At 42.3% G+C, this 144,179-nt stretch overlaps 1 protein-coding gene and 1 long non-coding RNA gene across 4 annotated transcripts; both read right to left on the bottom strand.

Annotated features, from left to right (window-relative positions):
• Positions 1-27,579: 27,579 nt before the first annotated feature.
• On the bottom strand, positions 27,580-92,835 carry LMCD1 (LIM and cysteine rich domains 1). Its single transcript, XM_048858339.2, has 6 exons — positions 92,419-92,835; positions 59,260-59,348; positions 50,684-50,939; positions 40,676-41,011; positions 33,504-33,719; positions 27,580-31,555 (listed from the first exon to the last, which is right to left on the bottom strand). Exons 1-6 carry the CDS (start codon positions 92,443-92,445, stop codon positions 31,397-31,399), a joined length of 1,083 nt encoding a protein of 360 aa, XP_048714296.1. The 5' UTR covers positions 92,446-92,835; the 3' UTR covers positions 27,580-31,396.
• Positions 92,836-103,233: 10,398 nt separating this feature from the next.
• Positions 103,234-143,300, bottom strand: LOC142072859 (uncharacterized). 3 transcript variants are annotated; one of them, XR_012669464.1, is made up of 3 exons: positions 143,131-143,300; positions 141,435-141,538; positions 103,234-103,852 (listed from the first exon to the last, which is right to left on the bottom strand). It is a non-coding gene; the product is annotated as an uncharacterized LOC142072859 (long non-coding RNA). The 3 variants fall into 3 exon arrangements; XR_012669463.1 differs by lacking the exon at positions 103,234-103,852 and adding an exon at positions 130,956-131,046; XR_012669462.1 differs by lacking the exon at positions 103,234-103,852 and adding an exon at positions 140,125-140,491.
• Positions 143,301-144,179: the final 879 nt, after the last annotated feature.

Raw genomic sequence — 144,179 nt, 5'->3', positions numbered from 1 at the left:
TTGTGTTATTTTATTTCATTTAAGAACAAGAAACTTTTTCTCTGACTACAATGCCAGTTTCCCACGGTGAATAGATTTTGGACACACACACACACACACCATGAATACAGAGCATGAATGTGAAATGAAATGGTCACTGAGAATGAAGATTAACTCTTTTAAGCTCTTAAGTAACTTCAAACTTGCAAGAAACTCTCTACCAAGGGTGGGTCTGGCTCTAGGGTTTTTTGAGTTGCAACTTTAATTAAATTAGATTTAATTTAATAAGTTAAAATTTGCCTTCTTGGGCTAGCCTCATGATTCATGCACATCTTGTTTTTGGCACAGGCCCACAAAGCATACAAAGTTCCTCTAGCATACTCCAGTACAATACAAACAACAAAATGCAAGCAAGGTGCTCCATCTAAAACAGGGATCGGCAACCTTTGGCACGCGGCCAGTCAGGGAAATTCGCTGGCGGGCCGGGAAGGTTTGTTTACCTGCAGTGTCCACAGGTTTGGCCGATCGCAGCTCCCACTAGCCGCAGTTTGCCGTTCCAGGCCAATGGGGGCTGCGGGAAGCGGCGCGAGCTGAGGGATGTGCTGGCCGCCGCTTGCTGCAGCCCCCATTGGCCTGGAACGGCGAACCGCGGCCAGTGGGAGCTGCGATTGGCCGAATCTGTGGACACTGCAGGTAAACAAACCGTCCCGGCCCTCCAGCGAATTTCCCTGACGGACCGCGTGCCAAAGGATGCCAATCCCTGATCTAAAATATCAGGCAACAAGCAGCCTCAGCCCTGGTCTGCACTACAAACTTATGTTAGTATAACTATGTGGATTTTCCACACGCCTGAGAGACATAATTATACCGACAGAACTCCCCATGTAGACAGCGCTATGTCAGTGGGAGGGCTTCTCCCATTGACATGGCTACCATCTCTCGGGGAGGGGGAGTAACTACATTGACGGGAGAAGCTCTCTCGTTAGCGTAGATCGTGTCTTCACTAACAGCCACAGCGGTGCAGCTGTGCTGCCACAGTGCTGTAAGTGTAGACAAGGCCTCACTGTCAGTTTACTGAACAAAGACAAAACCTATTAAACCAAGGGATTGAAAGTAACTAAAAACTAAGACCCAATCCTGCTTAACTGCACATAGGGGAATAATCCCACTGGGTTCCACTGCAGCAGTATGGTACAGGGAGGTAGGTGGGCTCTCTGGTAACCAGGTTCGAGCCATTTAGAGATGTAGAGGTTAACTGCAAAACCTTCCAGCACTGATACAAGGGCACGGGTGTCATATATTCTCAGTGTGAGACTCCATTTCCCTCACAGCTCTCTTGCTGTCTCGCGGTGCAGCCACCTGGAGAGCACATTTGTAGGTGTGCTTATGCCTTCATATAGTGCTCTAGGGCCCCATATTCATGATAACGAACACCTCCTGTGAGGTGATGAGCGCCTCCTCAACCCTCTGAACTCTCAGTGCTTTGCAGGAGGTTCCTGGCACCTTGTAGGATCAGGCTTATAACGGGGGCTAAATTGTAGAACCTGGACACAGCTCTACAGTGGGCTGTCCCACAACTGCCGGGGAATACACATCCTCCAGCACACGTAAAGATGGCGCCTCACATACATGATTCTGTGGCTAGCCAGTTCTATCTCTGCACTGGCACAAGAACGGGTTTTGCCTCCCCTAGTCAGAGGATGCCAGGGGCCACTGACACAAGCTTGGTTAGCACTGACAACTCCTCAAATTTGTGTCCCTGTTGCAATAACCCCTATGGGCCACTATGGGGGCACAGAAGAATTGGTGTGAAATTCCATCCTAACCATGCCTCCTCTTACTCCATCTGCTTTGACCCAGTCTGCCTCCAGCCTGTGGTATTGGGGGGTCTGTGCCTTTAAGGGCTGAGCTTCCCAGATCAAGAGTCTGTGAAGCTCTTGTTGTTATGCATGCCCAGTTGGGATCAGACACAGAATAAAACAGATCTCTTGTAAGCTCCTTAGCATTTAAGTGACACTGAACACTGCACACCCTACTCCTTCCTTTGCACACTTGAGGCAGGCATAATCTGGCCCTTTTGGAGATTCAGCACGTAAGAACGGAAGCAATTTTACTTGCTTGGGAGGAGTTTTCACAGAAAACCAGGACATAAACAAGCTGCCCATTCAGAAATCAAGGAAACCCTTGCAGACCCTTGCTGGACTAATGAATTGCCTCCCATATTCTGCACCAGCATCCTTCATATATTGGTGCAAGCAGCATGTTCACATGAACTAGCACAAGATACTGTAATGAGAGAACATTGGAGACTGACTAACAAGTTCTGTACTTGCTATTCAACAGAAAACAACAGCCAGCTGGTCCAATCTGAAATTCTCCCTCAGAAACCCCCCCCCCCATGAAAATGCATGGAACACATTCCATCCTGGATTACACCTTATTGACATCAGTAGTATTGCAGAGGGACGGAAGAACTGGAGTAAAGATGTAGGGATTGGGTTCCAGTGTCCAATGTCTAGCAAAACTGGAATAAGGTGGATTTGTCACAGCCTTGCTATCAATTATTGTACACATTTCTTGTGGCTGGGGCTGGAAGACTATTATGTAACCTACGTGGTTTTGAAGGACTTTAACAACAGAGCTGATGGGAAAATGTTGAAGACCATGAAACTGACAGAAAAAGAGAAACAAAACTTGTGTATTTTTTCCCTTCTGTTTTCTCCCCAGCTGTGCTTCCTAAGGAAGGTTTGTGTCAAAAGTGAATGGTCTGAACTGTCTGCAATTCAGTCTCATCTGTGGTGAGTTTGCTTCACGTATACTACGACTGGCACCAGACTAAGAACAGTAAGGAAATGCGGCAGCACTCCAGGTTGTTCCCTCCTGGGGTCGCTGCTATTAATTGGACAGACAAGTGTGTGTTCTGATGTTGGCCCCGGTGGAGTAATAAGCATGCAGCGCATGGGAGAAGCCAGCATATTATGCAGCTCATTCTTGAAAGTACACTGAAGGCTTGTTTTGCTGGTACGCCGTCTTAATATTGCTCTTGTTCTTTAAGATCCACGGAGATGCATATAATAAGACGGGCTTGCACTGTTGTAGCCGTGTCAGTCCTAGGGTATGAGAGAGAGAAGGTGGATGAGGTAATATCTTTTTGTCACCCACCTTGTCTCTCTCATATCCTGGGACCAACACAACTACAACAACACGGCAAACAACAAGGTGAGATATTGAATTTTGCCTCCTGAAATGGAAACTCCACAATATGAAGGTGAAGGAAGCCCAAAGTAACAGCGACATCTACTTTCTGAGCAAATGCAAGAAACGATTAGAAGATGGCCCAATATAAGATATTACTTCACCTACCTTGTCTCTCTCTCCTGTCACAAGACAGTCATACATTGAAGGCGTAATATGCCCCGTTAGTATATACAGTGGTGGATTAGCCACTGGGTCTACGGGGCCCCGGAGCCCTGGGCAGGTGAGGAAAGCCCCCATGCCGCAACCCCGTGTCCAGGCAGCAGCACCCACCCCCCATCCCTGGCAGCAGCCAGAGGCGGCGTGGGAAGCCCCAGTGCCCTGGACTCTGTCCCCTACAGCAGCCAAGGGGCAGCAGGGGAAGCCCCAGCATTGGGACCCCCATTGTGGTCCTAGGATTGGAGGAGCTCTTTCTCCCCACTGCAGCCTGGGGCTGCAGTGGTGGGACAAAGCTCTGGTCTTGGGGCTACAGTAGGGAAGCAGAAAGTGGGGAGACTCTGGGTAGAACGAGGCAGGGTCCCGGGGAAGGGGAGAAAGGTGTGGGGCCATGGGTGGGATCACATGTGGAGGGGATGTAATAGGGGCAGGACCACAGGTGGAAGGGGTGAGAAGGGGCCTCTCACTTGCTCTGGCCCAGGGCCCCAGGAAACCTTAATCCACCTCAGAGTATATGTTATTTGGTCTCAACGGAAAAGGGGTAGAAAGTCAAAAGTGGGTCACTTTATTTGTCATAATTAATATTTGTTGTTTTTATTAAGGTTTGGAGGCATTTGACTTCAGGCACCCAAATAATAAATAATGATGATAGAAAATAAGTAATTCCATAGAATTCACACATCCTCTGCTGGTGTAAATTAGTGCAGACCCATTGACTTCAATGGAGCTACATCAATTTACACTAGCAGATACTATGGCCTAGTGACTTTAAAAAGTCTCATGGACTTTGTCTCTTTCTACTACCCTGTTCAGCTAGCACTGGCTTTCTCTCTCTTTCTCCCCCAATATCACCATTGGAGATAATCCCTGATTGTCCTAAAGTACGAAGGGACCATCAGAAAATTGTTTCTGAATGTATGTGGGGGTGGTGGATGGGACAGGAAAAATGATCACACAATTGGAAGCTGAAGTTGTGTTATGCGCCTCAGTTCCACAAGGCTGAAGCAAAGATCTGCAGGAATGGAAAAGAATTTAGTTTTCACCCAGAGTTTAAAACCCCACATGTCTGATGTGTGAAGCTTCCCTTCTCTTAAGAACTGTACAGGAGGTGAGTGCAGCACTAAGGAATATAACCAACTTTCTGTTAACCTGGAATTTCAGTTCTGCAGCTTGGAAAATCATGGGTTAACTGCATTTATTTCATCTGGAACAGCTCTCTCAAATCCTCCTGCCTCATCAGCTCTCCACCTTTTCCAAACCTTCCTTGCCCCACGTCTTATTTTTTCTCTCATTGATCTAAAAGACACAACATGACTTCTATGTAAGCCAATGGGGGTGGAGGGAATTCAAGTTTGGTTGAATTAAGTCGTTAGTTACAATTTAATGCCCTGAGCCTGCAAATACTTATCCATGTGTGAGACTTTATCATGCTATTTATTTCAATAGGACTTCTCAAGGTAGTAAAGTTAAGCATGTACACAAGCGTTTGAAGAATCAGGGCCTAATGGTGTACAGCACTTACAATATAGTTTGTATGAAAGATGCTAAAGAAAGAGAGGTTGTGTTGTAAGTGCATTGTGTTATATAAGAAGCCTCACTATTTGCTCAAAATCTTCTCCCATTACTATGTTATTACTCGACAGATTTTGCTTTTCCAGGGGACAGCTCTATATAACATCTGGATACAGAAGTGGCATTCTGTATGACAGGGGTAGGCAACCTATGGCACACGTGCCGAAGGTGGCATCCGAGCTGATTTTCAGTGGCACTCACGCTGCCCGGGTCCTGGCCACCGGTCTGGGAGACTCTGTATTTTAATTTAATTTTAAATGAAGCTTCTTAACATTTTAAAAACCTTATTTACTTTACATACAACCATAGTTTAGTTATATATTATAGACGTATAGAAAGAGACCTTCCAAAAACATTAAAATGTATTACTGGCACGCAAAACCTTAAATTACAGTGAATAAATGAAGACTTGGCACACCACTTCCAAAAGGTTGCCGACCCCTGCTGTATGATAACGTGTCATGGAATCACCTGGGCACCATTTATAATATTTAGACTTCATTTATATATGATCAGTATTTTGCAGTTTAAATAAACATCACGGTAGTTCACTGATACTTGTAAAACCACAAGGCACTGTTTAGACTTCATCAGGCTCTTTGTTAAGCAACGCAGCTGTGCATAAGCTTAGGACCTAACCCTGGCACTCTTTATGTAGGCAAAATACCCATTAAAGTCAATGAAAGTTTTGTCTGATTGCCTGCAGAAGGACTGTAGGGCTGAGTCCTTGATTATGAACTGTTGGGAAAAAAATCAATAATACAACTGACCAACCAAGATATTTACACAAGCAATATTGTAACTCTTTTTCCTCTAAAAGGTAAAGAATGATTTTGCAGTTCAGGACAGAGAGATTGTGGCACATTCATGAGGATATTATTGGTCCTGAGACATTGTTAACATTCATTAAGAAGAAATATGAGGCCACCAACTGTTGACCTTTGCAATTTAGTGCCTTTTCCCTTGTATCTTGGGGACAAAAACTAACTAAGACATAGGTCTATTTGTCACACTTACTGCTACATGAAATCAAGATTAACTCATATTTTTGTTTGCCCTGAGGTCAGAAGCCTGGATTTAAGCTAGTAAAAAGGCAGTTTTCCTCAGTGTATTAGAGCTGCCGTGGAGTGAAGATAGAGTGAAGACGTTTGGATTCAGATCCAAGTGAAGACATTTCCAGAGTTCAGGAATTTTCAGATTCAGGGTCCTGGTTTGGGTATGGAGAGATGGGCATGAGCCAGGATCTGGATTCAAATCAGACCCTGGTAGAGTTAAAGCAACTAAAGATTTTTTCCAATAACTACAGGCCAAACCCCGATACGCTTACTCCATAAGAAGTCCTGTTGACTTCAGTAGGACCACTTGGGAGTAAGTTGCTAGTCAACATGACTAATAACAACACAATTTGTCCCTCAGTAAAATATTTACTTTCAGTAGTACTGATTCCAGTTTTCATTGAATTTTTCTGCACAATCACAATTAAATTACCCTATGTTTAAACTAAATCTAAAACCTGCTTTTTTGGCTGAATGTTCAAACATGCACACTTTTATACATGCACATGCTTGTCTTCTGCCATCACTTTAATCCTGTGACAGACGAAATATTATAAACAAACAAAATGTTAGCATACATTTTGCAGCCACTTTGGTTTGATGGATCTATTTTATTTGGTTTTGCCCCTCCCTCACTTCCAAAAACCAGCTTGTCTCTGATATCTACATATCATTTGACTGTTCTCTTTATTTATGTCTCCTTTACTATCTGTTGTAGATTCTTTCTTGTGACTAATGATAGGTCTAATCCCCAAAACTCAGATCTGCATCTAGATTTTGGATGCTCAAGCATTCAATAGATTTCAGAGCTGGGGAGTTGATTGGGCTCATTTTAAGAAGATGTTCTATTTGCATTTGTTTATAAAGCAATATCTCTAACCTAAACCTAGGCACAGGGTAGTCAGTAGGCCATAGGTGACAGAAGACCATACTTTTAGAAAGAAAAAGAATATTTAAAAAATACTAAAGTTAAGTTCTTGTAAAGATTTTTTTCAAAGTGGTATTGTTATTTATTAAGCCAGGATGAAGACAGCAGTTGAATGGGTGGTATTCATAGTTCTCAAATTATCTATGGTACATCAGCAAGATAGACAAACTATATAGCTGATATGCCAAAAAAAGAAGACTCCTAATAATAATTTTTTGTGTAAATGAAAGAAAATGCACAACTTTGCTTGCAGGCATGCTTAAATTAAAATCAAAAGTCTAGCGTTTATGTTAGTCAAGCTAACCTGCCCTAGTTTGGACACTTAAACTCTATCATTTTTTGCTGTTGGCGCCCACCAGAGAGATGTGGTTTTGAGTTGCAGGGTGTGGAAGTAACCATGGAAAAAGCATTTCTGTGGAACAGTGCTGCTTTATGTCCCCTGTGGACCAACTTGTATAGCAGCCATCTGTCTTCTGGTTTCTGTGTTTGGAGTAAACATTGGTAGATAAAACAGCTGAGGAACAAAAAGTTTAATTTTGATTTGTGTGCATATTTTAGGGCAGCAGGAAATTTATTTTAGGGTACCTCTGTCTGCACTACAACTCACCGCCCTGCCCGCCCTGTGCCAGCAAGTCTCAGAGCCAGGGTCAGCTGACTCGGACTTGCACTACAGGGTAAAATTAGCAGTGTAGACAAACCCACTGGGGCTGGAGCCTGGGCTCTGACTCCCTCCCCCATTGCTGGGTTTCAGAGCCCGGGCTTTAGCCAAAGTGGGAATGTCTACACTGCTTTAGCCTTGTAGTGCTAGCCCTGCAAGCCCAAGACAGTTGACTCAGGCTCCGAGACTTGCTGCTGTGGTTGTTTTGTTGTTTTATTTTTTTGCAGTGTAGATGTACCCTTAGTTATTTTAATGGAAGATACAATTCCAGCATTTTGTCAGACACATTAAGTGATCCATGAGGTGTATCAAGTTCTTGAACACTGTCTAGTTTAACTGAAATAAATCACTAACCACTGTATGGTAGTCTAGTTGTTTTACCTGTAGTACTAGGCTAGAAAAAGTAGCATGGAACTACCCCTCCAGTTTATAAAATAGAAGATACAAGGTCTCCTTTACTTATCCACCAAAGTCATTGATTGCACTGCCAATTAGCACTAAAGCTAGATTACCAGCTGCACAAATTTATCCAAAAATGACCAGCACAGATTTGGGAACCTAACACTCAGTCCGAAAGTTTTTGCAGTACGTCAGAAAAGTAACACGTTGGGCACATGGCCATTTTCAAAAGGATGTTCCTGAACTCAGCTGTTTTCTGGGACGTGGCCACACCCGAAGTGCATATATACTTCAGTGCTTGGTGCAGTGGGTCTGAGTGACTTCAGCAGGAGTTGGATCAGGGACTAGATAATGAAACAATTAGTTTAGGCCTATAACTTATGGAGTATCCCATTCAGCCTCCAACACACCATGTACCCATATATGCAGGATACAAGGCCTGTGTGTGTTCAGGGGCATAGCTATTTCCTCAATGGGTGTTTGCTCAGTGGTAGTGCATATGCCCTGTTCCAGGGGAAAATACAAGATGTATTTTGTGCATTACATATAGTCATTGACTGTCCTGTTCTGCAGACCTTACCCATCCAAGACTCCTATCAATGTCAATAGATGCATCTTGTGCCAAAGGAATGCACCATCAGAGTCCTGCTGACAACACGGGATTCAGTCCTGTACTGGGATACATAGGGTTGTGCATTGTTTATTCCTGGAATAGTCTCTTATCTGAAAAACAGTACTTCATTCCAAATGCAGCTCAGGTCCTCATCTCAATGTATATTCCCCACAAGAAAAGCATGAAGTTCCCAGGACTTCCATATTTCAAACTGTTGGCCATGATCCCATTTCATAGCTCAACATTTAGCGAGAACTCCTTGTTTTCTGTGGATGGATAGATCTCTCGATATGCACCCTAAGATGGCATTTCTTTCTTTACAAAATATTGTTGTATTATGAGCTCATATCTAATTTATCATAAACTCTAATCCGTTCATGTTGGTCTTTTCCTGCATCAGTGAATAAAAAGACCTGTAAATAAATTGCTGCTTTTCAAACCATACTTTCCCATTGTATATCTTTCCTTCCTTTTTTCATCTTTCTAGCATTCCTCCCATTTATAGTCCAGGCTGACAAGTTAAGAAGTTGGGTTACATTGTCATGTGAAATCTGAACAAATATATTTATAGGGTTTTTGTGTGACTGAAATTCTGTGAAGTATCCTTTCAATACATCAGGTCTCTGAGGTACGTCATTAATCAAAGTTCAACGTAATAAATCACTCCTTGTAAAACCATCTGTAAAAATCTTTCCCACTATGCTGCTGCTGATTAAAAAAATAAACACAGTTTGTCTCTTTAACGCCCCTTCTGTTTTAATTACCAAACCTGTATGTCTGACTGAGATCAGATTTTCTAAAACAGTTGATTCTTCTCCCTGTGCAATGAATTTCTCCCTTTCAGATAAAGCTTCAGCATAAAGAACTGATTGTCATTCTGGTCCAAAATGGCAACAGAAAAGGACTTTCCATTTCCTCCCTTGATTACTGCAGTTTTTCAAGTTCTTTAATTTTTTTACCTCAGAGCTGAGGCCTGGAGGCCACCACATTGCTGAAAAAATCCTTTGGAAGAAGCATTTATTCAGTGCTTTCCTTTGAAAGAAGTTACACAGAACTTATTGTCTTCTTAGTCTTTTTGTTATATTTTATCTGTGCCCTGAGTTTAACTATAAACAAAGTAGTTATTTATTAATAGTTTAGTGTAAATAGTCTGATGTGAAAAGAGTCCGTACTACGAGAGTGATCTGAAATAACCCTCTACCAGATTTAATGGTGAACATAAGCTGATTGGAACCAGAGAATTCCCCCAGGATCAATGGATGAAAGAGACCTCCTGTGCTGGCTCAGCACTACCTCCTGTAGACAGAGGTGGGGGAAAGTGAATATTCGCCGACGTACCATCCCTGGGATCTTGTGGAGGGTTCTCTCTGGCTTCAGAATTTGCTGCGTCTGTTTTGTTCCATGGAGAATGAGAATAAAATTTGAAGAAAACTCTATAATGAAAACCTTGTGGCAGTTTTCTCCCTTAAGCTTCCTCTTGCTGGCATAGGAGTCAAAGCCAAGAAAAAGAGGAATGTCTAAAGTGCTGCTCTAAACTATTCCAGGGCCTGGGATGACATAGAACTGGCCACAGGAGTGACACAGTTGCAAATGGCTTCTTTGCACCACTCCTCTATCTCTAAAAATTAATCAGGTGTTGTAGTCTTCATCAGTAGATAATCCATAGGACTGTAAACATTCTATAGCATTTGCTACCTTCAAAGACAGACAGACTTGCATATGCATTCATACCAAGTGCAGTTAAAAAAGTTAATACACTATCATACAGAGCTACATAGGTAAGACAGGCAATCAGGGATAGACAGTATCAGAAACCGCAGAGAGAATTTTCTGAATGGCAAAAAACAAAACAGCCCACCAACACCATCCATATGAGAAGAAAGCACAGAATTCACGATCCAAGGGAAACGGACGTTAAGGCAGCTTTAAGCCACCCTTGTGGCTTCCCAATCCTGAGCTATTCTGCAGACTGAAGAGGCCCCAGCACTACTTAAAGGCAGCGATGAAGGCCTAAGAAACACAGCCTCCCTGAGCTGTCCAATAGGCCACCACACAGCATGCTATTGCCTCATCCCAAGACGCCCTCCTGCCATCCAGCTCCTCCCACCTACTCCAGATGTTTGAGGGAGTCCTCAGAAGGCAGCCTTACAGCTAGCATCCACAGTGCCTGTGTCAAGGGAATCTTCCCCACAGCCAGACTGGGACTTTTAGGGACCCTTATGCAGCTCCAACCCTTTTACATGGGGGGAAAAGGGGTCTGAGCAGGGGCGAGGATCCATCCCTCCATGCTTCTCGTGCATTGAAAGCTTACAGAGGGAAATGGTGATGATAGAATCCATGTGACAGTTCAAGTCCTTTGAAAAAGCAACTTGGGATGAAAGACAAAAACAAAGGGCTACCACAAGAAGTTAAGATATGGACGCTGCAAGGGAAGGCCCAACCAGTTTTGATGAAGCAAGAACCAAACCAAACCTTCATCTTGAAAGATGAACTAAAACCAACTCTAAATCCCTTCTGGAGGCTCAAGCAGCTCAAATACCCTTTTTTATTTTATGTTTGTAAACAAATTATTTTCCATTTTCAAGGGCGACTTGAGTTTTGGAAAAAGCAGGTCAATTAGTGACAAAAGGTATTCACAAGTAATTTGTCATTCGATGGGAAACGAATTGTGAAAAACTTATTTGATAAATATCAGTCAACGATCTGTAGAGCTGGGCGACTAATGAAACAAAGATGTCTAATATTTTATTTGTTATTATTTCAGCAGCTCTGCTGGTTACAGGTGCCATTGTGTATGGAAATACTGATGTTCTGCAACAATTTCAAAACATCTTCTCACAAAGTTTCTTGCCCAGTTATGTAGATTTTGCTGTTAGATGTTAGATTAATGACTAGACAGTGGGAATCCTGTGTTTACTATACCAAAAACGCTCCCTCCCTAGTTACCTGAACCTTCCTGTTTTTACTCCAGCTGTTGTCTAATCATATGTTTAGCCTGCAAGCTCTTTGGGAAAGGACTATATTTTTATGATGTCAGTACAGTGTCTAACACAATGGAATCCTGACCGCTGATTGGGGTCTCCATGCCCTACTGTAATACAAAATACTAATATCAGATAAGCACCCTAAAGTTCTTTTGCTTCTCCATGCATTAATTCAGGCAAAACCTTACTAATGATATAGGCCCAATTCAGACCTTCTCTGAAGTCAGTGAAGTTCCACCTACTTCCATCAGGTAGGAATTTAGCCCACTGACTCTTTAGGGAAAAAAGATTCTCCCCATTCACTTGCTTTCCCCGCCAACCCAGGAAAAGATACTAGCCCCTTAATCTTGATGTTATTGTGGCATTAAGTATTTTGGTTTATTTACCCTTAGATTTTCTCTGGCTATATTTTATATGTCCACTTCTAAGCCACTGGAAGGATTCCATTGCAAATGAAAATGAATTATGTATTAACCCCCCCCCCACACACACACACACAGAATCAGTAATTTCATTCAGAGTAGTCAATTAAAGGTCACTTGTTATTGATTTTAGGATTCTTTAACTACCTAATTGCCCAGATCTTGTAATGTCACCAGAAAAGAAAAATTACCGTGACAGGTTTTCCTTGTGTTTGAAAAATGGCCTTTCATTTCTGAGTAAATTCTCTTCTGCAAAAAGACAAGCTGGTGCCTCCCAGTTAAATAGCTTTTGAATCCTGTTCTGCTAAAAGGGTGCCTTTTCCAGGCTTGTCAGTTGAAGGAAATTTATTCAGGTGGTCTCGGGGGAAGACCTTGGCAGTATATCAATAGGTCTCTTTTATAAGGAGACCTTTACTCACGGAGCTGTAACTTGGTCTAAGCCTGCTATGGCTTTTAAGTTAAAATACACACAAAATGTCTGTATTTAAAGGCCTCCATGCTTCAGCTCTGATTGTGAGTCTCCCAAGGAATTTATTAGCCCAATAAATAAAACAGCTGGTCCAACAATAATACATTGTACATCGGTTGTTTTTTATTTTGATGTGACGTGGCAGAGATAAATATTCTAATAGCAATCTCTACAAACCCTAGTGGTGCATATTTAAAGCTACCTGGGTGTAATGAACAAGTTGTACCTTGCAAACAGAAACACCACGTGCATTTGGAATAAATGGCATACTGTAGGCAATATGGATCCTGTCCTGATGGAAAGGCAAATGTAACACATACAAGTTTACTAAGTCAGGAAACGTTGAGCAGCTGATCCATAGTATATATTGCTTTAAGCAGATTAACAACTTCTATACTAGGTTTCAGAGTAGTAGCCGTGTTAGTCTGTATCCGCAAAAAGAAAAGGAGTACTTGTGGCACCTTCGAGACTAACCAATTTATTTGAGCATGAGCTTTCGTGAGCTACAGCTCACTTCATCGGATGCATGCAGTGGAAAATACAGTGGGGAGATTTTATATACACAGAGAACTTGAAACAATGGGTGTTACCATACACACTGTAACCAGAGTGATCGGGTAAGATGAGCTACCAGCAGTAGAAAAAACCTTTTGTAGTGATAATCAAGGTAGGCCATTTCCAGCAATTGACAAGAACACGTGAGGAACAGTGGTGATGGTGGTGGGGGAATAAACATGGGGTGTCATAAATATAAAGGGAAGGGTAAACCCCTTTGAAATCCCTCCTGGCCAGGGGAAAGCTCCTCTCACCTGTAAAGGGTTAAGAAGCTAAAGGTAACCTCGCTGGCACCTAACCAAAATGAGCAATGAGGAGACAAGATACTTTCAAAAGCTGGGAGGAGGGAGAGAAACAAAGGGTCTGTGTGTCTGTCTTATGCGGGGTTTTCTGCCGGGGATAGACCAGGAATGGAGTCTTAGAACTTTTAGTAAGTAATCTAGCTAGGTATGTGTTAGCCATTTAAAGAAATCATAATCTGAGAAAAGAATTGTGCTGAATAGAATAACTATTTCTGTCTGTGTATCTTTTTTGTAACTTAAGGTTTTGCCTAGAGGGGTTCTCTATGTTTTTGAATCTAATTACCCTGTAAGCTATCTACCATCCTGATTTTACAGGGGGGATTTCTTTATTTCTATTTACTTCTATTTTTATTAAAAGTGTTCTTGTAAGAAAACTGAATGCTTTTTCATTGTTCTCAGATCCAAGGGTTTGGGTCTGTGGTCACCCATGCAAATTGGTGAGGCTTTTTATCCAACATTTCCCAGGAAAGGGGGGGGGTGCAAGTGTTGGGAGGATTGTTCATAAGATCCAAGGGTCTGGGTCTGTAGTCACCTAGGCAAATTGGTGAGGCTTTTTACCAAACCTTGTCCAGGAAGTGGGGTGCAAGGTTTTGGGAAGTATTTTGGGGGGAAAGACGCGTCCAAACAGCTCTTCCCCAGTAACCAGTATTAGTTTGGTGGTGGTAGCGGCCAATCCAAGGACGATGGGTGGAATATTTTGTACCTTGGGGAAGTTTTGACCTAAGATGGTAAAGATAAGCTTAGGAGGTTTTTCATGCAGGTCCCCACATCTGTACCCTAGAGTTCAGAGTGGGGGAGGAACCTTGACATGGGGAAATAGTTTTACTTTGTGTAATGACACATCCACTCCCAGTCTTTATTCAAGCCTAATGTAATGGTGTCCGGTTTGCAAATTGATTCCAATTCAGCAGTCTCTCGTTGGAGTCTGTTTTTGAGGTTTTTTTGTTGAAGAATTGCAACTTTTAAGGTCTGTAATCGAGTGACCAGAGAGATTTACGTGTTCTCTGACTGCCTGATGTCTGATTTGTGTCTATTTATTCATTTATATAGAGACTCTCCAGTTTGGCCAACGTACATGGCAGAGGGGCATTGCTGGCACATGATGGCATATATCACATTGGTGGATGTGCAGGTGAACGAGCCTCTGATAGTGAGGCTGATGTCATTAGGCCCTATGATGATGTCCCCTGAATAGATATGTGGACACAGTTGGCAATGGGCTTTGTTGCAAGGATAGGTTTCTGGGTTAGTGTTTTTGTTGTGTGGTGTGTGGTTGCTGGTGCGTATTTGCTTCAGGTTGGGGGGGTGTCTGTAAGCAAGGATTGGCCTGTCTCCCAAGATCTGTGAGTGTGATGGGTCGTCCTTCAGGATAGGTTGTAGATCCTTGATGATGCGCTGGAGAGGTTTTAGTTGAGGGCTGAAGGTGATGGCTAGTGGCATTCTGTTATTTTCTTTGTTGGGCCTGTCCTGTAGTAGGTAACTTCTGGGTACTCTTCTGGCTCTGTCTATCTGTTTCTTCACTTCAGGAGGTGGGTATTGTAGTTGTAAGAATGCTTGATTGAGATCTTGTAGGTAGGTGTTTGTCTCTGTCTGAGGGGTTGGAGTAAATGCGGTTGTATCGTAGAGCTTGGCTGTAGACAAGGGATCGTGTGGTATGGTCTGGAATTTAGCTCAATCTTATTGCAACTCTGTGCCTAAGAGTTCAGACATACATTTAAATGTGCATTTGTGCTTGCAGTCACTGACGGAGCTTGTGCAGTAGTAGCAAGTACATACAAGTTAAGTGTGCAATTGTGCACACACTTCCTTGAAAACAAGTCTCCATACTCAGAGGTGTACAAATGTTGTGTTTCTATAGAGTTGTACTATGTTCTGCTCACTTACTACTATTATATTTTTTATCGTACTTACAGTTTGAGAGCAAAATATCAGAGAACAGTGATCCACTTTGGAAACAAAGAGACCTCCTTGCCTTCTCCCAAACATTTGCTCATCTCCAGAACTCACAGCTGCTGAATAAGCCTTTTTGATATTTCTGAAAAAGCAGGGTTCATTTTTTTAAAGAAGTTTTTATTCTGAGCATTGCTGGGGTTCCAGACGGGGCTAGAACTTGAACTGACAACACACTGCAGAAAGAGAGATATTTGCAGTATATGTTGTATGACCTGAAGCTGGAAATGCCAGAAGTCATACAAGAAAGCATTTTCTTTCCAGATATTGAACCCAGTTATGCAGACCCAAGAAGCTGGCTTTGTCATGGCTGGAAGGCTGGAGATCAGGACAGAAGGAAAAATCCCTAAGGGGAGGAGGCCCCTAAAACCCAGACATCTTTAATTCCCATTTCATCCACAGATGGAGAATGTACGAACTTCTGAATCCATTTGTTCCCTTCTGCTCACCTTGGCAAAGAAAGGCCAAAAAGAACCAAGCTGACTTAGCATGGCAAGCTTCTAACAAGTAAAAAGCATATGGAGAATTACACTTTTCAACAGAATGGCAGGGAAAATATTTCAACTTATGCTTAAGAAAACCTAAATCAAAATAGCTTTGTTGCCTGTAAATAATCAACTGGGTTTTGAGGGAACACCACCACTTTTCTGTGCATTAGAAGCCAAATGTATCCATGGCATAAGTTCTAAAATCAGTGGAATTACAACAGGATGAATTTGGCCCTAGAAACCTCCAGTACTTAGACAACAATTTTAGAATCTCTAAATAGTTTATAAAACTGTTTTGTTTCAGTTGACATCTGGTAGTTACTGGGACAAGCAGTTATTTTTCTCTGCAACAAAGAACTGTGGCCAATATTTTAACAGTCTTACCATGATATTTTAAGCAGGAACACTTGGGTTTGTTTTTTCTTTTTACCTGGAAAACAGAAACTGGTTTTCGTTTTTTTTCCACATTTTTGTGTTTTGTTTCTGTTACAGGATATGTGGTTTATTTAAAGTCATAAATAAAGTATTTTTGTAAGCAGTGGAAGTCAGAGTAAAAGCAGGCCAAATTAGACAAGTACAGTACCATAAAGCTCCTGCAGGATACATGATGTCCATGTGAATGAACTTCAGAAATAGTAAAAGAGAACAGAAAAACCAAAATGTAGAAATTTACTTTATTTTTGGTAGTTTTTACTGGAAAAGTAAGATTTTTTTAAAATTTACCAAGGTAATTTTAAATAGGAATAATTAACTTCGCTTTTTATAAGACAACACATATCCACATCAACCGTATTGTAGGACAGCCCAAAAGCAATAGCTGTTTCAGGCCACTAAAAGTGAAATGTGAGTTTTCTGAAGCACAAAAGCACTTCATAATTCAAAATGAATGCCTGTTGTTTTTACAACTCTGATTTTCTCTCTCTGGGGTTTTTCAGAAAGCATTATAATAGCATTTATACAGCGACCTAAGCCTGCCTTTGGTTCATATTTTTCTCACCTAATGTTGCTGAGAAATGATTCTTTATTATTTAATGAAAAGTATCTTTCTATAATTACATTTACTTGCGTGCATATTTATACCTGCTTCTGGAAATTTCCACTACATGCATCCAACGAAGTGGGTATTCACCCACGAAAGCTTATGCTCCAATACGTCTGTTAGTCTATAAGGTGCCACTGGACTCTTTGCTGCATTTACTTTCAAAGTTGCCTAAAAAAATTAAGACTCCCGACAATTTCTATTTCTTTTGATTTTAGCACATTTCTCCTGGGTCCAAAGCAAGATGATCATTACCAAGTTACAGGGCAGATCAGTGGTTTCTTTAGGCCTGATTTTGTTACCGCAGACATAAATGGTAGACATCACATTAACTTTAATAGAGCAGGACTAGGCCTGTTATCTCATATTAGTAGTTCTATTGGTTTCAGCAAATAGGGTCAACAGGATTTAGCCTATGATGTAATAAGGGGATGCATAATAGGCATTCTTACCTAGAACCCAGATCAGGGAGCAGCCATGCCCCAGTTTCCACCCATGGTCCACATTCCGCTTCCAGTTGGTTGGATGCTTGAGTGATTTAGTCCTCTGGCCAAACCAAAAGAATCCCCTTCTGTGGTAAAACCAAGATTCTAAATAGTCATTTACCATGCTAGACTGAATCCTTCCTCTGGGTTTCAAGTGTGTATATGGGGGTGAGGGGAGTAATTCCTCCCACACTTTTTAAAAATGTCCCAGCCTGGGACTCCTGCAAGAAAAGCAATTTGCATGGAGAATGCCTCAGCCCTCCAGCACTGCAGCTGTGCCAGATCAAACAGCTCTTCCCCTGCACTATCCCACTTCACCAGAACACCAGCCCTTCATCCAAAAATAGCTCTTTATCCTTTGGTTACTTCCACAGCCCTCCAGTAGAAACCCATAAGTATCTCCATATTTCCCCTTCCCAGGCCTTTACCCTAAACCACTGTGGAGAGACCTCCAGAAACATACTGCTGTCTCTGAGTTTCTTCCTACATAGCAGGAGGGTGCAATGTCATCTGACCCTCTCAGTCACCTGACCCCTCTAGGCCATGCAGATCCCAGCTTCTCCCCTGAAAGGACTAGAATTTAGAATAGAGATAGGCTGAACTCAGACTTGCCCTTTAATGGATAGCTCACCTTCTGACGGAGTGTTGTCCCCATGACACTCTTATTTCTCTGTGAATATCCCCTAGTTTTCACCTATCTCTGATCTGAGAGTTGGTATTAAAGGATGTCAGGAAATGGTGAGGTTTTCAAAGTTCTCCCAGACAGCTTGCCCATGTTATAAGATTTGAAAATGTGTTTCTGATGCTCCTCAAATCCCTCTGATGCGACTGCACCATGTTAATTAAACTGTTGTAGGATTCAGACAATATCTGAATTCATTCAGTGCAATATGTGATCATACTTTTGAAGCAATTTTCATTTTATCTAAATTAGTCTGCTGTAGAATAGTCATGATAAACCTTCCATGATACTGGGCATGTTTGAAAATGTTGTTGGACTTTGATCATTGCTATGATTGTCTTTCTCAGTTCTTAATGCATGCTAAATGATTAATAGTAACAGAGTAAATTTCAATAACCTAAATTAATGTCTAATAAGCACCCACAAAGCTAGAGGTCATTGTGATCATGAATTCTGCTCTTTGGACAGTTAGCAAGAGATAAATATTTTTTAATTAAAATAATCATGACACTGTATTTAACGTGTTCATTTAAGCAACTGCTTGTCTTCTCTTTGACATATTTTTCCCTGCAGGGCTGCACAAAACCATTATTTCACTCATCACTAAATTCTGGATTATCTTTTCACTCCAGCAGTAGAACAAGTTTTTTTCTCTGGAGTAGAAAAAGTAGAAAAGCGGTTGGATGCTACATTGATGGGCACTACTCAAAAACTAACTGCCTCGCTAGGTACCTAAATCCAGTAGTTAGGCCCCACTGGCATTCACAAAACTCCCATTCAGCGGCCGCCTAACCCTGGAGGTGTCCAAGTTCCCACTGGTAAAGTCCCCAAGGCACCTACATTTCTGCCAGTGAGCATGTGCATAGCTGCCTAACTTCTGATGCTGCAGAGCTCCACCTACCCCCTGGTGGGAGTCACAAAACAGGCATTCTGTACATTTTATGTGCTGAGCCCACTCTGGTAGGTGGGCTCACAGCACATCTAACCTGCACAAAAGACCTTTTCCTGTTATATCCAATAGCCCAGTGGTTTGAACCAAATCCTTGCTTTACTGATTTGAACCTTGTGTGGGCCCCGCTCCTTGGAAAGTGAACCAGCAGGATACAGAGTCAGTCTTTTCTCTGAACCAGTGAATATTTAATTAGTTCTACACAATGGAACACTTCAGCAGGAGACACTGAAAGAATCCTGGGTCAGAATACCCTATAACCTAGAAGTTAGGCCACTCACTGGGGAGGACTGACCTGGGTTTAAGTCCCTGCTCCAAATCAGGCAGCGTGAGGATCTGATGCTGAGTATCCAACATCCCAGGTGAGTGCTCCTCCTCTGTCTCAGGTGCTTAGGGTGTAAAAGGGGGCAACAGCTCCTTCTAAAACCCCACAAGAAAGGGCTCACCCGATTTAGGCACCTAACTCCAGGAGAACATTCATGGCTGTGACATCTGACTCTCTTTATCAGCTATTTCACTGGTGATATTGGGCTCACAGATTGTCTTTACATGGCCATAAGATTCATGCAGTGCAATATTACATGGTCATCAAAGAAACACATTACAGTTAATTTCATCTTTAAATGGCAACTACCTCAGTGCAGAGAAATGTAATAGGCTGTCATTTCTTCTCCCCTATAAAGACTGTAATTGTATGACTTATCCATGGCAAATCCTGCCAAAACATACTATTGACATTACTAATAAAGCTGATCAAAAGGCTCCGATTTCCCAAGGGTGGTAAATATCTGAGAACAAGGCTCATGCTTTGTCCAGGATTTAAAAAAATAAATAAAAATAATCAGACTCATTTAAAAAAAATCTTATGGAGTCATTCTGACCACAGAGTTCATAGAAATCTGAACTTGACTTGACATTATAGAAAAGATTCTTAGCTGGTGTTAAACAGCGTAGTTACATTGCCATCAATGGAGCATCTGGTGGATTACGGCAGCTGAGTATCTGGCCCATAATATTTAGAATGACTAGAAATCTAGTTGTTCACAGGTTTGTTTCTTCTTGCAGGCACTCTGTCCCATTCCCCAGCTCACCGAGTCCCATTGACTAATGCGAAGGGGGAGTGACAATGGCTCTCCTTCCTTTCCACACCTCCCATGGGGCACTAACAAGAAACAGACCCTGTTTTCAAGAGAGAGCAGACAATGTACTGTAAATGAGCGACATCTGCAAGGGCATTGAGATGCATGCAAAGGTTAGTCCCAGGTTGACCCACAGTTAATAACACTACAGTTCTGTGGGAAAGTCTTTGATGTTACATCATGAATACACGAATACATTCCACTCATTCATACTATGTGTGTAATTTAAAAAAACAAATAAATAATTGATGTGATGAGAATTCATTGATGTGGCGTGTCTTTGAAAAGGGTCATGATCATGGGGCAGGTTGATTTGTTATTCTGAATTACTTGACAAATTCCTGCTCTTTAAAACCTCTAAGGCCCTATCATGAACTGTTCTCTGCATCTGTTTACATTTGCGGTTTGACACCTGTTTGTTGTGACTGGTGAGATAAGGTAGGGGCTATGATTTCTGCTCCTTAATTGGTCAAGTGTGTCAGCATTTCTAGCTCAAAAAACACATTTGTATGAAAAAATAAACATTAGGGATTAAATTCTGGCCTCATTGACTTCAACGGGTCCAGGATTCCATGCTAAGGCTCTGCAAATATCTGCACAGGGGACCTTGAATCAGACCTGTCAACCGCCAGATTCTGAAGTGGGGGACAGTGGCCCTCAAAATGGGGGACGACTTTAAAATCAAGTCCAGATGTGGGATGTCCTGCACAATGTGGGACACTTGAGAGATATGCCTCAAAATTCACATGCCACAAACATCTGGGCCAGAACTCAATCACACTGATGGTCACAGTAAGAGCACACAAAAGGGGAGTCAGCATGGGCCAGGCAAATACATTTAAAAATTGGAGTTAATAGTTACAGAAAAGAAGAGAAAAGCAATCATTTTTGAAGTATTTGCCTAGCTATAGTCATGATTACCTCCCTTAAGAACTGGGCAGAACATGGAGGAAGGCATGTGATTTACTTGAGAGCAGCGTGATTTATGGAGAAGGAAGAGGATGCTTGGTTTACAAGGGGTAGGAGTTGCAGGTCTATGAGACAACATGGAATAAGGCCTGAAGAAAAGTACCCCAGAAGCTGAATGAAGACATGCAGGAGGAGAGTGAAGACAACGAGAGCAGATTTGTGAGCCGGACCAGTGCTTGAGCCTAGACGGGGAGAGTCAGAAGCTTGAAATGCATAGAGAAAGTGAGAAGTAGCCAGGTAAGGGATTTGAAGTGGGGAAATGACATGATTGGAGTAGCAAGCCAGAAACAAGAGGTCTTCACAGCAGGATTTTGGATGGTCTGATGGGAATCAGGTGGCAAATAAAGCAATCTACAGAGGAAAACGTTACAGTCACTAAGGGGAGAAATGATTAGGACCTGGACATGGTAGGGTGGTTTTTGGTTTTGGTGTCATTTTTACCTAAAACTCTCCTCCTCCAGTGCAGCAGCAGAATGGAGAAAGCATTTGGCATGGATTTATTTCTGTAGGGGTCATGGCAGAAGTGGATCTCTAGGAAGGATTTGAATGCCACAGATGTTAGCCTCAGGAAGTTGGTTTGGGAGGTTACTCCATACATAGGGAGAAGGCATGGAGACCGAAACAAGAATGAGGACAGGAAAGATGCTGGCATCAAAGAGGCATGGCGGGGACACAACAAGATGAGCTTGAGCTATGGCAGAGTAGATGTCAGAACATGTGTCTGCAAGTCCCTGGCCTTTGCATTTTTCCTGGAACAAGTCTGATTTATTATAAATAGGTGGACAGTTAACTTCTCTTTTTCTTACTGCGGATAAAAACTCACCTTAAATCTAAAGAAGGTGGCTGCCTTTTACTATACACAAAATATTGCTTTAAGCCTTTAAAATAAATAAATAAAACCACTTTCGTTGACAAGTGTCTTTTTACCTCAATGGATGAGCTATTTTGTACCTCCAGCCATACGGTGACGTTAAAGACCGTCCAAGTGCAGTCTCCACCTTTCCGAACTGAGCTTACACATCATGGTTAAAATAACTGAAACAGGAGCTTCGCTCTCTTGGCGCAGGATTATTTTCTTCCATCCATCACACAGTTCAAAGACAATGTTTTTGGAGGCTTTGCAACATGATCCAAAGCCCCCCACCCTGATTACAAATTGACTGACCAAAGCCTCTTCTTTATTTTGTCCACTCATTTAATACATACTTTGAACAGTTGAACATGAATTTCATCAGTTATTCTGCGTTTCAAAATATTCTCCTTGCTTGAATAGCAAATCCCACTTTTCTCCAGGGGTTGGAGGATAGTATAATTCTTGTTTTCCCTTAAGCATCATTGCAAGACACTCAACCCAAAATAATAGACTATAGCACTGAGCTATTATTTTACACTGGCACAAATCTTTAAACATCATGATTTTAAAGGATGTCATTGGTATTGGATGGAATTGTTTATGAGTCATCCAGTCACCTTTTATATTAAATTCACAGTAGTTACATGCAGACTTGTCAGTTTTTTGCTGTGTATTACCTCTCTATAATAGTTTGATTTCACATTTATTTGTCTCAATACAACTAGTGACCTGCAGTCCCCTGGCTTAATCTCTCCAGCTCAATTTGCAGTTTGTCTCTGTCATACAATGTCATACTTCACATTTTGCTGCTGTAATCAAAAGTTCGACCGTTGAATTTATACCCTTTTCTGGATTGTCCATGAAAATAGGAGATTCAGTATTAAACACTGTCTCCCTAATTTATTATTTTCTTCTCTTATATGGCCTCATCGCTGTCATAACGGAGCACCTTACAGTCGGTGGATTTTATCCTTATGACACCCCTGGCGCCATTAAGCTGCTTGACTTGTTACCAGATTTATCCATTTCCTTTAAAATAAATAGGAGCTGTCTTTAAAAACCTCACAGTTGTATGCTTCATACTTAACACTTTCCAAATCGACAGGGTGGAACATATTGAGATGCTTTAAAAAGAGATACATGTTTTATTTACGCATTTAGAAACATTTCTATGTCTTATCAGTCATATATGTAAAGAAAAAATGATGCAGAATATTTTAGTTTAAACTTCATCAGAGAAAAGTATTAATCTATATTTATATACCAACTATATATCACCATTTTGAGAATATATGTGGGAAGCAAACAGAAGACTTAGTCACTTATAAGCTTAAGCTATAAGTCTGGCACTGCTTATTAAAAGAAGTGTTATTAAATTGCATATAAGTCATAAATTATTCCTATCCTTTCACGGAAGGGCTACATTATTATAAACACAACTATCAAGTTAAAAGATCATTTAACCGTATTCTCTACTGAGCAATTTGCTAATCAACTGAAAGCAATAGGTAAAACAAACTCAGAATTTATTTGCAACAACTCATTCTTGTGTGAAACCAACTGTCTTACACAGCTGTCCTGTGGGCTGACTGTGTTATAGCAGCACACATATGTGTTTAAAAATAAATTACATCTAGATCCTTGAAGAAATACAGTGACAATATTGGAAAGGTATATGGTAGGTGTCTGGGATATCCAGAGTCTGAATTATCCCCACTAGCATGGATCTTTACACTGAAGAGAAAGCTGAGCACAAATTGAATTCTCAGTTCAATGTGGTGTTTCACTGACTTGCATAGTAATGGAGCTCATTCCAGTTTGTAGCTGTTATTAAATTCCACTTGCCCTGTCTAATCCATTTATAGTAGAGAGAAAAACAAATTTTACACAGTCTGGATGAACAATTTTAAGCATCCAAACTCTGGACTTTTCCAGTTAAAAGAAACTGAGTTAAGGGGGAAAAAATAAAGTTGTCAACTCGCCTTGCAACTAAGCAAACACGCAGAATGATTGGTGTTATTCTTTTGATGAAGGCAGCTCTGAATGCTTAATTTTTGCTCAGCATCTTTTAGTACCTTAGCACAGAAACAGAGACTGATATTCTAAAGTCTTATTATATACAACCAAATCCGACAGGATGCTTTTTCATCATAACAATTCACACAGCACTTAATATTAAAGCTGCTTTCTTCAAATCACATCGCACATCCGTTAGTAGCTGCAAATGCAGCTGGAAGATTGAGGTCTTGTATGTTCCTCACTGACAGCCAGTTTTTTTCATGTCTGTCATCCCCAAACTGAGTCCTATGTGCTTATTCCTCATGCCGGTTTATTTCATTCTTTTTTATACCTCTGAAGATGAGGCAGTTATAAAACTGAAGCATGAATGCTGTCATTAGCAAATTAAAGGGAGAGGGATATTTTCCAGAAGGTGATAACATTGCCATTGAGTTACAGTGCATCAAAGGCTTTAACCATGGGAATGTACTAAGATTTGGTAGAGGATCTAGAGCAGTGGTTCTCAATTCTGGTCTGCCGCTTGTTCAGGGAAAGCCGCTGGTGTGCCGGGCTGCTTTGTTTACCTGCCACGTCTGCAGGTTCGGCCGATCGCGGCTCCCACCAGCTGCAGTTCGCCACTCCAGGCCAATGGGCGCTGCAGGAAGTGGCAGCCAGCACATCCCTCGGCCCACGCCGCTTCCCGCAGCCCCCATTGGCCTGGAGTGGCGAACTGCAGCTGGTGGGAGCCGCGATCGGCCGAACCTGCGGACGTGGCAGGTAAACAAACCGGCCTGGCCTGCCAGCGGCTTTCCCTAAACAAATGGTGGAACCAGAGTTCAGAACCACTGATCTAGAGGAAGCAGTACACAGCCACTGTCGATGAATCAAAACTCAGTTGAGCAACAGGGATTACTAAAGTAATTCTCGTGTCAGACCATTTGGCTGGCCAGGGAGGAGAACAAAATCAGCTGCATACTCAATGGATGCCATTCTTTGGGTGTCCGCTAAAATGCTACAAGGTAGGGAAAGCACCTTTTCTCTGTAGTCTCAAAGCACCTTGTAGCAGCTAAGAATTAATTTAATAAAGCAATCACTACATTTAGTGTTTGTGTTTTGTAGCACCCTTTTTGGGGCTATTATTCATATTGCTGTAGCACCTAGGAGACATACTCATGGTACAAATCCCCATGGGGCTAGTTGTTGTACAAACACGTAACAAAGACAGTCCCTGCCTCAAAAAGCTTAAGCTATAGTAGCTTCACACATCATCATACTAGATTCCTCTTTTGTCTTCTGTGGAAAAAATCCTACAGATGGTGTACGTTGTTTCATTTATGCTTTTCCACTGGATAGGGTTATCACGCAATGATAGGCATAGCTTTCTTGCAGAGGACATACCACGGCACATTGTGGAAGTCGTCTGATAATCTTCTTCGTTCTAGATGATGAGCCATACAAGAATAGAGGCCAATGTATTTCTTTACTTGCTATTGATTGGTGTCTGACTTCATGTTTGCATTTGTTTCGACACGAAAAGTGAGATTCAAGAGACTTGCATGTTTTGCGCTGTTCATATCAGTCTTGTCATCCAGTTACTGACATCTGAGAGGTGGAAAAAAACTGAGCTTTTTAATCATAGAATATCAGGGTTGGAAGGGACCTCAGGAGGCCATCAAGTCCAACCCCCTGCTCAAAGCCCCAATTTTTGCCCCAGATCCCTACATGGCCCCCTCAAGGATTGAGCTCACAACCCTTGGTTTAAGCAGGCCAGCGCTCAGACCACTGAGCTATCCCTCCCATCCCGTGCAAACATGAGTGCCATTTTGTTCCTAGGAATGGTGGAGGAAAGCATGGATACTTGTGCAGATATGGATCTGTGCCAGGGTTCCCACTAGGGTTGCCAACTGTCTAATCGCACAAACCCAAACACCCTTGCCCTCCCCATTCCCTGAGGCCACACCCCTGTCCTGCCCCTTCTTCGAGGCCCCTCCCCCCACTGACTCCGTCCCCCTCCCCCTGTTGCTCGCTCTCCCCCACCCTCACTCCCTTTCACTGAGTTGGGGCAGGAGTTTGGGATGTGGGAGGGCGTGCAGGCTCTAGGCTGGGGCCAAGGGGTTTGGAGTGTGGGACGGGGCTCCAGGCTGAGCCTGGGGCAGGGGATTGGGGTGCAGGAGAGGGAGTATGGGCTCTGGGAGTTTGGAAGCAGGAGGGGGCTCAGGGCTGGGGCAGGGGATTGGGGTGCAGGAGGGGGTGAGGAGTGCAGGCTCTGGGTGGCGCTTACCTCAGGCAGCTCCCAGAAATGACCAGATATCCGGCTCCTAGGCCCAGCCAGGTGGCTCCGTGCGCGCCCCCACCTGCGGGCACTGCCCCTGCATCTCCCACTAGCCGCAGTTCCCAGCCAATGGGAGCTACAGAGTTGGTGCTCAGGATGTGGCACAGGGGCAGCACGAGGAGATCCCTCCTGGCCACCCCTGCACCCAGGAGCTGGACATGCCGGCTGCCTCCGGGAGCTGCATGAAACCAGGGCAGGCAGGGAGCCTGCCTTAGCCCTGCTGTGCCGCTGACCGGATTTTTGACCTATAAAAATCGCCCGAATTGCTTTTAATAGTCATCAGGAGATTGAGGCCAATTCTGGAAGACTCACGGCCAATCCGGTAGGGTTAGCAACCCTAATTCCCACTGGAAGCTATGCGTTAAAAGCCCTCTGTTTGCAATCACTCCAATGAAAGTGAGAAGACCATATGACCAAGGCAACTATCACAGGGCACAGCTCACAGGTAGCACACACTGAAGTGAGTAGTTGCTGGGACCTTTTGCAAGCAATCCACATCACAGAAGCTTTGAGAAGAGTGGCTTTATACACTGAGGCATTCATACCAGAGGCTAAGAAAGAGGGCGGTAGCCAATTCTTTAGGGTTCAGGGAGGTGTGTACAAATCTGAAGTTGGAACTTCAGAGGCAAAGGCTTGTTACGATTTTACCTGCTGCTATCATTAGAGAAAAATCCAAACTAGAACATGCTATGTTAGCATTTAGCAATCCTGAGTGATCAAATCAGTTGGTTATTGTTTAATGCAATAATAGTTTATCCACCACTAATGGCAAATGGATCTGAAAAAGAGCTCTGTGGAAGCTTGAAAGCTTCTCTCTTTCACCAACAGAAGATGGTCCAATAAAAAAGATAGGACCTCACCCATCTTGTCTCACTCCCTGATGGAGGCACAGGCTACATACAAGTTTATACAGTTGGTATTGTATGTTAAAATAATTGTATTATAATCCATGGCCTATGATCTTTATTCATAAGGATACACATATGTGGAAGACATTATCATTATGACACCTTCTACATAATCAGAACCTTATGCCCACAGTACATTGAGGAGCAAACAAACAGTTTAATTACTATTTCAGCTGGAGAGATTAAATAAAGCAAAACAGGATTTAGAATCATGGAATCATAGAATATCAGGGTTGGAAGGGACCTCAGGAGGTCATCTAGTCCAACCCCCTGCTCAAAGCAGGACCAATCCCCAATTTTTGCCCCAGATCCCTAAATGGCCCCCTCAAGGATCGAACTCACAACCCTGGGCTTTAATTGGCTTGACTCACAACAGCACTACTTTGAGAGAAAGAACAAGGTCTTTTTTTGGGGGTAACAAAAGAACAGACAAAATGGTGTTGAGAATGGTCAAAACAGGAGTTTATTCAATTATTATTTTTTAAAACAAATAAGTTTGTTTTAAGTTCTGGAAGAGTTAAACCTATCATTTTATTCCAGTAATTCAAACACTATGCCAAATTCTGCTTTTAATCGTACAGATGAAAATCCATAGTTAACTGAATTATACCAGACTTACACCCATATATACAAAATATTTTTGGCCCATAACAACAAAGTTTCAGAATGGAAATTAAGAACCTGATTCTGCCAACCCTTCCTTATGGGAATGGTCTCATTCATTAGGACTACTTATGCTGGACTACTCACATATCAAGGATCTGTAGGACCAGATTCTTACAGAAAAGCTGGGTAGATTATTAATACAGAAAATAGAAAACTTCTTTCACTAGCTAATTTCATGCCCAAATCTGGTCTGCTATACCAGTTTAAATTAGGAATAGCTATTTCAGAGCCAAATTCTCCATCATGCTTTATGCCCCCTAGGTATGTCCCCCTAGTTTGGGGGCTGATTCAGCCCTTCACACCCACCAGGGACACTTATGGCCTGGCTGCATATAGCTCCAAATGTCATTCTGGCATCCAGGGACAGACAGACAGAGTGAAGTTGTGCTGTAGCTATGCTCCCCCTACTCCCAACCCTGCCCGCTGCAAGGTCACACCCGGAGATGCCAGAAGCTGTGGAGGGGTGAGGGTGGGCAGAGGTGTTACCTAGAATCATTGGGCTGGTTTTATGCCACATAGGACTGTCAAGTGGCTGGATCCCCCAACTTCACTGCCTCTTAGTGCTGGTTCAAAGGGACTGTGGCACAATGGAAAAAATCATGCCAGAAATCTGTGAAGCTGCACAGGTACAAAACCAGTGTAAGCAAGGTCAGTCAGGCCCCAAGCAGGACAAACTGTGCACGAAAGAAAATGGAATTACTGCCAGCAACATATCTGAAAAGATGGTTTCTGCCCATAGTTTCATTAAGATTCTAAAGTCCTCTGATTTGAAGGCAACAGTGTTCTGCATTCATTGGCTCTGACATTTATACATATTGCCACCATGCAAATTCTTTTGAACTAACAAAAGAAGAACAATTTGTTCCACCTCATGTTCACTCTGACCTGAGCCTGTTTTTAAAAAAAGAAAAATGATTACCTTACATATCTCTTTACAAACTGCAGTAGCTGAGACTTTTTAGATGAAATCTGAGCTTATCCTGAATATCTTTGGCTTTAGACTCCTATTGCAGTATATATGCTTTGAGACAGACACAAAAGCAAGGACTAAGCAGCCAGTTTACTTTAAGCAAAATAAGAAATCAATAACTCTGTAGGGGGTAGACCAAAGATGTACTATATTCACTGCAAGAGAGTGATTTTTGTTATATTTAAAAATAACTCAATGTTTTATTGACTCATTATATGTGATTTGTAGGTTTCTTCAACTCACGTTCTTTTTTCATATTTACCTCTTATGAAGTGATTGGGCTATAACATAGCATGCTTTGTGCACAAATGGAAAGTGAATACCTGTCAATAAATGCTGCTAATTTCTTTATTGAAAGAGTATTCTCTATATGATTCAGGCTCTTTTCACCACCAATTGCATGCTGTGTGCACTTTTTACCCTTCTTAATCTTTTAAAGGTACAGAAGTACATTGTTTTATTTACGTTGGACAGCAATAATTCAGGATACTATAAAGGACATCTAGAAGTGTGCTGTAAAACAAAGCCATTGGTTTTTATTTCCATCCACACATTGCTAACTTTTGACAATCATTGACTACTTGTATCCAAAGCTATTAAAAGAGAGCTTAACAATTCCTACTGTAACTTGGAGTCAACACATTTTAAGGTGATTTATAAGATCCTACTGAGTTCACTGAAGTAACTGAATCAGAGATGAGTCAGATTGACAAAATGGCCACAGGCAACCCCGAAATATGCATACTGTAGCTACTCCACAAAGGATTCATTTTCACTGTTCCCATGCCTATTACCATCAGCATCACTTCAGAACTTTTGATGCTACTACATCAGTCCCGGAGGTAGGGTTTTACTTTTAAATGTCCAAGCATGCCCAGGAACACCACTTATAAACATGTCATCTAAGTCAGTGGCATTCAAAACAGAGCCCTCATTATGTGCAACGTAAGAGTCCCCACTATGTTTTTACAGACCTCCATATGTGGATTTATCCGTTCTCACCCCTATTCCCAGAAATAGACATATAGATTGGCAGATGTTCTCCTTTGCATGCGTGAAGGTGGGTTTGAGTAAACTTAGGTTTCACTCGGAACAATGTATAATGCACACCCATGCTGTGTGACTGTATGTGCAGTTGTGCCTGTAATAAGGTGTGAAGAACTGGGAACCTGATTTGTGCATCCAGCTTTCAATACGTTTGTTGCATGTTCAAATTTACCACACTTTAATTTTCTAGTAATATTACAGAAATTGTTCATACACTCAGCATGCAATTATACCTAGTCCGTCTGAAAGAAAGACATTTTCTATAGTTCAAAGAACGATTAGCCAGCAATTCCAAGCATAGTACATATCTAGCATGGAAATATTGTTGCAAAGTTACCGGTATATTCCAGTTCTCTTTAGTGAGTAATTTGGGTATAAAAATATAGAAAACCAGGCTTATTCCCATTTGGATGCTTTTTTGTCTATTACCAGAATCAGATGGGTGTAGGGAGTTGATAATAGGATTGGGAAGGTCTGGATGTTAAGAATCCTTTTTCAGTTTCTTGGGTGGGAGCATTAAATGTTATCCTAAAACATCAGGCACAGCAAGAATCAAGACTGTTCTGATGAGAAAGCTGGTTTCTGTGAGACTTCCAGGCTAAAAACCAATGGTATAAAAATCCAAATAAATTCCACTTTTGAAGCCATCCCATTACTACTCACATTAATACAATGCCTCTCCCCAGAAATTCACTAACTATAAAGGGGATGAGAGGAGAGTATGAGGTTAAAGCCTGTAGCCTTGGGGCTACAAGTCTAAGAATTTCCAGGAAATTTTAATCATACCAAAATTCCAATTAAATAGTGGGATTAGTCAATTGCCCTCATTATTCCAATCTGCCATCAGCCTAGACATGCCTGGCTCAGAGGAGGACTGCAATAACCTACCTGCAACCAAATTCTTGCAGGCAATTAATATACCAAATTACAGTGAAAAAGTGGGGCATTATACACCAACGAGGAAAAGCCTGCTTGTTTCTACAATGTATACAATTTCCTGCTCACAACATAATTATTGGATTAATCTATTTCTTTGAAGCCATTGATTTAGTACAAATTGCTAGTTTTCTATGAATACATTGAACAATAACACCATAAAACTAGTTATTGACCATAGGTTTAGCATGTCCCAAAAGGGCTTTTGAAATGTGTCATTATAAAAAGGATGCAGCAAGATCTTACAATTGAACCAAAAGTCTGCATGTTTCTGGATTTGTTGGGTTCAGATTAGTCACATGCTAATCACAAGGTTTAACCTAGTGGATTTGATCTCCCAGAAACTACTTATACCAGTGCTTTAGTGCAATTCTTTCCCAGGAAAGAGACCAGAGATCTCCTTCCTGTCCCCTAGCATGTGAATTTTCTTTTTGTTTCCCCAAAGGGTTATTTTCCTTTAATTTAAGGAGGGTGGGGTTCTAGTTGCCTGGCAGTGAACCGGCAGACTCTAGTTTGAGTGAAACATGAAGTGATTCTCCCCCTCCCTGTCTATCCCTTTTCCACATATTTGTCAAATTTACACCAATTCTAACTTGGATCTATGAGAGCAGACTTTGGATTCTCAAGCTATGGGGTGTTTAGGGATGTTTGGTTTTACTGCAGGTTGTACACAGAAGCTTGGCTTTATCCAGGCTGAAGGATTTGCCAGTCAGCAGCATCTCACACTCCAGGCAGGTAAAGTGTTTCTTGTGCCAGGTCAGCCCTTCAGCTTGCTGGTAGTCCTCCGAGAATATTATCTGTGGAAGTAGACAAATACATTTGTTTATTGGCATAGTTTTTCCTCGTGCAGACAAACCATCACCCTTCATTAGGTGAGCAAAGAAAAAGGGTGTTTGCCAAGTTGGAGCACAAAAACAAACACACACATTTACTTGTCTCCTTTAGATATGGAAGCTGTTCTTAGGAGAACTCATAAGCAAAGAGCATGGGATCATTCTTGATGGTGAAACCAAAGCCGCAGACCACATTTACATGTTGCTTTGAAAAAATAAAAATCCCACATATTTTAAATGCAAATAAATGGGAAAAAATTGAGCTCTATTACACTGGATTTCCATTAGTGTATCTACACTGATTACAATGACGTTATTCTAGATTTGCGCCAGTGGAGTTAGTAAATAAGCCTGCCCCCTTCCTCAAAATAGTCTGGATGATCACAAAGTGAGCTGATTACTCATATTTATTATTGCTAATAGGGAATGAGGTCAGCTCTCTACCATGCCTCAACGCAGGACTTTCCCCCTGCAATACTGCAATTCTTTAATACCAATATTGGTGGCTTCAACATATTTTAAGCTGTTTTTAGATAACTCTCACAACTGTATCAGAACCTCTCTAAAAAGCTTCTCACCGCTTGTATCTCTTCATGAGATTAGCCTTGTCTACACTGTGCATGAAAGTCGATCTAAGCTATGCAATTTGAGTTACGTTAATAGAGTAACTCAAGTCAACGTAACTTAGATCTGCTTACCGTGGGGTCCACACTACGCATTGTCGATGGGTCGACTCTCCTTACTCTTCTCGATCCGGTGAAGTACAGTAGTTGACAGGAGAGCGATCGGTGGTCGATTTAGCGGGTCTTCACTAAACCTGCTAAATCAACCGCCTATGCATTGATCCTCCGGTAAGTGTAGACAAGTCCATAAATAGATATAGGCTCCCATGAGAAAACAATTACATAGTCTACCTTCAACATACTGGACTACATTTCAATGAGACCATTTTCCAGGACCTTTCAAAGACAGACCACATTCAACAGTGACAACAGTAGTTTGCTATTCTTTGACAAAGCTTCTTAATAGTTAAATAGCCCTAAACTAGGATCTCAGACCTGAACCTCTTCAAATTTGAGACTAAATCTCTGGATCAGAGTCTGAGTCTATCCAGTGATTTTGGTTCTAGGTCAGATCTAAAAACCAGAGGAGAAATATTACCTCTTTCTGGTTTTAATATGAGCAAAATCTCACAAGAATGGTTGCCCTTGTGAGGAGATTTTGGCATGAGAGGATAGAAACTTTCAAGATGATGCCTTTGTTGGCAAGAAATATAACACAACCAGCTCAACAACATTTTCTGCACTGCCGATTCCATACCTGAAACCCAGCCCTATACCTTGAACCTCCTCTTAAATCTAATCCTGATTCAAATACTGGCTCCTTAGACTCTCTGAAAAAAATTAAAAAGGCATTTAAACCACAAGTGCCTGTTTCAATGAAAGCAACAGCATATAAAGCCCATTCCAATTCATAACCCTTACTGCTATCTAACTGCACGGAGACCTCACTCTTTAAGTAGCCCTACACTGCATATCCCCAACTCATGAGCCAGATTTCCTGTCCTTGACATTTCTAGAGCCAGTGGGAAGCATCAGAGAACAAGTTCTTTAACTACCTTCCACATATGGCATTTGAGTCTATGGACTCATGAAGGAAGATCACCAGGTCCACAGATCCTCAAACAGGGGTGCATGTGTATGCACACTCCTCCCCCCCCACCCCCAACTCACACACAAAGCATGGGAGGAAGGAAACCCCACAAAAGCAGGATGCAGCTATAAGAGAGGTTCCTGGGCATACAGAGATGGAGGAACAGAAGAGGAATAGGCCCTACAGGTCTCTTTGCACAAGGTCCCAGAAAGCCTGTCTGCCTAGGCATAGCAGAATTGCAGCAGGGAATCAGCCCTACCTCATCACAAGCTGCACAGCGTGGCCTTATGCTCTCACAGTAATGGCGGCCACACCAAACAGCACCGTTCTTCCAGAAGTAGATCAGGTCAACTAGAGGTTCAGAACACTTGTAGCACACGAAACAGGCTGGGTGCCACTGGTGATTGTAGCCTGCTCTGTCCACATACACCACAGGGCAGTCCGTAGGCACCACCTGTTTGCAGATCTCGCAGCACTAGAATAAAGAATAGATTATTGACTGTGTGGGGAGCAGAGAGGCGGACTCCTTCTGCAAGTCATGGCAATCAAACCTGCTGTAAATACAAGGCATAGTCATGATTAAGAATTTTGCATATTTTAGTGACTTTTTTAAAAGGAATTCCTGATTTATGGCTTGTTTTGGATCTTGTATTCTTATTTATGCAGTTGATAAGTACTGACAGAACTGCCATGGTGGACTAGTACAATAATCCATCTAGCCTAAAATAGTCCATCTTGTCTCCAACACAGAGGAATTTAGATATTCCAGGGGAAGCAGTAATTAGACAGGAATGCTGCTAATTGTTCAATAATATACCAAGAGGGGAACACGTTTTGGTCTCAGGATCAGCCAGATAATCAGCTTATGTCCTGCAGTAGGAGGATTAAGAGCTCTTGTTTTTAAACCATCAGTGGCCTAGCAGCAGAACAAGTGTGAATTCTTGTACAAATATGTCCAATTTAGGTATTCCTTTAGCTGCATAATTTAGGCTTAAGTTGTTTTCCCCCCCTCTTACTCTCAGCAAGAGTAGTTGGAAGAGCTGAGGAAAGGAGCAAGTCGCTGTGATATTTTTCTTTTGAAGGAAGAAATGATTAAGTAGTAAAAAGTAAAACCAGACTTAAGGAGCCAATGCAGGCAGTGCTGCAAAGTTGTCCAATGAAAAGCATTAAATATTTGCTACCCCAGGATGAGAACTGAGGGCCAGTGATTCAGCTGGGATAAATTGACACAGCTCCTCTGAAGTCAATGGAGCTACATGAATTTCCCATCAACTAAAGATCTGGCCCCATAACCTTCTGACGTTAAAAATTAATCAGATTTTTCTCATTATTTCACAGGCTGCAAGGTATCATTGTAATCATCTAGTCTGACATCCACATAGTTGGGCCATAGGACTTGCCTGAATTAATTCGTGCTTTAACTACAGCAGGTCTTCTAGAAGCTTTCCAGTGATGGAGAATCCCCACACAGTTCTTGATAAGTTGTTCCAATAATAAAGTTACTCACTGTTAAAGATTGCACCTTGTTTCCAGTCTGAATTAGTCTAGCTTCAGCTTCTAGCCATGGGGTAGTGTTATATCTTTGTCTGCTAGATTGAGGAGCCCTCTATTATCAAATTTCTGTTCCTCATGTAGGTACTTATAGACTGATCAAGTCCCTCCTTAATCTTCTCTTTGATAAATTAGAGTTAAATGCAACCTACAGTCTTTGTTCTTAAGGGCCTGACCTAAAACTTGGCCCTAGTGAAACAGACTGGTAAACTGGGCACAAGAACAATCTGGATTGCTGTGTATCAGTGACTTGTCCTCTTCATTATTTACCACTCCCCCGATCTGCATATCATCTACAGAGTTGATCAGTTTTGATTTTACATTTACATGACATCTTGTAACTCAGAACACCAAACAACAACAACAAAAATCAGCATGTCTTAGCAGGTGTAATTTTGTGCAGATGTTGAGAGATTAAGATCCTGGTTCTCCTTTCATATACACTTGTTTAAAACAAGTGTAGAGCTTCATGGACATCAGTGGTATTACCCTTCATTTACACGAAGGTAAGAGAATCAAACTCCACATGCCCACAAAGGATGGGAAGTGAAAGCTACCTGAAGGTACTTGGGGAGATATGTGAGCTCGTACTACAATTAGGACCAGTTAGGCTTATTTAATTTTATAGTCCACAATGGGAAATCCTGCAATCATTTTAAAAATACAGTTAAAAAAAGGTCTATTCTCTATAGCCAAAAAAAGACTTTATTGTGGCTGACAGGTTGCTCTTTATGTTCCCATTTTACAATTTTGGATGGACAGAGTCTGCCTCATAGCTGCTGAGTCCGCACTCGATCAGCATTTTAGTTTCTTAGTCATCAAATGAAGTGCTTTTTAAGTGGCAGCTGAAATTTCATCCAGCACAGCCTTTGGCTGTAAGGCAATTTTCTACGAGCAGTCTTTGAAGTACTGTTAAAGTTTCATCAAAACAAGATGTAATGCTTAAGCAACTTCGTCTCACATGTGTTGTGCTTTAAATTGCTCTGCCTGATTAATTGTTTCATTGAGTAACTCTCTATTTCACAGAGTTTAGTGTGGCAAGAGTCATGGACGATCAGAGGTTAAGAATTAAAATTCAAGACTCCAACTCATGTTTAGAGCAAACAGCCATTATGTTGGTGTTTGCACCAGAAGAGAGAGGAAAGACAGAAAGCTTTTCCCCAACAGTGTGTATAGAGTGACAGTTTCTGGGATCTCTGACAATCTGAGAGAGTCCTGTGGTTGGAGAAGGGGTGTGGGCAGAGGGGCAGGACGCATGTGGTTTGACTGTGTTCCAGGTTTGTAGCTTGTGCAATTATATAATTTAAACAAAAAATATTAAGCTGCATAACATTTGACTTTACTTCCAAAGATCTAGATAATCTAAACATTGTCATATAATCTGAAAATACGTTGGAGGTTCCTTTAAATGAATGGGCTTTACATACCATCCGAACACTGGCAACTTCACTGTAACCCTCTAGATCAGTCTGGGGACACTGGTTCTGTCCTGGCTCAGGGAGGAGAGGGCCACCGAGTGAATTCACCATCGTATTCAGCAGCAACCTGGAGCTTGCTTGCTGCCTCATAAAGGAGATCTTTAAGAACCGACCCATCCCAACTCTGCTGATTTTGGGAGAACTGACTATTAAACCACAACATTAACAAGCAAAAAACAAACACACACACACACACACTCCCCCCCTCCCTGGGTTCAAGCTCATGTTTCTTGCCAATAAAAACATTTAGAACTTGTTTCTCTGTTCCCTCTTCTGTCAATTATTCAGTCTTCACTAGGCAGCAAACAGTAATATTTCCACTTTTTCTTCCTTGTGGTAAATGAAATTCTTTTGCACATTTTTGTAGGGATCATAATAAGGCACTCTTATCTTACAGCTCAATTTCTCTGGGGATGAGTGAATACTTCATTTGCAGACTACCACCTGGGGTAACTGAATGCTACCCCCTTCCTCCAAATTGAATGGTTTCAAAATTTGATCTCTCAAAAGAGCCAGTCATTCTCAAAGCTCTTTTACAACTGAAGTTTCCACAGTTGAAGCTACTTCTTCCTTTTTGAATATGTCTGTGCTGCCACTGAATATTTATTAGACTGCTGCTGGCCTCAAACTATTTGGAACCGTGGCTAATTTTGATGGATTCCAACATGCTGGTTGGAACACTTCTTGAGACTGGGTGGGTCAGAAATAGTCTGTTTTCTACCTGACAGAAAACTAGTTTGGCTAACAGGAGATATCGAGTCAGAGCACGGTCCTGTTATAGCTACGGAACTCCTCCCCCATGGCAGAAAAAAGTGCAGCCACAGTGGTTTGAGATCAGCTCCCTTCCTTAGGGAGAGGATTCCATGGATCCAATAAGTTTTGCTTTATACACTTTGATTCCAATAGGAAACAGCTGCCTGAGCGTGCAACAGCCATTTCAAGACTGGTATTAGAGAGGTATTCGCCAATTGATGCGTGCAATTAATAGGAAGGGATTTGTCAAGGGGAGACCAAATACTGCACAGAGAAATGAACTGGAATGGTCCCATGTAGTTACTGTTGTCACAATGCAAAGCTGCGAGCATCCTGCACAAGGTTTTAGTTCTGTACTTCAATCTGATCTCCTTGACAGCAAAGTCTGTTTGAATTAGGCCAGGGTGAAAAATCAGCTGCTGGGATTCATGCAAACCTTTCCTTTGGATACACCTGAGTCTGTACCCTCGGTACAGAAAACAAGCAAAATGTTGCAGAAATGAATTCTGAGAAAAAAACGTCAACAGTACACCCTACCAGGTCACGTTCTGTAACCCTGGTAGATCCCAAGACTGGCTGTCTCCCTCCACCTTGGCTTTCATATCTTCTACCTCTTATCTTGGGTGTCAGAAAACTGACAAGTATAGCTTACTGTCCTGGTAAATCCCAAGACCACAGATGAAACACTCCTTCTCTGAGGCCAGCTTCAGATGGCATGGAGATTGCTTAACGATTTGATTGAAGCCTCCTAGGAGAAGCAGTGGTAGGGAGGGTAGAAGCGAGATCCCACAGACAAAAATAAATCATTCCATGTAGTGAAGATGTTGCAATATTCAGGCTTACACTTTAGGATTTTGGGAGGTGCACAGAAGATGGTGGCATTAGATAATAGCAATACTCGGATCTAAAGCGATAACGGTCTACATGACAAATAAAAGATTGCTCTAAGTATCTTTACATCCCTTTGCATTAAAGCAACTTTAAATTAATTCTCACATTCATCTTTTTCTGTATACTCTATTTTGTTCAGATCTCCCCTATTGTTTTGGCCTCTCACTAACTGAAAGGTAAATGCTGTATTAGAATACCATTTGCTGTACTCTTGGCCTGGCTCTTCGAGGAATAAAATACCAATACACATCTTAGCTTGGACAAATTGGACAGGATTTGAATTGCAGCCCACTTCATAGGGGGGAGAGATAGCTCAGTGGTTTGAACATTGGCTGCTAAACCCAGGGTTGTGAGTTCAATCCTTTAGGGGGCCATTTAGGGATCTGGGGCAAAAACTGGGGCTTGGTCCTGCTTTGAGCAGGGGGTTGGACTAGATGACATCCTGAGGTCCCTTCCAACCCTGATATTCTATAGCTGCCATCCCATCTTAGCATTTAAGATAGACCCCCACAAAGCCACAGGCTTGCCTTGCCCCCTAATTGAAATTCTCAAGTTTCAGGACCCAATTCTTAGCTCTTTTACAGGTGTAACATCACTGGAGTATGAGAATCTTGTGGTATAAAGCCATTGAATCAAAGTTCAGAATTACACCCTTAGCCCACAGCCTCCTTCCTTCATCCATGCTACTTTTAGAGGCAAGAAAAATAAAGTGTGCACCCAGTACTTGGTGTGCATGTTTCAGTGTTGAGAGTAAGGGGAAATGTGAGTTGGTGTGGACAGGAGGAGGGAGGAATCTATGATATGCTCTAACAAAGGCAGTGACAGAGAACCAGGAAACAAGTTAATGTCACCACATAGCTCTTATCATGGAGCAGCTTGTTTAGCACATCATGTGGCACTGGAGAATGAAGAGTAAGAGTCACATTAGCATTGCAGGAATCTCAGCATTGGCTGAGCCAGCCCTGATCTCTGTCTGGCCTAATACTACTTTTCTTGCCTGTTTACACTTGCATGAAGTGGATGTAAAAATGCTACCAGTTTTCACAGCAGTGATTACAGAAAGGCTAGAGAATCTGACCCCGTTGTTTGTTTTTCTGTAATAGAATTAGTTTTTCAGGATTCATTCCTGTGCAGTTCTAGGAAAGCCAGTATTAATTTAGGACTTCAACACATTCAGCTTTTGAGATCCTAGCCACTCAGGCCAGTTCAGCTGTGTTAAGTGCTGCATCAAGTCATACTAAAATGGATGCCCTTGTTAGACTGGGAAATGTGCAATTACTCTTTGGTATGGCAAAGCCTGCTGTGGAATTTTACAGCACTGCCTCAAAGTTCAGCTATGTGATACCTTAATTACAAGGGAGACATTGGTGCTATTTTTGAAACAATTTCAGTTTTCAGCTGGTGCCTGAACAAAAATAAAGCTTTAAGTTCTTAGAAGAATAACACCACAGTTATGTATTTGCTTGGAAGGACAAACTTCCAGTCTAAATAAGCCCTTTGTGCCAAGATGGCTTTTATAAATTAGTTAATGGAAGCCTTCCTTTTCCGGATACTAAATTTTTTAGTTTGTGATTCTTCACACAGCTTTAGGTATATTCCCAGACTAGTTACATACTAGTCGACATGGACAATGAGAAAGTTAATAAGAGGTCTTTACTTGATATAGAATGAAAAGTGACCGCACTTTTGACATGCTACAATCCCAGTATAATAATTACAAGAAAATATTGCCTTAAAAATTCACACGTTAGTTTTTCAGCTTTAAAAATCAATCCATCATTGAAGTTACTTTTGCAAGCGTCAGCATGAAATAAGTTTCCAGCTCAATGAATATATTTTATGACAAGCGTTTCTTGGAATGATCATGCTGACCACCTCAGACCCCTTTTAAACTTTACGTTACATTAGATTTATATTCTCCAAGCAGCACAGACTGGTGAAGAATCTGGATACTTTCGGAAATGCATTTTTCAATCCCAGCTGTGCACATCTATGGATGATGGGTTCCAGATGTATTAATATTTCATAGGTTTATGATTTATCTAAAAATAACTGCTCTTGTAACTTCATTGCAGAGCGCCTCCACCATTACGTGTTCAAAGCATTATGTTCAAATATAATGCTGCTGCTATTATTTAAGTTATTTTTACTTTTATTTGGGTTGAAGACCCAATTGAATTATTCAATAATTTATGGGTGTAGTAAAATAAAGCCACCAACTGTGTGTGCGCTTCATTTTCTCATGCCCAACTTGAGACAGTGTCTAATTTTTAAAGGGCTGAGAACCCATAACTCCCACTGAAGTTAATAGGAGCTGCAGGTAATGAAAACAAGGCTGCTTTTTTCCACGTGCGTAAATTTAGGTAGTCAGCTTTTGACTTAGGGAGAGATTTTTAAGACGTGATCAATGTTGGGTGAAGACTCAGAATCATAGAAATTAGGGTTAGACGAGCCCTCAGGAGATCACCTAGTCCAACCCCCTGCTCAAAGCAGGACCCACACCAACTAAATCATCCCAGCCAGGGCTTTATCAAGCTGGGCCTTAAAAACCTCTAACGATGGAGGTTCCACCACCTCCCTAGGTAACCCATCCAGTGCTTCACCACCCTCCTAGTGGGATAATGTTTCCGAACACTACTTTCAATGAGAGCAGGGTTGGGCCAACATTGAATGCTTTTGAAAGTTGTGTGGGCAATGGGAACTCAGCCTGCAGTAATGTCTGCATCCACAAGAACTTCACAGAAGTAAGGATACTTACATACTCCACTCCCATTGGTGCATCACTCAGGGCTCCATTGGCTGAAACAGGTGGTTTACTTGCAGCTGCATTTTTGTGGTGTTGCTCCCCTTCCTCCTTGGCACTGCCACCTTGGCCAGGAAGTGCAACTTCACCAACTCCTAGAGCATCACTTTTATATTTCTTTACAAAATCTTCCATAAGCTTTATCTCACTTTCAGCAAGGTCATGGCAGTGGGAAGAGTCCTGGTCATAAACAGGGAGCTGCCTCATTAACTGCCTACGACGATAGGATGCCCCTTCCGTGCCAGCGACTGGTTGCATATCCTTTGGAATCAGTTCCATGTACTGTATAGCCTGATGTAGGGAGAAGGAAGAAAATCAATATTCTCAAAGTGGTTCCTACAGAGAAGTACTAGCTCTGTGTGTATGCTTAATAATTTTACAGTTAAGATGAACACGTTCAGACAAAAATAAAAAGGTAGGCTGAACTTCTGGAAGCTAAGTTTGAGTTTTGAAGGAAGAGCTAGTCAAAATTTTTCAAATTTTCAAATAAAATTTGGATGAGAGACGGGAAAGTGTCAAATGTTTGTTTTTCCTTCTTGTTTTTCCCAACCAGCTCTATAAATACCTAGAGAGATCAGCCAACTTGATATTTTAGCTCAACTCACACATTCTCCGTGTGACCAGGAATGGAAATACTATCATATATAGTATTATATCTAGTGCTTATAGAATGCATTTCATCTGTAGGAATCAAAGCACTTTACAAAATTATGATCCCCATTTGTAAAAAGCCAAGTTACCCAAGGTCACCAGGCTGGTCAATGGCAGTGCTAGACCTTCAATACAGGTCTTCTGTGTAGCAGTCTGGTGGCCTAGCCACATTCTTGTGTCCATCCCAATATACATGGCTCTCACAGTCATCTAAATAGCCTGTCCAACTCTAATAGGTCTGGGTAAGCCTGTGTAATTATCTGAGCCAACACATCTTCTATTTTAATAGACTTCCTTCAGAAGTCCCTTCCTAGCATTAAAAAAAACCAAAAAGAAAAAAAGAAATAAGAGTTCTAGTCTACATAAACAAGCCATTCTAATCAACGTTTTTGATTGCCAGGAGAGACTTTTTTCAAAAAGCTGTTTGCCTAACAAGCGTATCTAGAAACTAAAAAATAAAAATTCACTCAAGTTCAGAGTCATCCCTTATTCTTTAGCTTCAGATGAGCTATTAGAAGAAGTTTGAAGTGTGTGATCAGCTCAATTATGTCTAGACAACTAGAAGACTAGTTCATACATCTTTGTGCATAACTGCATCAGTATTTAATACTAAGCCAGCTAGAGTAGTAATGTGTATTGTATTAGAGTCAGTCAATTTTCCCCTTCTAAAATGAAGGGAAGCATCTAGCAGGTATAGCAGGGTTGATATGTGGCATGTCTTTATAGTTTTATTCATATCATTTGCATTGACAGTGGCTTTTGGGATCTCAGCTGTTCCAAGATATTGAAAAAAGAATTGTTGGCCAGAAGAGCTTTATCCCATCCACATCTGGTTAGGATGACAAATCATTCCTCTGATTCAGGCCCCGCCACCCTTTCACCAAGGCCCCATCATATCACTACAGTATGCTCCTTGAAGGGCTTCTATTGAAAGCCTCAGCTAGTACAGAAAGCAGCTACCCACTTATGGTCCCCATCCAGCTCCAGATTACTTAACTGGGAGTTGCATCAGGACCTTATTTAGCAGTGCTAGTGAAAGGCAGCATAAATTAGAATGACACCAAAATTCCAGGTTCCATGTCCATGCCCTTTTCACTCAGCATCCAATGGCTTGTTAAGCATTGACAGAGAAAAAAAAAACACCCAGAAAAGCCAGTTTTCTACCCCCACCACGCTAAGAATTTGTCAAGAGGCTTACATCTATTTGCAGCCAGTGTCTTCCTGAAGAGACAAGCCTTTTAGATGTAAAAAGACAGTGTTTACTAACAAGAAAATGAATTCCTTGAAGACATCATTGAACCCAGGTATTCTCCCATCTTGTGGAAAGCTGGCACGTCTAGATTTTTTTTGAATAATGGTTGCTTCTTACCCGAGTACAGTAGCCCCTAAATGTTCTAGGTTAAAATATGCCCGCAGGAGCACTTTCAGGTAAAAGGCTACAACAAGAACAGAGTACATCAGGAGACTTCCGTCCTATTGCTGAGTGATTGTACAAAGTGGCTGCCAACAGCCAGGTGGCTTCCAACAGCCAGGTGGCTTCCAGTCATTACAACTGAGAGAGAGAGAGAGAGAGACAGAGGCAAGTCTATAGCATTGTATAACCAAAAACTACAGCTTATAAACCTCAAGAATTGCACACATACATTTTATCCATTGTTTAAAGGGAAAACCCAGAGGACTACCCATGCCTCCCAATGTGTGTGTGGGGGGGCAGGGCAGAGTGAGGGCAGCTGGCTTCAACAGTGTTACTGAGCACGTTCAGTCTGTGCGAGCACACTCAGTATAAGCCAAGCAACAAATCGGGGGCGGGGGGGGGGGAGGGAAGCGGGGCACACCCCCCCCCACTGCTAGATAAACCTATATGCCAATAAGAAGTTCAGTGACTACTGAACTGACAGCTTTGAAATAGATGGCCACCAACATTACTGCACTACTGATTTTGTCATATATGGATGGTGGTCAGCAGCTTCATACCTCATTACTGTGAAGAGAGAATTTGCAAGAGGGCAATTAGGAAACAGCTCTCTGAATAAAGTTAATCTGATGGAAGATTCCCTTGGTAGCCAGTTGGCCATTGAATTCATAGCTTTTTTGGTCCTATGACAAGTCTTGTCCCATGCTGAATTAACATTTGCAGGAGGATGTTTTCTGTACACTTAAGTGATTTCTGGCATAGATCTTAAAGGAAAGGGAGTTTCCCATTGGAGACCTTTTTCCTACTTTAGTGTGAAGAGCTAGTAGGCAGCCAGTTGGCTGCCTGACATTCACTTTTAAGACCAGCATCCAGCTGCATTAGATTTGCATCTTACTTTGTCAGCATTTACAAATAGAACAGTAATGGAATGAAAGACTATTAACTGTTTAGTGTATGTCTTAAGTGGGTAGAGAAGTTGTTTACATAGAGTAGCAAACATTAAACAGCCAATAAGAGAGTTGTTAAAAAAACACAAACAAACAAAAAACACACACCTTAATGTAAATTCACTCCTCAACTATCTTTAGCAAAAAGACATTTCAGAAATACCATGAAATTTCCATCTGATTTCAGAGCTCAACTAGAAAAGGAGACTAATGGGAGAAATCCTGGCCCCACAGAAATCAGTCAATGGTTAAATGCCCATTCAGTTCCCCAAAGACCAGGTTTTCACCCCACATTTTTGGCAGTGTAAATAAATGTGGTTGCAAACAGTGGTGTTTAGACAAACTGTCTATTTACCTTGTGAATGGAAAGAGGTCTTAAAAGTGTTGATTTTTGCTCCTGATAATTTACAACCCCACCAAAGAAGTGTCCTAAAGACAGCTGTTGGTACTAAACTCAAGATCACGTTGAGGCTCCCTTAAAAATGTTGATCCTTAAGAAAGAAGGGTTTCCACAGAAGACCACACAAGGAAAACAACACTGGCCCAACCTTTATGCATATGTATCTGTCATAAATCTAAAGCAAGCTACAGAAACGCTGCAGCTACTTTAAGCACAATCAAATGTATCACATAGACATAGCTTCCACAAGAAATGAAATAAATATGTGAGATTATACTACCATAAGCATTTATTGAGTGGGAAAAGAGTCAAGGCAGTTTATCCAAGAATATTAAAGATAACAGACTAGACAGCTCAAAATCTGCTGACCTAGTTCAGCTGCAGCACAAAAGACAAAACCCGGCACACCTCAATGAAAGGCTTTAATAAGAATTTGGCAGGACTAATGTACTCCTATAGCAGAGCCATGAGACCAATATAAATGTCAACATACCTATCAAAGGCATCTTATTCCAGTGCCAGATTTTTTTTTAAAATAATGTAATGTGTTAGCAAAGAAAATGAAAAACAGCAAAATTCATAAGCCTTTCTAAGCCTCAGAAAGGTATTGGTCAGCTTGGCCATCTTTAAGACAGGGCCAGATACAGTGTACTCTCCCCCTTCCAGATGAAGGAAATGCTTAAGTGACTGCAGAACAGGACAGAGAAGTCCAACCGGTCAGTGAAGACTGGATTCAGTGGTAACAAGAGTTCACCAGCACATCTACCAATGTGATATATGCCACCATGTGCCAGCAATGCCCTTCTGCCATGTACATTGGCCAAACCAGACAGTCTCTACGCAAAAGAATAAATGGACACAAATCTGACATCAGGAATCCTAACATTCAAAAACCGGTAGGAGAACACTTCAACCTCTCTGGCCACTCAGTAAAAGATTTAAGGGTGGCAATTTAGTAACAAAAAGCTTCAAAAACAGACTCCAAGGAGAAACTGTTGAGCTTGAATTAATATGCAAACTAGATACCATTAACCTGGGTTTGGATAGAGACTGGGAATGGCTGGGTTGTTACACATATTGAATCTATTTCCCTACATTAAGTATCCTCACACCTTCTTGTGAACTGTCTAAATGGGCCATCCTGATCATCACAACAAAAGTTTTTTTCTCCTGCTGATAATAGCTCATTTTAATTAGCCTCTTACAGTTTGTATGGCAACTTCTCCCTTCTCTGTGTGTATATATAATCTATCTTCTTACTATATGTTCCATTCTATACATCCAGCGAAGTGGGCTGTAGCCCACAAAAGCTTAGGCTCTAATAAATTTGTTAGTCTCTAAGGTGCCACCAGTACTCCCGTTCTTTTTTGGTAATAAGAATGAGCTTCTTCTTTTGCTACTATAATGTATAGTCAAATGTTTTATTAGGTTACCTTCACTTGGATAATTTAGGACAAAAACATTTTCACTTTTCACCCCGACTATTTTATTCAGATAGTTTGCAAACTGTTCTCTTAATTTTCCACTGGGATTTTGGATACCCACTTAATTACTTACACAGACCCAGCTCATTGAAAACAAGCACTGAACTACTGCCTTCTGGTCTTGAGCCAGCCACTTCAGGACAACATTAAGAAAAATCCCTAATTTCCACTTTCTATTCAGAAGGGAAAAAGTCACTACTGCTGGTTGATTAGAGGTTTTTCTGACCCCAAAGGCCCTTTTCAAGCTTTTCACAAAAACTGTTGATGTTCAGAATTTTTCATGAAAATGTCATGTTTATCAATTTAACCAAAACTTTTATCAATGTTCAAAGTTAATGAACATTTGTGTTTACTGGAAATGTAATTTTACAACAAAAATAGTCTAACAAATCAAAATCATGTTGGAAATTATCAAAGGGTTCAGAATCTTTTTTGGGGTGTGGGGAGGAGGGAAGAAAAGAGATCCCCATTGAACACCCTAGTCTGCTATGTCTGTAAGAATCTAATTTACAGCTCTTTAGTCAGTCTGAACTTTAAGGCCAGGCAACTTGCCCAACCACCAGGAGGCTCTCCAAATGTTCTCTCTGAACAGTATATACACTGCATTTGGTATAGACACATGATTACCAGTAGGCATGTGGTAGATTCAGAACCATAAAAGGGCAATATGACTATGAATTAAGAGTTAAGTAAAGATCTAAATTGAATGAATAATTTTAATTCCATGAATAGAAAATAAACCCTCCCACAGTGCTGTCTAGTCCAAGCAGCACTATTCAATAGCCAGCCTTCATCATGGTGAAAATTGGATTTCTGGTAAATCTAAACTGGGCAGTGTGCTTTAAAAAAAAAAAAATCATGTTACTTTGGAGAACTGCCATTATTGTTCTCTGGATCCCCCAGCAAGCTTCCTATCTCCCCTGGGACTCTGAAAGACAAACACTGGTTAAACATACATTCCAGCAGTATTTGTTCTTTAAGAAAAAAAATAAAAATAACCTCCCCCGCCCCACACCACCAGTAGTAGCTGCTTGATTAAATAGCCAGACAGTCAAATAAGATGGATTCTTGGCCTCCTATTACAACACAGTGCTCTAGTTTTCATTGAAAAAATGTGATTACATAGTTGCACAATTCTAGTGAACAATAACCTGTCTGTTTTTCCCCGAACAGGGAAGACAGTTTAGTTAAGAAATAAATACCATGTATGCCTCCCTGATTTGATGAATCCTGCAACTTTACCTTTACTTCTAAATCCTTCTTTGGAGCATAGAAGAGAATTTTTAGAGCAGCCTAAAAATCATCCTAGCTTAAATTTGAAGAGGAAAAGACACCCTCAGAAGTGTGTGTGTGTGGGTGTGTGTGTAAATAGGATGTTTAAATACCAGAGCACATAGCTCAAAGCTATCTGAGCACTCAAATTCCCCTAAAAGTCCTTCTATTGGTTAGTTTACTTCCAAAATATTTTTAAAATGTTTTCATTTGTTCCCATAATTGCATTATATACCAAGTCCAAATAGTGGGCATAGAAAAGAATGTGTGATCTGATTTGTTTTCTTTAAAATCCAGCTACCCATTCGGATGGTGAAGAACCCCCTTTTGGCTCAAATACTCAAAACTTAATTTTGTTTTTGAGTTAAGCAGCTGATTTGGTCTAGACTGTATTTAGCTGTAAGAAATGTCTCAGCTTCAGTGCCGATGTGATAAGGCTCATTTCAGTGGTTTCCCTATGCAATAAATACAACCAGACACCAGATAACAGTGGGGCTCCTAGCTACTGACTTAGGACGCTTAAGGAAAAATAAGTTACAGTCCAACCATCCAGTCTCTCGCAGTTTGTTTCAGTGACACCTGTGTCCAGATATTTCTCTTTATACTCCCTTTGCCTTTTAGACAAGAAGGGGGTAAGAGGAAGATGGCACTTGCTAACATGGCAAACATTTGTCATGTAAGCCTGAAGAGCTCAGCAATAGTTGGTTCTCAGAGAAAGCAGGTATTAAATAAATAGCTTCATAATTGTTGAAACAGTTATGTTTGCTAAAAAGCAGACCATGATATTTATGGATGGATGGCCTTTGTGCCTCAGAATACACAAAGATATGTTTATGTATAGTGGATATCAAACATTTCAGTTCCATATAAATAAAGCCCATGCGCAAAGATTTCAAGCTAATAAAGGACCAGCTAGAGTAAACATTTTTTAGAAGAACTGAAGCACACAAGACACTTTAATAAGCAGCAATGATCTGGATACTACTGGATGCTGACTGACCAGTCACTAACTAGGTTATGCTCCTTCTTACTTGCCGTGAATTTGTGCCAAGTCCCATATTTCAAATCGCCCTCATGTATGTATGGATCTCAATTCACAGTACATATCCTGAGTGTGCTACTTAGCATCCTAAAGAGCTTAGGGCAAATGTTACAATATAGCGCACACTCTGTGCGTGGACACAGCAGCAACCTAGTTTAGTTGCTAGCTATATATGTAAGTGAAGCTGAAAGTTTCTGGTTTCCCACAAGCAAGTTTTAAACAAACAATCTGCTGTACAAAATGGGTGAAATCCTGCTCAACTCAACAGTGAAACTCCCAGTGGCTATAATGGGAATGTCCACACAGCAATTAAATATCTGCAGCTGGGCTGGTAAGCGGACTCACGCTCAGGCTATAGAACTGTAATATTGCTGTGTAGACGTTTGGCTCGTTCTGGACCCCAGATTCTGAGACCCTCCCACCTCATGGGATCTCAGAGCTCAGGCTCCAGCCCAGGCCCAAAAACTTCTACATAGCAATAGTACAGGCCGCAGCCCAAGCCCGAGTCAGCTGACTTGGGCCAGCCAGAGTCATGATGTGGGTCTTATTCAGTGTAGACTTACCTGATGAGGCCAGGATTTCACCCTATTTTTAATCTGAACCCTGAAACATTTAGTACGTTATAAACATTTTTGTATTCCAGACAATTGTTAGTCTATTGTAAATCCTAGTCTCTGTACCTGCTTTTGAGCTGACAGAATCTATGGATGATTAAGATTTTATTTGCTCTTGTATTTCTAAAACAGGTGCTCAGACAATCCCATCCTCATTCCTTTTGAGTGACAATGAACTTTTAAACATAAGTATTATGTCAGTCGCTCTACCCTGTAACATTAGAAGGTCATGCAGAGCCCTTGCAGGATATTTGCTAGTATAAGCGATGCCTCTCTTAGCCAAACTCCTTAACTTGTCCCTCATGTAACTCCTGCAGCTCACTACCCCTATTTTCATGCATCAGCACTTGCTTCCAGAGACTGGAAGCACCGATGTAATTGAGACACCTAGTTTCCTCACTATTCCAAGCCAGCTGGAAGTAGGAGATACTGGAATTCTATGAAAAAAAATCCTGTTCTGACAAGACTTCTGAGTCCAACAGATTCAGGACAAGACAGAAAGGAGGAGAAAGCTTTTCTGTGAGAGTAGTATCTGGCGCTTGACCATTCTGGGAGAGAGAGCTGATTTCCGTTGAACGGGGGATGATTGTACTTGCCCCTCTGCAAACAACTGGAAGAGCAACAATAGTTAGAGAGGCAAACTGTTAACAGATGCAAGTCATTTATTGTCATGGGCCTGGGTTGGCAGTATTGAGCGCTAGTCTTTACACAAGCAAAAGCATTGCGTTCAGTAGGATTATTCACATGAGTAAGCAAACGAATTTAGTCTGAGCAAGTGTTTCTTATGGTCGTGGGGCCTGAATCTGTAGATTTTAGGGCAGGGACCTGGTCTTTCTTATCTGTCTGCTGTCTAGTGTTCTGTTGGTACTATAAATAAGCATCTTCCCCAACTTTGAAGTCTGCCTTTAAGGGACGGTATTAACTGGTCGTTCTGCATATCTGTAAGTGGCAAAAATGTGAAACTTGCATGCATAGTTCTTATTATTAGCCAGTTATCACTTACATCAGTGTCTTACTTTAAGTCCTAAAGCAAGCTACAAAAGCTATTACAGCTTAAATCACAAAGCAAACACCATTTTTACAATGGCTGTTATAGTTTGGCTCTGTGCAGAAATAGCTTAGGAAAGCAAATCCAGAGGCCTATACAACAGAGCATTAAAGAGGAAGTAATACTTCATCCTAGAAAGATTTAAGACCAGTTTGTGATTTACATGTCAGGAAATGACCACGGACTGCTTCTGGTTAATGAAGAGAGATACTGTACCTCAAATTAAGCCCACACTATTGTTGGCCTCAAAGGGTCAAGAAAAAATAAACTGCTGTTTAAATGGAGATTTCACATCTACTGTTGAGACCATGGCTCATTTTTTAACGAGACTCATACAGGAAATTTGCAAATACAGCATCCCATGTAGATGCTGCATTGGTCCTTACAGCTTTAATATAGTGGTCTTGTTTTTGAAAAATGGAGTCAAGTACAGTTTAAAGGTTGGTTGAAAAAACCCAGACTCCTGTCACATTAAACCACCTTCATATAAGTATACCAGAATTTCAGTAGGCCTTACAGTTAGATTTGCAGGCGAGTCAGACCAACACAGCAAGCACCCAAGGCATCTATTCATGAAAGATTAGCATCCCGATTGTTTAGCTTTGAAAAAAAACTGAAACATGCCATCTTCCTTATGACCATTCTGAAGAAAGCTGAGAAACATTAGTCTGGTTTTTTAAGCTTAAAAAACACTTATGTGGAATACACAGATTTAGTATAACCAGATGTACAACAGAGATAGGTTGTCCGCTCCAATGTTTTTACTGGGCATTAACTGGATGAATGAGGTAGACTTTCCATTCTTAAAATACATTTCTAGGGGAAACATTACTGTAAGTGAACCTAACCCCCGTATGCATCCCCCAAAATCCAAAAACAAATACATCAACCTACAGAAGCCACCACTATGGTTGCAGCCTGAACCCACTGAAGTTATTTCTGCACTTGTGTGGTTTTTGCACTACACTAACCATGGCATGAACTTTAACTCCAAGAGAAACCATAGGTTCTAATACTTTTTAATGGTAATGTTTCCAATAGGGCCTTTGTTACGCAATGCAGAACATATTACTCAACTGGCAAATCCTTACCAGCTTCTGGGTCAGTCCTGGTGGAGCCCACTCATAAGTTATCGTGTCAAACGTTGGATCTTTCCGAGACACAATAGGATTAGTGATGATCATGCGGTTCCTTTTGTAGATGCGAACACCATCGCCACCTTTCACCCGGGCAGTGAGCGTAGAATACTTTGAGTCAGACAACAAGCGGCCAATTTTCCGATCATCTTCTGCATCAGAGCTCAAGCTGTGATCCTCCTGGCTACATTTGCATGACTTGCATATTTTCCTGTGTGGGACAAGTGAGATCAATCATCCTTTTGATATAAGCTGGACCTTGGTAGGCATGTGCTCTTTTGAAGGCTCAGTGCTGAACTTTAAAGTTACTAAAGGTTAAATACTAAACTGGATCGCGACAGAAGACAAAAAGGGCTTTGTGATGCAAACTATATTTGGGAAGGCAGCAGGATATGCCTTAAAGGAATCTGCAGTGGTATGGAATACAAAAAACTGTAAATGCCTTACTGTTGTCCCTGGTGAGAGCAGCAGCAGCCGCCACTGATCAACTGTGCCTTCTCACCCGCTGTTACTGAACAGCTAGTTTCCATGAATTTATAAGGGACACTCAAAGAGATTATTAATTTCATGGCAGTACCACACAGTTTCCGTTACTGAAATTTATACTTCATTGCAAGTGTTTTTGTAGTCATAATTATAACCAAAATATAGGAAGATTATAAATCCATACTGCTATTTCTTGGTAGTCAAAAATATATAGTTTTAAAAGCAAAGGGCCAAACTCATTTTTAGTATAATAGCAATGATTAATTTTGATTCCCAATTCTTCTCTGTAGTTGGCAAGTCGATTTAAAACAAGAAGTAGCTGAACTTTGAAGGCTGAGATTTTCATGCAGCTTAGGTGTGGAAATCAGGAACCCACAGTTGTATAATGTGATGTTACATACCACATTCTGTAAATCTGTAATAGTACTTAAGTAATACAGAGATTCCATATGTACAACAAATATGGAACTGTGCAGTACTTAAATACATAATTATAAAAGCAAATTAGAAAACAATACAGAATTCACTGACCAAACACAACGGAGTGTTAAGTTCTAAAATCTTGAAAAGGGTTGTGTATTTTACAAGCATGATACAGACTCTTAAATCATAATTCTTGTTCATCTGCTAGACAGAAGTTGCCTTCTAATTTGCAGGCATTGTTTCTTTTTGATTTGCAACCAAACACTTTGGCATTCTTCAGGATAAGAGGAGGGATACAGATGTTCAGTAGTTAACATCTGTGCTGCTCAAGCTGTCCTCAAAACAGAAGTGTGTTACTGGTAGATCTCTTGGTTAGATGATGTTTTTTAGAAAAATACTGAAAATGGGATATCTAGAAACACAAGATATTTCTGATACTAGACATCCTGTTGAGATAAACCTCAGTTCAGCCAAAAATAGGCTTAGGAGAACCATTGCTAAGGTAGATATTTTAACCTGTTGATGAGCATGGTGAGGGACATTAACATTCTGTGAAACCAAAGGTTTTTATTTTCACTTTCCCCAGCCATGTCTGTCACTTTTGTCCTTGATAGCAGTGAGTCAGTGTGTAGAATATTTACTATGGACATTTGGCATTATCCTGTTGGCTCATGCCTCGCATTTTGAAAGTGAGCAAGGACAGACAGCATGGGTTTTGTTTAAAAAGCATTTTTCAAATCGTTGTACACTGGGTTCCAAGCCTGTGTAACACACACACACACACGGGATTTGCATTACAGTATATAAGCCCATATGCAGTACATCAGGTGGCTCAAGTCTAAACAGAGTATAATTACTTTGGCACTAAGCCCCATTCCTGCTGTGCCATTGAATAGCATCAAGTACATGGCTGCTATTTTGCAGCTGGCTGATGACAAAGAAAAAACAGTAGCACAAAGAGAGCCACCATCATTTAGTATTATTACTTTCCCCCCCAAAGTTATGTCAAAGCATAAGTGAATATTCAGTTTCATTTACTAAATTCTCAGAATTACACAAACTGCAGTAGGCTGTAATGTAGGGTTTACAGCCTGTTCTAATTCCTGCCAAGAAATTCTATTACACAGCACAATTTAAAAAAAAATATTTTAAGACAAAAAAAAAAAAAAAAAGAACTGGTGGAAGAGAGCTGCAAACTCGTTTTGCCTTCATTTGAACCTGCACTTACACTGTGGGTTCTAGAGTTTGACTAGTTCAGACACTGCTACTTCACAACCCTTAGCACCTTGACCCAGCTTTTCCCTATGGGAGGGATATTTGAGTTTGTAAATTGCCTGGCTTACTGGTGGTGGATCATACAGCTGCAGTTTCATCAAGGGCACACAGAGCAGATGGACAGAACTGCTAAAATGGCACCGATCCAACATATACCCCCACTGGCATTACTGCTGTATTTAAGTGCCTCCCAGTATTTGAGATAGAAACTCCTCTCCTGCTTCCCAGCCTGTAAAAGTAATAGCTTGATTAGTTATCAGGATTTTATTTTTGCATGAGAGTTTCATATTCAGTTCGGACTGCTGCAAGATCTGAGCTGGTTATCTTTGCAGGAGCAAGGCGCATAGTCTGTGCTCCTGTGAAAACGGTCTCCCACACTCATGGGTGAAGTTGGTTGAAAAATAGGAATTTGTTTCCTTTGTTGGAAGATTTCAGGTTTAAGTTTTCTGCATGTTTTCCCCTCTCCTTTTTCTAGTCGCATTAGATGTACAGTTTGGATCTAAGGTGCTTAAGTCAAGTGAACTGAAAGATGTTTACTCTATCCAAAGAGGAGTATATTTTAATTCATTTTACAACATATGACAAATGCTCTCAGATTTAGGTGAGTGTGTATAGATTACTGTATGTACCAAGTGCATTATTGTTTCTCCTTGTTGTGATACACTGGGACCCTCTAGCATGAGGGTTGCTAGAGAAACGGAAAGAAATGGTTAACATATGCAGAGGTGCAATCTAGATTAATACATTCTGAGGTCCAAAATAATCCTCACAGCACAGTAGGTCACCTGCAATGTGTTGGCAGAGCATTTGGTGCAGTTTGGGAGATCTAGATACAAAAAGTTAGCCTGCTAAACATCTATTTTCCTTTGTTGTGCAGGTCTCTACCCAACCAGTATATTCTTACAGATTTTATATTCCAACCCATTCTATTAACAGCAAGTAATCACATCACAGCTGTTTCTTGGCTCCAAAGAAGCCATAACGTAACTAAGTGAAGCTGAACATGTGTTTTTATTTGTATGAGATGATGTATCACTAGTATGCTTTCAGTTTCTCTGTCACCTTCATCCAAGTATCACCTTAAAAAAGGTCCTAGGTTAGAGCCACATCTGCACCTTAGAGATGTGGAATGGAGCAGTTTGTTTACTTTTTAAAGTCACACTATAGAAAAGTGCCTAGTAAAGGGAAAAGTCAGTTCCCCACAATGAAGATAGATCATTTAATTGAAAAAATGCACTCTTTAGCTTTGGATCGGGTTAATTCATTTTTGTTCTACACAGACAATCACCTCCCAGTGCTGCTCCGGAGGGCTACCTTGGCAAGAGTGGCTTAGACCCTTTTTTAATCCTCCCTTGATCATGGTCCCCCACAACTAACTGCAATCTCAAGGGCGATTTAAGTTGTGCCAGCTGCCCATGACCTCAAGAGGGCATTCTATCATATGGAGATAGCCAAGTCACAGGGCTGTCGAGATCATGCCCCTCCACCCCCAATATCAGCAGGTGTGAGTACAGCAACACCAGAGTCTAGACCTGATGAACAAATGTGAATCTTTTCCTCAGAAAATGCTTGCTACGACAAGATTTTCTTTTAACATTTTCCATGTAGATTTCAGGGTTTCAAGGAAAAGAGCCTGAAAGGCTTGACAGTTTAAAAATTTGGATTGCTCCCTGTGATAGAGGGGAATAGTTCATAATATTTTGTATTAAGAATGTGTGTTCCTCAATTTCCCCTACATGCTGCATGGTTAACTAGGCATGGGGGAAAGGTTTATTCCCTAGACCTAGATGTGACCGACTCCTTGCTGTCGGTGGCCTGGGCCCAGACAATTGCCTGGCCATTTGGTACCTAACAACTAATGACCAGAGGGACCCACCCTCTGCGGGATGCCAGACAGGTTTGACCAGCTGGAGAACAAAGGGCCAGGTGACGATGTTTTCCCAGGAACAAGAACAAATGTTTAAGGAAGAGCCCTTCGGGATTGTTAAGTGTGGGGCTGCTGGAAGGAGGAGATGCTTCTGGACTGGGACTACAGAGGGATTGGAGGAGGGCTCTGGGCTGATCCAGATGGACTTTTCTGTTCTCTACATTAAACAGAAAGACTTTCTATGCCATTTTCCAGACATCTAACAAACCCTTCTGTTTTTACCAAGCTGGCTGCGCCACTCCAGAGTCAGGGGTGCATTGCTCCCTTTGGTTGTACAAGTCTCCCCTAAGTGTTCAGTTCAGGTGCACTCACTGAGGGGGAGCTCACGGAGCGAAGCAGGTGTGCTGATGGCTCCAAAGTTCAGTCCCAGGAGGTGGTAAAATCAAGGGACTTACCCCAGTGAGAATGCGACCCGAACAGGCTCAACACACTAAAGGGGTCCTCCCCAGGGACTGTTCCAAAGCACCAGACTTGTGGATCTGAGACACTCCCGTTCCCAACCCTCTTCTTGCTTTCTTGGTGGCGGGGGAAGGGGAAGAAGAGACATTTTGACTAGTACTGTGAATATAGTTAAAGAAATACAGAGTAAAGAAGTGACTATGCAATTCTGACAGATAGCACAAGATGAAGAAGTGTTTTCTGGATAGAATGAAATGGTAGTGTAAGCAGGGGAATAGTCCCGCTATTGTGGGGAACTTTCCTGGCTTCTGCACTACCCCAGTGAAGTGGGCTAGCAAAAGGATCCGAGTCCTTGCTCCCACTTCCTTTACCCAGTGGCCTCCCTGTCCTTGAAGACTCCCCTTTCACTCTCCTGTCTGGCAGAATCCTCATACCCCAACAAGGCTGGGCCCAGGGATTCCTGGGGGGCTCAACCCCCAACCCTGCTGTGGTCACCTAGGACAGGGGCTAGGGTGTCCCCACTCCGGGGTACTCTCTCTGCCCTGGGCACTTCTCTGACCCACTGACCATTACATACAAGTTAAAGTTATTTAATCAACAATTAATTTTAAAAAAAGAATAAGGAAAAATGGGAAAGGTTACAGGAAACACATCACCCCACTCTGTGGCAGGGAACATCACAAACAGTGTCTCTGGAATGCCAGGGCAGTTCACAGTCTGTTCCTTGTAAGTCCCAGGCCGCCTTCTCCAGCCCTGGCAGTGCTGCAGGAATGCTGTGGGCTGGACACTTGCTCTGGTGGTGGCCACATGCTCTCAGGCTCTAAGTGGTAGGACCCTTCTTCCAAGTGTTGCCCCCGCCCAGTCGGGGTTACGATCCAAGCCTGGCCCACAGAGCCTCTTGGCTGAGGCGTCTGCCTGTGCTGGGCCCGCTGCCCAGGGTCCCCCTCGCTCTTCCCAGCTGCTCACCACACCCAGCTCCGGACTGCCCCAGCTCCAGCCCCACCACTCTGTCTCTGCTGCTCTGCCTCCAGCTCCCTGGGCTGCTTCTTTGGCCCCTCTGCCTCTGGTTGCTACAGCTCTGCTCCCAGGAAAAGGTCTGCTCTGCAGGCTGCTTCTGTGACTCTGCTCCTAGCACGGACCTGCTTCCTGGGCTGCATTTCTGGGCCCTCTGGCTCTGGTTGCTGCAGCAGCTCTCCTCCCAGGGCAAGTCTGCTCTCTCTGGGCTGTGCCTTTGGGGCTGTAGCTCTGCTCCCAGGACAGGGACTGCTCTCTCCAGATCTAGCACAGCTCTGCACCCCAGCTCAGCTCGGACCCCTGCTTTCTCCTTAGCTCGGCCCCACTCTGTGTGACCCAGGCAATTCCGGCTCACATGGAGGACGGGACCTCCCTGGCCTCCTGACTCCCTGATTAGCCTGCCCGCCCTGTCATTCAGGCTGACCTGGAGCATTGGCCTCTCCCCATTGTTCCTGGGGGCTGTCAGTCTCAGGGTCCTGATTCCCCATCAACCCTTCCCCCTTTTTAGTACTGGGAGCTAGCAACTAGAACACCCCCACTGAATGTTAGTAAGGGGGCAACAGTCCCCTTACAGTAGCTAAACACACGGGGCCACTGATAGTTTACACAGGCTGGCTGAAGAGAGGAGTCCAGTCCTGAATAATTTTTATTCTGAATTTGTATCATTTAAATTGTGCAAAAAGGTTACTTTTGTTGTACACAGCTACTGTGGAACTGAGCTGAGGAGTTTTTAAAGCATGACATCGTTGCCCTGGGATCACTCGTGCATCCTGCTGAAATTGCCTCCTGCCTCCCAATTGAAGTAGGAGCAAGTGTCATGAACACAAAAAATGAAACTGGTTTTTCTGATGGAAACATACTCTAACCATTATTATTGTAGGCATACTGGGATAAACACCAGACACTATTAGCCTGGCTGCTGTACATGAGAATTTTGAAAAGCTGAAGAACATTGAGAAGCAAATGAAGTGTGTGGTGGGGGGAAAGGGGAGGCAGGAGGATGGGGTCAGGAAGAATCTAGGAGTACTTCTGCAATGAAGTGTTGATACCATTTGGATTCCTTCAGTAAAACCTAATGGTACTGATTCTGGTCTAAGAAAGAAGGACACAAGGCTGTTCTTTGGCTTAGGATCAAGGTGGGGAAAATTACAGATTTCTGTGGGATGGCAGTGTAGAAGGGATATTTTTGTCTGCTAGCTTGTATGATTTTGGCCATTCCTCATTCACTGAAGATCCAAGCGCCACTTCTGGTACAGGGTTCTGGCAGGAGGTAATCTTAGCAAAGACTCCCTTCCCTATCCACTCTGCCCCCCAGCTCATCTTGGAGCCTCTCCCCAAGCCTGGAGGTTCCCCAAGATCCCAGAGACTTTGTGCAAGTGCCCTGTGCCCAGGGGTGAAAGTATGTTAGAGGACTTACCGGTACGCTGGAGTCCTGAGCAGGGGGCGTGGCCCCAACCGGAAGAGGCGTGGCCTTAACCCCCCGAGCCCTTTAAATCACTGAGGAGCCCTAGGGGCTCCCGGCTGCCACCGCTACCCTGGGGCTCTGGGGTAGCAGCTGCCAGAGCCCCAAGCCCTTTAAATCCCTGCCTAAGCCCTGCTGCCCGAGCCCTGGGGTAGCGGCAGTGGCGGGGCTTTGGCGGGGATTTAAAGGGCCCCGGAGCTCCAGCCCCCGCTACCCTCCCAGGACCCTTTAAATCCCGGCCTGAGCCCTGCTGCCTGAGCCCTGGGGTAGTGGTGACCGGGCTCCATTGGGGATTTAAAGGGCCCCGGTACTCCAGCCGCCGCTACTGCCCCGGCCCTTTAAATGCCCGCCGGAGCCCCACCACCGCTACCCCAGGGCTTTGGCAGCAGGGCTCCGGAGGGGATTTAAAGGGCCGGGGAGGTAGCGGCGGCTGGAGCTCCAGGGCCCTTTAAATCCCCGCCAGAGCCCCGCCACTGCTACCCCAGGGCTTTAAATTGCCGTCTCTGAAAGCCAGTCCTGATATGGCGCACCGGCTCTTACCGGTACGCCGTACCAGGGCATACCGGCTTACTTTCACCTCTGCCTGTGCCTCATTATTACCAGGATTACAGTAAAACTCTGATCTCACCTAGGGCATCTGATTCCTACTGTGCTAGGCATTAGACAAGTTGGGTGAGAGACAGTTCCTACCCTGAAGAACGTACAGGGTAAAGAGAAGACAAAGAGGTGGTGGAGTGGAGATATACCATCCTGGTAGAGTGAACAGGACAATAGTCTCCAAACATCATGATAAATCCACAACTTTGCTTGTTTCTTTAATTTTTGGATGGGATTGCATAGGGAGGAGATTAGCTAAACAGATAGAGGGAGGAGGACTGGTTAAGGTGTAGAGACTGAGGGTTATGTCTACACTGCGCATGTAGCCTGGATGATTGGCACTCAGGTTAGCCTAACCCAGTATAAGCGTTCATCAGAAAAGCCCTATATGCATTATGTCCTCACCGTTTCTGCACTTAATGTATATGTGGGGCCATTTCCCATGATTCTTTGTGCTCAGATACTCAATGGATTCTTCAATCAATTCTGTCAATTGTGGAAGAATATACCTGTCTCAGAGAGAATTGTGGAGGACTATCAATATTCAAGTGACCTTTCCTATGTCCTCACTGCAAAATGGGCAGGTTCCAGTCTGAGATAACAGCTTCAATCCAGACCTCCAGACATGCAAGCAAACACAGGTTCAAAGCACAAAGAGACACATGCTTGAGGGTTATGTGCAGCATAGAAGGTTTAGACCAAAAAATAAATAAATCAAATCATGTAGGTGCATGAGCTAAGACTGCACTGTAGACATATCCTAAGGGCAGAACCTTCTAGCCCTCTAGTGGCCTCCCCAGCACTGAGCTTGCACAAACTCTGCACTTCCCTTCCTCCAACACAATCATTTATCAGTTTGCATCTACAGAGAGTCAGTGAAGCCTGAATATAGACAAAGCCCCAAGAGAGATTTTTTTTAAATAGCCCATCCAGCAGTAGATAAATTACCTCCAAGAATGTGGCTCAAAGCCTGTACACATCCCTCTGCATCGCAGACAAGGCATCCCTCTTCCTGATTGCTGCTGGCTTACAGACATCTGGAAAAGAGAAGAGTTTCAGGATTTTTCTTTATTTTATATATTATCTCTATCTCTTGGCCTTGAGTTCTTCCATTGTGCATGGCTTCTCAAGCATGTTGATTCCTTTACAACTGTGCCTTGTGCGGTTTGAGGTCTCCAGATCAATAAATCATTGGGCAACTGGGTACTCATGGTTAAGCAAGACTGCTGAAAAAGTTCTGGTCTTGAACATAGATGAAAAGGGATAAAGACCTCTTATTGACTATCTGGGTGCTAGCTTGTAGTACCTCCACCATACATTATAAACCATTGAGACAACATTGGAATAAAACTTCTGGTGGCCAATAAGTTGGGCTCACCAATCAGTACAACTGAAAATTTCTTATCAAAGCAAAACTTCAGACACCTTCCCTTCTAGGCCACTTGTTTAATGGACATGTGATTAAAATGCAGCACGATCTAAACAGATGTTTAGAGACCGTGAATAAAGGAGCATGTTTTACATTTAGTTTTAGCACAGGATATTGAATTACCACTTACATTTTCCATTTAGGGGGCTGTTTGAGATACTTCTGTGAATGTGAGAAGAACAGATCTCAGACTGAGTCTTGCTGAGAGGTTATCAATGAGTTAAGTTTCACCAAACTTATCACACAACTTGTATACCATGTACAAATCAACTCAAGATTGTTGAGTGATAATGACTGAGCTCATTATCTTTTTACTTTAAAGATTAAGGGGGTAATCTGAAGTACCTAGGAGGGGAACACATGTAATAATGGGCTCTTCAATCTAGCAGAGAAAGATTGAATGTGATCTAATGGTGGAGTTGAGCTTAACAAATTCAGACTAGAAATAAGGCACAATTTTTTAAAACACAGTAATTAACCATTGGAACAATTTACCAAGAGTTGTGGTGGATTCTCCATCACTGACAACTTTAAAATGGAGATTGGATGGTTTTTGTAAGATCAGTTCTAGTAATAATTTGGGGAAAAGTTCCATGGCCTGTGCTACTCAGTAGGTCAGACTACAGGATCACAGTGCTCCTGTCTGGCTTTTGAGTCTATGAATTTGAGTTTCATGGGATGCAAACAGCTGAATTAGAGAATCTTTAGCCTTAACCACGGGAAAAACTTCCAGGAAAAAATGTCTGGGTGAGAAGAATTATTTAGATATAGGGACAATTATTCAAATAGGTGGGAAATGTGAGGCCAGAGACACTACAGCAATTTATATATATATGAATTGTAATGATCAGTGGTTGAAAACTAATACCCCTTTTAACACAAAGACTGGATTTTAAGAAAAATCCAATCCCTCATTTGGGCCCCCTCCTTGCATTTGCTTCTCCCATGTTGAGGGTTCACCATTCTAGTTGTTCAAAAGAAATTGCAAAGAAGTAACCACCCACTCTTCCCATTGCTTCCTCTAAAGACACAGATTTTAATTTATTAATGTTACCAAATGAAAGGCAAATTTTTATATTTATTATACATTCATATTCAGACAGAGCACCTTCTCTTAAAGCAACAGAAATGAATGGGAGCTGAGGGTCATCTTGTGGGGCTACTCTCATTTCATGTAGTTCTAAGGGCTTGTCTCTGGGAAGCTATTCCTGATTATCTCTAAGTGTAGACACTCTTATTCTAGAATCAGAGTGCTTTATTCTGGATTAGTTTAATCCAAAAATGGACTAAAATAGTTGATCCAAATTAATTCAGAATACAGCATTCTTATTCTGGAATAATGGAGTGTCCACACATGGAGATAATCAGAAATAGCTCCCCAGGGAAACAAGTTCTCAGCTTTCATTCACTTCTGTTGCTGAATAATAGAGAAAACACCCCTAAGCAGTGAAAGATTGAGATACACGGTGCAGCCTTACTACTAATGTTCATTTTATTGATATACAGTATACTCCTGTTTATCCAAAACCCTATTATTCCAACCTCTGCATTATCAGAATCCCTTCTTCATCTCCCATGGGTATGTATACATTGCAATTAAAAACCCTCGGCTGGCCTATGACAGATGACCGACTCACAGGGCTTGGGCTAAAGGGGTTGTTTAATTGCAGTGTAGATATTGAGGCTCGGGCTGGAGCCTGAGCTCTAGGACCCGGTGAGATGAGAGGATCCCAGAATTTGGGCTGCAGCCTGAGCCTGAATATCTACCCTGCAATTAAACAGCCCAGCTGCCCGAGTCCAGCTGGCAAAGACCAGCTGCAGGTGTCTAACGGCAATGTAGACATATCTTATGTGTCTTGTGCTGGGGAGCCAGAAGAGATGTGGATGAGGATGTTTGGATAACAGACTAGGGACCCCCAGACACAAGGGTAACAGGGGTGGCTACCTTGCTGCTGACTGGCTCCTGCCTTCAATTAGCTGAACAAAATCCATGCCCCCCCATGCTATTCAGATAGTCCGGAGTATACTGTAGAGACTTCCTTGGTCCCTATTCAGAAACTCAAGTTTCCATATCTCATGTTTTGCTTTGCAGATGGTTTCCATGGTGAAGGGGAAACATGGTGGGGAATAGATAAATGCCCAAGGGAGGAAAAGAAGAGGAAAAAGAAATAGTGTGATCATGCTCCACTTTAGGCTGTTCATTCACGACAGTTGACAGACTAAGTTTATACAGAGGAGTCCATGGCTGTGCAGGGAAGGCAGTGACAAAAAATGCTAGTCTCAAAATGGGAAGAAGGGGCAAATATGAGCTCATTTGTTGAGCAGAAGCAGCCAATAAGGTTTAAAAATACAACTTCTGTGTCTATCTTTGCACTGCAGGATTTATCAAACATGACTTTCTGAATTTAAAGAATGTGAAATGCATGACAGGAGCCAAGAATGAAGTAATTCTAAAAGGAAAAATTATGGAGAAGTGATACTGTGGATTTCTGAATAGGGCTATAAACTTTCCCAGAATCCCATCTCTGATGGACAGTTCATCTGCACTGGCAACAAGTCTCTACAAAAAAAACAAAAACAATCAGTTTTGCCAACTGTTAATTTTTTTTAAATCCTGTGAGTTGATCCCTCCCCCCCCAAAAAGCAACCCCACATGGGAATTACAATTAAGACTGATCCCAAAATTACGATTTAATCTTAGGCTTTTAGAACCCCTCTCTTACCCATTCCCAGTGGGAGTGTGAAAATTAAGATGTTGCTAACTCATAAAATTTATAGTGAGCAAAGCAATTTTGGTCCCGATACAGGATTTTTCACTGGAGGACACAATGAATATTAGGGACCTACTGCCATAGGCTCTGTACAAACATATAGTAAGAGACAGTCCCCATCCCGAAGAGTTTAATCTCACTACCATGCTTTGCATTAGAGTATGTGACATGGGAACTGGCTTAAACTAATCTCATATATGGTCCAAACTTCCTTGAGATAGGAGCAGTATTTAAACCCTGCTGAGCTGGACAGGATAGTGACCTACAAGTGAAAGCATTTATGCCTCATTAGCAATACCCCAATACATCCAGTCTCTTGTAAATGCTAGTGTTGCCTGGCTTTCTGGAAAGAGATATACTAAATCAAGTTCTGACCTTTCTGGAGTTTACACAGACTGGGTCTTTCATCCTGTAGACACAAAAACAAAGCAGCTCATACTGCTCTCAGTCTTAAATATATTGTCTGTTCTTAAAGGGACAGATCCATTAGTAGCACAACATCCATATTCCCTTCTAAATAATCAATCATTCCAACTACTCGAGGATCCATTTTTATACAAATACAAAATATTAAAAGAACATTAAGGCTGCGAAAATAAAAGTACGCTGTCCCCCATACAGCCTCAGGGACATCACAGGTGAGACAGGCTCCCTGCTCTCAGTTCCATTGCCCACGCCAGAACTGCAGCCCAGAGCTGCAGTTGCAGGGGAAGTCCTGCTCAGCCCCAGGCTGGAGCATGCCCATTGTGCACAGCATCTTCCGGGAACATTGACACAAGCTAAGTCACTTGGCAAGGGCACATGGCTCAGAGGAGACTTGCTAGCTAGAGCTTTTAACAGTTTTCTCTTTTGTTCAATGAAGTCAGCATTTGTAGAGTGCTTGGAGAGCAAATGCAAGGAACTAAAGGTATGTCTACACTATGAAATTAGGTCGATCTTATAGAAGTTGATTTTTAGAAGTCTATTTTACACAGTCGACAGCGTACATCCCCAGTAAGCGCATTAAGTCGGCGGAGTGCGTCCTCACTACCATGGCTAGCATGGACTTACAGAGCAGTGCACTGTGGGTAGCTATCCCAGAGTTCCTGCAGTCTCTGCTGCCCATTGGAATTCTAGGTTAAGCTCCCAGTGCCTGATGGGGCATAAACATTGTCGCGGGTGGTTTTGGGTACGTGTCGTCAGTCGCCCCTCCTCCATGAAAGCAATGTCAGACAATTGTTTTGTGCCTTTTTTCCATGCGGACGCCAAACCACGGTAAGCAAGGAACCCGCTCAGCTTAGTGTCACCGCCGCTGTTGTGTCCTGGGTGCTGCTGTCAGCAGACGGTGCAGTAGGACTGCTAGCAGTCGTCATACACTGCTTCCGCTACAACTCTGCTCTCCTGCAGACGCCATACCACGGCAAGTATGGAGCCCGCTCAGCTTACTATCACTGCTGCTGTTGTGAGCTTTGTAAACACCTCGCTCATTATCTATTGTTTTGAAACCATGCAGTCTTTATTAAAAAAGAGATAGCGAACACACCGGGTGGGGTGGGGGAGGAGGGAAGGACAAGGCCACACAGTTTGGATTGTTAGTATGACTACAATAAACCGTTTGAATGACAGCCTTCTGTTGCTTGTGCCATCCTCTGGAGTGGAGTGGCTGGGGGCCCGGAGCCTCCCCTCCCCCACCCCGTATTCTTAGGCATCTGGGCGAGGAGGCTATGGAACATGGGAAGAAGGGTAGGCGGTTATACAGTGGATGCAGCGGGAGAGGGGGTGGGGGGGGTGTGTGTCTTGGCTCTTGTTGGCTTTCCTGCAGCTCCAACAGACACTTCATAATGTCTGTTTGTTCCCCCAACAGAAGGTTCATAACGTCCATGTGCTCCCCCATTAGCCTCAGCATCGCGTCCTGCCTCTGCTCTTCACGTTCACTTAAATTCTTTCTGCCACTGAATGCCTCCATGCATTAAGCTGTGCCCCATCAGTGCAGGAGGACTGCACGAGCTTGGAAAACATATTGTGAGTGCGGTTTTTTTTGGCCTTCTAATCTGCAATAACCTCAGGGACGGAGATGATGGGGGAGCATAGAAACATTTGCACCTGGGGGGGAGGAGATAAAAAGGAGAGTAAAATTGGGTTGGCTTCTTACACCTACATAATGTGTGGGAATGTTTTCAAACTGCAGCACCCCCCTTCCCCAGAGCAAGCAATGGTTTGGGTTTCAAATTTAAAAGGAGGGGCTGTAGTATTCTGGTAGATTTGCAGCACACACCTACCCCCACCCCACCACGTGGCTATTCTCGGGGATGATCACTTCACCCCTCCCAGCCGCCGCATGATTATTCTTTGGGATGATCCCTTTTAGCCAAGCACGAACAGTCCAGCATGAACGGGGTCCTTTTACTGTTCCCTTACAAAAATCCCCCTATTTCCACCATGACCACGAACACTATTGCTTTTAAACCCTGTACTGTAGTTCCAAATAGTGCATGCACGAGATGTGCCTTCTCTGGTTTCAGGGTCGGGGATCCTGCCTTGGGAGGGTATTGGCTCCAGGGTGATGAAAAGGTCCTGGGTAGCGGGAAGAACGGATTCACTGCTTGCCTGCTGTGCATTCTCCTCATCCACAAAATCCTCCTCTGTGCAGCATGAGACTCCCCTCTTGCAGGTGTCCACAGACAGTGGTAGGGTCCCCCGCCCCCCAGAATGGCATGCAGTTGTTCATAGAAGCAGCACGTATGGGGCTCTGACCCAGAGTGACCGTTTGCCTCCTTTGTCTTGTGGTAGGCTTGCCTGAACTCCTTAACTTCCACGTGGCACTGCTGTGTGTCCCTGGTGTAGCCTCTGTCCAACATGCCCTGTGAGATTTTGGCAAATATATTTGCATTTCTTCTTTTGGATCAGAATTCTGCCTGCACAGATTCTTCTCCCCATACAGCAATGGGATCCAGTGTCTCCCTTTTGGTCCATGCTGGGGCTCATTTGCTATTCTGGGACTGCATGGTCACCTGTGCTGCTGAGCTCACCATGCTGACCAAACAGGAAATGTAATTCAAAAGTTCCCAGGGCTTTTCCTGTGTACCTGGCTAGTGCATAGGAGTTGAAAGTGCTGTCCAGAGTGGACACAATGGAGCACTCTGGGATAGCTCCTAGAGGCCAGTACCATCGATTTGTGTCCGTACTACCCCAAATTCGACCCAGCAAGGTCAATTTTAGCACCACTCCCCTTGTCGGGGAGGAGTACAGAAGTCAATTGTAAGACCCCTTTAGGTCGACAGAACGGGGTTGGTTGTGTGGACGCAGTCATTTTTAAAATCAACCTAACCCTGTAGTGTAGACCAGGCCTAAGAGAATTCATCAGAGCCACATAAACATAGCTAGATGACACTTGGTCCCAGTAAACCCTTTCATAAAACCTTTATAATCATTTTTGGCCCTTGTATGGGTCTGAGCTGCAAAGTTCAGATTCGATCCAGTTCTAGATTTTTAAGATGCTGAAATTCAGAGAGGTTTAAAGCAATGGTTTTGATCTGGCCTCTACTTTAAGACTCAACATTTCTATAAATAGATTTTACCTGACTTGCCCCTAAATATTAGTTTACTGTCTTGTTAATGTGCCTTCAGGATGTGAACTAGACAAAAAACCTGCGTTGCTGAAATAGCTGGCAATGCAGTATAATTGCGCAAACTGGCTACTCTGCTGCAAGCAAAGGACACAGCTGACATGAGTCTGTAAATCTACCCATCATTACTCGAGATGCACCACAGCAGAAAAAAATTGCTACGAGTTCTTGAAGAGCTAGACTCCCTCAGTCCTAAGGATTCACAAGATATGCCCTGAAATGGTCATTGGCCCCCCTTCTCCACATTCTTCAAAAGTCACCACTGGCTATGGTGACCAGGTGTCTGGTATTTGACCACAGCACCTGATCAAAAAGGGACCCTGGTAGCTCCGGTCAGCTGAGTGGACCGGCCAATGGGAGCTGCAAGGGCAGTGCCTGGGGGCAAGACCAACATGAAGAGCTGCCTGCTGCTCCTCTGCCTAGGAACTGGACTTGCTGTTGGCTGCTTCTGGCATACAATGCGGAGTCAAGACAGGCAGGAATCCTGCCTTAGCCCCCACACTGTGCTGTTGACTGGGACCAGACCCCAATCTCCTGCCCCAGCCCTGAGCCCCCCCCCAAAAACCAGAGCCCCCTCCTGCACCCATAACCCCTCATCCCCAGCCCCATCCTAGAGACTGCACCCCCAGCCCAGCCCTTGTACCCATCCTGCACCCCAGCCACCTGCCTCAACACATAGTCCCCTCCCACATTCTGAATCCCTTGGCCCCACCCCCTAGCCTGGAGCTCCCTCCTGCACCCCAAACCCCTCATCCCCCGCCGGATCCCTCCCCCACCTCAACTCCCTATCCCAGCCCAGAGCCCACTCCCACACCTTGAACCCTTCTGCCCCATCCCTCAGCCTGGAGCCCCCTCCTTCACCCCAAACTCCTCATCCCTAGCCCCATCCCAGAATCCACAATCCCAGCCAGACACCTCATCCACTCCTGCTTCTCAACCCCCTGCCCCAGCCCAGTGAAAGTGAGGAAGGGTGGGGGAGAGTGAGCTACTGAGGGAGAGGGGGAAGGGGGGTGTGTCCTCAGGGAAGGGAGGGGGCTAGGGTGTTTAGTTGTGTGTGATTAGGAAGTTGGCAACCCTACCCCGGCCAATAATCTTTTTGGGACCCCAAAATATTGTGGGTGAGGCAGGAAGCCAATGAGGACATCATCAGTTTTGGAACAGTGCATTAAATATAAAATAGGGACTAGGGATTTTAACGGGGACATGTACGGTTTGCAACTAGAGAGATTCAGATGTCTGACAGAATTTGAGTCTATACTTCTGTTTATTTAAAAGGCAAATAGGATTAAATAAAACCCATTTAGAAGAGAGTTATGATACACAGACCAAAGGGGGGGGGGAAATGTAGGAGAGCCACGGGTTTTTTGGGTTCAATATCAGCCAGTTAAAGGTCTAAAAGTAAATACCCGGTCAAGACATTGAGAGTCAGGGACATCCAGCGACCACTGAAAAAGTTCCAAGATACATTTGATATTTCACTTAGCCTTGTTCTGTTTAAGAGTGTTTATGGGAGAGTAGACTTGTCCAAATATAAACACTGCTTTATGGGCCTGATCCAAAGCTCACTTGAAGTCAGCCTCTGTTGACTTTAGTGGGATTTGGATCTGGTATCTACATGCTTTAAAAATTACTTTCTAAATCCACATTCCATAAAAGCGTGGACACAGCTATCAGACAGTTGACTATGAACTCTGCCAGCTCCATGTTATCCCTTTGTTAAAACTTCTTACAGTTAGTGATCCTTGTTCCGCTCCATTATGTACTGGAACAGATTTGACTGACCAACTCATATGTAAAAGATGGAGACCCTTATACCTGCTCTAGCCCCTTTTACTCTAGAAGGGCATAAAGGCATAGGGGTGTTTACCCAGGTTAGGGCCACCATGCTCTGGAGATTCCAGACAGTGCTGTGGCCCAAAGGGCAGCCAGTTAGCTAGAACAGACACAGCCCTGGGGGCCTACTTGTTACACCAGGGTTTACACTCAAGGGTTAAATATTCAGCAGCACCTGTTAGTGTGCACTTTTCTGCTGCAACAGGTGAGGCTGCGGAGTGGACCCTACTATGTCAATCAATCCCTCATATACACAAGATAAATAAGCACTTTGAAACTTTGCTTGTTTTTGTCAGCATATCAGGATAGCGGAGATGAAATAGGTTTCACCTTCTCACTTGCTTTCTAGGCAACACATCTGCTTTGCCAACACCAGCCTCATTTGAGATGAAACCTTTTTGAACTCCCCTATTGTGTATCAGGGTTACACATCTGCTCAGCTCAAGCAAATATATATATATATTGGTGATTCAATTAACTCTTATCTTGAGCTGTCAATATAAATGAGTGGTGTACTTCTTGGATTATGCAGTTCAGCCTTTCCACATGAGCATTTGCTTTGATTTAAAGATGTAAAACAGATGGACTATTTCCTTAAGGAAAACAATGTATTTATTCTTAGGCAAATGTAGACTCAGGTTATCAGTCAAACAGTAGAAAATACCTCCCATGGCTCCTCTCCCCCACTTGTTTAATTGCCATAGCTCATAGCTAATTGCTAATTCCATGCCTCAGAGATAAGAGCAACATATATCTAACTTTCCTAGGGTACTTTTGTTTCATAACTTTCAACAGTTAGATAGCACTGCTCCTCCTGGTACTAGGCATATGAACCAGCTGAAAGCCAGCCTTGTGTAAACCTAGACCTAAACCAGAAAGGAAACAAAAGAGAAACAGTGTCAGGATAATGTGCAGGGCTGGGCTGAACACTTAAGAGGCTCTTCTAGCTAAGACAGGGGTCCTTAAAATATATACTTTACACCTTACAGTATCTTTGACAGTTTGTCTCTCCTCCGGTACCATGACCATAGATGGAGATAGATCTCTAGGTCAACCCACGGGGTACACTCCGCACTGCAGGGTCCCCAGAAGTGCAGAGGCCTTAAGTAGCTATTTATGTTTGGTTTCTGTGTTGCCTTCCAGGCACAATCCTGTGCAGTTGCACTATCCCCTTCAGAGTATCAGGAGGCATCGTGCCTTGGGGGAAGCATAATACACTCCAAAGTTTCCAGAAACTTCAGGGCAGAGTGCTTGCCTGATACACTACTTCAGTGTTGTGCTGCATTTTCCTCTGCACAGCCAGTTGTCTCGGCTGGCCAGTGGCTCCAGCTCCTCATCCCCTACCCAATTTGGATGGCTAGTGATGCAGTGGGCCTTCTATATTCAGAAGAAGATTGCCTGCGTGCTCTTCTCTTCCATGAGAGTGGAGGGAGGTTTTGGTCATTCATCATTTGCATCCCTGTGAAGGGGCTGGTCATAATAGGAGCCTTTGTCTGTATTAGAATTTGCAGTCAACAGTTCTTCCTGCCCAGAAATGCAGCTTCTTAGTTTCCCCACTTTATGTATCTTTAAGGGTCTGGATTACAAAGACCTCCCCCCATAAACGAGACCTGGCAAAGAAACAGCAAGATAAGGTAAAACAAATGATCATGAACCCTGTCTCTGATTTTCTGACTACCTATGTACAAGCATGCTTACAAACAGCAGCAGTGAAAGATGAGGTACCATTTAATAGATCAGAAGTGAAGAGTTTAGCACACAGGGGAAGGAGACTGATCATGGGAAACACTTACCTAAACGTGGGACAAGCATACTTCTAGTAAGGGGAGGTGAATAAGACTGGGTATAGCTCACGAGAACAGGCTGAACTCCGAGACCTCCCAGTGCCAGACAGATGTACTGACGATAGCCAGCAAAGAGCCCTCAGAGAGCAATTCCTCCACCCTTAACCTTACTGGGGTGGGTGTTCAGGTAAACACCCAAGTACTTGCCAGTATTATACAGTTGGCTTCAAATGGATTCAAAGCCTGTTAGTAGTCATGATCTTGTGGTCTGAACAAATCCAATCTAAAGCTCCAGTGATAAAGGGCTTGAAAGTACTGCCAGAAATAGCGCTAGTTGTTTTGTCTGCTAAGATCTGCACGGCAAGTTTATCATGCAGACAGCGACTCTTCAGGTTGAGGTATTGCACAATAAGAAGGGCTTACCTTGATGCGTTGTTGTGGCTATAACAGGAGCTGTTGAACAAGAAATATTGGCATGGCCCTGGCACTCAGGTAGCCTAGTACACCACATAGCCAACTACATAAACCAGTCTACTGAGTACTTGTTGTAACCATTATTTTAAAAACATTTAACGTTAAGGGCTAGACAGTGCATAAATGCACTACCTCTGAGCAACGGGGCATACCACAGTTCTACGGCACTAGAGGCCTTGTGCCTCAGACATACCCCTTGGAGAATGGATTTCTTCAGTCTTCACTCTTGCATGGAGACCCTCCCCCTACCCTTTGCATCCAGTCACCTCCACTGGCCAGCACAGAGCCATGGTTCCATATGCTTCATTTACTCTTACGGGAAGGGGGTAGCCACTTTTTTGACCCTGCACCAGATGTGTGATCCAGTCAGGTGTGATGCTGCCTCACAAAGGGGGCAGGGTACTGCCTTGTTGGGAAAATAAGGTTATCATGGGCTTGGCCATAATAATCAAGTCATAAGCAGCATATTGTTTAGGGGGCTTGGTCTTGTACCTGTTGAAGTTACCAGACTCCCATTTACTTCACTGGGAGCCCCTGGTGAGGTACTGATCTGACCCCCAGTGAGGTACTGAGGTAAAGCATAATCTTGCAGGATGCTGGGTACCTGCAACTCCTATTGAGTTCAATGGGAGTTAAGGGCACGCTGCCTTTCTCAGGGCCATGCCCATGATCATCATTCGGATTCCTTTCGGCATGCCAGGCTGGTGTCCAACATTTGCTGTACAAAGACTTAATACTGCTCAGACCTTTATCTGCAACTTTCCCACAAAGGGAGAGACAAACGCCAATAAGAGGTTTATGTTTCCCTACAGACGCCAATGACATATGCAGTAGTTGTTCAGCAAGGACAAAGTTTTCAAACTTATGCCTAATTAGGCACCTAAATTCATAGTCCGGCACAAAAAAAAAAACACAAACACCAAGGAGCTGATCACTCTCAGCCTCCCACTGGGATCATCTTTTCAGCAATGGAGTTAGTCCAGTGGCCTCTTTTGTCAGTAGCCTAATTTTTTGAAGTGCCTTTGCTTGGTTTATCAATAGTGGCAAAAATAAACCCCCAACAGCTTATAATGAGAAAGAATTCATTGAATGTGTTAGGCAATGCCTGTATATTAGGTAAGGATTAATAAATGTATAGTATTGTCATGGAAAACATGATTGACTGCAATCACACTAAACAGTCCAGCACTAGACTAGACTAATGGTTCAACTGTCTAGACAGAATTGGAAAGGCAAACCTTATTCCTGGTCAGCTACCCTGATAAGCTAATAAAAACAAGGAAAGCACTTGAGCTTATGGCTAAACTAGGTAAATAAGCAGGTCTGGAGTATTTATATAAGCAAATATTCATAGAAATTATAAAGTTTCATTTTACAACATCTCCTGTCACAGCTGGACAACATGAATTCAAGTGTTGACCAAACATTTGACTTGTAAGCAAGACAAGTTCATGTTCAATCTAAAGTTTGTTTTCCCAACATGTACTACAGTGTCCTAGTGGCAAATACAATCTGTGGCAATTGTTTTAGATGTGGAGTTCAAAGTATCTGTCTATTACAAGAGGCAAAAGTAGCATCAATAGGAGAGAGAAAAATACTACATTCTAAGTTGTGATCGTATGAGAAACAAGCCCAAAGAGAAGGCCAATAAATCCAATTAAGTCAATAGGTTGTACTCCTGTGTGTTTTAGTGTATAATTAACACTAGCCCACAGAGAATACAATATTACAGTTCATTCTTGAAGCCCATTATACTACTTTGGTATCTAATGTATCTGTCCATTGTAGTTGAAGCCACAGCGTAGCAATATTTTGCTTCCTTTAATCACCTTACAGAGCTTTACAAATATTAAGGGCCAAGCAGAGTAAGTTTTAGCATGGCCAGTATTAGCTGGGACAGCTCTGTATTTCCCCTAATGGGAGGTCAGAAGTCTTATGCTTCAGGAAGTATAGAGTGGGACTGTGCAGACTGCATCAGAGTTTAGGATGAAGCAGACTATTCCCCTCTTTCTACGATCAGCCAGCTCCATGGGCTGATGCAGGAAGTGCGAGGAAGGGTCCACATCTACCTCCCTCCATCCCTGTTGGAGGATTTACAAACCAGACTCCATGAAGAAACAAGGGCAGAGCATGGGACTCTCCCAGTGATGTGTATCTCAACAGTGCTGAGTGGGCCCAATAAGAATTGGAGCCCCATTGTTTGACTCCCAGCACAACCTTCCTGACCCCATTTATGTTCGGGTGCCTGGGGTGGGGGTAGAAAGAAGGGTAATAGCAGCAGGGAATAGAGGTTGCATGTATTATTTGTATTACTGTAGCACCTTGGAGCCGTACTCATGGGCCAGGATCCCACTGTGGTAGGTACTGGCCAAGCATATAATTTGGAGGCCTTGTGGTTTAAAATAATTAGGGAGTCATGTGGTGCAGGTGGTGAGGAGAAGGAAGGGAAGGCCCCTTACACATCCCATACCTCTTCTGCCCCGCACAAGGGTCAATCTGGACTCAAATTAGTTTTGACATCCTTTGGAGATATGGAAATATTTTCCTCAGGTAGGGGAATTGAGACATGGAGGTTAAGTTGTTTGGCCAAGGCAGTGGCAGAAGAAGCGAAGCCAGGTCTGACTACTAATGATTTTACTTCAGCAGTGATCAGTACCGGAAGAGCTAAGGTAGTGCAGATCAGGACTGAGCTGCCTTGGCCAAGATGAGTGGCAAAGCTTAAAACAGCACTTGCTTAGAGTATAGTTAGCTCTTTCTGGCCATTTCTCCCTCACGTTCCTGGGTGCTAAATTGATCCACAGAATTATTAGAGGGGTAAGGACTAGCCATTCCACTTTAGTGCCAAGCTATACAAATATCTTCAGAAACAGGTGGCATTCCCATGACAGGAATTACAGCATCAGGCTCATTCTGAAATAATGTATGGCACGGTTTTTGCCTCAGGAGGTATGTTTTTGTGAAGGTAGTGGCCAAACATGGAAGCATATGTTAGTTGCATTTGTCTACCATAGATCAATTTAATTTGAATAATATGAGGACATCACTTTTTAAAATGGTAAATACACCACATGCATGTAGACTTGCATTCCTTCCAAAAAAATCAATGAGTCAGTTTGAAAGTGTCATAGAATCTAGAGATAGACTGATAGAATCTATTTTCAAAAAGGCAATGTCTCTTGGTGATAGGTACTACTTTTCTCCTTCCAAATAGCTTTCAATGGCTCCAATCACCTGGAAACTCAATTGTTCAAATGCAACAGCGTGTGATCCAACACTCTCTCCCCCACATCCAAGATTTTTTTTTTTTTAAATAAAGAAGACACCTGGAATTATTGTTTTCAAGAGGCACAGAAGGCTGAAGGGAAAATGGGTAAAACATTCTCCCTCGAAAGAGAAGCAGAAAGTAGACATTTACAGATTTAGTAATAAAAACCCATAGCATTTACATTTAGGTATTGTTTGGTATCCAAGTGACTTCTGAAACAAAACCTGAAAGACAACTTTGCCAGCCTTAGCCTTCCTCTCACACATGTACATGTTTTCTTATTTAAAGGAATGCCTGAAACTTTGATCACAGGCATATATCAAGTTATTATGACTTGCATCGAACTAGTGTAGCTCATGGGTATATTTTACCAGTGGTCCTGCACTGTTTGCTGTTTTAACTGAAGAAACTGCAACTCTGGTATTTTATCCGAGACCTAGCCTTAGTCATATTAGAGCTATCTATGGGAGACAATGTAAACCTAGTTCTCTTCCCGTCTTTTTATTATTAAGAGTGTAAGAATACAGCTCAGACCGAGACTAGAGACAGATTTTAGTGTTGGTGTAAGCAAGCATAACCCAATTCTACTTGGGCCTGCTTATAAGAGGGCTGAATTTGACCCCAGGTTTCTGAGGAAAGATGATTAACAGCAGGCCAACACTATAGAAAACAGAACTTGGAGACCTGCTTTAAAAGCAAACACCCTTATTTATGCTCTAGCCTTCTAAATGGTTAGAGCACTTTCCACAGATAAAAACCAAGCACAAACCTTTACTTGAAAGTCTGTGCAGAAAGATGTATTTGATTATTTGCATTACAGTAGTTGCATAGAGACTTCAACCAAAATTGGGGCCAAGATTGCTAGGCTCCGTAAAGACAATTCCTATTCTGGAGATCTTAAATGCTAGACAAAGGGTGGGAGAGGGAAAGGCAGAGGTGAAGCTAAGAGATGCTCAGAAAGCCATAGTTGAGAGAGAAGGCTACACTGGTTAAAAAAAACAAAAAAAACAAACAAACAAAGCCTGGCTTAGAAAGGAAGTGAAAATTTTAACATACATACACACACACACAAAAACAAAAAGGAAAATAGGGAAGTTGATAGCTTTTAATTACATTAATTGCTAAGCATTGGAGAAAGTTGATAAGTGAAGCAAGAGAACAAGGGGAAATGGTCCTTAATTCTGCTGGCCATAGACAAGGAGGAGTATTCTTTTAAGAATAAAAGGACCCATAACCATAAGTACCTAAATGGGAAACAGGAGTTTTATCCTGGAGGACTTTTCAGTCTAAAGAAGGTATAAGAAGTTGGAAGCTGACGCTAAACAAATTCAGACTAGACAAAGCACATAATTTTTAACATAATTAGCCAATGGATCAACTTACCCAAGGTTGCAGGGGATTTTCCATCACTGGAAGTTTACAAATCAAGATTGGAGTTAAAAACATGCTCTAGTTCAAGCACAGCTATTCAACTTGAAGCAGGAATTATTTCAGGGAAATCCTGTGGCTTGTGTTATGCAGGAGGTCAGATGATCACAATGGTACCTCCGGCCTAAAAACCTAGGACTTTGTGCAAGCTCACACAGCAGATCAGTGACAGTGCTGAAAATAGAACTCTGCTCTTCCTGGTTGCCCATCCTGCATCTTATCTGCCAGGCCACACATATATAGCCCATTGAAAGTTATTTAGGCACTTTTGAAAATGCCATCTCGTATGTATAAAATGCACTATGCAGAATAATGCCACAAGAATCAATGGAACGTCTGCTCTTAAGTCACTAGAGTGCTTTTGAAAGGGTTACCTATATTTAGCCAAATAAATTAGCTCTGGAGATGCTTATCCTAACTGTTCATCCCCATTTACCTATCTGAGGCCTCTGCATTCTCAAGGAGTGTATTGAATTTTTAATCTCCAAACAGAAATGTTATGCAAACACACTATGCACAAACAGTGAAGCATCCAAATAATACCTTGAGGTGATTATGTTTCAGTACAGGCTTTAATTGGGAGAACAAAAACAAAAAAACCACTCCACACATCACGACGGACAGCCACAGAGACCTGTATCACTGAAGCAACTTCAGAGAGTGGATTTGAATTCACTGAGTAACTGAGGTTTGAGCCCATCCCTTTAGCATTAAAGTTTTCCAAAGTCAAATTCTAGCTTGTCTTATGGGAAGATTGTTGAGGAAGAGGAATCTGTTCCAAAACAATGACCTAAAGATTGCTTAGTTCTAGTTCTTTGGTATAGTTTAAGAAGTCCTGCATTCAAGAACGTTTTGGGCACTTACCAGCCCAGCCTGAAAGCTAGGGTTAAATGCCCGTAAGGCAGAGCAAGAATGTTATGGGTGGGGCTCCTCCAGCCTGCATAGAATTTCAAACATTAACAATTCCAGCTTTGAAAGGACTCCCACGGGCAAGAAAACACTAAGAATTCATGCATATAATGTTTAGATGGTTTGGGACATTCCATGCAGCATGTTTATGAGTTTAATTACTTATTGCAATTGCTTAACTGGGTTGTGCTCCTTAGATTAAGGTTTATTTGCACGCGTTAGAGAACTAGGACTGGTAGGAAAAGGATGCCTAACTCAGCAAGTCTCCTTAAGAGGTTTCATATCATGGCAGGGTGGGAAGTGTTTTAAGTGAGAGAGCGCGCAGGTATCTGCAGTATAATCTGTATAAGCAGCTGCATGATCTGAACATAAGCTCCAGGAAAGAAATCACAGGGGCTGAAGGAGGGAAACAAAGCCAAGACAAGCTGAACAGTGAGATTGTATGTATGTGTGTGTGTGTGTGTGTGTATGTGTATATATATATATACACACACACACCCCTCCCTCCCCCCCCACCCCCAAGATGCACTATGTTGGAGGACAGGAGAATTAAATACTCAATATATGGACAAAGGCTTTCTTCGCTGCATTCAGCAGGCCCAGCGGTATGAATTTTTGTGTTTCCTTTGGTTTGTTATATTTATTCCGTATTGACCTTTGCGATCCATCTAGATTTGGAAACAACTGTACACTGCACCCACATCTCCAGGGAAGCTTAAAAAGTGAACATCCCTCTTAGTTTATTTGAAGTGGTTGTAAACAGTGGCTCACTCTAGAATTTGACTTTCGCTGAGTCCTTTGACCAAGGCCAGAGGCTGCAGCACTCTTCTCTGCCAACGTCCCTGTATGTAGGATCAGTGATTAGAGAGGCTTCCAGGAAGAGGAGAGGAAAAAGAAAAAAGCTGTTAGGAGAAGGACGTTATCAAGGTATGACAAGTCTGCAGCTCCATTCCTGCTGGAGTCTCAGTGAAAAAACAAAAAAAAACAAAAACACTTAGATCTACCCGAAATAATGAAGGTTCCACAGCTCCTAAAAAAAAGAATGGTGGGGAGGGGGGTGATTATTGGCATGGAACTCAGTTCCACATCTTTGGGATTCTTATCGTTCCTCTCCTGTGTTTTATATCCAGTTTTGGAGAAGTGATCAACGTTTCTGGAATTCCCACAAGGGTCATCATGCCCACCCATCTTCTGATCTCAAAATCTTCGAGACATTCTAGGACAAAGCTCATAAATGTGTTCATACTTGTTTATAGTTCAGCTGGCATAGTGATGATTATGACTGTAGAGAAAAGGAAACATGTCTGCCTTTCTGCTGATAGTGTTTACATACAGATGAATCAAAAGCAGCTGCAGTAGCCCTGTGTATACAGGCTGCACTAGACTGAAAGTGCCTGGACTTTACAATTGTGTAAAATGTCATCCTTTGAAACTGGTTCACTTTTGAACAAAGCAAAGTACATCACACTCATTCAGTTCTATTCATAAATGCAATAGGAACTGGCAGGATTCACTGAGAAAGATGTAAGGTATACAAGACCTGCCCTAAATTTAATGAAAGTCAGGACATTGCTCCTACCAAGGCAGATCTAGTTAGTACAGCAATAGGGGAATTGTGTTTCAGTTAGAAGTTCTTACTCCCACTTCAGTTAGGACTTTTGATAGCAGCTGGATCCTCAGAATAGATTATATGCCTTCTCTTGGGTTTAAGAACAAGGAAGTAGATATATCCTTGGTGTTTCAGATGGGAATGGGTGATCCACTGTGGATAAGAATGGGCTCAAAAATTTCACCCCAAAAGTAGAAACAAACCTAACCCAAATATATGTGAGGTTCAATATGTTCTTGTCACTTCGTTTCCCCATTCTGGGCAGAAATTCTAATATACTATGAGAAAAGTCAGTCTAATTTTGGCAAAAAACATGGAGACTAAGTACCAGAACTCAGACTCTCCCTCATGGAGGCTTCCAAGTAATTCTTCTGGTAAGCATCCAAATTTGTGGGTGCATGTCCAAAGGTGATCTTTTGTAGTTTCTATGTATTGTTTGGCTTTTCTGGGTCTCATTTATTTTACCCCCAAAATCATTTTGAGGAAGAGAAGTATCATGAACCACACTTTAGAGATGTGGAATTCAGTCAGCACCCATAGTTGAGGCCAGATTTTCAGAAAATCTGGTCTCCTAGTTAGGTACCTAACTAAGTGGCCAGAATTTCAGAAGTATGGAAAAATATGGGCAGTCACAATGGAAGATGCTGGGTGTGCAGCATTTGAGAATCTAGTCCTTCATTCAGTGCCTAAATGTGAAGAGAGGGTTTGTTTTTTTTGGGGGGGGGGGGGGGGGGAAGAGACGGGCGCCTCATTTAAGCACAAACCTACAGTTAATGCACTACAATTTACACACACTTCCCCTTATTTAAAATGTAGGGAAGTTCTCTAAAATTTGCTTTAACAAAAAACACACACACACACACACACACACAAAAAAACCAAAACAAAAAACCACTAAGCTTCCATGCCTATCACAAGGTCTTCCAAGAGGAAGCATCTTTAGTGAAGATGACAGATTTACTGAAATAATTTTAGAGTATATAGGCTAATTAATGCCTTAGAACATGCATATGCTGGACATTTATAGAGCAATCATAACCTGCTATGTAAATTAAGATTAAGGGTGACTCCCAAGAGAGGAAGACTTTTGAGTTATTACCCATTAAATCTGTGCTGTACTGAAAGTAGATGCGGGGACCTTGCATGGTGGATTAAAATAAATAAATAAAAATCCAATTTCTTACTGGTGCTTAAATTAATAAGGTGCTGCAAAGGCACTGAGGGTCTGATTTTCAGAAACGTATATGTTGGATTGCATGTGCTTATTAGCAATTCAGTATATTCCAGTTGCGTTTCACATTTGGCAATTGCACACACAAAAAGCTGAATTTTGTGGCTAAACTTGCTATTTACATGCATAGGTCCATTGGTACATGGAACTGTGGTAAGGGTGTACACAACTTGGAGCCATAACCCTGTAGAGACTTACATGCATGCTTAGCTTTATGAATTTTGAGTGGCCAAAATTAAGTCAATGGGACTGTTCAGGGATACAGAATGAACGATGTGAGTAAAGTGTTTGAAGAATCAGGACCTATATTTATAACAACTTGACATCACCAAATACAGGACAAGGTACATGTTTTGGTGAATGCCAGGAATTATATTAAATTACATGAAAACCTATGTTAGAGGAACATTAAGTTTTTAATGTCAAGCAGTCAAATTTAGGTAGTGATCGCATTAAAGGTTGGCTGAGCTCCTTGGGCATTATGATCACTCTAAAATGATCACCTTAATACAGGAGCCCTGCCTCATTCATACAAAAAAAAAAAAAAGCCAAAACACCCAACACCCCCCCACCCCAGGTTAGCCTGAGGCAGACATCCAGCATGGAAAATTGCTAAAGTAAAGTTTAGCAAAATTATGAACAGCTGGAGAGGGTCTTATTGTGGAAAGTATTGTGCAACCTTGTAGGTGGTATGTATGTATTATCTGCCTAAAAGTCACATGCAGAACAAAGATCCCCATCAGCCCACACCATAGGCAGCAGGAACCTGGCCTGGACTATCATGAATTCATAGTTTGGTTTAGGGATTCACTTCACTTAGGCAACATAAGACGATGCTTTCTTTTAAAAGCTTTTGACAAACTCCTTGAAGAAAAGGTATCCTCTCAAAGACAGAGCACTGAAAAGTTCTAACAACTCTTATAGATCAGTTCTTCAGAAACCACAATGCTTAATATGCACCAGTCCGATGTGTTTCCCTAGTAAAACAGGATTACCTGATTATCTGACACCATGAATGTTGATAGAAGTGACCGGGGAGGAAGAGGGAAGAGATAAGAGTTCTTTGAAGAAACTTTGGCACAGTACTTAGGATCTATATGCTAGATCCTCAGTGGATATAGGTTGATGTAACTGAATATTAAAAACAAAAATTATGTGGTCAAAAAGAATTGTGTGCTCAAAAATATAAAAACCTTATTTTAACTAAAATTATAAATATACAAACATTTTTCCTCCTTGGGTCTCATTTAGCCCTGTAATAAACAATCTTGGTTGGTATAAGTGACTGTTATACAGAGAGTAGGGAAGTTAAAGTCAGAGCCAATTTGAGTTGTTTTGATTCACTTTGTGCTCTGGAATTGATGTTCACCATGCCTTTTATGCAAAAAGCTCTCTGGTTTTACTGTTCCACAATTAAGCAAAACATTTGCTTCTTGCATTCAACAAGCAGAATGGAGAAGCAATGATGTAGGGCTTGGATGATTACTGTACATATGTAGGCTATATTCAAGTCAATGGCAAAATTCCCTATTGACTTTAATGGGTCTAAACATTTGGTCTTGTGTCTTGATGCTGCTGCAGTTGCATTGAGAAAAATATACAAAAATTTCAATATAGAGGTTATTGGATGGTTGAAGTTCAAAGATGAAGCCAGTTGGACCAGTTCACAAGATGAAACCTGTTTATTTGCTCCAGAGTTGCTTACAGTTATGCTGCTGTTTTGTGTTCATGACAAGCGTGTGTTAATGAAGTACATCAGGAATGATGTAACACAGCAAGGGTCCTACAGTTGAGGCATAGGAATATTAACCTTGCCAAGCAGTTTCTCTCTTTAGTAGTAGTATATGCTCGTTTTCTCCTTACAATTGAGGAGTCCAGAACTATGCAATGCCCGTGTCCTGTCAAGTACCCTCTAGGTGAGGCCAACTTGGTACTTTGACAAGCAACCTAATGTCTTGTCACACAAGGCAACTATGAGAGGCCTAGTCTCTTAGAGAGGACAACATTCAGGATGGACAATTCACATTGCTACAATGCTGTGGAGAAGCTTGTCCTTAGTGACTTTTGGAAGGAGCTCCTTGACCATGTCCATTACTCACCTATGGATTCACTATCCAGTTTCCAGTGGAAAGCATGGCATCTCACAACAATCTGCCAACAGGGCAATTGGATGTCTCAGCAGAGGTTAAAATGGCAACTGAACAATCCTCCACCCCTTGGAGATTGTAGCTTCAGCTTTGTGTCAAAACATTAATGTGGCGAAGTTCTGCAAATAGAGAGAACCTCATCATGTAGGGCCGTCAATCCAGCACCTCTCCCCAGCATTGAATTCACTAAAAAGTGACAAAAATTTGTCAGGTGAGAGATTTATCAACACCTGCATTTCTTTGTCTTGGGAAAAAGAAGGACTGTTGAGACTTCTTTTCTTATCATTTGCATGGGAGCAGGGTCCATCATATGCACGATCTTGACCAAGTCTTGCTGTGGTAACAAATTAGGTTAAGTGCAGATACTCATGTTATTACACTTTGAAGAAAAAAGTCACTTTTAAGGTCTGAATTAAACTAATCCAATAGAGAGTATTTGGATACAAGATGTGGAATGAATTGGTGCCATTTGGAATGCTGGGAGTACTAACTGACATTGTACTTCAGAGTGTGGGAAGTTTATCCTAAAAACAATGCCTTTTGTTTTGGCAATATATAAAGCACAGGGAAAGGCATTGATATTGAAGGAAACTATTTCAGCAGAGGTGCCAAATTTCAACCTCCAGTACGACAAAGATATAATCGAGCTAGAGACTCTGCAAATATCTTTTTCGTCCAAGAGCACATACTTGGCAGCCAGCATTCCTTTCTCTAACAGAGTGTGAATTCATGATAAAGAAAGGACAGGCTTTTTTTAAAAAAAATAAGGTGAACAGATTTTTCCACCAATATGAAACTGGAGCTTTGAAAACTTGGTCTGAATTCTAAAAAAACTGAAGTTTGGGGGTGTGAAGCTGCCCAAATTTGAACTAAATACCAGCCCTTATAAGTTCCAAAACATTCAGATAAGTACTATATTTCAGTTAAGTGTGCCTCCTCTGAGCTTTCTGCTTCCCACTGGAAGCAGAAGTGTTGAAATACCACAAGCATGGTAATAATCTACTAATATTTTGCACTTCTGTTGTACTTTCCATCCAAAGAGCCTCACAACCCCCCCCCCGAGCACCCTTGTCCTCAGTTGATAGATGGGGAAATTGCAAGCCATTTAACTTCCCCATGGCTCACCAAAGGCCACAAAGGAAAGCTGTGACAGAACACGTGACTCCTATTGGTTCGAGCATGGTAACAGATCACATTCCCTGTTCCCACAGTATTTACAGCTCAAATGGAAGTAGGCACCATCAGAAATCTCACATGGAGAAAGCCTGTCCTTGGATATTATAAACTCACCGGTAGAGACCTAAGAGTTTCAAAATAGGTGTTGAAACTTTGGTTTCTTTACAAAACCTTAAATGCAAATCTGGGGAGCTTTTAGAAGAAGTGATTGGAAAATGTATTTAAAGACTTAAGTGTGAATATTTTTGCCTCAGGAACTTAACGTTACCTAACTAAGTGGCTTGATTGACACGTGATGAGTATTCATAGCTCCCATGGATTTCAAAGGGCAGAGTTTCTGCACAGGACTGCAGGCTTGGGTCCTTGCTTTGCAAATATAGGATTATAAAGGATGCTTTAACCTCAAGAATGATTACATAATCAAATGTATGCAGCATTGTTCAAGGGCTATTAGCCAGGGAAGGTGTCCCTAGACTCTGTTTGCCAGAGGCTGGGAATGGGCCACAGGGGATGGTTCACTTGGTGATTACCTGTTCTGCTCATTCCCTCTGAAGCACCTGGCATTGGCCTTTGTTAGAAGACAGGCTACTGGGCTAGATGGACCATTGGTCTGACCCCGTATGGCTCTTCTTATGTTGTTCTAGCCATAAGTTTAGCGTAAGTAGTTAGCACATAGCCGAAGGTACCATTCAAGGCAAAGTGGGGCTCCTCCACCCGCACAAGGTCACAGCCTGAGCCCAAACATCTACACAGCAATTTTTAGCCCTGCAGTCCAAGCCAGCTGACCCAGGCCAGTTGCAGGTTTTTTTATACCTGTGTAGGCATACCCTGTGTGTCTTACGTTGAAATCACTACCATGGACTCTGTCCATACCAGAACAGAGTTACATAACATGGTCTGATCCTCAGTCCATTACAGTCAATAAGAGTTGAGACTACTCATCACCTTGAAGGAACCGACCCATCACGAGCTAACTGCGATCACAGCTTCTCTTCATAGCTCTGCCAATGGACCTCACTCCAAATTCACACCACCGTAGGACTGTTTATATATTGCAGGCCCAAGACTAAAACAATCATGACAATTTTAGATGTGGATATTTGTCTAAAAAGGAGGAAGATCCAAATCCTCAAAGGTTTTTAGGCACCTAAATGGCATTTATTCCAATGGAAGCTTGTCACCTAAACACATTTATGATTAGACCCAAGGCATGTGAACATCAGACCTATGTCCATTTGTAACCTAAGCAAAGGGACTCCAGAGGAGAAAAGCTAATGCTTTTACAAAGCTGCAAACAATAGTTCAGGCTCATTAATATTTTATTGTTATATTCAACTATTCCAGACTACAGTATGTAATTTTTGGCTTTTAGTGAGACAACATTAAGTCAAATGACTTGTTCCACAAATGAATACATTTTATATAGTTCAAAGCCAAAAGTCAAATGAAGCTGGCACAAGGTCATTTAAGTTACACTCCCCTGTACCAGCCACGCCCCTTTTGCTGCAGGGGACACATGCATGACACCTCTATGGAGCCCCAGCCAATAAAAAAAAAAACTCTCTATGAGGAAGGTACCTCTACCACCTATCCTTCCTCAGGGTTCCTCCTGAAGAGAGGACAGCAGCTTTAAATCAGCTTATGGCTGGCAATCCATAGAAATCTCATGGGCTGAGGCTGCAGAATGGATGTGCTGCATCAAACATTGCCCTGGTTGTAGAACCAGCTTGGCCACTGGTGCCAACTATTTGGCTAGCTCTGCTCCCCTACTCACTCCCAGTGATAGGAAGATATTCTCTGCTGTCATGAACTCTCTTCCCCCAACAGATTTTCCATGTCAGGAGCACTTTGCCAGGGCTTGAGCAAATCTTGGGGAACTTGCCCATAGTTTTAGTGGATTGCATCAAGTATTAGTGAAGTTTTGAAAGAGTAATATAGAACTGGATCCTGCTTCCACTGAAATCAATGGGAGTTTTGCCATGCCTTTTAGAAGGGAAAGATCAAGTCCATGAAGATCCCATGGGGAATCAAAATCTGATTTGGAACTGGGCTGCTATGGCTTGTCTTGGGTTATTATTCTGCTTCTGTTCTGGCTGGAGTCTGTACACATATAAACACACTTGTGCTAGGTCTAGCTGCTAAATAAAAGCACACAGGGAGCTGCTGGTTATGTTCACTCTTCCTCTTCCCTTTTTGTGAGGCTTTCAATCTTGTGCCCCCAGCAGAGACTGGGCAGCATCCCTGCAAGGCTGCTAAAAAGCTTAGCTGGTATGTTCACGGGTGCATGAAAGAGGGGAAGGAAATGGGGAGTGTTATTAATATGCCCCCTGGGCATCTCTGAGGGCCTAACAACTGCTACAGCCTGGATTTTCTCAGTTACACATGGATTTTACACAAATGTTAAATTCTGGATCCTACTAATTAAGTCCGCTTTTTCAGAAAGGCTCATTTCTTTCAAACAGCTCATTTGCTATCCTTATTAAAGAGCCTGTGGCCCTAATTATTTGTACTCATCTCACCTTGGAACTGATGGTGAGCTATTAGACACACCCTCCAAACATTGGATGGAGTCTTTACTTTCTAGAAAGTAGAGAATGTACAGTAATGTGAGCAATGTTACATGGGTACTGCACACCAGTAGTGGGGACAGGGGTTTTCCCCCTCTCCTTTCTTCTGACCGATTCAGAGGATTCAGTTCTTAGCTGGTTTTAAAATACTCTTCCTGAAGGAGCTGCTAAACATTAAGGCCTAGATTTTAAGACATCTTTAGGCATTGCTGCACTCAGCATTGCAGCGTCTGATTTAGGAATCCCCCCCTAAAGCTCATTTTCAAGAGAGATTTAGGGTACTTCAGAGTCTAAATATAATCAAATGTGGATGGAATTTAAACTCCCAAAAAATAAGTCAGATGCTGCAACACTGAGTGATGATTAACACCTTTAAAAATCTTGGCCTAAAAAAACCTATCATGGCTTTTCAGGGAGCAGTTCCCAATCTCCAAAACTGCTACTAATTTCATTTATCTCAGTACTCGTTTTTTTTTAAAAAAAAAAGTACAGACCCTTGCACTTTATTGTGTGGTGGGCCAAGGACTGAAGAGGGGGAGGGTTTGGAGATTCTACACTTGTGCCTGTGACTGAACAGAAGAGAATGGGACACTGAAGAGGTGTGGTGGTGGTGATGGTGATGAAGGGGAGGGTCTATAATAAGAATAAGGACAAGAGAAACTATTCAGAGTATCTGTAACTGGACTGACAGAGTTAAAGAATTTGTAGCCAGGGTCAGGTGTGGTGAGAATGTCCTGGGAGTGTGGACGGAAACAGCCCTTAAAATATTGACTGTAGTGGCTAAATAGTCTCAGAACAGCTCCACTGAACTCCTAATTTTGAATGAAACAATACCTACATTCTTGGCACTTCAGACCCTCTCCCTATTTACTTCCTATAAAAAAGGGACTCTCAAATTCCTTCTGCAGGAAGAATATTTCTGAAGTGCCTGAACCATAAGGTAAGCCAGATCTGGCCCCAAAGTCTAGATAGAGCCCAAACACACAAGCTCTTCACCCACACATTCTTCACAGTGAGCTACTGGCTGAAGTTTCATAGCAATTTGTGTTTGGTCTCATTCAAGGCTGTTTTAGTCAGGATGAGGGAAAGGCAAAAATATTGTCCCCCGCCCCCTCTTCACATGACAGTTGACAAAATATGACAACATCAGTGCCTTAACAGTCTAGGTCTAAGAGAAAGAAAGGCATGGGTGTGGGCAGAACTCCCAATCCTCCTGCACTGAGGTCAGACTGTGACAACTTTATGATTCAGTACACAGAAATACTTGTTAGTAGAGACAAACAAGCGTCTACAGTAAGATGAATGTTTTCCTTTGCAACTAATGTAGTGCTATTAGTCATCCCACTCCAACAGGAGGAGGATTGCTCTCATTGGGGTACATACTGATTCAAGTCATGCAGATATGACAACTATGGACCAACTTTTAAATATGACCACAGATGGCAATGTGTCTCCAGTTTTCTTGGGTAGTACATTATGTAACACCATTGAGATCCAGTTAAGAGTAGGGTCTGCATTAGCTGAACCGTGTAAAATAACTAACAAGGTTCCAACCCGGAACTCTGAACTTTTGCTAATGTGATCCACAACCAGCAATTGTGAATACTGAGAAAGACAAGGAGTACTTTTTCCTTCCAGGTTAAGCGTAGAAAATATTTTGATCAGATTTTCTGACAGTGTAGACATGCAATTGGTTGTACAGTTATTGTTCACACAAATAAGCACTTGCATATGCAAATAACTAATGAAATCCTTTTGCATGCAGTGTCACTATAGTTTACATGTGCAGTCCTAGTAAATATGCATGTCACTCAGACCTTGTCAGTGCCAACTGGCAAAGTGTTTGCTGTTCTGTAACAGTACCCTGACAAACTCACTGCACACAACAAATTGCTGTCATAGTATTTATCTGTAAAGAATGTCGTATGAGATCTTAAATGAAAGCCAGGATCTTGCTGGTCGTTAATATTATTTTTAATCATCCATATATTTCACAAGTTATGACTAAATAAGTTATAGTTAGTATCAAGCATTACCACCCAACACAGGTGAAAAACTGGTGTTGCCAGACAAAGGGATATATATGTATATATTCTCCAGTCTGTCTAGGTTCACATGTAGAGTAAGCATGGTGAGCCAAAACACTGCAAAGCCCCATTTACAAGCAATCAGTGGAGGGATAGGAAGTCAACAGGAAAAAAAGAGCCATGTCTAGAGATGCACTTCAAAAGTTTTTTGGATTTGTCCTGCAGTTATAAGGCAACACCCTGTTCTCCATCAGAGAGTAAAAAGGAACAGAGCTTTTTGCATCTGTGGATCCCAGCCACGGGAGTTGGGGATGCTGGGAGATTGTTTTAGGTGAGAAACGACTTCATATAAGGATTTTAGCCTGTTAAAGTTAAGTTTAGACTCCAAGGAGTTATACTTGTTATGTAACCATTTCTTTTCCTGTTATCCTTACTCAATCTCTCTTAAGTCTTAGTCTTTGATAAGAAGCATGACTGCTTCACTATAAATACATCTCTGTGTTGTGATGTTATAAAGGGACCTCAAATGGCTGGTTGGACAGTTGTAGGAGACCCACCATGCACAGTGAAAAAAAGAAGATCACTTTGTGGATTTAGCTTAAAGCTCCTGACTGACTTAAATAAGCGATATAGCAATTTAAAGGTCTCACAATACTGCATTAAGACAGAGACCAAAAAAGTTGCAGGATTTTAAAAGGTTCCGGGTAATTTTATGGCTTATAACAGTGAGCCAAATTCTGCAGTATCAAATGAAACAAAGCTCTCATTCACTTCTATATCATTAGACATAGTCAGATATAAATAAAATCTCTGGCCCCAAGGCATATGCTGACTACTGCAGGGTTGCTGGTGATTTATTATGGAGTTTTTTTGTCACTTTCCGAAGCATTAGGTTGTCCATCCAGAATGACAGACCAATGATCAGATCCACTATGGCAAATGCTTATGCTCCTATGTTCTCTCTGTGCTGCCCAAAGTGGGCGAGCTAGCTTTCATTTAGCTATGGACATCCCCTGCTTTAAAAGAAAAAAAAAAAAACCACACATTTGAATCACCTCAAACAAAACTCTTCCGCTTCACTTTGAGCGCAGTTTTTATTTCCTTTTCCTGATCAAATTAGAGTTTTAATTCAGGGGCAGCAGCCCAGGTTTCTCTGTGCTCATTCAAATATTTCCAGTAAACTGCAAAACATCTTTGTTTTGAGTTAAAAAATCTTTTCAAAATTTAAGCTAAACCACCGATCCTCCAAGCAGAAGGCTTTCCCCCTCACCTTGTTTTAATTTCCTTAGAGGAGGGATCCCATAATACACTGGGCGAGACATCAGCAATAACTAAACCCAACAATGATTGAAGAAAAAAAGAAAAAAATCAAATTTTCAAGGCCCTGTAACAAGCCCTAAAGAATTCCAGACTCCCATTCGTAGACTTGCTCAGACTGGCAGTGTGAGACTGCCGAGCCAAATTAATAGTTGACAGTAGCTCACCCTGTGCCCAGAAAAAGTGCCCTTCTCACAATTCAGGAAATTAAACGGCTGTCTAATCCAAAGACATTCGTGTGCCTTTGAACATATTCTATTATTCGGACAGATTGATGCAAGATAATTTTTTTGGTATTATGTAACTGCATTTCCCTTTAAGTGTGAACTAGCTGGGGCTTTTTTCCTTTTACTGTTGTGTTTGGTTCCAATTCAGGTGATAGGAGACAGACAACTTATCAGAACAATTACAGAAGATAAGGAGATAGATCATTGGGTCCGTGGATTCAGGAAGTTTTAGCCCTATTTTGACCCTTCAGATGCAACTGTGCAAAGACATGTGAACATGACACCACATCCCTGTAATGCAGAGCAGATACTCATGCAATGCTTGTCACACATTTAAATGAAGTCCAAAGTTGCTGATGATATCTTCTTTCAGCAATGACAGCTCTGTATAAAGCTTTATCTTTTGGAAAGACTCTGACAAGTTTCTGCATCCAGAGTGCAAAATATCCCCTCTGTGATCCACAGCTGTGCAGCATCATTGTCCGTTCTCAAATCACATATGAAGAACTTCTGGGCAAAAACAGCCTAGTGCAGAGATTGTCACTCATAGTATATACACTCACACTGGTCAGATAGGGGAGATAAGTAGTCCCCTTGTTCTCCTGCATACGGTATCCACATCATGAGTTGTGGCATGAGGGAAGAGTAGCTAGAGCTGGCTGGAAAACAGATTTTCTGCCCCAGGAAAGGTTTCAAAACATCATCTCAAACTTTTTTTGGACTAGCCACCCTGAGTACAAATGCACCATACCTCAGGGGTAGATACTCAGGACTTGTACCATGCGACACTGCTGCGTGGGCAACCACAGCTGCACTATGATTTTCAGCATGCTATCTCAGATGAGAGCTAATGCAAGTATGGCTACATGAGCTGGGAATCGCATCCTCAGCTTGTAGCGTAGATGCAGCCAAAGAGTGAGCTTCGTCTTCTGGCCTTCCCTAAGAAAGGCTCATTTCTGGGCATCAGAGGAAGTATTCTTCATGATCAAAAGCTACCGCTAAATTTTTTGCCCCATATACTTCAGGTTTTGCTGTCATTGTGTGGTTTCTGCTAGGGATCGTTTCAGGCTGTGGGACTGCACCCCATGTGGAAGCAATGGCCCAATGACATTCTGGCAATAAGGGGCTTTTAAAAAAATATATATATATATAAGTGTGCTGTACAGTGAGTGGAACCAGTGTCACTAGACTAGCAATGCCAATGACAGTCATCTCAGCCAGGCAGCATTCCAACATGCATCAGGAGGGAATGAAAGATGGGGAGTTGATGACCACATGGAGGACAGACAGCAGCAGAGTTGGAGGGGGAGAGGAAGAGGATGAGGATGGGAGGGAGAAGACAGCACAGATCAGTTAGATGTTCCGGGCTAGACTGTGACTGGTCTTTGGGAGGGTTTACAGAGTGCAAACCAAAAGAGCTGCCTCTCCCCAGGAGCTTGGTGCAATGGCCTGTCACAGCCATAGTCCCGGAGCTCAGGAGAGCACAGTAGTGTGCACCCATGGGGTCACATGCACCAGCGGGAGCAGGTAGGGCAGTGAGAAAGCAGGGCTGGGTCCCAAGCTCAGAGGGAAAGGAGGTGCAGGGGTGGGGGGAAACAGGTTGCACAGTGCTTTTTGTGGAGAGATCCCTGCCATTGGTCTCAATGGTGCCACTGCTGCTCATCACTACTCCAAATAGAGGGAGCCATGTCAGTCTCACAGAGACAGATCCTCGTTTCCTGTATTAGAAGCCAGGAGAGGGATTTTTGGGGAGTTGTTCTCCGCAAGGAATCGCTCATGGAAGGTTTTAGCTGGGGATGGTAGGGATGCCACCCATTTCTCCCACCTCAAGACCTGCCACCAAACCTGACAGATTCCATGGTGGCTACAGCCATCTGCACAGAGGCCCCGAGACTCAGCACCCATGCTAGTCAGTGGGTGCTGCCCCCATCCAGCTCCTGGGGGGGGGGGGGGGGAGGGGAGACCATGCTACCAGGGTTGTTGCCATTAAGTAGTGAGGTAAGAAGCTGTTATTGTAAAGAAATCCAAACTGTGCTATTTTGACAATGCAGAAACCTGGAGATGCATGTGATCTCACTTCAAGGAGGTGGTTTCCTTTCTTTCCCTAGTTATGCTGCCATGCAGGTGTAGAAAATAAAGCCAAAAAGTACCCAGTTCTTTGACAACATACACCATATATCTTTTCTCTGGAGACTAACAGTTCTTAAATTCAGTTTTAAGTCAGGAATCACAGTGGGATAATGTTCAGTTGTTCTAACTCAAAGAAAAGATTGAAAGTGGCCTGGGACTTCACTTCCTGAGTAAGGGTGATAAAGTACTGAAAATTGCCCAGTCTCAAAAAAAACAAACAAACTCCACCCACCCAAAGGGTCTCTCTAAGGTAATCTAAGTCTCTAGTAGAGGCTGATGGTCAAAGCTGTGATATATATCAGTTTAGAATATATAAGGACTAGTAATTGGTTTTGGCCAATTGAAGGTTTACTGAAGTAAACTTTCTCGATACACATTTTCCTGTCAAAAAGCTTTATATAGTTCAATTCTTGTATTAAAGTTCCCTATGGATTTTTTTCCATGTACTTAGTGCATAATGTTTTATATTACACATAACAATACACTTATTTTGTAACAGTCCTTCCTTCTGTGTCTGCTGTTTATGCACTGGATCCAGAGCCCATGTAAGTCAATTGATTGCCCCCACAACCCATCAACTTCAGTGTTCTTTGGATTAGGCCCAAAAAGGGATGGAAGTAGTCCAATACCATCACACTAAGAATTCACTTCTATAAGTCATAGAAGGGTAGTGGAAACCATTCTGAATCCTGATCACTACAGTGTGATCCTGCAAAATACTGAGCATGCTTTCCCTGAGCCAATACAGCACCCAAGAACACCTACTTACAATTAAGCAGGAGTAGTTCTATTGAAATTAACGAGACTACTCACATGCTTAAAGTTAAGCATGTGCTCAGAGCTTGAAGGATCAAGCCCTGTTTGTATGCATACCACTCTAAGCCACCACTCCATCACAGGCTTCTTTTGGGGTAGCTCCATACAACCCCTTACGCTGGACACGGAGCAAATATTACACACAAAATTGGGCAAAAATGTAGAATTGAAATGTTCCACTATCTGCAGCTCCCTGGTGTATAAAAACCTCTCTCCTCCCACTTCTAGCACATAAGATTTTTTTTGAATATGTAACTGTAGCCTTGGAGAAAAATAAGAAGATCTTTGCACGCATGTACAATGTGTGGACAATTAAGGAAGTGGCAATAAGGGGGAAAGCGTTCCTCCTATAATCCAACTCTACCAAGGAAAGGAACAAGACCAAACCCATTTTTAAATGGATTTCCACTCTAGTGAGGAGAGTCAAATCTAAAATTAAACTCCCTCCTCATTGTAAAACAGCCCAAGGTGAAAGTTTCTAAAGAATCTCAACTTTCAGAAGATATCATTCCCAGCTTTCCCCATCATGCATTTAGGCATCAAGTTTTGTCAGGCAAGCCTTTCACTGCTAGATAACTAGCTCAAAAAGAGATTTGGAAAGAGTCATTAATTGCACCCACCAGGGCTATTCCTCCATCTGCTTAGGAGATAAATGACTACATTGAATAGAAAACTGAATTCCTTCCAGAATCTGGCTTCTTTCCATTGTGTGCAGGTAAGTTATCTGCCTTCAAGCTAGGGGAGTAACAAACTACACTCAGTTTTATTTATTGACCTGCACATTTATTTAAAAAAAAAAAAACATACACACAGAGCTGGGCACCAGGCCAGCACTGTGGGAGTGAAGGGTCAGACCCTGGAGAGAGAGAAGTTAGCTACCTTGTGCCTGAGTTGGGCTCCCAGTACTTTGAGCGAGCATTTTGGCAGTGGCCAAAGACGTTACAAGAGGTGAAGGGAAATGGGGGTTTTGTTACTAAAGATCTACCAAAATAGGCTACCTTTCTGATTGTCCTCTCTGAAGTACACCAATGGTGGAACGAGTCACAAGGTGGCTGAAAGCAAATCCTACAAAGTGACAGCAGATTAACTGTGTCCTTTAGAAAAACATTACCGTCTCCCCAGCCAAGAGAGTAAGTTAACACCTCCACTGGCATTAGCACAGGAAAGATCAAGGTGACACCACAGAGAGTCTGTGTTCAGGAAGAAATTGCACTGATCTATTTAGAAGCTTTACCTAGCTAGAGCCACGGGGGGAGGGGGAAAGGCACATCAAACTTTAGAACATACTAGCCACTCCTAACCTTGCTAGGCGAGTGGGAGAGAATATACAAAGCAGAAGGTGCAAATAAAGTTACAACTCACCTTTTGAACTCCTGGGCTCAGATCCATTACAAGCCTCGTCCTTTCTTTCCCCCTTCCCTTTCGTCAAGGTGTCAGCTCTCTCGGTGCCCTACAGCAGGGTGCGACAGGCTGTACTCCTGGCAGCAGCCGGTGAACGACCTCTGTTTGTAAAGGGCTGTGGGCTAGAGTAGAGCTGGTTAACAAGGCTGCCGCTCAAGCCCTCTCCGCAGCCAGCCTGCCTGCGCGGGGCCTCTTTAATTGGAGGCTACAGCTCCCTCTAAAACGCTGTCAGCCAATCCGAGGCGGGGCTCCAACTTTTCCGTCCAATGCCGGAGTGAGACTCGATCCTCAGGTTCTTGCTCTCACTTTCACCCCTGCGGGGGCAGGGGGCGGAGGAGGCGGCACCCAGACCCAGCTGTTGAGAGTTTGCTGCACATCTGCCCCGCGCAATCGCAAGCAGGGAGGCTGGAGCCTGAATCACATCCCCCCCTGTAGCCTTTTTCCTTTAAAGGAAGAAGGAGGGGAAGGGGAGGAGGAAAGCAACGATCTTGGGAAACCAACTCATTCACAGAATCACAGCAAAAGGGAGTGTGGGTGTTTAAACAAGAGAATCCAGGGCACTTTTAGTCCTTTAAATCTGGAAATTAAACCTGCTCTGCCCTCTCCTCCCTTCCTTCAATCTCACACTGCGCCCCCCCCCCCCACTTTGCAATAACCAAGGTGTTGATTTAAACCAGACTATTATCTTCCAAGCCAAGCTAATATTTTCTTGCACTGGGGTGTGTTTGAGGGAAGGGGGGCAGAACTGTGAGCTCTGAAAGGGCTGTAGGGTGATATATGATTTGTTAGAACCACAGTGCAAAGGCAAGTCATTAAAATATTTGACAGTGAATAGGCATCCTTCAAACAAAGACTTTTTTTTTTTTTAAAGCTGCCAGTGCCATAGGCTTTAGCACTGGGAAATGCTAGAGAGGTGGGGTCTCATAGGTCTTGAATCAGGCAGAAATGTGTTGGGTCAGTTTATCACAGTGGACAGAGATCAAATATATTAGAAGGGCAAGGGTCTAAAAACATGATTCCCTTGTAATTGTTTTGTTGGAGGGTGGGGGAAGCCCCAGTGCAAGATAGTAGAATAAACATGACATTTTGACATGAAACTGCAGGATCTTCCTTAACGCCCTCAACAAGGAGTTCATTCCTGCTCTTTCTTTTGCAGCGATTTAAACACAAAAGCCCCTTTGTCCAGGTGAAAGTCAAAGTGGATTTCATACACCTGTGTTTTCAGTTTCCTCACTTCACCCTTTTGCCCTGCTGTTTCCCATTTCCTAATTGGGGTCTAGCTCTAAGCTGCTGAAAAACACAGACAAAATGGGAAGTCCAGTCAAAGAGCAGGATCTAGTTACCTTGTTGTGTTCGGAAATAAAACAGGCATTTCAGCAGTGAAGAAAAATAACTAATCAGGGCTGAATGGTCTCCCTATTACATGTTCAAATGTATCTCGTGAAAAGTTTAAAAACAGCTAACTGATGGGTTGTGGGCAGCTGTTTCTAAACTTTTCACGAGATACATCTGAACATTTTTAGATTCATCTGGAATAGAAAAGGTATGGGAGAAAATCTGGACACACCTAAAAATCCCGTTACTTATAAAGCCCCCTCAAAGAGGCATTTTCAGACTAGAATGGCATAAGGATATTGTGTTTCAAGCTCATATGATGAAGGGTGGGCACACACACAGAGTCTGGGAAATGAGTTTACAAAGGCACTTTTCAAATCCATATGCAGGGAGCTTCCACCACAGGATCAGGAAATGGTGGGGCACTTTTAATGTTTCAGGGCTAAATTGACTTTGCAACATGGCTTGCGCATGGGGCGGCATGTAGCTGTGTCACTGCATTAGCGGCACAGAGAGATACAGCTCCCTCCCTGCTTCCCCCTTGCTGTAGAGGACTTGAGAGGTGGCTTGATGTGACAGTTCCCAGCAGCAGCCATGGTTGTGAGGCACCTCGCTATGACCTGCACTTAGTGTGAGGAAGCCTTGTCTGTGCCTGCCATGGGCCAGCTCCCTGACTCTACCTGCACCAGGTAACACAAGCACTCCCTCTAGGCATTACAGGCCCCGCTGTTACTCTGCAGGTTCGCAATAGGCACGCTCCAGCTCTCAAGCCCTCCGAGTGTCTCCCTGGAGGGTCCAGTCCCTCTTCCACTGGACACAGTATTCACAGATTCGGTGTTGCCACAGACACAGGACCGAATCCCAGCTTACCAGTTATACCTCAGACTATTGCTCCGTTTAACATACAGCCCTCAGATAGTGAAAATAAGTAAAAGTTTATTTAACAACGTACAGAGTCAAGTGATAGCAAGTAGACGTGTTGCAAACAAATGATTCCTTATCAAACAAAATAACACATAACATACATTCTAGAACCTAGACTTACTTTCACATCTTACAGAGCAATGCTTACCCAAGTGTTTTCAGCATTTTACAGCCAGGCTTGGCTGTGGTCTTCCATTCATGAGCCAAATCACCCTGCCAGCTTGCCTCCTCGGTGAAGATCCAGGGTGTCTGCTTGCACCCACAGAGAGATCAGAACAATTGTTGTCCTTATTCATGAACAGGAAGTCCCTTGCTGGTTGTTTTTTCCTGTATACTCCTTTCTTGTAGATTTCACAATCTCCTAATCAGCATCTGGCTCAGTGTGCAAATAGACATACATTGTGAGACACACAATATACAATGACCAGACAGAGATAGGTATCTGTTATTCCCAGTCTGAAAGAAACTTGTCTGAGACCTCTCCTCCTGGTTACCTGCTGTAAGAACATTATTTTCAGTATAGATATGTAACCCTTCTGCCCATCAGAGTTGGCAGCAACAAGGGCTGGGTTCAGTATCTAGGGGTTCCATTCCAATAACACAATGCAAAACCGGCAAGAGCTCATAGTAGAATCAAAACTATCTCTGATATTCCACCACGGAGAGAGGATGAGAAGGTACAATTGGCATGTAAGGCCCTCATCAGGGCCCATACCACCAAATATTAATACCCATCCCCAGCATCTCTCAATTCACTGGCTTTTGGAACCCATGACCCTTTCCTAGCGAGTGCTGCTTAGTTGATGGTGAGTCCCTCCATCATAACGAAAGGCCAAGTACAGTTCCACTGTCCTTGATTCACATAATCAGGATAATAACAGTTTATTCTTCCTGCCCCAGTAACAGAGAAACTGGGGCTCCTATAGCAGCCAAAGTGACGATCTAGGCGGGGTGGATGTGCCTATGCAAATGAGATCAGCCCCTGAAGTTCTTTTCCATAACCCACCACGACTCGCCACTAGATGTCAGGGTAGAGCTCATTCTGATTCTGCTTACAGACATATAACTGCTTAAATGTCAGCTGGATGTACATTTCACAATTATGATGACCAGTGGGGTACTACATGGATGGCAGGTGAACCCCCCTTTTTGGGGATGTTAGCCCCCTGGCCCGGCCCCTTACATCCAAGCCCCCCCTCCACCCGCCCACCAGAGCCCCAAGGTCCACCCTGCCCGCTGGAGCTGAGCCCCCGCTGGTTTCAGGGAAGAAGGTGAGCAAGGGTAGGGCCTCAGGATGGATCGTGGGTGAGGCCACAGCCTGGGTTAGGGGAGGCTCAACCTCCCCTGGCCTATGATACCCACTGCCAATGGACCACTGGCTCAGAGACTTCACATGCCAACCTTTAGTGAATTACTATACATATATCTGACCAAGAGTAAAATTTTATGCACCACTGTGTCCTCTGCCAGTTGACACTGAGAGGTTTATGGGTCACACTTGATCACTGTGGATAGATGCATACACATGACAAAGATATCTGAGAGGGAGGGGCTTTTCAGTCTTGTTGACAAAAACCATTTCAAAATCCACCAGCTGGAAGGTGAAGTTAGGCAAATTCAACCTTAAAATAAGATGCAATTTCCTAGCAGTGAGGTTAATCAAACACGGGGACAGTTTACCAGGGGAGTTGGTGGACTCACCACCACTTGGAGTCTTTAAAGTGAAATTAGATATTTTTCTAAAACAGTGGTTCTCAAACTTTTCCAGTCACACCCTCTGCCCCCTTCCCAGTAACAATCTGTCCATGCCCTTCCCCCTTCGACCCATTACTGCACAGCCAAGGCTTCCTTGGCAGTGGAGCTTGAGCTGAAGGTAGAGCTGGGGGTGGAATTGGGGGTGGCGGGATGAGTTGCAAGCTGGGGGTGGAGCTGGTCTGGGCGCAGAGAGGGAATGAAGGAAGAGCTGGTCTGGGAGTGGAGAGGGAGTGAGAGCGGAGCTGGCCCTGGAGGCAGAGCAGGACTGGGGGGCTGCATGGGATCGGAGGTGGAGCTGGTTTGAGGGAGGAGCAGAGCTGGAAGCTTGTCGCTACCTCCCTGCCTACAGGGGAGGCTGGCTGTGCCCTCACCGACTGCCCCCCAAATGTTCCATGTTATTGGGCTCAGTATAGGGGTACTGGGTAAAATTTAATTGCGTATGGTATACAGGATGTCACATTAGATCTAATGATCCCTTCTGCCCTTAGCCTCTCTCAAACTATGAAAAGGACAGAGGTAATAATTTGCTGCTAACCTACACCAGCAGCATGTTACAGCATCCCTCATGCTAGTTCAACTGCATTGGCCAGTGCAATGGTAGAGACAGACCCAAAGTGCCACTCAATTCCCTGCACGTCCCCAGTCACCTGTTCTGAGGGGGGAAAAGGCAAATGGGCATGCAGTACTCACTAACTCTTGTGCACTTGGGGCCAAAGGCTAGGAAGTTTGCACAGGAATGTAAGGAGGTGTTCTTACTTTCCTTTGCACACCTGCACAGACACACAGCTTAAATTAAAATATAACCTCTAATGAATATATTAGATGAGGTCAGAGGCCATATAGCTAAAGGCCACCACTTTTATGGTATCATTCAACTATCTGCAACATGAATTCCGACCAGGAAGTTAGTGTTTACTATAGCTAAGCACCATTCAGCATAAACTCCCACACATTTTATGTTATTCAGAGATTCCAAGGCCTGAAGTGACCACTGTGATCCTCTAATCTGCCGGCTATAGGACTTCCCCAGAATAATTCCTAGAGCAGTCATACTGCCAGTTTAGGTACCTGTGTTATCTTGTACACTCATCAAATAGGTACGACAGCTGAAAGGAAAAAAAATTAGAAAGATGGTGGTGTTAATGTTTTTAATTTGCATATCAATAAAAAGAGCATGTTGCAAATATGTTTAAAATTACTTTTTTCTTACAGCTATGTTGTTTTTATCATTTATTTACTATTTTTTTCTTTCTGTAGATTTAAACCATAATCAGGACACCCATATAGAAACCTAAGGTTTATTCCAATCTCTAACACTTTTGGTTAGCAACATCGGAAAGGAAAATAAAATCAGTTCTGAGGAATGTGTGGACACTCAAACTATGTCAGGGAAGGATTCCAAAGTAAGTTATCACTGGCTGCTTCTGAATAATAAGTCTGTGTGCTGTACTTGGTTATATGCTATGAAGAGACAAAATCTTTCTATGACTAAAGAGTGTTAAATCTTTGTGGCAATCATTTTCTGGAAATTGATGACAAATTGATGAAAGAGAATGGTGCTCAATTATCAGAAACAGAACAGCAAGAGATCCTGAGTTTCCTGTTGATTCACCTGCAGTTTTTATTGGAACAAAAGTATCCCTGCAGAGATGTCATCAAACTGCTGCTTCCTGAAGTGCATTCAGAGGTCAACTGAACTACAAAGACAGGAGCATGCAGTACACAGGGAAAACAGTTGCCAGCTGATAAATCAACAGTAAAAGGTTGAAATCGTCATAACTTTGTAATCAAACAGGATTCCTTTTTTCTTCTGACAAGATGCTGACGATTTAAGCTCTATTTCCTGTCTCCTTTAAGTACTTTTTCGGAAGGGTTTGAAGTTTATTTTAAGCTCTGAAGTTAAAGGGATAGAAAAGACGTATTAAGTTATCTAATCCATCCTTCTGGAGTGGGGGTCATGGTAGGATTTTTTTTTTTCTTTTCATCACTCCGATGGTTTAAAATGTCTCAGGCAATATGCCTGTCTTGGGCCTGATTTTGCACTCTCTTGTAGGAGTATTGCAGGGTGTCATTCAATGGACTTTAACAGGTTTATTCCTGACTTCTACTCCTGTTGCTTGCAGTAGTGGAACCAGCAGACCCTGGTGAAAAAGAAAACAGGAATGCTGCCAGAGGGAATGTGGCATTTCTGATAGCCTTAATGCTTCAGGTGAGAATGCTATGTTATCACCGCACTTCCTTCAACTCTGTACACCTCCTCCTGGGGTTTACCTCAACTAGCTATATTGAGGTAAAAACTACAGTGCCTTGTCTCCGCTTGGATTTTACTTCCAGATAACCATCTTGACGGAGCAATCTCAATACAAAACACCTTTTTTTTGCAATACAGACATACCCACATCAAGCAGATAGAATGAGAGAAAGAGGACTGTGGGGGTGGGGCTCAGCTGCACCCTGTACTAGGCTCAGCCCTTCTTCTCAGGTGAAGGGAAAAAGGCCATGTCTACACTGCATACCTTACAGTGGCACAGCTGTAAGGTCTCCCATAAAGCCGCCCTTTGCCAGCAGGAGAGAGCTCTCCTGTTGACAAAATAAAACCACCTGCAATGAGCAGCAGTAGCTTCGTTGGCGAAAGAGCATCTCCCACTGACAAAGCGCTGTTCACATCTTTTCGTCGGTAAAACTTTTGTCGGTCAGTGGGGTGGAGTGTTTTTTCACACCCCGACGGACAAAAGTTTTACTGATAAAAGTGCAGTGTAGACATAGCCTTGGTCTGGGGTCTTGTAATAGACGACTGTGACTGAGAGTCAGGCTTGCTGCAAGGTAAAGCAGCCTGAGTTCAGGGAGCAGGCTAGAGAGAAGAAGGCAACAAAGAGGCCCTCAGGTAGATGTCCTGCAGGGAGCAGGCTTGGAAGGCTGGAATCCAGTCTGTTGGAGAACGGCATCAGCAGAAGTGACCAGAAAGACTCTCCCTGGCTTCCAGGCAGAGAGCATGGGGAATGAAACCAGGCAGGAGTGAGACTTGCAGAAGATCCTGGGTTCATATGTGGAAATTATGTTGAACTGTTTTATTTGAAGAAACCAAAACTCAAAATGCCCGAAGAAAAGGCATTGAAATCCTGAAGCTTTTAGGAGTGTAGTTTGATACACTAGTGAGTGAGCGGATCCACTGGCTCACAGAGATAGCCTGATCATCAATGGGCAGCTAATATGCTACTGGCATCCCAGATTGTTCGTCCATGTTTGCCTGAGGTGTAATGGAGCTCCACAAATCTTTCCCTTCTTTGGAAAATAAGAGTGAGAATTTAGCCCAGAGACAGAGATTTTCATGTACAAGGGCTATACATAGTCACAAAGGCTACACATGTAATTACAAATGTGCTCTTATAACATGTGGGTGAGAATTCCATTACTTTTTCAGTGATATGGCTCTGTCTGTACAACCTGTACCGTCCTTTGTCCCAGTGAAAATAAAGTTTATGAGCTGCAAATCAAGGAGATGACACTGTGGTGAAAGGGCTTACTTCACACCATGCTTGTGTCTTGAGCAAGAGAATTTTATATTACCACATTCTTGGGCAATTTTATTCATTTGTATGAACACAAAGGACTCACTGGAGTAGAAAATACCTCTCCAGAGCTGTTTTTGCTTTTACTCCCTGAACATGGTATTGAAAATATAAAGAAATTCTGATTTTGGTTGAAATACTTTCGAGAATGCTCTAATTTCACAGATTCTGAATCAGAGCAAAGCAACCAAATAAAAACGAGCTTGAAAAATGGCGGGAAGAAAAGAATGTGAAACAAGAACAACAATTAAACCAGGTAGCTCCTCTCCTGTCGATTACCAGTTAAACAAAACCAGCCCAGAGTGCTTGTCAATATTCCCTGTATTTATCTGTGAAGAGATATATTACTGCAACAAGAAGGGAAAAATGCTGCAGCTGCTTCTCTGAGAGATATTTTGTGGCAGCATATTTTGACTTTTTTTCAATGGCCACCGTCTAGTGAGTCATAGAGTTTATGGACAAAAATAGAGCCGATAATTTGGATTAAAAATAAAACAGTAATGCATGTTATAGACATAGCTTTTGTGTTACAGAGTTTCCTAATTTGGCTATTTTTGAATATGGGGATCTTTTTTCCAGAGCCTTACACAAGTGAGCAGCCTCACTGAAGGATTTCTCACTAGAACAAGGCTTTTTCCTTCAAAATCATATATTAGCTCTCTAGGGGTATGTCTACACTACGAAATTAGGTTGAATTTATAGAAGACGGTTTTGTAGAAAGCGGTTTTATACAGTCGATTGTGTGTGTCCCCACACAAGTGCTCTAAGTGCATGTAGTCGGTGGAGTGTGTCCACAGTACTGAGGCAACCATCGACTTCCGGAGCATTGCACTGTGGGTAGCTATCCCACAGTTCCCGCAGTCTCCGCCGCCCATTTGAATTCTGGGTAGAAATCCCAGTGCCTGATGGGGCTAAAACATTGTTGCGGGTGGTTCTGGGTACATATTGTCAGGCCCCTGTTCCCTCCTTCCCTCCGTGAAAGCAAGGGCAGACAATCGTTTTGCACCTTTTTTCTTGAGTTACCTGTGCAGACGCCATACCACGGGAAGCATGGAGCCCGCTCAGCTAACCATCACCGTATGTCTCCTGGGTGTTGGCAGATGTGGTACTGCATTGCTACACAGCAGCAGTTAATTGCCTTTTGGCAGCAGACAGTGCAGTATGACTGGTAGCCGTCATTGACGTAGTCCTGGGTGCTCTTTTAATCGGATGCCTGGGCAAACATGGGAGTGACTCAGCCAGGTCATTTCCCTTGTTTTGTCTCTTGGCAATTCAGTCCTACCGGCAGTGCGCTGTCTTTTAACCTCCAGCCAGCAGAAGATGATGGCCAGCAGTCATACTGCATCGTCTTCTGCCAAGCACCCAGGAGATGATGATGGCTAGCGGTCATACTGCACAGTCTGCTGCCAGCAAGATGTATAAAGATAGATGAAGTGGCTCAAAACAAGAAATAGACCAGATCTGTTTTGTATTCATTTTCTCTTCCCTCCCTCCTTCCCTCTTTGAAATCAATGGCCTGCTAAACCAAGTTTTGAGTTCTATCCTTGAGGTTTTGAGTTCTATCCTTGAGGGGGCCATTCAGTTTCTCGCAAAGCCACCCCTTTTGTTGATTTTAATTCCCTGTAAGCCAACCCTGTAAGCCATGTTGTCAGTCTCCCCTCCCTCTGTCAGGGCAACGGCAGACAATCGTTCCGCGCCTTTTTTCTGCGCAGAGGCCATACCACTGCAAGCATGGAGCCCGCTCAGATCACTTTGGCAATTAGGAGCACATTAAACACCACACACATTATCCAGCAGTATATGCAGCACCAGAACCTGGCAACGCGATACCGGGCGAGTAGGCGACGTCAGCGTGGTGACGTGAGTGATGAGGACATGGACACAGACTTCTCTCAAAGTACGGGCCCTGGCAATGTGGGCATCATGGTGCTAATGGGGCAGGTTCATGCAGTAGAACACCGTTTCTGGGCTCGGGAAACAAGCACAGACTGGTGGGACCGCATAGTGTTGCAGGTCTGGGACGATTCCCAGTGGTTGTGAAACTTTCGCATGCGTAAGGGCACTTTCATGGAACTTTGTGACTTGCTTTCCCCTGCCCTGAGGCACAAGAATACCAAGATGAGAGCAGCCCTCACAGTTGAGAAGTGAGTGGCAATAGCCCTGTGGAAGCTTGCAACACCAGACAGCTACCGGTCAGTCGGGAATCAATTTGGAGTGAACAAATCTACTGTGGGGGCTGCTGTGATGCAAGTAGCCCACGCAATCAAAGATCTGCTGATATCAAGGGTAGTGACCCTGGGAAATGTGCAGGCCATAGTGGATGGCTTTGCTGCAATGGGATTCCCTAACTGTGGTGGGGCCATAGACGGAACCCATATCCCTATCTTGGCACTGGAGCACCAAGCCGCCGAGTACATAAACCGCAAGGGATACTTTTCAATAGTGCTGCAAGCTCTGGTGGATCACAAGGGACGTTTCACCAACATCAAAGTGGGATGGTTGGAAAAGGTACATGACGCTCGCGTCTTCAGGAACTCTGGTCTGTTTCAAAAGCTGCAGGAAGGGACTTTATTCCCAGACCAGAAAATAACCGTTGGGGATGTTGAAATGCCAGTAGTTATCCTTGGGGACCCAGCCTACCCCTTAATGCCATGGCTCATGAAGCCGTACACAGGCAGCCTGGACAGTAGTCAGGAGCTGTTCAACTACAGGCTGAGCAAGTGCAGAATGGTGGTAGAATGTGCATTTGGATGTTTAAAAGCTCGCTGGCATAGTTTACTGACTCGGTTAGACCTCAGCGAAACCAATATTCCCACTGTTATTACTGCTTGCTGTGCGCTCCACAATATCTGTGAGAGTAAGGGGGAGACGTTTATGGCGGGGTGGGAGGTTGAGGCAAATCGCCTGGCTGCTGGTTTCGCACAGCCATACACCAGGGCGATTAGAAGAGCACAGGAGGTCACAGTGCGCATCAGAGAAGCTTTGAAAACCAGTTTCATGACTGGACAGGCTACGGTGTGAAAGTTCTGTTTGTTTCTCCTTGATGAAACCCACCGCCCCTTGGTTCACTCTACTTCCCTGTAAGCTAACCACCCTCCCCTCCTCCCTTCGATGACCGCTTGCAGAGGCAATAAAGTCATTGTTGCTTCACATTCATGCATTCTTTATTCATTCATCACACAACTAGGGGGATAACTACCAAAGTAGACCAGGAGGGGTGGTGGAGGAGAGAAGCACCAGGAAGGGTGGTGGAGGAGGGAAGGACAAGGCCACACAGCACTTTAAAAGTTTAAAACTTTAAAACTTATTGATTGCCAGACTTCTGTTGCTTGGGCAATCCTCTGGGGTGGAGTGGCCGGAGGCCCCCCCACCGCGTTCTTGGGCATCTGGGTGAGGAGGCTATGGAACTTGGGGAGGAGGGCGGTTGGTTACACAGGGGCTGTAGCAGCGGTCTGTGCTCCTGCTGCCTTTCCTGCAGCTCAACCATACGCTGGAGCATATTGGTTTGATCCTCCAGCAGCCTCGGCATTGAATCCTGCCTCCTTTCATCATGCTGCTGCCACCTTTCAGCTTCAGCCCTCTCTTCAGCTCGCCACTTACTCTCTTCAGCCCGCCACCTCTCCTCCCGGTCATATTGTGCTTTCCTGCACTCTAACATTGTCTGCCTCCACGCATTCGTCTGTGCTCTGTCTCAGTGTGGGAGAACAGCATGAGCTCAGAGAACATTTCATCACGAGTGTGGTTTTTTTGCCTTCTAATCTTCGCTAGCCTCTGGGAAGGAGAAGATCCTGTGATCATTGAAACACATGCAGCTGGTGGAGAAAAAAAAAGAGGCAGTGGTATTTAAAAAGACATTTTCAAGAACAATGGCTACACTACAATGGTTTCACGGTAAACCTTGCTGTTAACATTACATACACAGCACAAGTGCTTTCGTTCCAAGGTCGCATTTTGCCTCCCCCCACCACGTGGCTAGCCCCTCACCCCCCCCCCCCCATGGCTAACAGAGGGGAACATTTCTGTTCAGCCACAGGCAAACAGCCCAGCTGGAACGGGCACCTCTGAATGTCCCCTTAAGAAAAGCACCCTATTTCAATCAGGTGACCATGAATGATATCACTCTCCTGAGGATAACACAGAGAGATAAAGAACCGATGTTGTTTGAATGCCAGCAAACATACACTGCAATGCTTTGTTGTACAATGATTCCCGAGTACGTGCTACTGGCCTGGTGTGGTAAAATGGGTGGAATAAGGCTGGTACCTGGTGTGGTACCATGGTGGGTGGAATAAGGCTGCCCTCCCCAGAAACCTTTTGCAAAGGCTTTGGGAGTGCATCCAGGAGAGCTGCAAATGCCAGGGCAAATTAATCATTAAACATGCTTGCTTTTAAACCATGTATAGTATTTTAAAAGGTACACTCACCAGAGGTCCCTTCTCTGCCTGGCAGATCCGGGAGGCAGCCTTGGGTGGGTTCGGGGGGGACTGCCTCCAGGTCCAGGATGAGAAACAGTTCCTGGCTGTCGGGAAAACCGATTTCTCTGCTTGCTTACTGTGAGCTATCTACAACCTCATCATCATCATCATCTTCTTTGTCCCCAAAACCTGCTTCCGTGTTGCCTCCATCTCCATTGAAGGAGTCAAACAACACGGCTGGGGTAGTGGTGACGGAACCCCCTAAAATTGCATGGAGCTCATCATAGAAGCGGCATGTTTGGGGCTCTGACCCGGAGCGGCCGTTTGCCTCTCTGGTTTTCTGGTAGGCTTGCCTCAGCTTCTTAAGTTTCACGCGGCACTGCTTCAGCTCCCTGTTATGGCCTCTGTCCTTCATGCCCTGGGAGATTTTGACAAAGGTTTTGGCATTTCGAAAACTGGAACGGAGTTCTGATAGCACGGATTCCTCTCCCCATACAGCGATCAGATCCCGTACCTCCCATTTGGTCCATGCTGGAGCTCTTTTGCGATTCTGGGACTCCATCATGGTCACCTCTGCTGATGACCTCTGCATGGTCACCTCTGCTGATGAGCTCTGGACAGCGTGGCAAGCTGCAGGTGACCATGCAAACAGGAAATTGAAATTCAAAAGTTTGTGGGCCTTTTCCTGTCTACCTGGCCAGTGCATCTGAGTTGAGAGTGCTGTCCAGACTGGTCACAATAGAGCACTCTGGGATAGCTCCCGGAGGCCAATACTGTCTAGTTGCATCCACAGTACCCAAATTCGACCTGGCAAGGCCAATTTAAGCACTAATCCACTTGTCAGAGGTGGATTAAGGAAATCGATTTTAAGAGCCCTTTAAGTCGAAAAAAAAGGGCTTCATCGTGTGGACAGGTGCAGGTTTACATCGATTTAACGCTGCTAAATTCGACCTAAACTCCTACTGTAGACCAGGGCTAGGTCTCAGGATTCTGTAACTATTTTATCTTTGCACTCAAAATAGCCACCTCGCAGCTATGAAAAAAAATGACCTTTTTTCCATTTTAGCCATATAGAAGATTGTGCCCTCTTTCTGTGAGCACAGATCCACACATGCTGCTTGAGAGCTCCAGACTAGATTACTGCAATGTATTCTCACCTGCTTCAGACCACAAGCTTCAGTTGGCTCAACACAAAGCAGTACACCTTCAGGGTAAGAGAAATCACCTAGACCACATCATCCTGGTGCTCTAGTCTCTGCACTAGCTGCTTATCCCATTCTGGATCTGCTTCACAGTCATGGTTCTAATCCTACAGTCCTCAACAGGCTAGGACTCAGTTCCCTCACAAACTGCATTTCTCTCGGCAACACCTATGATTGACTCATATGCTGTGTCCAATTGCCCCCATGGGAAATTGTTAGTAGGCAGAAGCAGGATGTTCACTGTTTTACTGTGAAATTCTCTACCCCGTCAGATCAAGATGAGCCCAAGTCTTGTCACCTTCTTAATGCAGTGTATACTCATGTATTCCTTCAGCAGAGAGTGGTGCGAGCAGAATAGTCTGCCACCATATCGCCTGACATTCAATCTCCCAGAATGGAACCCCTGACAAAGTAGTATGACCTGGGAGAGAATCTAGTTTTTTTTGCAGATTGAAAGGTTGCTACCTTACATTATATACATGGCACTGAAATACCAGGGTGAGATGTGCATGGTAGAAATGCATGGATACAGAGGTAACAATAAACACTTTTAAAGAACATCATAATTTACATAACTATAAGTAAACTAGGGACAACCTTAACTAACAGCTACTCGTAACCTCAGGTGTGTTCATTTGGTTAACTTTGTGTTTGCAATGATGTGCAGTTTAGAAATCAATAGTTGTCTTTTGACTTTCCTAAAATCCAAGCTAAAAACCACTGAAAAATCTTGGAGGAATACATATTTGACCTCAACATTTCTACTCACAGATTGTATCCTTAATTGAAAAACAGAGGAACTCACAAAAAGGCATCCTTCAAAATACCCTAGAAACACACAATAAAAAAAAAAGAAAAGAAAAAAAGGGCAGGAACTCATTAACTCACCCCCTGATATAAGCAAAATATGAAATGCATCTCACTGTCAGTTATCTATGGAGACAATTCTAATTTTAATGAACAGGTAAATGTTTTCCCAGTGATTTTGTTTTTGCTACTTAGAGCAGATAACTTCAGGCACCTCTTTTATTGATTAGACCGTATGTAATCATACATAATGTTTGGAATTCTTCCCTTCTTGATGAGGAAGAGGTTCCATTTCAGATGGTATTATTGTACTCTGATAATTCCTTTTTAAAATGGTTGTCATATTGCCCCAATTATTCATGTGTTCAGGTCCGTTGTTTGTTGACAGTAGGTGTCCTGCTTTTTTCTTAAAATTAATGATGCATTGAATAAGCACTAGTATTTATTTAAACCGTCATTTACTGTAGCAATAAATATCAATCAACTTCTAAAAGAAGAAATGTGCCGTTGTTAGAAATATAAGCAAATTCTGTGTTATCTTCAGCTGTCTTACCTCTGCATGGACATGAGAAAAATATTGTTTACATGTTGTGATATTTCAGTAGGCATACAGTCCAGGGTCTCATGAGAGCTGTCTAGCTTAACAGCTTGCAGAAAAGATCAAGAAAACAATTATGGATTTTAAAATAAGTATTTGTATCCTCAGAGTTTAGCATTAGCTCATAAAATAATCTTGAAAGTTTTAAACATGGATCACTTAAAAATGAAAAGCATCTGGTTGATACAAAATTCATTTCTGTCCAGTAGCAAATAAGATTACAAATGTAATCTGTAAAATATAATGTTTCAGTTATTTGCTGACATGGGAATCGGAGTAAAACCCCAATTTAAAAGGGTGTCTATTCAAGGCTGAGATTTTGCACAGTTGAAACTTTTGTTGGCATAACATCACTGGTTAGGGATGCGATTTTTTAAATAACATTTTTGTATCGTCAAAAGCCATAGTGTAGATGTAATTACATTTGTAAAAAAGTGCATTTGCCAGTATAGCTTATTTCATTTAGGGAACGGTAAAACTATGTCTACACTAGGAGGGCTTGCTGGAATATCTAAACTGATTTCTGAGTTCTCTTAGCTAATTGCTATGTTCATTCCACTGGTGTGAGCTCAAAAAGCTCACTTAATGAGCAAAGTCTCAGACACAGCTGAGAACACCTTTTCATACTTTTGTTCTACCTCAGGGCTGTTTTGAGCCTGTGCAAACATCTCCCCTTTTATTGTCTTTTAGGTGTGGATACAAGTTTACTTCAGAGAAGCCAATAGAAACTTTAGAGTAAATTATATGTGTTTGAGAAGTATAGAACTGTGACGTGTAGTGACACCATCTCCTTCAATAGCTCTAAAGGAACACATAAATAATGAGCACTCTAAACTTTATGTAATTGTGTTCTCTTTATGCATAAGTTTACATGTGGATTTGGTCAGAAAAGCAACTGCACAGAAAAAATAACTTGGTATTTAACTTCATATTTATTTCCCAGTAATGTCTTCCCAAGCCACTTTGTGAGTCAAAATAATATAAAAATAAATATTAATTAATAATACTTTGCACTTAGCACTTTATCTTAAAACCATTTGCAAGCTGAAATAAATTAAGCCTCACAACACCCTTTTGATGTATGTAAATATCATTATCCTCACTTTGCATATGGGGAAGTTGAGGCACAGAGAGGTGAAGGGACTTAACCGTGGTAGCAAAGGAAGTATGTGTCAAAGCTAGGAGTAGAACACAGATCTCTGGGCTCCCAACTAAGTGTTGTAGTCACAAGATCATCTTGCTCACTTGGAAGATTTTTGTAACTCCCAGCACTGCAAGCTCAACGTAGTAACTATTAAATAAACCCATGTACCCAAAGATGCAGTCTAGCAAAATGTAGCTGGAGATTCCATGATGCAGACTGGAACACAGAGCACTTTTCTGTAACTTTCTGTTACCTCTTTAAATTTAGCATTGGTGAAAATTTGCGGTTTCTTGGCTATCTAAGCAGTTTTAACTCAGAGTACCTACGTTTGGGGCCCAATCCTAAACACCCCTGCGTTGCTTGCTGCAAACTGCATCACAACAGAATGATGCAGAGAAGAAGAATCCTCTGAGCCTATGCATGCTGCAGAACCAGGGCATCCATATAGCCAGTGCATAGCTTGCTTCTGCTGAGTCAGAAGAAATAGAAATAAATGACCTACTGGTACGGTTTGGTCGTGCAGAACCACACTGCATATGTGATGAGGAACCCATTTGACCTATGCTAATTGGTGGGTAACAAGCCTTTTTTCCCTCTCTTCCCTTTCTGTGACGGCCCACTATGAAAATCACTTCTGTGGGCCCTGGAGAACGTCAAGTTCCTGTGTGAGGGTCTTCTGCATATTCACCCTCCCCCTTTATAGTGATAAGCTGTTGTTTCAGGATTTGGCCATAGGGAATAGCAGATAAGTGCAGGAGTAACAAAGTGTCACATTCACAATTTATTTTTTTTATCTAGCACAATCACTTTGCACCACGGTTATGGAGATGATATTATTCAGAGTCTCAGCACTGAAGAGCTTACATATAAATTAGGTAAGTACAGACAATGAACATAAAAAAAACAAAGAAGGGGCCAGGGTTAAAATAAATGTGAGTCCTGGTAGGTTGTGAGTGAATCTTGCATGCTCTGAGATTTTTGAGTGGGTTCTGAGGTAGGGCTAGGGAGGAAAAGAAAGTAGAACACAGGGAAACAATGGAGAGCAAGGCAAAAAGAAGAAGGTATTGAATAGGAAACTGAAGGAGAGGAGTAGAGGATATCGGTACAGAGGAAATGAGGTTTTGTTCTAACCATTTGGAGCAATGTGAAAAATGAAGGAAACGAGAGTGGGAGAAGGCAACAAAATGCGGAACTAGAAGGGTAGGCAGACTGTCATTAATGAGTTAAAGTCCTTACCATTGGCTCATCTCAAGGGATTGGAAGGGCCACTTTACAAAAACATTTATTTGAACATTTTGATATTTTCCAGTGAAAACCTTCACATTTTTTTTTCATGTTTTTGTTGTTGTTTTTCCAACCAGCTCTGCTTATAAAATTATAAACTGCTTGTGTTGTTGTTGTGCCTCCAAAAGCCAGTGAAATAGCAAAAAGATGTTAAATTCACTTTTGGAACCCACCTTCAACATAGAGGAGCAAGGAGAAAAACCTCAGATGGACATCCTCAATTCACACCATAACAGCTTGCCCTCTTGCTCCCCTATTTATTCAGAGCTAGACTTGTAAGGATATTTAGGCACCTACAGATGCATACAGGTGCCTGGTGGGATTTTCAGAAGCTCTACCTGCATCTGTAGGTATCTACATATCTTTTCAAATCTGGGGATAGATTAAAGAGTGAAATTAAGGACTGTGTTTCAGCCCGGATTTTTATCTGTAATGCTGAGTTTCCTTGCTTTTGTCATTTCAAAGTAGATCCTTCATGTTCCTTTGACATAGCTTAGGATTTTTGCTAGTGATTTAGTAGGTATGTGTCACCTAGCCCTATATCAAACTCTTTGCCAGAAATCTGCCATACAAACCTCTCCGTTGTTAATGGATATTCTGTGCATTTATCTCTATTCATCCATTAGTTTCACATTAATCTTGTTTATTACCTTGTTGTTACTTGTTGCCAGCTCATTCATCTAGCAGAGGCTCCCACTCAGAGGTTGTCTGCTCATTTGATTTAGAGTGCTGGAACTCTTTACCCCTGTCACTTGAAAATATGCCCTTCTCTTGGCTCGGTGCAGCGCTGAGAAGCTCATAGTATGGATCCACATCAGGGTGGAGGGATTATTAGAGCATAGCCTTGTTAACAGAGAGTCAGAATGGGAGGTAGGCATATTTGAAAGTGACACTTCATAACAAAAGCCTTAATGTTCTTAATCAAGCTATCAATCTACAGCAATATGGAGATACTGAACACCAGAGTCTGATTTTCTCAATATACTCTCCCTAGTCTCAAACCTGTTCCCCAGAGAGGCGAGAATCTTGAATGAAGGCAGAATTGGCACATGGCTTTTCCTGAACAAGCGGCGGACTGGCTTTGAGAACCACTCATAGTACTGAAATGGCATTGTCTCAATCAGTCTAAATGCAGGGATGCTGTGAAACTGTTAATTGTCAATAGCACACATTTAACAGATATGTGATTCCCTTCATCCTGATTGTTGCATGCTGAATTATTTGTATAATTATTTCTAAGTAGCCATAGAGTATGTTGATACCTGTGCTCTGATTGGCAGAGGGCAAATATTAGTCAGACAGCCAGCATTTCATATATTTTTAGGAAACTTAAAGTAATTTTATGAATATTTTCTGCTCCTCTTCCTGAAGAACACCTCATCCACATGGCCACAACAAGAACATAAGACCATAGGATTAGAAGGGACCTCCTCGGTCATCAAGTCTAGTCTAGTCTGCTCTCAGAGGCAACCCTGTCACATTAGCAAACATGTATGAGGATCAGGGTGATGGTGGTCATGCCTCGTGGTCAGAGTCAGAAACTGGAGCCAGGGGTCAGAGCTGGAGACAGAATCCGGAGTCAAGTTTAGCATTGAACTGGAGTGAGGGGTAGAATGGTGGAGCAGGCACCTGGAGAGAGGCAAGAAAGCAGAATCTGGGCTAAGGAGATGTTACAGGGCACTATTAGTAGCACCCTGGTTACTGATGTTGATGAAGAAGGCTTCAGGCTCAGCTATTAAACACTCTCTGTTGGGAGGTTATGGGGCCCTGGGTGGTAATCCCTGGGCTAACAGTGTAACTGGGAGGATATAAGTGGAAAGAACAGGAAGTAAGGGGTTCTCAGAAAGTGAGTTCAGAGGATGAGCCTTGGCTGAGGAGTGAAGACTGCAGGGAAGCCTCTCTTTGCTGTAAGCCTGCATTACACTGGGATAATTTGTAAGAAAATAATAATTTCACACCTTGGTGAAAGGATAACAGCCTGATGTGTGTTTGTGACCATGAGACCCACTGAACTGGTCCGGCAGTGATGTACACTGGGTAGCAGGGGAGCTGTCTTGTGATTGGAGGCAGGAACCGGCTGGGGGGCAGAGCTCACGAGTCAGCCAAGTACACAAGGTCCAAAGTAGCAGCTAGCCAGGGAATCACTTAGTTACTCAGATAACTTCCTGTGCCTCCTTCTGGCTTGAGTGGTGTGTCTGAGCCAATTGGTAGGGACAGAGTCTCCCTTAGCCAGAAGCTTTGTGGTAAGAGCTTTTTGTGAGCTAGGGCTCTGTTAGCCCCCTTCTCCATGGTTTCCTGTAATCTGGTGACTGAGGCTGTGGTCCAAGTACTGTCTAGGGATTCCCAGGCCTGTGTTCAAGGCCTGCAATCCCTCATAACATGGTAAATGAACATTCTGCCTCAGTTAACCCCAGATGTTTAATGATCTTTAGTTGAAGAAAGGGCTTCTTTTTAGCCAGAGTAGATGGATCCAGGACCAAGGAAGTGCAGCGGTTAGATATTAACAAGACTAGGATTAGTGGTTACAGGGTTTGGAGGGGATCAGAAATTGTAGTGACCATATATTTTTTGGACCTATGGTTGGTGAGTTCTGAGGAAAGTAGTCAAAAGCCACAAACAGAGGAAGTTAACAGGAGAGTTTTGGAGGCAGTAGTGCAGATTCTGTGCTTGGAGGTAGCGGGACTAGGTGAATGGTGTGTTTGGTCTGTCTGAGTTGTTAGGTTGACTGTTTGTGTGTTCTCTGTGTCCAGGCTGTGTGGCTGGGTCACAGGCCCCTGAGTAAGCAGGGTGCCTTGCTAAAGGCCATGAGGCTCTAACCGTAGGAGCATTGGTCAGCTCAGCTTTTCAAAGTCTCTGAATGGTTACTCACTCCCTGAGGTGAGGTGCAGAACTGAGCTAAGCTATGCAGAGAAGGCCTATTATAAAAAGTCACTTGTTATGTGAACTTGAGAGCCACAAACAGGCAGCTAGCAGGAGCATTTCAGAGGGAGTTCAGACAGGGAGTGTGAGAAGCTTTCCTTCTAGGTTCAGCACTATGTGTGATACCAAGATGGCTGGCAATGGAACAATGTTGGTGACCTGGGATGAATGTGCCATGTTCTATTTTTCTGCCTGAAGACTCAAGGGATTTTGTGTGCATGAAGTGCAAGGTGGTGGTTGAGTGAGAGGAAGAGATTCTTAGTAGACTTGCTACTGAGAATCAGAAATACTGAGGAGTTCCTACTTTGGGAAACACCAGATTCAAGGAAGAATGGAAAAGGAGTACTTGTGGCACCTTAGAGAAGTACTCCTTTTCTTTTTGCGAATACAGACTAACACGGCTGTTACTCTGAAAGGAAGAATGGGGAACTAGCCACTAAGGAGCTGGAGAGAGAGGAAGTCAGAAAGGAGATCTGGTAGTTCAGAACCACCAGAGACAATAGGTCAAGGAGGCATTCTACTCAGCGGGAGACAGACGGTGGTGGGCAGGCTGTGGCCAACAGAGAGAAGAAGAACAGGAGGAATTCCACACATCTAGAAGTTTAAAATCAATACCAGATCCTTACCTTGGAAACTTTGGCAGATACCTCTCAAAATCCAGCAGGTTCAAGGGAACAGAGAGATGTATGAGGCACACATCTGGATGGCAGCATGTAAGAAACAAGTAAGAAAATCAAATTTGCCTTCCAAGAGTTGTCCAACCAGCCAAGAAAGACAGATGTTGGAGATTCAATACTCAGAAGAATCAAAAAGAACATTCTGCAAGGGATAGGCAGACAACAGGGCAGCGTGCTGCCTTTCTGGAAGCAAGACACAAGATGTCACATTAAGTTTGGATAGGCTTCTGAAGTCGATGGGCAAGGATCCATTGGTGGTGGGTCAAATGGGCAATACTGAGACAGCATTGTAGGCTATCTCTCAGATAGTAGATGACTTCAGGGAACTTGGAAGTGTGCTGAAAAAGAAGAATGTCCAAGTGATCTTATCAGAGATCCTACCTGTCCATGAGCAATGGAAGACAGAAGATTCTGGAAGTGAATTGTTGGATACATATGTAGTGTTTTAGAGTAGAGGGTTTGGGTTTTGTGGAAAATTGGTCCACCTTCTATGGAGAGATAGAGCTGTATAGTTTGGATGGCCTCCATCTAAGCAGAAGAAGGACCAATCTTCTCAGGGACAGGCTTGCTAGAGCAGCTGGGAGGTGTTAAACCAATAGCAAAAGTGGAGGGTAAAAAGAGGGAAGATATGAGCACTCAGCACAAAATCAATATGTTGAGAACAAAATTAAACAACCAAAGGTTATGAAGAGAAGACATTCTTGAATTGCGTATACAGCAATGTTAGGAGTCTGGGAAACAAACAAGAGGAATTAGAATTGCTCATTTATGGGCTAAATTCAGTCTAGTTGGCATTACTGAAATGTGGTGGGATGATTCACATAAAATCAATGGTTATAATCTATTTAGGAAGGCTCAAGTGGGCAAAAGTGGAGTGGGAATGGGTCTCTGTCAAAAAATGGCATTACCTGTTTCTGAATCACTGATACCACAGAAGAAAATGATCTTGAATGCTTATGGATCAGTGTCCTAACAGATAAAGCACAAGACGGGGTATTAGTTGGAATCTGCTACAGACCATCAGATCACACTGGGAAACAGGTTGACTGTCCTCTTACACACCTGTCTGTAATGTGTAGGGAAAAAACATGCATGTGATCATGGGGGACTTCAATTTGAGTGACATGTGCTGGAGGTCTCATGCTGCCAGTCTGAAAATATCCTTAGAATTTCTAAGCATTATAGATTACAATTTCCTAACTCAAAAAGTTTTGCAGCCAATACAGGGAAATTCTTTATTAGTCCTTGTCCTCACAGATGAAGAGGAACTGATCACAGAACTAAAAAATAATGGTCGCTTAGATACAAGTGATCATGACTTTATCAGATTTATAATGTTCAAACAGAATAAAGTCCAGACCAGTAGTACATATGCTTCATTCTTCGACAGGGCCAATTTCACAAAGCTGAAAAAAATTAATGAGCCAAATGAGCTGAGAGAAAGAATTTAATCAGAAAAATGTGAATGATAATTGGGAATCATTAAAGAATAACTCACAAGATGCCCCAAAAGCCACAACTGAGGAAGAGGCAGTGCTGGTTAAAAAACCAACCTGGTTTAGAGGGGAATTGAGGGCAACTATCTATCTAAAACAAGTGGAAGAAAGGGAAAGTTGATAGTAATGAATATAAATCAGAAGCTAGAAATTGAATAAAATTGATAAGGGAGGCAAAGGGACAGAAGGAAAGATTTGTGGCTAGCAGAGTTAAGGACAATACAAAGGAGTTTGTTAAATATATTAGGAACAAAAAGAATCCTTACAATGGTATTGGTCCATTAGTACATGGAAATGGTAGAATTATCAGTAATAATGCAGAAAAGGCAGCCATGTTCAATAAATATTTTTTATTCTGTATTTGGGGGGAAAACAGATGATATAGTCTCATCAGCTGACAATAACTCTCTTTCCATTCTATTAATATCTCTGAAGGATACTAATCAGAAGCTACTAAAGTTAGACATTTTTTAAATCAGCTGGTTTAAATAACTTGCATCCAAGAGTTTTAAAAGAGCTGTCTGAAGAATTCACTGGGCCACTAATAATGTTGATTTTGAATAAGTCTTGGAGCACTTCAGAAGTTCCATAAGACTGGAAGAAAGCTAATGTGCCAATTTAAAAAAAGGGTGAATGGAATGACGCAGGTAATTATAGGCCTATCAGCCTCACACTGATCCCAGGAAAGATAATGGAACAACTAATACGGGACACAATTAATAAAGAATTAAAGGATGATAATATAATTAATGCAAATCAACATGGGTTTATGGAAAATAGAGCCTGCCAAATTAACTTGATATACTTTTTTTAATGAGATTAGAAACTTAGTTGATAAAGATAATTGTGTAGTTGTAATACACTTAGACTTCTGTAAGGTATTTGACTTGGTACCTTTTGATTAAAAAACTAGAACAATATAAAATTAACATGGTAATTAAATGAATTATTAAATGAATTAAAAACTGGCTAATTTTTAGGTCTCAAATGTAATAGTAAACAGGGAATCATCATCCAATGGGTGTGTTTCTAGTGGTGTCCTGCAGAGATCGGTTCTTGACCCAACGTGATTTAACATTTTCAGTCAATGACCTGGAATAAAATATGAAATGATCACTGATATAGTTTGCAGGGGACACAAAAACTGGGTGAGTGGTAAATAATGAAGAGAACAGGTCACTGAATCAGAGCAATCTGGATTGCTTGGTAATCTGGATATAAGCAAACAATATGTGTTTTAATACAGTTCAATGTAAATGTATACATCCAGGAACAAAGAATGTAGGCCTTACTTACAGACTCTATCCTGGGAAGCAGTGACTCTGAAAAAGATTTGGGAGTCCAATGTGATGGTGTCCAAAAGAGCATATATGATCCTTGGATGCATAAACAGGAGTGACTGGCTAGAAGCACTCCTATAACTCAGCTGGGAGTAATTTACATGCTAGAGGCTGTGTGTGAATAAGGCCAGGAGTGGTTGCTCTCACAGTGAAGCAGTGTGAAAGGCACCCCGGTTTGGAGAGTTGAGAGGACACAGCTGTTCAACCATCCTGATTGTACCCTGGGGAATGTCACACATAGTGCACGTGGAAATCAAATCTGGGCAAAGGAATTACCTTATGCTTATTACCAAATATATGCTGTATATAGTTACAATCCAAATCTTGTTTATTACCCCCTTAGTGAATTAGACATCAAAACCACTGTAACAACTGGGGAAACAAAATTATTGACAAAGTACTGTGAAAATTAACCTAGTGTTTAATATTCACGTTAGTAGGTATGTAGTATACACAGCTCCAAACCATTCACTGGCATACACTGAAGTAAAGGGACATCTGTTTACTGTACTTTGAAGTGTTATTAAAGCCTATAATGCAGTCTCAAGCAATGTGAAACCATCAAACAGAGAAGTGCCTGCATTCAGGTGCTCATTGTCTGAAGGAAAGATTTTGAAGGATTCTTAAATTAAGGAACAGATATTTCTGGGTACTTAAGGGTAATGGGTGGCCCTGTGTATAATTATCACTCTAGGAATTGTATAAGAAAAATTACTCAGCCTTCAAATGAATTCTAGTTGTTTTCATTAAGTTCATTGGGTTTGGATCAGAATTCCAAGGAGCAAAACAAATCTGGAAAGTGACATCTAATCTTCAGGAAATTCTTGGGTTAGTAAATGAAATAAAGTGTGACGGGGAAGAGGGCAACATTTCAAACCAAGTAATATGTGCTCTGAAAGAAATGTCCAGATCTAAAACTGGAATTGACTACTGGCAGTCTATGCCATGCTCAAATATGGAAGCCGGTAGTGGGAAAAGAGAAGATGTGATGCTTTGCATTAATGTGACTATGTGCGTAAATACATAAAATGTCATGGGACATCAGATAAAGATGAGTAGGGTCTGACGCCATTGCAGAAAGGATACTAAAAGAATACATGGTTTGTTCTGACACAACAACCTCTAGGATTGTATCATACTATCCATATAGTAACTAAATTGTAAGCAATACTCCAAATCTTGACATCATTGACTCACTCTTATTTAAAAAAATCATTTTAAATAACAGAAATAATAAGTTTAAAAGGTGAATTAATTGTGTTACATCTGTGAAAGTCAGAAAAGATTTTTGAGGTTCCACCGCCTCAAACTTAGCTAAAGTTCCTTCAAACCTCCTACCCAAACCTCACTCCTGCCAACTAGCTTTGAAATTTTAAATCTGGGGGTGAAAACTTATTCCATCCAAAGCTGAAATAAAAATTTGCCTAAACACCTGCAAACCAAAACCACAGAGTTTTGCATAGCTCTGTTATTGAACTATTTAAAGAATTAATAAGAATAACACCTAGATCTTAAATAGTGCTTTTTTCATCCCTAGATCTTAAAGTACTTTACAGATGGGGAAACCGAGGCACAGGGCAGTGATGTGACGTGACCATAGCGACAAAGATGGTCAGTAGCAGATCCAGGAATAAAAACGTAAGTCTCTTGATATGAGTCTAGTATTTTATCCATTGGATCAGGCTTCTTTCCGATATTAAAAAAATAGGTCATTTATTTCCATTGGAACAGATCCTGAGGTGCTTTTTCTCTTTACAGACTTCAATGAGGGTTAAAGACAAAGCAAGATCCAGGAGGATCTCAGGAATTGTCCCTGATCTCGGTAGCTCATGGAAAGATGCAGTCATTCTCCTCATCCTTGGAGAATATTGTAACAGGTCTGTGAGATCTGTCATATTTCTAATTGCTATCTTATGAGACCTAGAAAACTTTGCAGACTAGGGGGGAAAAAGTTGGTGTGTATGTTAAAAAAATCCCTAGGCAGCTCTAACTTGTGTTCTGGCCTGATCTGCAGTTTTATGTGACTATGTCCTCTAAGCAGTCAATAAAAACAATGTTTGCTATGGTAACTGCTCCCTTCCTCACTTAGAGAGACATAAGACACAATTTTAAAGGACACTCGTGCCAATTAATACTGTCAACTTTTACAGATGCAGTTAATTTAACCCCTTTAAAATACTGCATGTTCCATTAGCCCTGATGTTCTTCATCACAGAAAAGATGCATGAATGGTCTTATCCTTCTAACTGTCTTTGGCTACAATAAACAGTGGACGTTTTTCAGAGAGGGTACTTCCTGAAGTGATATAATCCAGGGGACAGCTTCCTGGACTTTGATGTCAGTAACCAGATAAAGTCAGTAACCACTCATGTTCAGAAGTAGCTACAACTCATAATCCTGAATCAAAAGACAAAAATGTTTCTTTCCCTCAGCTGCGACATGGAACATACCGTATCTGCTAACTAGAGCTCTGTGTGTCTGCATAACTCATTGCTGTGGAGAGAGTCATCAGGATGATGTACTGAAATACAGCCATCTCTATTATGGTATACCATGCATGTTTTTAAAAGCTATTTTTAAAATTAATTCTGCCCTATAATGCTGATAAAGTAGAAGATATTTATAATTTGCTTCACTCTCTCCCTGTTTTCTAAATCCACATTAAGTTGCTTTTCATTTGAATAAAATACATTTTTAAAAAGATCTGATGCTTGGAAATGTATTAATATTGTATTCACACTACAAAACTGTAATTATTTAACATGTACATCATTTTAAATGTTACACAAAGGCTATTGTACTTTCTCCCATTAATTCATACCTAAATATTTCATGTTAAATCTTCCTTTGCTTACCACAGGATGAACACTAAAGCTTGTCTTATTGGTGGTTTTCTTTCTTGCTGGAGGGCAAGACTTTGTTAATTGTAAGCATATGGTTTAAAACAACCAGGTTTCTTGGAACCAGATCTCAGGAGGAATAATTCAGTCCTTCATTTTGTGAGGTAGGTAAACTGAGTTCCATATATTACCAGGTGGGGTTGTCTTAAAACCAGATTCCAATCTGCTCTGCATGGACATTAAAATCTAAAATTGAACAATTACACATTTTAAACAACCCAAAACTCAGGTTTGTGCACAGCAACAGCATTTACACATGCAAATCAAGTGTGTAGCTCCATATATTGGGTGCACAGACGTCTAAGAATGCTTTCTGTGAACAAAGATCATTTGGTACACACAAATTTTGAGTTTCTGTGTATGAAACTTGGGTACCCAAAGGTATGAACCTATTTGCACAGATGTGCAAATTTAAGGACCACCATAAAAATTAGGCACTCTAGATCCTATGGTGCTTTTGTAGTAGTTGGGGTCTGCCTTTTGCCAAAATGTCCCACTCCCATGTTGTGAACCAGTTGTCTGTATTGACTTTACCTTTTTGGTTATTTTTTAAGTTTGGATTTGTCGGTATTGATCTGGCCCCAAGAGTGTCAATAGTTTTCTGGTAATAATTGCTTCTCTTTTTGTAATCTGTTTTATGGTGCATCTCCCAATTTGTATAATTCTGTCTTGTGTCTCCACGTCTGTACTCCAGACTCTGCACTGAGAACTATTGAACAGTGAGAATTATTAAGGTTATTACTTGGCACCAGTGAAGACAAGCTGCTATAGCAGCAAGGTAGTAGCAAATACCACTCAGTAGTAAGAAGCAGATACAAAACAGTGTGAAGCTGATAACTAATAGTAAGGGATTGGGCTGCACTACAAAAAATAATTTGGTGAAGACCAATATCCACTAGGTATTGGATAGGGAATGACTTCTAGCCATTTTCCAATATATACAGAAAAGCAGAGACCTTAATTACTTTGGGCCCAATTCTACAATGGCTACATATTGAATAACACTGTCAGCACTCGGTGGAGTAGACCCATTGACCATAGTTGGACTCTGCGTTAGTACGTGCCACTCAGCATAAAGGTTACAGATCCAGACCCTGGAATTTACAGAGATGTATGTATGAGACATTTGATGTTTGATGTCATTCCTCATCAGAATGAATGGGTGTTAATTTTTTTTTCAATAAAAGTGTAACGTATAAAAATCTTTGTGGTGTGTTACTCAATGAGATGAGTTTGGACAAAATAAATCAACCCAAATCTTTGCTCCAAATGTTCTGTTATAAAGCTAAAAATATCAGTTTGCTTTTTTCCACATTTCCTGGTACTGGTAGGATGGGAAACAGACGCTCAAAAATACCAGCTGACATAGATACATATGCTGCCGGCATCAATTCAGCGTTGGCAGGGAGACGGACTGGATGATCTAATAGGCTTTTTCCATCTATTACTTCTATGTTTCTATGAAGCAGGAAATACCACAAAACTTGACGTAAGAGGGCTGCTCTCAAGAGAATTTCAGTGCAATTTTTTGGTTCCATGAAGTTCTCCAGATATGTCTTCTAATTTTTGGATGGGTCTCTAGACAGAATCTCCATACCTTGGGCTCAGCTGTGCCTTTAAAGTGCTGGCCCACATTGGAGACATACGCTATTTTTGGAGCTTCAGGATATGTGGGTACTGCTACATGCCTAAGAAGATGCAGCTGGCTGTCCCCTTTGAGGCCCAGATAGGAAAGGGCAAGTATCTTTTCCCATTCCATCCCCACTAGTGTGAAAGGATTGCAACTATGTCGGCTCATTGGCCAAGGTCCACAAAGGTGTTTAGGCTTCTAACTTCCATTGATTAAATACCTTTGTGGCTCTGGGCCTTTATGCTAGTCTCCATCTTAAAGTTCTGCACAGGGACCAACCACATTCTAGCCCCTTTTGACTTTCACCTCGCAACTCCTTAGACTAATCTTCAACTGGTGAGAGAAATCTAATGATTATTTACTCAATTGAGAATATTCCTAATTTGTCAGAGAAGGCTGGGGGACAAAAAACCCAAACCAAAAAAACAAGAAACAAAATACCCACCTCCAGACTGCTCACAGCTGAAAGGACAAAAATTGGTTGGTACAAAGGAAATAGTCAGACTCAAACATTGATTTTTTTCTGCTGTCAGAAACATATAATATATGCTACTTTATGCAGTCAGACAAAGACTGACATAAATATCCCTGAGAGAAGCTATCAAAATTATTAATAGTGTTTTCCTAACCTCTTTAATGAGGATATATTCACTTTCAACTGGCGTGCCAGCGTGGGCATCCTTGATGGGGGTTTTTTCTTCTTCCAAAGAGGTTTAATTGCGCTAGGTATAAATAGCCTATCAGTAAACATGGCTCTGTGAATCATGTCTAAAATATTTGCAAGCCCTCCACAATCACTGTGCTGGTGAAGAATGCACTCATTAGGCAGGTCCAGATGTATTCAGTGGTCCACTGAGAGTCTAATTCCTCCAGCAGATAAATCATTGGAATATTAATGCTGTTGTTTGCTGACAACTAGCATAAAAAGACTGAAGCAGCAGCTCCATGCACCATGGAGTGTGTGTCTATGTTACAGCTGCGCAAATTCAGAAGGTTCCACCTGAGGAGGTCTTAGACAAGGGAATACAAGGAGTTTACATATTTATTTCATTCCTTTTATTTGTGGCTTATCTTTTAGGATCCCAGAAAGAAAAGGCTTTATAAAAGCTCTGCAAATAAAGCTTATGGAAAATAGGAGCAAATAGTGATTTTATTTTGGATTTTGTGCTTACTGGCAAAAGTTCTCAGCTAAGCATTTATATGGCAAATGTGCCTGTTCTTTAATCCTTTAAAAAAGGCTGCTCTACTCCTGAAAACTCTTGTTCAGGAAAGTCACATTTCTCATGGGACCCAATGGACCACTCGGAGTATGCTTAGGCACATGTGGATATGCTTGCAGGAGTGGGCCCTGCAACAAGCTAGTCATGTATAGACAGATAAATAGATGCATATATCTATCTATCTATGAGAAGTGATACAGAGTTAAAAGGTTTAGACTCAGAAGTAGACACTGAAATTAAAGGATGTTCTGATGAGGGCATTTGTTTTGACCCTGAATAAAGATAGTGCCTAGCTACAAAGTGTGGATCAGATCTAGGTTTACATTCTATTCGGCATTCGTGAGGCCTCATCTGGAGTACTGTGTCCAGTTTTGGGCCCCACACTACAAGAAGGATGTGGAAAAATTGGAAAGAGTCCAGCAAAGGGCAACAAAAATAATTAGGGGTCTGGAGCACATGATTTATGAGGAGAGGCTGAGGGAACTGGGATTATTTAGTCTGCAGAAGAGAAGAATGAGGGGGGATTTGATAGCTGTTTTCAACTATCTGAAAGGGGGTTCTAAAGAGGAGGGATCTAGGCTGTTCTCAGTAGTAGCAGATGACAGAACAAGGAGTAATGGTCTTAGTTGCAGTGTGGGAGGTTTAAGTTAGATATTAGGAAAAACTTTTTCACCAGGAGAGTGGTGAAGCACTGGAATGGGTTACCTAGGGAGGTGGTGGAATGCCCTTCCTTAGAAGTTTTTAAAGGTCAGGCTTGACAAAGCCCTTGCTGGGATGATTTAGTTGGGGATTGGTCCTGCTTTGAGCAGGGGGTTGGACTAGATGACCTCCTGAGGTCCCTTCCAACCCTGATATTCTAGGATTCTAGGATTCTACATGCTCCAGATTTGGGGTGTTGAGATTCAGGGTTTTGGTTTGGATCATCTCTAGTGATCTTAACTTTGAATTCACTGAGTAATAATTAATGTGCTTTGCATTCATAGATTATCTTTCATCTGAGGATCTCAAAGTGCGCAGTTGGTCTGTATTAAGCTGAATAGTGATCTTTTTAGATAGGTGGCATTATAACTATTTTTCAAAGGTTTGTAGAGTTTAAACGACTTGCCCAAGATCACACATCAATTCAATATAAAAAGATGGTAGAGCCCAGGAGTCGTGACTCTTAGTCACTAGACTATATTTTCTTCTCCACATCAACAAAATGTAACAACATTTATTTTGTTCAGTGCCATCTGGAACATGAAAAGAACAATAAAAAAGAATAAGAATAAAAAAGAAAATACCATATGAGTTTAACTGACTTGTTCTGACCCTCTCACCATAATATCCTCTGCAATCTGAGATGAGATTCACTAGCCATTATTTTTAAAACTTCCAACCCATGGCAATGATGTGCATTATCACAACAGTGATAAATATTTTTTATAAGGCTTTCCAACTGTGTTTCAGTGCAGTTCCACTAATACACCTGCCATTTCTAGTGCATTTGGTGAGGGACTGAATAGATTAAAGTTTCAAACCCATAATGTGAAATATGGCTGAGTTGCCTGTAAAGAATAGGTGTTTGGGGGGAGGGGGCGGATCATTTGATTGTGAGTATTTATTACTTGCACATCCCTATGCCATTGGTGGCATGGGAATTGTTCTGCTTTTTCATAGAACGCCAGAGGTATTTTGCTTGCAGTGGAAGCAAATAAGCATGGACCATGTTTTTGACTATACATCTTCACAGTGTGAGCACTGTCACATTCAAGAAACTGCACAGTGGCATAAGAAGGGACTCTCAGGCTACAGATGTTTTCAGTTATCTCCAGGGTGCTTCTCCAATCGGTTTTATTTTGAAATCTGAAAGTGAGAGACTTCTGTTGCGCAAGTCAAACAATGGACCTGTGAGTTCCTATTGAGCGCACTCATCAGCCCAATGGTGCTCTACGAACTTTCACATCCGATTGGTTGAGGTACTTTACCATCTCTTTGCCAGCTCATGGACACATATTACAATAGGACACAATACAAAGAAGTGACATATTGGATAGCTTTATTTTGATAGGGTTACTGCTAAGTAAACTCTGAGAAGCCAGATATGAAGACAGTCCGTAATCTGAAGCAACATCTTAAATATTTATTTTTCACATGTTTGATAGGTGAGGGTGGGGAACAGCAGTTACCCCTGAATCATAACTGTGGTCCTGATAGAAAGTGAGAGGATAAGTTGTAACTGAAACTGTGTGAAATATTCACACTGAAGCTCAAACTCATGTGAACTTGGCCTTGGATTTGAACATTGATCATTTACCAATCTCAGATTGCATTTGCAAAAGTTTGATGAATGTAGGCTGTGCTTGTTTGCACATCTGGGAAGCCAGAAACAACTCTCTCACCTTAGCAGGCTTCTCATGCTGCCCACAGTATTCACTCCCTTTCTCCAATCTCCCCCAGGCATTCCCCTTCTTTTACCAGATGTCTTCAGGGGAGCTGGGACTTGCTGGAGGGGATACAGTGACTTGTTGGGAGCATAGAGTGGGAAGGCACTGGCAGAAGTGAAGCAACCTCAGGAAATTCTGGATCGAGGATCAAATCCTCAGTTAATGTAAATTGGTGTAGCTCCATTGAAATCAACGGAGTCATGTTGATCTGCACCATTTGCATCTGACCCTGAATCTCCAAGTGAAACTGCAAGGGTTGGTTTGCTTCCTGGTCATGTAAACCAGGGTTGGTTTCCTAATCCCTTTTTAAAATTGAACCCTAAAGAGCTTTGTATAGACCTAGTTATATGTGATATATGACTAACAACGAGCCCTAGGTATTATGAAATATTAGAGAAACAATGAGCTCATTGAACCTAGCAGGTATGATTTTGTTACTATTGCCACTAATTGGGTGCATCTGTTTGGACAGTCTCACATGTATATGGGATCTCCTGGGCTACTATTAATAATAATCAATAATATGTTATCCCAAAGACAAAACAACTCCTTTACATGGTACTCCACTGAAGGGCAGACAAATCTGGGGAGGAGGGGAGGCAGTTAGTGAAACTGGGAAATTTTGGCCAAAGACATTACAACAAATCCTTACTGTTACGGAAACTGCCTCGGGATCATTAGGACTTGATTTGCACACTAAGTGTACACTATTACACATGCAAAAATGTGCACACATCTATTCACTTAGAATGAAAATGCTTTCTAAACCATAAGAGTGGTATCACTTGTCTGACACTATAATAACACAATTGATTTAATCTCTTTCTGGTTATAGGGCCCGATCTTCAGTGCATGTAAATCTACATAGCTCCATTGACTTTGGTGGAGTTATGCTGATTTACATCAGCTAGGCATCTGGTCTGTTTTTCAACGTGAATTTTAGATAGACAGAGCTAGTGTGGGCAGCTTTGCGGACAACTCCAAACTGCATCATCTATATACATCCATCTTAACCTGAAGGGACTACCTCCGAGTTTGAAAGAGTCCATTCCACCTACATGGCTCATTCGTCCCTTGTCCTTTCTGCTTAGACCGCCAACAAGGATTAGTGCAAATTGTAATAATGCCATCTGTGGTGTGCTCAAGTGTCCACTAAGAACCATTTAACAAATTTTTATCCTTTTAGCTAAGCTATTACAAGTCAGTATTTATGAAGTTTTCTATAAATCTGAGAAACTTGGGACCAGATTTGACAAGCTTCCTCAAACTGAGAACTCTCTTACTGCACAATGACTAATCCCGAAATCAGCGGAGCTGCTTGTGAAGTAATGTACACTTCAGCATGCAAGCGGGTGACAGAACAGGACCCTTGGTCATCGTCACTAGATCGCTTCCTCATTTTGCCTATTTAACAAACAGTTATCTTCCATTACAGTTTAAAGATGAAAACCACCTCCCACTTTGATGAATCTGACAATGATAGGCATCGAGGAGTACATTGTGCAGAGATGAGCAGTAATTCCTTAGCAGGACTCTGACTGAATGTAGAGATCTGAACCCGCACACAGTGCTTAGACAGTGTAGGAAGGTCAGTCATTGGATAGAAATATCAAAGAATGCACAAAGAATGCTTTAGAAAGCCCACATTCTCCGACACTGCATATGGGCCTGATTTTTGGGTTGTGAGGAGTAACTTACTCCACAGTTAGGACCACTGAAGTAAATGGAACTACTTGGTCCATAATGTACTCTTTATCTTGAGTAAAATGGTAAAATCCGGTCCTGAATCAGGATCAGGACATGCACATAGAGCTACTAAGAAAATATCATAGACTTAACAAAACCTGCGTCAAGTAAGGTAGCATCTGCCACCTAGAGAGTCCTGTGAGAAATGCAAGGAAACATATAAAATGGAAAAAGAATGAGGAGGACTTGTGGCACCTTAGAGACTAACAAATTTATTTGAGCATAAGCTTTCGTGAGCTACAGCTCACTTCATCGGATGCATGCGTTCTCTTTGCTGATACAGACTAACATGGCTACCACTCTGAAACATATAAAATGGACCAATTCACCCTTAGGCAAAGTTCTCCGAAATTCACACAGCATGTCTCCATTCTGACACTCCCTGCCTGTGTATAACTGCAACTGACGTTTGCTGGCATTCGGCACAGAATAGTGATGAGATGAAGACCTGGGGTTGGGAGTATTTTGCCTTTAAAATGCGTAATCTCCTCTGCTCCTTTAAAAATACACCAAAGAATAGTTAGCTTTTGATATCCAAGGGAAGATACAAGGTTAAGATTGTAGGCAGAAAGCATTGGAATTAACCAGAGGAAAATCTTTCACTGCTGGTTCGATTCCCTGATGGAGCTGTGATAAGTAGAATTTATCTCCATTTATGGATCCATGGTTTAAAGAGTGTGCATTGTTTGTCTTTAAATAGTGTAATTCTTCATCAAAGGAATAGGTTTGCTTAGAGATTGTGCTCAAGGTCAGTAGGTTTTGATGAAATAATCTTTTAATTGTAGTATATTTGATTTGATTTGTCTATTCATTCATAGTATATGCGACCACACCACAGAGATTAAGTGATATGTAACCTCTGACTTCCCTCCAAGAGCTTTGGCATCAATAATATATCCAACTTTCATGCCGTGTTCTGACCTTGAGTCCATAACATTATATCTATCTGGTAGACACAATTTACCAATGGTTGCAGTACATTCACCATCACTGGAAATTTTAAAATCTAGATTGGACGTTTTAAAAATAATACGGTCTAGTTTAAACAGGAATTAATTCAGGGAAGCCCTATGACCAGTGGTATGCTGGAGGTCAGACTAGATGATCACAGTGATCCCTTCTGGCCTTAGAATCTATAAGGGATTAGGTGCATACTTTGCATTACAATATTATCTTCTTACTTTTGGACATACCAATACCATAAGCACTTCCTCTCTCTCCCCCCCCCCCCCCCCCGAGATGTATATATATTGAGTTCCACCACAAAAAGACCACCAGACCTATAGTACAAAGTTCATATCCACTGGTAAATGCTTTATTACTTTATGTGTGTAGATAGGTGTGAAGGGAAGGGGCGAAGGGATGAGGGCATGAGCTTGAAATATGTAGCAGTGCTTCAGATGATTAGGAGTGTAGTAGAAATTTAGTTACAAGTTCTCTTTCTCCAAAGGCAGTTCAGGTTTTACAGTGAACTTCCCCATTCTGCCATAAGCAGAACCTCTGGACATGCCACTCACTCACTTGAGATCACATTAGCTCCATTCATTTTCGTGTTAGCTAGTGTCTGTACTACTAGTGTACTACTAGTGTCTGGAACAAAAGCTGACAGCGTTGCAGCATAGCATTATGTGACTGAACTGAGAAATGCACTTTTGTCTACTGAGATGTGACCATCAGATTCATCTTAACTTCAGTGTAACTGATTCCCTTTCCCTCCAGAGATGCCATTCATGCAACGTGTACCCCTTCTCTGCCATCACTTCTAAATGCTGCCTTGGGTTTTCAATAGTTTTAGATCTGGTGTTAGAAAAGTGATTCTGATTTAGTTTGTACCTCATTACTTTCTACCCTCTTGGACACAGCGGCTCTTTGTACCTTCTGCTGTCTGAATAAACTTGTGATTGGAAACCTACCTGTGGATCTGGCCCTAAAGCAACTCTGTGAGCTGGACAACAAAGGAAGGAGTTATACAGTTATGAGAACTGCACTGTGAACCTAAGTGCTATTGGTGAAATTCTGGCTCTCTTGAAGTCAATGGCAAAACTACCAGTGATGTCAGTGGGGCCAGAATTTCACCCTGTGACTCAGGTTTGATATGTTGATAGAGAGAGAGCATCTGCCCAAAAAACAGTAATACCTGTTCTGAAGGGAAAAGGTTTGAAAAAAAGTTGGGTGATTTAATCACATCTTACAGTGATAATTTCTACTCCAGCAGTAGCTAGGGGGGCTATTAAAGTACAAGTGCTAAAATTAAACATTTTTAGATCTGTAGGGCCAGATAACTTGCACCCAGGAGTTTTAAAAGAATTGGCCAATGGTCTTTCAGATCCACTGATGTTGATTTTTAATAACTTTTGGGGAAGTTCAGAGGCCTGGGAAAAAAGCTAATGTTGTGCATTTAAAAAGCTTGGAAAGCCCTGATATGGGATGTGATCAAGTAAAGAGTTAAAGGACGGTAGCATAAATGTTACCAATCAGAATTGTTGTGGAAAATAAGTCTTCTCAAACAAACCTGATATTGCTATTTGATGAGATTGAAGTTTGATAAAGTCCACTGTGTAGACACAATAGATTTCTGTAAGGCATTTGACTCAGTACTACATGAAATTCTGATTAAAAATGTAACAGTATACAAAATCAAATGTAGCACATATTAAATGGCTTTAAAACCGGATCTCATCATAGGGCATGTTTCTAGTGGGGCCCCATAGGGCTTTGTTCTTGGGCCAGTGCTAATCAATATTTTATCAATGATTTAGAAGAAAATATAAAATAATTGATGGTAAAGTTTGCCAATGACACAAAAATTGGCGGAGTGGTAAGTAATGATTAGGATAGGTCAGCCAATTCAATCTGGATCATTTGGTAACCTGGGCTGTGGTGATTTGGGGAATCTGTCCTTGCACAGTTTATGAATTCTATCTGATAATGGGGGTTGTTTATGTGTGTCTGTGTCAGATTGGGGTTCTATTTTGAATGTCGGGTTTGTTTGCCTTCTCTGTTGTCCTTTTACCTCCTGGTTGGACTGGAATTCCCAAGGGTAGTTGCACAATAGACGGTATAGAAGCATCCTAGACAAAAGTCTGGCTCCTAACCCAGAGTATTGATTTATTAGGGAAGACATTGGTTTGGGAAGAAGTCACTTGGTAGTGATCTGTGCTCAGCTGTTGAGATCGACCAGGTGGCCACATGACAGAGCAGGTTACAAAAGGGCAGGAGCTGCTCTAGTCTTGGTCTTTGGCTATTTTCACCAGCTCAAGCTGAGGGAAGGAGGTAAGGGGATATACCTGAGACCAGAGGTATATCACTTGCAGTCCAAGGAAAGGGTGAGCTAAAGTGAGGGTCATTCCATTCAGGGGGGTTGTTGTTTTCTAAATGAATTGTGCTCTCTTGTGCTCATGTCTTATGTGAAAAGTGATCTTTGGATAAAACCTTTGGATAAACCTGTGTCTATTTGGTTCTGCTCCCATGTGCGCATGAAGAGCGAAATTGTAAACCCAGAGTGCCCACATGACTGGAGTTCGGAGTTCTGGGGTGTTTAAGCTATGGGGATGTCAATGCTAATCTCAGCGGCTAGGCAGTTGGACGGTGGGGGCTCAACTCTCAGGAGGGGGTGTGAGTCAGAGGATCTGCACCCTGCAAGTGTGTGTTCCTAGAGACCCCAAGCTCGGGGAAGTGCCTGGACTTTGCTCAGGGTCAAGAGGTGTAAAGGACACTTGGGGCTCAGGGAAGTGGGCTGCAGCCACAATAGCCTGGGGAGCGTTTAGCCAGAGGGGGAGCTCTCTCAGGCCTATGTGTGTGGCATGGGCTCATTTGAATGGAATGTGTGGCAATGCAATGTCATACATCTGGGAATTAAGAATGTCAGTCACTCTTACAGAATGGGAGACAGTATCCCGGAAAGCAGTGACTCTGAAAAGGACTTAGTGGTCATGATAGACAATCAGCTGAACATGATCTCCCAGTGCAAACTGGTGGTTAATTCAGCTCCTGCTATTTTTGGATGTATAAACAGGGGAATATCAAGTAGGAGCAGGGAGGTGGTTTTACCTCTGCATACAGCATCGGTGAGCCTATTACTGAAAGACGGTGTCAACACGTCAAAACTAAAACAAAACAAACAAAAACAACAAAGGAAAGGGATCAGAAAATGATATGAGGTCTAGAACAGGGGCTCTCAACCTTTTTCTTTCTGAGCCCCTCCTCCCTGCAACATGCTATAAAAAGTCCATGGCCCACCCGTGCCACAACAACTGGTTTTCTGCATTTAAAAGCCAGAACCGGTGTTGGGGGTAGCAAGCGGGGCTATTGCCTGGGACTCCACACCACAGGGGTCCCCGCAAAGCTAAGTTGCTCAGGCTTCAGCTTCAGCTCAGGTGGCAGGGCTTGAGACCCTGGGCTTCAGCCCTACACAGTGGGGCTTAGGCTTTCTGCCTTGGGCCCCAGCAAGGCTAACACTGGCCCTGCTTGGTGGACCCCCTGAAACCTGCTTGCAGCCCCCCAGGGAGCTCCAGACCCCTGGTTGAGAACCACTGGTGTAGAAAACCTGCCTTTCAGTGAAAGGCTTAGATATTTCCTCTCCTTGTGACTCACTTTCTCCCTTCTGTGCCCCAGAGCAGAGTGGAATATATGGGCCACAATAATTTTTTGTTTTAGAAATTGAATATCTTATTTTGGTTTTTAACTAATTGGCTATATATAATTCTATAGATTTCATTATGAGAGGAGCCAAGGCTTACCCTAGGGATAAATCAATTCCAAACAACATGAATCAGAACCAGAACTCTCAAGTCTTCCCTTCTTCTCAGATCATCAGCGTGACCCATTTGGCACATGAAAATATTTATGCAATCCCATACTAAACTGCATGCATCTTTCCTTTGTTTGCCTCTGTCCAGGCTGGGTAAAGCTGCCAATAATTAAATTGTCACTTCTTAACAAATTACACCAGTTATGCTTGCATTTCATTTCACTGCAGATGTAACAATCAGCCCTTATTAATAATATCCCAAATGCTTCCTTTCTAATTGGAATAAGGAATATCTTTACAAATGAGGTCATTCTGATCTGTTATATTTCATTAATTTTAATTAATTATACTTTGGCTGGGTTTGGCCCTCTGGACTGTGGAGATTGTGGAGGGTGGTTGCTCTGAAAAAATGTCAGAAAATGCTGATCTTCTGAGTTGTTTGTAGGATCTTTCTGAAAAAAATATATAAAAAGCCTGAGTAGCCAATGCTGGCAATTCCTCCACAGTGTGGTTCTGCAACCCTGGTCATGTACCTTAAGACCGTATTTCTCAGCCTCTCCAGGCTGGTGATCCCTTATACAAGGGGGAAAAAAGCAACCCCCCCCCTTCACATTTACTATACAAGTAGGAGTAAAAATATCTATCAATGCTAACAATGGAAAACATATATAATTTGCGTTTTGAGAGGTTGACAGAAAATACTTGATATTAAAGGGTAAGGGTGGAAGTGGAGAAGCGAGATTTTCTTTGTTTTACATTTTAATAAAATTTTCAATGCCTTGTGATGCCCCTTTTGCGAGCACCCCTGGATGGTTGTGACTCATCAGTAGAGAAACACTGGTCTAAGACACTCATGGGACATAAATGCAGGATAAAGGACGATTGCATTTTTCAAAGAAAAAAAGTGTTGGCTGAAAAATTTTGCCCAGTTCTCGTTGTATTTGATCCTTTATTCTGGGGTTGTTGCTATGAAAAAAATGGTCAGATACCAAACTTTTCTCTTTGAGTATGAGATATGATTTACTTCCAGTTATTGACATAAAGCAGGAAGCATATATGGATGCATTAATTCTTTCCGTCCTTCCAGGAATGTAATGTTCTGCAGAGGCGCCATTTACAACCGTTAAGTGATAATGAGCAGTCTTTATCGGATTTCATTATACAGATCATCCAGTGGCAGATGACTCATTTTACTTCTAAGCAATAACACCATGTTAGGAGCAGAGTTTTCAGGAACTTTTTAAAGCTCTGATTAAACTGAGGCACATTTGGGGTATTTCTCCGCAATGAATCCTACTATGTTAATCTGATCTCCCCTCCCCCCTCAGAGCTGCCATGCAGGGGAAGGACAAGTTCTGTCTCTCCCCAGCACAGCAGGGACTCACAGCTAAGAGTTCCTGGCTGGGGTGCTCCCAGGAGCAGGAGGATATCCGACCCACCTCCACAAGTCTCCACCAGCTACAGGAACCTCCAGTGCTGGGCAGAGAGCTTTCTGCAGCAGCGGGGAGGCAGGTTCTCGGAGGTGGGTCTGATCTGCCCCTGAGAACGAGAGCCGCTGTGCAGAGGAAGGACAAGTCCTCTCCCACCCCAGTCAGGACTTGCATCTAGGAACCCCCTGACTGGCATGCTCCCAGCAGCAAGGAGGAGATCAGATTTCATGGGGAAGGCTTATTTCATGTTCCATGACACGTTTTTCACAGCCAAAAAATTATTACAGCCCTAGTGATGTTATTTACCTGCCAGAGCAAGATTATAAAGATTTGAATGGTGATTGCTGTCCACAATTACCATCACCATTCATTGGAATTATGCATTAAATTCCAAGCTATCATTATGAATGGTTTGACTTGTAATTTCCTGGGACCATTTTCAGTATGAACTGTAATGCGCTGTAGATTGTAAAATGTGTGGGCTGTATCATCAGCTTGTGTAAACTGGAATAGCTCCATTAAAGCCAAGGAATCTATTCCAATTTATATAAACTGAGTATCTACCCATCCTCATTACTCTTTCCAATTATTTTTATAACAAATAGATCTTCAGGCCTGGTCTTCACTAGAAAGTTAGGCTGACGTAATTTGCCTTGCATTGACTTAGTTGTGCATGTGTTTACACTCAAATTTGTCTCTGGCTGATGTAAACACCCTGTTACAGTGATACTGTAACTCCACATCCCCCAATGGCAGGCTCAAAATTAGTTGCCAGCCTATCTGCCTCCATGCCCCAGCTCTGCAGAAACTTCTCTCCCTTTGCCTCACAGATGTTATGGAACACACAGAAGTCAATGATAACAACGGGGTGTGACAAAGTTCCTGCTTTACCTTGATGGGTCTTGCGCTTATTGGTGGATTTGCTCGCCTCGGAGTTTCATGGCAGCCCTCAGTTTGGCCGTTTTCGTGAACCCACAGTCCAGGTCAACTCCTGTGTCTGATCAGGAGTTGGGAGGTTTGGGGGGAACCCGGGCCCGCCCCCTACTCCAGGTTCCAGCCCAGGGCCCTGTGGAATGCAGCTGTCTAGAGTGCCTCCTGGAACAGCTGTGAGACAGCTACAACTCCCTGGGCTACTTCCCCATGGCCTCCTCCCAACACCTTCTTTATCCTCACCATAGGACCTTCCTCCTGGAGTCTGATAATGCTTGTACCCCTCAGTCCTCTAACAGTATGCCTTCTCACTCTCAGCTCCTAGTGCCTCTTGCTCCCAGCTCCTCACACATGTGCCACAAGTCCTTTTTAAACTCAGGTGCCCTGATTAGCCAGCCTTAATTGATTCTAGCAACTTCTTGATTGGCTGCAGGTGTTCTAATCAGCCTGTCTGCCTTAATTGTTTCCAGAAAGTTCCTGATTGTTCTGGAACCGTCCCTGTTACCTTACTCAGGGAAAAGGGACCTACTCAACCTGGGGCTAATATATCTGCCTTCTATCACTCTCCTGTAGCTATCTGGCCCGACCCTGTCACAGGGGATATTGCTTTCACGGAGGTCTAATCTAGTAAGTAAACTGCATGAGCAATGCTTTAAATGTCCAAAGGCAAATTCCACCACCATTCCGCACTTGCTCAGCCTACTGTTGAACCACTCCTTATTGCTGTCCAGGTAGCTGGTGTATGGCTTCATGAGCCATAGGAGCAAGGGGTAGGCTGGGACTCCCAGGATCACTACTGGCATTTCAACGTCATCAATGGTTATTTTGCGATCCGTAAAGAAAGTCCCTGATTGCAACTTCCTGAAGAGACCTGTGTTCCTAAAGATGTGCTTGCCATGCACCTTTCCTGACCTCCCACGCTGATGTCGGTGAAACACTCCTTGTAATCCACCAGCATTTGCAACACCATTGAAAAAAATCTCTTTTGGTGTATGTGCTCTTTGGCAAGGTGGTCTGGTGCCAAGATAGGGATATGTGTGCCATCTATTGCCCCCCTCCAGTTAGGGAACCCCATCATGGCAAAACCATCCACTATGTCCTGTACATTGCTACCCTTCTTAGCAGAAGTTGATTCATGGCCCTGGACGCTTGGATCACAACAGCTCCCACAGTGGATTTACCAACTCCAAATTGATTTTGCCCACTGACCAGAAGCAGTCTGGTGATGCGAGTTGTGATCGCTCTGTGGAAGCTTGCTTGTCCAGGGTCAGAGCAAGTCTCATTTTAGTGTTGCTGCACGTGAGGGCTGGAGAAAGCTCTGCACAAAGTGCCTGGAAAGTGGTGTTCCGCATTCAAAAGTTCTGCAGCCACTGCTTGTCGTCCTATAACTATATAACAATGCAATCCCACCAGTCAGTGCTTGTTCCCTGGGAGTGAGGGAAAAAACTGCATCCTGGGAGGTCAAAGCCATGTTCCCATTCCAGCCTGCAATGATGTTTTGGTCCCAAAAAGCATTGCAAGCCCTTCCCAAAACCCCTGCTGCTAGTTGCCCTATCGGATAGCAACCCACAGTGCACTGCTCTCTGCATTGATGCAAGTGCTGCGAGTGAAGACACACTCTGACACAATGAGTGTGGTGTGGACATGCTCAACCGACTTAATTACTGCTGTGGCTAGATGTTGACTTAAATTAAGTCAACTTAACTTTGTAGTGTAGACATTAGTCTTCTGGAAAAGAGACCATTTAAGGGAGTTTATACTGTTGTAAGTTTCTAAAAGCATCAGAAAATATGGAGATACTTTGTAAAGGCTAGAAATCTTCCAAAGGGACACTTCAGCATTAGAGTAAACAAGGAATCTTAAAAAGTTATCTAAAGTGGTTACACAACTGAAAGCTCTGGAAACACAGCATAGGAACTTTGAAAAGACCACAAAGCTATGCCTGGCAAAGCAAGAGATCCAGAAAAATGATCAGATGTCCACCACTTGCTTAAATCACTGAAATTCTGAAAATAGTATCCCGTTGTCCCAAGCACAAAAGAAAATATTTCTTGGGTAAACCCTATGACACAAGAATGCTTTTCTCATAATAATCCATTCTTCAAAGAGCATTTTCCTCAAAACATGTTTTAAACTCCATAAAATATAATTCTCTATATATTAAACCTGTGGTCCTTTCCAAGTCAAAACTCCTATTGGAGCAACAATGGGAATTTTGACTGCGTAAGGACTGAAGGTGGCTCAGGAGATGGAAAAATATGAGCAACATTGAGCTGAATACCGAAACCTATCCCTGCATATTTCTAGTCCACTCTTTAGAGAAAAATCTCCATCCTTTAAAAATAAGACCGCGTGAGAAATGTTCTTAGCTGTAATGTTTCAGCTGGAAACATGGATGGCTACTTATATTCTGATTTATGTCTTGCTCATCAGACTTAAGACATGTTCAGAGTTTCAGAAACCACTATAGATGCTTACAAATTTTATTAAATACAAGAAATTACTTGAATAAAGAGATATGTTTGAAATTTTACCCATCTACAAATGTTGGGAAATTCAGCTTTATTGTTTTCACCTAACTTGGACTCCTGTGTACCTGTCGTAATTTGCATTAGTCTGTAGTGTTACCTTTAATGCTATACATCCATGCACCCACCAACAATATATATGACAAATATGTGCAATGTGGCTATGGAGACCAGGACTTGAATAGAATGACTTTTGTGTTTATGTGACCTTCAAAAGATCATTTATGTCGCTGATATTTTTTCTGTGCACTCAGTTTCATTTTTTGTTTTTTCTTTTAAAGAAAAACAAGAATGTTCAGCTGTTGTAACTTGCTCCTAATGGCAGTCCACTAATTACAGCCAGCATCTCATGACCCAGGCTGAATACATCAGCTGGTTGGATTGGGAGCAGGACTTTTCTTGCCCTGGTGACATAGACTGGTATTGGATAGACCACTCACCAGGAGTCAGGCCATTGCCCCCATTCACAAGGGAAATCATGGGAAGAAATTTATGGACAAGGTGCAGTTATTAACCTGCTGACATGTTGTTTCAGTCTGCAATACTCCAGATATATATGTTGGAGCATCTTATCTCTGTGCATTGTTATAAACTTAGGATCTGATCTTTCACATACAGAATGGAATAATAACACGCCACCTTCAGTGGGAGCAACATCAAACAAGTGCATGTGTAGTATTAATGTTAGAGGCTAATACTGTAACTTGGCAGCATTTTATACAACCTAGCAATACTATAATTATCTGTAACCAAGGTCTGCTCCTAAAGAGTCAACAAAATAAATGAAGTGTCTTAATAGGTCAGTAACTCATGCTCTTAATGATGAAATCCATGACATCTTTCAAGTTTTAAAAGCAAAAAAAAAAAAAAAAAAAAAAAGAGGCTATGTTTGTATTATAGAACACAAGAAGATACCCGGCATTTTGTTCACAATTCTGTTGCTTCAGAGAATTTTAACACACGTCCTAAAATATTTACGTTTGGGTTTAATGAAGCAGGGGATGTGTCAGTCTGAGGTTAGTTTTGTGATGGGGAAAATGATAAACACCTAAACAACTTGTTGCTAATATAAAACTGTCTTCTCAACACTAAGTATTGAACCATTAATGAAATTATATTTTGCTCTTCTATACTAATTCCATCCAAGGATATTACTCTGTTTTACAAACATCAGCGTATTTGGACTCTCAGGTAAGGTAGCTATTGGCATCATCATTTTGCAAATGGGGAAAGTGAGGCACAGAAGTATTAAGTGGAATCTTCTTCCTTAGAGGTTTTTAAGGTCAGGCTTGACAAAGCCCTGGCTGGGGTGATTTAGTTGGGGATTGGTCCTGCTTTGAGCAGGGAGCTGGACTAGATGACCTTTTGAGATCCCTTCCAACTCTGATATTCTATGATTCTAAGTAATTTAATCCCAAGATCTGTGGCAGAACCAGGAATAGAATATAAGTCTTCTAGTGTCTTTGCCACCAGGCCATTCTTTTTCCATAGTATTAGATTATAATTAGGGCTGTCTGGAAAACAAGAATTCCATTTCACGAAACATTTTGAGGATTTAATATTTTTTAGTCGGCATCACAAAAAAACAAAAACAAAATTATTCATGAAAAAACATAGAATCATAGAACTGGAAGGGACCTCTCAAGGTCATCTAGTCCAGTCCCCTGCATTCAAGTCAGGACTAAGTATTATCTAGACCATCCCTGACAGATGTTTGTCTAACCTGCTCTTAAAAATCCCCAATGATGGAGACTCCATAATCTCTCTAGGCACTTTATTCCAGTGCTTAACCACTCTGACAGTTAGAAAGTTTTTCCTAATGTCCAACCTAAACCACCCTTGCTGCAATTTAAGCTCATTGCTTCTTGTCCTATCCTCAGAGGTTAAGAAGAACAACTTTTCTCCCTCCTTCTTGTAACAACCTTTTATGTACTTGAAAACTGTTATGTCCCCTCTCAGTCTTCTCTTCTCCAGACTAAACAAACCCAGTTTTTTCAATCTTCCCTCATAGGTCATGTTTTCTAGACTTTAATCATTTTTGTTGGTCTTCTCTGGACTTTCTCCAATTTGTCCACATCTTGCCTGAAATCTGGTGCCCAGAACTGGACACAATACTCCAGTTGAGGCCTAATCAGCACGGAGTAGAACGGAAGAATTACTTTTAGTTTCTTGCTTACACTACTCCTGGTAATACATCCCAGAATTATGTGTGCTTTTTTTTGCAACAGCATTACACCATTGACTCATATTTAGCCTGTGATCCACTATGACCTCCAGATCCCTTTCCGCAGTACTCCTTCCTAGGCAGTCCTTTCCCATTTTGTATGTGTGCAACTGGTTGTTCCCTCCTAAGTGGAGTACTTTGCATTGGTCCTTATTGAATTTTATCCTATTTATTTCAGACCATTTCTCCAGTTTGTCCAGATCATTTTGAATTTTAATCCTATCCTCCAAAGCACTTGCAATCCCTCCCAGTGTGGTATCGTCCGCAAACTTTATAAGTGTACTCTCGATGCCATTATCTAAATCATTGATGAAAATATTGAACAGAACCAGAACCGACCCCTACAGGATCCCACTCGTTATGCCCTTCCAGCATGACTGTGAACCACTGATAACTACTCTCTGGGAATGATTTTCCAACTAGTTATGTACCCATCTTATAGTAGCTCCACCTAGGCTCTATTTCCCTAATTTATGAGAAGGTCATGAGAGATGAGACATGAGAGATCCCCCTGAGAACAGTTCACTGATTAGCCTACTCAGTGGGGATATGGGAGGTCTAGGTTCAAGTCCCTGCTCTGAATCAGGGCTATAGAGTCACGCTTTCTTGCTAGAGAGAGCGATTGACTGACTCTGTAGCCTGGTTACTAGGGCACTCATCTGGGATGTGGGAGACCCAGGTTTAAGTCCCTACTCTAAATCAACCAGAGCCAGGACTTGAACCAGGCTCTCTCACATACATGCACCAACCTCTGCCCTATTGGCTGTTCTGAAGTGAATCCATCTCTCTCCAGAAACTGCACCCTGGACCTGGGAGAACCTCCCAATGAAAATTTAATCAAAACTAATAGGTTTCCACAAAAACCATGTTTCAATTAATCAGCATTTTTCAATGAAAAAACACTTAATGGAAAAATTCCCGACCAGCTCTAGTCATAGAATTATCCATACCATGACATTTCTGGGGCTCTGTGCTGAGGACAGTTATAATCTATCAGTAATTAGATAGGAGAGGTTGTCAGAAAAAAAAAATCCATTAGGAGATGATAGTTATGGTATTTTGGGGAGGAGGGAACTGGAGTGAAATACCAGGGGGTTGATTTGTTAGAAAGTTGGCTTGTGAGCAAGAGCTATAAGTGCAGTTGAAATCTTTGTTCTCTCCTTGGAAAAAATGATCCATGGGGCCCATAAAGTCTTGTTCAAACTGCAGACTCAGCTTAGTTCTTCAGTGATGCAGAACATATACACTGGTGTGAAGATACCAAAAGCCAATATAAATAATACACTGCCCACATGTGATCTGTCAGAGTGCTGAACAAGACTAAGTGATGTCAGACTAAGGAGCTGAAAAACACCAGCAAACCATGAATATAGGATTGCAGGAACAGTCTTGGGCTACAAACAATCAGTTCTGGAGTAAAGTGCAAACCCAGACTTTTACAAATTGCAAGTTTGGGTTCAGTCCATTCTAGAGAAAGGGAGTTGTCATGATGTCAACAGATTATTGACTTGTTCAGATCTGGATTTCTGTTGTGGGATTTCTAGCTATTCTCCTTTCCTTGCACATGCATAATGGATAAAAGGAGCTGCACACAAGCATGAAAGGCAGAATAGCCCCAATAAATACTGAAAAAGCGAAAGTCCATTTGTGAGAAATCATGCTGATAATATTTATTGTAAATGTCTATTTCCAGATGTTTCTGCTGTACTATACCTCTGGGACAAAAACATTCTCATTTCCATTCAACAGGTTCATTAATATATTCAAATAAATTTCTCTTATGCTCCAAAAGGCCAACATCTAAGTAGACAGCTCCATGGATGAAGATATTTCCTCGTAATATACCTCAGTCTACATCATCAGGCTAAGTGTTATTGCATGAAGAACTTATTGTTAGAAGTGCAAGAGATGGTCTGATGGGCACCAGAGTCTTAAGACCATCAAAGGTTTTCCTGTGAGAATCAGTTTCAGATAGGGGCCAAGATTGGCTGATGGATGAGGCAGGAAAATAAAAAGAAAGAGGCTGAAGATGACTAAGTATTTATTGGTGTAAAATATTCTTTTAAAAGATGGAGAGGAGAAGGACGGTCTTGTAGTCAAAGCTATGGCCTTAGACCCAGGATTTCTGGATTCAATTCCTAGCTCTACCACAGGTTTCTAGTGTGACCTTGGGGAAGTCACTTAATCTCTGCATCCCAGTTCTCCATCTGTAAAGTGCAGGCCATAATATTTATTTCCTTCCACCTTTCATCAATCCTGTCTATTTAGATTGCAAGCTCTTCAGGGCAGTGGACTCTATTTACTAGTTCAGTGGTTCCCAAACTTGGAACGCCGCTTGTTCAGGGAAAGCCCCTGGCAGGCTGGGCTGGTTTGTTTACCTGCCGCTTCCACAGGCTCGGCCGATTGCGGCTCCCACTGGCTGTGGTTTGTTTCAAGTTTGGGAAACACTGTACTAGGGCACTGCAGCAATTAGCACAATGGGGTCCTGATTTGAGTGGGGCCTTTTGATTATACTGAAATAAGCATAATGTAAGAAGTGGAGCTGATGAAAAGGAAACACTCAAATAATTGCTTGCTGCTTGTCCCCTGCCAGGCTTCTGGCTCTTCAAACTGATCCCTCTGAAGATAGCTGTTGGATCTTCACTGCCCCTTCAAGAGACATGTTCTGCTTCTCTCTCTTTTTATTTTGGTTTGAATGGAGAAGCTGATTGAGTGTAGGTATTGGAGCTTCCCAAATGGTCTATCTTTCTTTTCAGCTAGAGTGATGTAACACAGAGGGACAGACCTGGTGAAATGCAAAGCATGAGAGCATGAAGCATTGGCTGGAAAAAAGTAAAAGGAAGTTGCTATTCCTGACACTAAGCATATGTAAATGATAAAAGCTACTACTTGTAAAGAGCATTTCCTAGTTGCTGAGCAAATTTAGAACTTGAAACATTTTTAAAAAACAAACAGTGCAAAGATACCAGTGTTGGAACAGTTTTACTAACAATCTTTGAAATGCAGAGATTTACTGTAGACTTTTTATATGTCACACACAAAAGTTAAATCCTATTGCTTAGTACCAGCCCATTCTAACTTTGTGCTTTTTTTTGCTCTTTAATTGCAAATTAATCATGATGGCTGTTTATTTCTTTGTGTTATTTTCTTTTGTCTTTCTTTTCTTTCCTCTTTTTGCTTTCTTGAAATGTGATTTTGCAGATAACGAACAAAATCAGCCAATAAAACACTCTGCAAACAAAATTAGCTTTCCAGAACAGCAATAGAAATGCTAACAGTACACACTGTAAAGAAAATGACTACCAAAAAAAACCCCAGTGACTGCAAAATCTCTCTCATCCTATTTTACGCATTGAACTGTGAACTCTTCTGGCTTGTCTTTGAAAAGTTGTTATAGATACAAGCAGTGGTTAGGCAGATAAGCAAAGGTATAACAAGTGATAATGTCTGGTCTGGCATTATAAGCCAAAGAAGGGTCAAATTTCAGTTCTGGTGTAACACCATTGATTTCAGTGGAGCTAAACCCAATTAGTTAGTTTGTAAGGCCTAAATCCAAAGGCCTTTAGGTGACTGACTACAATGTGGCGCTCAGATGCTATGGTGATGAGCACAGTAGAGATGCTTAGAGATGGACAGATTACTGCAGCTATGCTATCCATGGGTATATTTGCTATGCTATCCATGGTTCAGTTCATCTTTTAGTAATGCTTTATATTGAATTTAAATACCTTTGTGGATCTGGCCTTAAGGTATTTTCAGCAGGGAACATCTTTTTGGTCTGTGTTTGTACAGTGCCTAGCACAGTGGTTCGTGGCTGGGGCTGTTGACACTACTGAAATACAAACAATAATTAATAATTATTCAATAATTGCTGCTTGATCTCGTAGCATTGACATAATTACAAGCTATTCCATTGACTCTGAGAGGAGCAGCCTTTCACCAGTGCTTAATTTGGCCAGCTGTCTTTGACCCTGATCATGAGAGGACCAAATAGTACCTTACAGTGCTGGGTTTTTGAGGGCTTGACCTTGCACCCATTAATGTCAATAGCAAAATTCTCAGTCATTCAGCATTAGTTCCTGACATAGTACGTAAGTTATATTAGAACAGAGCCTGATCCTGCACCTGCAACTTGGATTGTCCTCATTCATAAAAGTAATGCAAAATTGCAAAAGAAGATATTTCATGTGGTGATCCCAGTGGGAAGTCTTTCCAAAGATGATAATGTCAAAACAATATGTTGAAAAAAAATTGGCAAAGATACAATGGGGCGTTCAGACATTATGGTGATGAGTGTAGTAGAAAAGCTCAGAGTCAGACCGATTACTATAGCTATATTATCCAGGGGTGTGTTTGATATATCTGAATCTGGTTATGCTCATCCTTTTAGCAAAGCCCTGTATTAAGTTTATTATTAATAATAATTGTTATAATTAATTAGTAATAATGATAATCTATTAATAATTAATTCCGACAAAGACACATCTTCATGAAAACTGAAAAACAAACAAACAGGGTGTGAATAGGAATGTTACTGCCCAATCTTGCAAAGTATTGTGCAGTATCTATCTATCTATCTATCTAACCCAGCAGTTCTCAAACTGTGGATCAGGACCCAAAGTGGGTCCCAACCACATTTTAATGGGGCCACCAGGGCTGGTGTTAGACTTGCTGGGGCCCAGGGCTGAAGGCTGAGCCCCACCACCCTGGTCCAAAGCTGAAGCCCGAGGGCTTCAACCTGGGTGGTGGGGCTCAGATTACTGGCCTCCCACCTGATGCTGAAGCCCTTGGATGGGGGGCCTTGGGTGGGCTCTGGCTTTGGTCCCCCCACCCCGGTATCACGTAGTAATTTCTGTTGTCAGAACGGGGGTGGTGGTGCAATGAAGTTTGAGAACCCCTGATTATCTATCTACTCTTATGAATATGGAACACTCACATAAATAAAGATTTGCAGTATTGGGCCTACAAACTTTTTACTACATTGTTTATACAGTCCTCCTTTCAGCACGAGTGGCTCCCATTGACGTAAATGGGGTTCCAGCATGTCTATCCAAGAGCAGAATTTGATCCTTATTTTATTTGCTGTGAAAAATTAATTAAGGAAAACATTATACAGGTATTTAGATACACTCCCAGATGTCTGAATGATTAGGCAGGTTTTTTAAATACATTAATGAATAGAAGAGGAGTCCTGGCACAGATGTCAGAAGAGCTCAACTGAAATGAAACAGAATTGAAATTTATCCACAAAATCAGGAGGAAGACATTTAACTTTAAAGCAGGTACATCACTTTTTTGATTTCATTCTTTTCACCTCCAGGGGAGGCGAAAAATCATCTTCTAAATCCACTGCTTAGGCATTGACACAGGCTATATCACCAGAGCATATGAACATCTCATAATCATTAGTGCATTTAGACTTACCCCTATGAGGTAGGGAACTATTATCTCCACTCGACAGTGAACTGAGGCACAGAGAGACCAAATTACTTGGGCAAAGTCAAATGAGAAATCTGTGGCAAAGCTGAGAATCATCCCTCCAATTTCCAAATATTAGGCTAGTGTCGTAGCTGCAAGATCAGCATCCCACAGTAAGGCTGCTACAGAAAGGAATAGTAGCAAATGGAAAAATCCTCTATGAATTGAATTTTTAATTGGGTGATCCAATGCTGCATGACAGAATCCGATGAGTAATTCTTTGTGATGGATGATTTCCCACAGAGAGGATGAGAGGCTAAAGAACACCATGTAGGCTGAAGCAAGTACAAGGAGTTTCCTTTATTGAATATGTGTCAAAGCAAACTTTTGCTCAACTACCAAGAACAATGTGAGGAGAGAGAAGCCTGGAGATGTTGCTAGTGGAGAAATTCAAGTTATTTAAGTATACTTTTGTGATGCATAAGAACAACAGCATGTGACCAGCTTTATAGTGATGTCTTGATATGACAGTTCTGGAGAGAAGGAAAAAAGAATAGGAAATGTTATACAGAATGTAGAAATGACCTTGGGAGCAGAGACTGTTCTTGGAAATCAATGGAGCTGAAGTGATGACCAGCTGAAGATCTGGCCCAGAGGTCTTAAAGCTGAAATATAAAACCAGATCTTAATCAATTATTATTATTATTTGTTATTTGTATTGTGGCAGCAACTAGGAGCCCCAGTTATGGATTAGAATCCCACTGTGCCAGACGCTGTACAAACACAGAACAAAAGAACTGTTCCTGCTCCAAACAACTTTGATCCCATTGCATCTGTACTAATGGACAGTCTCTTTAATCACACTGGAAGAATTTTCCCTGACCCTTCAATGTATTCTCCCTTACTGTTTTTTTTCCCATGCCCGTTCTACATTTCAGGTATTCCCTTTAATTATGTGGCACTGTACTATTTGCATAATATATTTGCTTTCCCCAACTGTTGGACTGCAAACTGAAAGATAAAGACAGCAAAACCTCTTCAAAACTTTCCTGTCT

The sequence above is a fragment of the Caretta caretta genome, chromosome 7, assembly GCF_965140235.1.
Source record: "Caretta caretta isolate rCarCar2 chromosome 7, rCarCar1.hap1, whole genome shotgun sequence".
NCBI lineage: Eukaryota > Metazoa > Chordata > Testudines > Cheloniidae > Caretta > Caretta caretta.
Note: the sequence above shows the minus strand (reverse complement) of the source record. Positions and strands in the feature narration are given on the sequence as shown.

What these genes read in the sequence shown, in the direction of transcription:
- LMCD1 (XM_048858339.2), bottom strand. Translation starts at nt 92,445, where the DNA reads ATGGATCTGAGCCCAGGAGTTCAAAAG. An exon ending in CAGGACTGACCCAGAAGCTG is followed by an intron (nt 41,012 to 50,683) that starts GTAAGGATTTGC and finishes TCCCTACATCAG; the next exon opens with GCTATACAGTACATGGAACT. An exon ending in GCTGTGCAGCTTGTGATGAG is followed by an intron (nt 31,556 to 33,503) that starts GTAGGGCTGATT and finishes CTACTTCCACAG; the next exon opens with ATAATATTCTCGGAGGACTA.